This window comes from Thermobia domestica, chromosome 6 (genome assembly GCF_964235325.1).
Source record: "Thermobia domestica chromosome 6, izTheDome1.hap1.1, whole genome shotgun sequence".
Taxonomy (NCBI): domain Eukaryota; kingdom Metazoa; phylum Arthropoda; class Insecta; order Zygentoma; family Lepismatidae; genus Thermobia; species Thermobia domestica.
In genome coordinates this window covers 245,003,634-245,147,812 of record NC_137459.1, presented here as the reverse complement: position 1 = coordinate 245,147,812, position 144,179 = coordinate 245,003,634, and the positions used below count along the sequence as shown (strand labels likewise).

General features: G+C 35.2%; 1 protein-coding gene and 1 long non-coding RNA gene across 2 annotated transcripts; one reads left to right on the top strand and one right to left on the bottom strand.

Moving 5' to 3' along the window:
* Positions 1-4,666: 4,666 nt before the first annotated feature.
* LOC145688455 (uncharacterized) lies at positions 4,667-27,281 on the bottom strand. The gene is made up of 3 exons (XR_014131911.1): positions 26,640-27,281; positions 9,638-10,129; positions 4,667-6,041 (listed from the first exon to the last, which is right to left on the bottom strand). It is a non-coding gene; the product is annotated as an uncharacterized LOC145688455 (long non-coding RNA).
* Positions 27,282-46,295: 19,014 nt separating this feature from the next.
* Positions 46,296-127,420, top strand: lbk (leucine-rich repeats and immunoglobulin-like domains protein lambik). The gene is made up of 15 exons (XM_081762709.1): positions 46,296-46,730; positions 71,502-71,573; positions 72,271-72,342; positions 76,656-76,727; positions 80,183-80,320; positions 84,497-84,640; positions 86,235-86,378; positions 89,620-89,763; positions 93,541-93,684; positions 96,445-96,833; positions 98,141-98,455; positions 101,459-101,740; positions 106,327-106,602; positions 115,365-115,760; positions 118,218-127,420. The coding sequence occupies exons 1-15, from the start codon at positions 46,525-46,527 to the stop codon at positions 118,865-118,867; spliced, it is 3,444 nt and encodes a 1,147-aa protein (XP_081618835.1). The 5' UTR covers positions 46,296-46,524; the 3' UTR covers positions 118,868-127,420.
* Positions 127,421-144,179: the final 16,759 nt, after the last annotated feature.

The window sequence follows — 144,179 nt, the reverse complement described above, 5'->3', positions numbered from 1 at the left end:
AAGAAAGAAGTAGGATTGAAGCCCATTTTATACAGTGTATAGCTGAGCGTCAGAGGGAGGTATAACCCCTTTAACACTCCCCTTGGATCCTCGCCTGTATATCATATCCAGTGGCGTATTTAGGGGGGTGGCTTCTGGGCTTAAGCCCCCCCCCCGAAATCTTACTTAGTATAGTAAAGTAAATGAAATATCTTGCAGAATTTTCACATTTCCAGGCAAAGCCCCCCCGAAAGTTAGCAAAGCCCCTCCCGAAACAAAATCGTAAATAATACGCCACTGATCATATCTAATATAAGTAAAAGAAAAATTTTGTTTGTCTGTGTGTCTGCGTGGCTGTCTTTCTGATTGCCTGTGTGCGGCCTGGGGACCAGACGAGGGTCCAAGAGTTACGAACTTTGGGTGACAAGTATCATGTCCCTGGCCTCAGACCAAGAAGAAGCGTTTTTTATTTTTTAATTTTGAATCAGGAGGGGCGTTTACCGGGACATGTAAAAGTAGTAGAAAATGACCGATATTAGTGTCGAATACATAGTTTTCGCAGTCGCTGAGATCAACGATGATACTTCCATTAGCGATGACTTTCAAAGTCAGCTACCAGTGCATGCGGGCCGTGGTTCACTTGCGGGGGAGGGGAGTACCGAGACGTAAAAATAATACAAAATGACCGATATTAGTGTCAAATAGTTTTCGCGTTTTCTGAGATCAATGGTGAAACTCCGATCGCCTTAACCTCCAAATTTACCCCATTCAGCTGCGGGCCGGAGTTCACAGGAGGGATACCGAGACATGTAAAAGTAATCCAAAATGGCCGATATTAGTGTCAAATGTATAGTTTTTGCGGTCGCTGAGATTAATGGTGTCACTTCCATTAGCGATGACTTTCAAATTCAGCTACCAGTGCATGCGGGCCGGGGTTCACCTGCTGGGGAGGGGGAACCGAGACATGTAAAACTAATACAAAATGATCGATATTAGTGTCAAATACAGAGTTTTTGCGGTTACTGAGATAGTGATACTCCCACAGGCCTTGACTTCCAAATACTGGTCCCATGCGAAAAACGGGTATTTCATCTAGTTATATATAATAGTCATATATATTAAAAATGCTGAATTTTTTTAACATGCTGTGTGAAATATGGAAGGGGAAATTCTTCTAGATACTCTGCAATACCACTAGATAAACAAGCAATGTTGCCAACGCAACATAAAGTTGTAATTTCTCAAATTGCTCTACGTTTGATATTACATATTTCTGTTCAGTTAATTTTGTTTAGTGTGTGGGTTTTCTCGGGGTTCTCCCGTTTCCTCCCACTTTCTTCATTCCACCATTTCATTCATCTCTCATCATCACAGTCTCCTTTAGCCTAACCGCATAACCGTGGTACGTAAAATTCAAAAATTTCATTTTATTTTTTAATTGAGTTTAACGCCTCTTTCAGCAGCGAGGTTATATGAGATTGAACCTACTGATTAACGTAGAATCTAAACCACATGAGCTCCCGCCGGGAATCTAACCCGGGTCTCTCACGCCATAGGCTAACTGCTTAGCCACGAAAGAGCTCTACATATTTCTAATTTAGATATTAAATTAAACCACAAAAGCGCATATATTATTCAGTGTAACAAAGGACAAGACATATCACTAACATCAACATTTTGGAGATCTCTAATAACTCAAATGGCAGGAACATTATAACATTAGTGTTCAGTAGTTTTAATTACAACAAGTCGCAGTTACATTATTTTAAGCAGTGTTGCGAACTTAAATAAATTGCTAAATATTATTATATGGCAAATATAGTGCAAATAACGTAGCTAAAGTGCAAAATATTTTAAAACTACTCGTAATTTGTTTTATGGTGCAAGAATGTTTTCAAAACACGATGTTTTTTATAGTCTTTGGGCTACTTATAATGTTAATGTCAAAGTTTTCGTTCCAGCAATACATGTAAAAGCAAATTGTAACTGAAATTAAACGTAACTGACAACTTTTCAGTAGCACTAGTTGTTCTCCATAAGCCTTAGGCCTGGTATATTTTTTTTTTTAGATTAAAACACTGCTTTATTAAAATTTTAATTACACCCTAACTGCATTTCATTTGTTATAGTTTGACCACCGACCACCTCAAACTCGATCCATACCATATAGCTATATGCAATTATTCAAAGACTTACAGTTAGTAATACACATTGTGTTGATTTTTGGTTTGGTTTGGTTTAGTTCAACGTCTCACGATTATGCTAGGGCGGCTAAAGGAGACGTGGAGTTACTGATCATAGTGGAATCCGAAAAAGTTCGGTCGTTGAACATTACTGCCACCGGGAATCGAACTCGGGACCATGCGAACCAAAATCAAGCGTACTAGCCATTACAGCAAATGGGGGTTCTTACATTGTGTTGATTTAAATAATTGGGCCAGTGTTGCCTGATCCGAAAGTAGAGTGTCTGTGCTCCAAAAGTAGAGGATTTGAACTATTTGTAGCCCAAATATATAGAAATGAATTATTTGACAACTAATGACTGGTACTAATGAAATAATGTTTAAAATAGACCGGAAAATGTGATGGACATATTGCAAGACAAAATTATGATCGATAGACGAAAACAATTTTAGATTGGATACCACGTGACAAAAACGGCTTAGGAAATGGCCGCATACAAGAAATTGTGACAAAATCAGGAACCACTGGGGAGTAACCTGGAAAAGAATTACTCAAGATAGATAGTTGTAGAAAAAACTTGGGAAGACTTCATCCAACAGTGGATTGATAATGCTTGATTATGATGATGGTGATGATTTTATATCGAGACCTCAGAGGTAAACTAAACCAAGTCATAATTTCGTAATTTTACAGGAGAAGAGAAAAACCGGTTCCTTAACTAAGATCTATAATACTGTTTTTCAAACTATACTAAGTAGTTACAAAGTAGTAAGATGGCTTTAGACTTACATTATTACACCACTAGAAAGAACATAGTCTATTAAAAAAAAGTATTCTAACTCAATTTGACCAAAAAGTGACTTAACATAGTCTACCACTAATGTTCAGATATATATATATATATATATATATATATATATATATATATATATATATATATATATATATACTGTATAAATTTACTAGGTAAGGTAGGGTAAAATTGGATCCAAAATTAAACGAAAGTCATACAGGAAAAAATACTCTCTCTCTCTCTCTCTCTCTCTCTCTCTCTCTCTCACGCACACACACACACACACACACACACATATATATATATATATATATATATATATATATATATATATATATATATATATATATATATATTTGACACTTCATGTTGCTGCAAAACTACGAAAATGAATACAAAAGAAAACTAGAAAGTTAAGAATCACTTGTTTTAGCGAGAGAGAGAAAATAGATACAGCTAGCTCGAATTACCTATATACTTATATAATATGTATGTGCATGTTTCGCAAGTAATTTTCAAATAATATAAAATTTCAACGTAATGAACGCACGATTGGTTTTCTCGAATAAAGATCACATGCACCGCTAAGAGCTCAGGAATAAGCTTAATCTATGTTACGGCAGTGGATGTATGCGTTTGTAATGCATTACAACTTTAGGAACTTGTATAAGAAACAGAATGTACTTAAATTTAAACGCGAACTATGCGAAACATCTAACATTGAATCTAACTTGTTTCGTGATGCAACCCGAGGCCACACATAGCAAAGATGAGTGCCGTAGCTCCCACCACAAAGTTAAGGAATTTCGTGTTATAAGGTGTCAATTAAACACGTAGATGTGAAACGGTAATAAAGCATTTGATAAATTTTAAACAAAATATATTGTAGTAATAATTTACCCTATTTGTTCAGATAATAAACGTTATATTATGTTTTTAAAATGACTGTCAAAACAGAATGTATTGGATAATAAATGAGAAATTGTAAAATTTCAATTTCGGTACGATTAAATACATTCATGCTGCTATGTGTTGCGTTATCTGTTAGAATGTATTGAACAATTCTTATTCTAAGGAAGGAAATATAGTACTGAAGTTAATTTAATAGAGTTTAATTGTATAGGCAGTACTGAGGCCATATGAGAAAGTCTTTTGCTGAAAGTGAAATATGGGTTACTATTAGAATTTTATCCCAGATATGATATACCCACTGATGATTGAAACTGGAACACACGCATGCATCAGCGCTAGCAAATTAGCTCTGAAGAAGTACACCATACTATAATCCTAAGTCAAGAATAAGGCAAGAAATAAGAAGCAGAAACGACAGACTTTACAATAATAATACTTTTTAGAATTTTAATTTCACCTATTTATTTCGAGACTTTCGAGACGAGACCGAGACGAGACCGAGATTTGGCCCTCGAGACCGAGACCGAGATCGAGACAAGCATTTGTTGACCGAGACGAGACCGAGACGGCGATTTTTGACTCGAGACGAGACCGAGACAGCTATTTTTAAACCGAGACGAGACCGAGACTGTTCAAAGTCTCGTCTCGTCTCGTCTCGATACCATCCCTAGTCTCTATTCATATTTACTTTATTTATGAAATAGAATAAATGGTATGAAGTAGGTATTAATATATCGTAATTGTTTGACAATTTTCATTTTATTTTTAACCCAATTACTTTTGTTTACAGAACGAAAACTAGTTTATATTTTACACACGTATTTTGATTTGCTGTTACAATCTTTACATTTTAATCTTTAGTTGTAACTTGCACAATAAAATGTACTTGTCAATTTTCATGGAATTTTATTTTTGTTTGCACTGAGGAAAACATTGCATGTTTTACACCTGCTTTTTTATCTGCTGTTACAGCCACTTCGCCTGCATCTTTTGTTAGAGCTTGCCATTTCAATATATTTACCAAATGCATACCACGCTTTCTCTGGTCTCTGTTTGGTAGTGTTTCAGCTTTCTTTCGCTTTGAAGGAGGTGGAGTTCCGACTTCTTCCTCATCCTCTGTAACTGATGCGTCTGGTCGTTTCTGCTTATGTAATAATAGACTTTCAACAACACTTAATCTGAAGTCCATAAGCTTAAGAATGCTCTTCTTGTCAAATCCTAATTCGCTGATGTCCCGTCTGTATTCAAACCAGGAATTCACCAAGATCAAGTCCAAAAAGTGAAAGATGATTCTTACTGTCCATTTTTTGTTCTATACAACATTGCGTACAACGAAATCATTCTATCATTCTAATCTACAATGCCCATGTAAGTGTTACATTGGTGCACTCAATTAGGATGGTCAATTTCTATGTAGTCTTCTTCCTTCCGAGAATAACGCTTACATCTTCCCATAGCCTGAATTCCGCTGTTCGAACCTGCCATTAATACATTTTTGTTGTCATACCATTTCACAACACACATTTTCTTCACTTCTCACACTTTGGTTGGAACTGCCACAGCCCTTTTTCATTAAATCACGGTCAGAAATCAGCTTTACACTATTAGGCAACCTAGATTTCATAATTGTACCAGTTGCTACAAATCCCTTACGTTTCAGTTCGTCAAACAGTGGAATTGAGGTTAAATATCGATCAAAGTACAATTTGTGTCCGGGGTCTAGAACATTGGTCAATTTCATCACAACACCACCCCCTATCCCCATTGTTGATGCTGTATTGTCCACAGGTAAACAGTTTTTGCCCTGGTACACATCAAAATTGTGTATAATCCCATCTCCTCCTGCTAGGACGAAGTTTTTCAGTCTAGTAGGTTGGGGCTTCCCAGCAACACGCTGTTTCAACCCACAGCGACCAGTTAATGGTATCATTTGTTCGTAAATGCAGAGGTCTTCCTTCCGCGGAATCTTTACACAGGCTTGTCATACCTGTTCTAAGAGGGGGGGGGGGCACTTTCCACAATCTGTCACCTTCCTTACCTGCATCTGATATGTCCATGTCATTGACAACTTTCAACCGAGATCGTATTGTTGCAAAATATCGGTCCCTGGTCATATGTTTCGAAATCAATGGAATCGCAAGACCCTTCTGCCAGTACAACATGAGATGGGAAACTGAAAACCAAAAAGAAAAATATATTAGCAACACAATTGATACCACACTTGCAGAAAAATGAAAAATAAATTGACGAAACACCTGCAGATGACATGTGAGAATTAATAGAAAGTTTGAGGAACTTCGAATCTAAATAAATGACAAATGTATGATTTACGTCTAAAAATAGAAACTGCAAGTGCATCTATTATCAATCAAGGAAATTAAATAAGCTCTAACATCACAAATATATCGTAATTGAACATGTGAACGGGAACAAACTAGTGATAAACAATAAAGAAGGTGTTTTATTGTAATTCTCATTTTAAGGAACAATAGATAAAAACCTCTTCCAGACTTCTAAAGCATGGTAAGTGAAGGACATCCTAACTGAAAACAGTAGAAATTGTACACGAGAGAAATTGGAAGGTGTCTCTTTAAATGAAAGAACATAAAATAACCGTAACTTTTAAAAAATATGTTGCGAAGAGAAAACAAAAACTGGTTTGGGAAAAAGATTTCATAGCTATAGTGTTCAGGCCAGAGTTGGCGTGGGTCAATGAAAACTTGACCCACGACCCACTGACCCATAACCCACCATGACCCACTCTGACCCACGACCCACCACCCACCGTGACCCACTCTGACCCACCACCCACGGTGACCCACTCTGACCCACCACCCACCATGAACCACTCTCATCCACTTTGACCTACTCTGACTCACCAAAATCCATCGTCATCAACTCTGAACACGATCCACGGCCTCTTCTAAACTGAATAAAGACTTTATACTTGTAATAAAACAAGACTGTGAAATTGTCACTAATTGGAGTTTGAATTTCTAGTCAATCGCTCAAACACCACTCTGTTACAATAACAGTGGATCTGACCTAAGGTATGAAATGGTAAAGTGTTTATCAGTGAGGAAATTGAAACAGTTCCAGGTGGGGGAAATGAGTGTGTGCCTAAAATATACTTGTACTAAGGGAGTATTCTTTCAAGTGTTAATTTCTGAACGCATTCCACAAAAAACTTCTATTCGCAGGAAAATACCCCTGTACAATATGGAAAAGGTTATGGTTTTTCAGTTCACAGTATTTTCCTCACAAAAGACTTGAAAAATCAGTTGTTCATACGGTATAAAGGTGCTCGGTTACCCTCTGTGAGAGCATCTCCATAAAGTATGCTCATAATTGTAATTTGTGTAATCACTAAAACACCATGTTAAATTTAAGTTACAAATATGCATAATTGCAATTATTATGAATATTTATTCAAAGTAGTTTACCTAAAGCAAAGTAGAGACTTACTAAAAATTAGGTATAAAGTTGAAAGCCATTAGTAATACAAGTATACATTTTCCATAACTCGTAATTTTCCACCTTAAAACAAATCTGAAATCGCGTTTATTTCCTGTTGGTAACTTTTTCGTGATAAATCATCCGCAGCAGAATGATGTCCATCCTTCAGCCAAGAAATAACTAGCTCGTCTACTTTGAGCTTGTCTAGCGGTAGGCCATTAACATTGATGAGCAGCAAGCTAGACAATGTTTGAGTACTTAGTCTATTTCTAATATTAGTCATCTGTAAATTCATAAGGGGAAATCCCCGTTCGCACTCTGTCGTGGATATTGATAACATTTCTACCCGATTTCTGCAACTTCTCATCGACAATGTACTTGTTAGACTTAAGTCTGATAACGATTTTTCTTGGTTAGGTTTGAAATACTCAGCAAGAAGTATAATCTCTCTATCACCATACAACATCTTTTCCATATCGGCCACGTCAGTTGGTAATGTCGACCCATGTAGAACAGAAACTTCATCTACCACGCCTTTGATAGGGAATCTTGTGAATAAATTATCAATTAAAGCCTGATAAACTGATGATTTCTTATTTGTTTATAAATTTAACTTTTGTAATTACACATGAAGGTTTGATACCATTACCAAGTTCCCTCCCCCGTCTAGAAAGCGAAAGGGAACGAGGTTCCTGGAAAGTGTTCAGAGTTGAGTGATAATTTCCCTCCTTCTTCAACTTCAATTACCACACTGCTGTTTGCCATGTGCCAAATTACGATGAATTTCAATTAAATTATCATAGTATAATTATTTCCTTGTTGAATTATCAATACTTTACAGTGGGAAAAAAAAGATGAAATTTCAAAGTTCCAAATCAAAGTAAGTAGACCAACGTAAAGGGAGAAAAAGTGTAAAATTTTCCATACAATTATGCGTACAATCCGAACTTCAAATTTCCGTGTAATTAAGCTTACAGTACAAATTTTATGCCTATTTTTCTCACAACTTTATGGATTGATTGCCCTGTGCTGTAAGCGCTCCAAATAATAAACATAAGCTTGAGCAATTATTACAGCAGAAAACAATGGATATATGAAGCCAAGCACTGTATTTTTTGTTTCTAATTTTTTTCTTAAATAACATCGATCGTTTTCGATCATTTTTACAAACCAACTCACTACCAACTCACTCCATATATAGAAAGTCCCCCCCCCCCACATAAAGGAGAATTTTAAAAAATGCTAGGACACACACTGTTTATTTTCAATAAAGAGCTAATACACTGAATTTCATCTCCGTAAGTTTAACGGCTTGCGAGATACTCATTTTTTTTCCTCGCAAAAGTTGGGTTCCTCACTACTTCCTTAGGATATATGCATTATAATAAAAGCAATATAGCATCCCAATTTGGATTAAGGCCTAACTATATACCAAAAATAATTTCATTTGACTTTGCAATTTGACCGTGATGATCAGGCGCACACAGTTACATTCAGTTTTTTAATATAATAATTTATATATTACAGTGATTCAAAAATTTATTTTTTCCAGTAGTTAGCTCCTCTAAAAACTCACAGGCTTCGAAAGCCAAGTAGTAGTGTAAGTCCTATTGCTATTATTACAATTAAAAATATCAATATCCAAAAGTGCCTGAAGTTCTTTTTTCACTTGGTTAGATATACTCACCTCAGGTAAGTAGACAGAAACAAATGGAAAAGAAAGGGAAATGAAGGTCTTGAAAGAAAAACGGAGACAAATTTATCAGTCTTCAGAAGATATTGTCTACAATACAGTGAGCAGAGAGGGTCGGTAGATCATACTGAGTCGGTGGGTCGCATTGGGTCACGGTGGGTAGTGGGTCGCAGTGGGTCATGGTGGGTGGTCAGTCACAGTGGGTCATGGTGGGTGGTGGGTCACAGCGGGTCATGGTGGGTGGTGGTCACAGTGGGTCACATGCTGTTGACCCACGACCCACTGACCCACCAAGAAAACTTGACCCACTTGACCCACTGACCCACTCCATCTCTGGTTCAGGCATCGCCGGCTACGCTAAAAAGACAATAAAACCACAACATCCTCTAGAAAACTGTTTTGGGAGGAGCCCCTCTTCATTAAAAAATGCCCGGAAGTTTGGTAAAAAAAAAAAAAAAAAAAAAAAACTTGAAATTTATACGCATGGAAATTACTAGCTTTTACATCGCTTTCCTTAAATAAAATGAGGACTGTTTGGAGAATCTTTAATCCGAAAGCCATTCCGTTGTAAATGCGCCACTGAATACAATTATTATTAAGAGAAACTTAACTTTACTCACCTTCAAAGTTCCAGTGATGATTGAAATTCCAACAAACTTCCGAATTTCGTCTGTTGTGGTTCCCAGAGATTTTTCTGTTTCTTGAACGTGTCTGCGATTCGTTTGTAAGGACATTTCTTCAAAAAAACCATCATCCAAATATTGATTAAAATATTGCTTAGGATTCCATGTTGATCATTCAGGATCTGTGACTAATGTTTGAGGAGCTGCGAGAACTGATGGGGAGAAGTCAACTTCTCGTTTCCATTGTACGTGACACGTCAAAGAAACTTTCTTTGAAAAAATATTAGTAGGATATTGGGAAACGACTCGCTGTCAGAATCACTTAAATCGGATTTACTTATTTTTTCGGGAGTCCACAGTTCTTCATCGCCACTATAAACATCAATGTCTCATCTAAACATTCAAATATTTCATCGTTGGTAAAGATCTTTCTTCATCTGCGAGCAGGTCGAACAATTATTGGGGATGGAGTTGATGGGCGACCGTCTCCTGAAAGTAAATTTAAAAACGTGGCTAAACAAAAAATCTTATGCATGAAGAAAGAAATTTGAACAACTAGGATACAGTATACAAATAAATACTTTTGGAAAAAATATTTTTAATCGAAAGTAGCCTAAAAAATACGTCGCAAACTTTACAACAATAGAAGAACAATGCCGTAGTAATGCAACTAGTGCCACATGAGTTGCAATACGTATTTTATCAACTAAGACCCGCTGGTCGATAAATCGACCTCCCATTTTAAAGGTTAACATCTCCTTTACTAATTATCCGGATAGTTTGAAAGTGGTATATATTTTGATTTTGGATATATATATTCTTAATTAATAGAAACATATTTTCCCTAGCTTACAATATACATATGTTATTGTAAAATGTTTTTACAAAAATGTGACTTATGGGGCGTTTACACTTAGTCGATTTGCGTTCGATTCAGTTGAATTGACGTCACTTTCAACTTAATCGACCGTGTAAACGGGAATTCAACTTAATCGCTTGTTGATCGAAAGCGACTAATCGACTGGCAACTGAATTAAAAGACGTTCTATTTTCTGTGGTTGAAATAATTGAACATATCCATCGATCTGATTCGGCCTAGTTGCTTCGATTTAGTGGCAAATGCAGCGAGTCGATTTAGTCGTGCGACTAAATCGATTTAGTCGTGCGACTAAATCGACCAAGTGTAAACGCCCCATTACCTGCAACACCTGACCTTCCCGCTATTCTACAAAGCAGAAAAAACAAATGAAGATCAAAGTGCAAAACCTGGGCTGCACAGCAAAGCCACATTCATGTAAATGTCAAAAACGGCCACTCGTGTCGCTATGATTAAGGTTGGTGTAAAGGGACAAGTTTTGTCAATAGATGTCACTACGGTCTTCGTATCTCTCTCGTGTATTTTTTACCTTACACGAACATTTACAATTTCTCTTCCAAATTTCAACCTAGAGACTTCAAATTTTTAGAGGAGAAAGTTCATAACCTATCGGAGGCAACAATCCGTGCCGATTTTTTATTTATCATTTTTTTCTTTATTTATCATTTTTTTCTTTATTTATCATTTTTTTCGTTGGTCTTCCTAATGGTCGTTTTCCGGCTGGTCTTCCAGTTAAGATTTTGAAAGCTTTCCTACTTTCTTCCATCCTGGCTACATGACCTGCCCACATGCCTCCTAGACTTGATGACCCTAACAATGTTGGGTAAACCGTATAAATTATGTAGTTTCTCGTTATAAAGTTTCCGCCATTTCCCACTCGCGTTTCTTTTGGGTCCGAATATTCGTCTCAGAATCTTGTTCTCAAATAATTTCAGTCTATGTTCTTCCTTCCGAGTAAGCGACCATGTTTCACAACCATATAGAAAAACAGACATAATTATCGTTTTATATATTTTAAGCTTCAAATTCCTCTACAGACTTCGCGGCCACAAGAGATTTTGAACTAAATAATAAAAAGAATTCCCTGCTTTTAGTTGACATTTAATTTCTTCGTGAATATGATTTTCGTCTGTTAATATTGATCCTAAATATTTGAAAGTATCCACTTTATCAAAAGTATTATTGGATATTTTAACGCATCCATAATTTGCCGTATTACGATCCCGACGAACTTCCACGTATTTAGTTTTCTCTGCATTTACTTCTAAACCCATGTCCCTGCAAGCATTTAATAAGACCTCTGCATTTCTTTCTATTGTTCTCCTATCATCTCCTATCAAATTTACATCATCAGCATATGCCATAATCTGGTGAATTCCATTCAACTCTAGGCACTGGTTGCTATCTTTGATTTTCCTTATAGCGTATTCCAGAACGAAGTTAAATAATAATGGCGACAACGCATCTCCTTGTTTCAGGCCATTTTCGACGTGAAAGCTCGTGGACAAAAATTTTCCTACCCGGACTTTACTTTGGGATTCATTTTAACATATCTTAATTAATCTAATTAGCTTTCTCGGTATTCCAAGTTCTGTAAGAACGTTGTATAATGTTTCTCTCCTAACCGAGTCATACGCCTTTCTAAAATCAATAAATAGTTGATGTACCGGGGTATTGTATTCCCACTTCTTTTCGAGAGTTTGGCGAATGGTAAATATCTGGTCGACAGTTGACCGATTTCTTCTAAATCCGCACTGATAATCTTTAATAATTTCATCTGCGTATGGGGCATTGGCGGATTAAACGAAACGTCTTACGGCTCTTTATTGTAGAGTGGGATATGTTCCCCGAAATCTCCCCCCAAAAAAGAAAGGTAAAACGGATTCAGGAAAAGAGGGTGAAAGATATAATTGCTACGGAATTTTCACCACAATGCCCCCTCCCCGAAAAGATATTCTGTCTACAGGCCTGGTCGTGGCTATGCTTTACTAAATATTTTGCTAGAAAAAAATATCAGGTTAAACATATTTTAGAACGCTCATAATGTTTCTGTATTTTAGTAAAATGAATTAAACAAATGGACAAAATAACTTACAAGTTACAACGCAAAACACACTTTTCGGCGAATACCACACAAAGCGTAATTGTCGAAATAATATCATCGCGATCTACGACAATGTCCCTATGACAGAAGTGCTAGTCCATTCATCCGCTTTTCGCCAGAACGAGATCGCAACCACGTATTCAGTCGGTGCAGTGTGGATTAAGATCGTTCTGCACTGGCCACGCTCGAATGCAGGGTTACAAATTTAGTTGATGTTGAGTTAACCGTCCTTTTCAGCAGCGAGGCTATATGAGAGCTACTGATTAACGTGGAATCCGTACCACAGGGTTACAAGTATGCGCAGCAGTTTTCGAATAGTCACGTGAAGATCTTCGTCGCTGGTGGTTAAGGCCTCCAACGCAGTCCGTGATAGAGTTCCACCTTTTTCTTTAGTTCTCTTCCATTTAGAAGCGTGTCGTTACGTTTGGCCTAATCCTCGTTTCGCCTAACCAATTATATGACACTTTTATAACAGATAAATGATAAGATTTGTGTCCGCCATTTTAGGCGAAAAAAGGATCCTCGTTTGGCCTAATCCTCGTTACGCCTAAAATGGCGGACAATAAGAAAAAATCGTGGAAATTCAATTAGAGGGAAATTATGTAAGAGAAAATTCCCTAGTATATAAAGAATTAAGAAATGCAAAATATATAGATTAATATTATATTAACTATTTTCGAGGAGTTAGAATTACCAAAACTCCTTTATGTATTTACTAGGACCATGGATATATACGAATATATATGAGTAGGTGAATAGCAAAACCCGTTAAATTCACATTTTAAAATTTGTGACAAATCGAGAAAAACTGTTTAAACACGTCATAATTGTAAAATAACATTAGAAACTAGAGAACATTAAAAATTTAAGAATAATGTGAGTGTTGGTCTGTCGAAAGCTGTATAATCACACTAGTCTGTGAATTGCGTTATTGAAGAAAATAGTTTGGATATAACAGGTTTTGCTTGTGTAAATGGAAATAACAGCTTTTGCATCTGGACGAGCGGCCATTTTTGTTAAGGCTCAAGATACAAAACCTATCAAAAAGAAAGGGAGTCAGAGTCAGAAATCAGTATTATGCCTACTAAAATATTGGGGGGGAGGATGTAGTATCAAGTATACTTTGCACAAGATTGGCACAAATGAATATGGATACATAAATGCTACATTAATTTTGTTCTAAATTGAAAACAAAGGATCCAAATGTGCAAAAAATTGAATTATGTAACCTCCTTTCCATCATCATCTACTAAATGGGAATCCATATTGTCGTCGTCCTCTGGTGCATCACTATTTTCTCGGTTTTCTATTCCTCAAAAACCTCTTTGTAAAACGTGAGCTTTGAGCTGCTTTCAATCGTCAAACCCTTCGTAACTACAAGCGGAGTTAATTATACCTATTTCTAAACTGAATTACTATATTTTGGAAGAGTTTGTAACCTTTTATCGACTAACATAAGGTGAATATTAATTTGCCAATTATCCCAATATATGAATTTCAAATATAGCAAAACAAAATGTGCAAATGTTGAGTTTGAGCAAAACAGTGGCAGAAAGAGAATCAGAAATGATAAGTAAGTGGCAAAATTTTTTAACATGTTGTACCGGAAGCATGTTATAATTTTGAATGATAATTGACACGAGACATTTTAAGAAAGAGGTTGTGCTGAAGCTGAAGAGACCGTTTAGAGAAGAACCTAATCCAATAATGTTCTGTTCAAAGTAAAGAGTAACCCTGAAACACAAAACAAACGACTTTTAACAATAGATAGTCCACTCACCTTGTCTTTTTGGCTACATTTCGTTTCCAGTTTTTCATGTGTCTTGTACGTTTTCTAGACAATTTTGGTGTTGTCTGATAACAAAATTATGATCATCGCTGCTTAGAGTATCGTTTTCTTTCGATTTTTCGTGCATTTGTCTAGTAATTATTAAAGAAAAGCAAATAAGCACAGAAAAGTTTCACGAACAGTTAGGTTAAGACGTATAGTGTCTCCATTTTCAGTCCAAGCTGCGCGGTGGCTCAATAGTAGAGCGTTCACCTCCGGTGCTTGGGGTCCCTGGTCCGATCCCAGTTCGCACCATGTGGACTTTGTGGTGGACAAACACCGTGCTCGTGGGTTTCCCGGGGTTCTCCCGTTTTCTCCCACTTTCTTCATTCCACCATTTCATTCATTTCTCATCATTACCGTCTCCTTTAGCCTAACCGGCATAACCGTGGGACGTAAAACTAAAGATTTCATTTTTTTCAATTTTCAGTCCAAAAATTAAAAAAAATAACGAAAGCACGCACTTCAAATTCTGCCAAATAAAATTTCGAATGATTTACGAAGAGTTGCAATAAATATTCAGATACAGTACGAAACCTCAAATTGTTTGAAATATGGAATTAACCGGGTTTGATTCTGCTTTTCTCATTAGGTTATTTGCAGGTTTTGGATTTAACAGTTTATGAAACTGAATATGGAAGAGGGATTTAACTGGTTTTGCATCTGTATTTCTCAGTTCTTTATACAGTGGGGAATTTTTTTTTTCGAAAAATTTCCCTCCAGTTTTATCTCCACGATTATTTTATAGTCCATCATTTTAGGCAAAATGAGGATTAGGCCAAACGTGTATCCTTATTTCGCCTAAAATGGCGGACATATAGCTTATCTTTTATCTGTCATAAAAGTGTCAGATAATTGGTTAGGCGAAATGAGGATTAGGCCAAACGATGCGAGATCATAAGTGCAGATTGCAAATTCAGAACTAAAGAGGGAAAACAGCATTTTTTTCTTGAGTTCCGATAGTTTTGTAAAATCTTTCTGCTAGAACGCGGAAGTTGTTGCTCAGAGTTTAGTCAGTTGCGCGTGTTGGCAATAGAATATTGAGTCCGTATACATTTAAAACTTCCTGCGCAAGACGAGTTTTGAGGTCTTTTACAACCGACTCCATCAACGGAATGTAGACAGTTCTTTAGTAGTAAATGTCGTGTCATCTGCCCTGAAGTTCGTACGATGTGTTGTCTTTGGGTGAGATGAGGAGTTTGAATCTGCACGTCAACACTGGCAACCATTCTGGATGTTGCTTTGAAAGTTGCCTTGAATTCTTTGCTGTTTGAACGCTTCTTGTTTAATGCTGCGATAGTGTCCTGAATGGCATCTGACGCTGCGCTCATGTCTAAATCAGTCTTCTGCAAAAGGCGATTGAGGGGAGGGTTATCGTGAGACACCCTGAAGACACGTAATAGTTACGATAAACTCGATGTCGTGCATGGCAGAAGAAAGTGCCCATACTTTGGCTGCTGTATCTAACTCGGATCATTTGGAACACATTGTAGAACCTCACTTTTTATTGAAATTTCACGTGAAATTCTAACACCGCGTCGTTCCGTTCAACCCATCTCGTTTCACACAATGTCTCCAACTGGTCACTAACCATAAGCTTAAGGACAGTATTACGTTTTGACGATGCGGTGAAAAATGCAATGATCTTTTTCGTTGTTCCCAGACAGTTCCTCATGCACTGTACTGACGACGACCTGGAGATGGACAAGTTGAGGCTGTGACTGCAATATGAACAGTGCAGCGCGTTTGAAACCTCCTTCTGGATCTCCTGCACTGCCCGGCTACTTTGAGAGGTCGTGACGGCGCAACCATCTGTACCAATACCAACGCAGTTTTTCGGATCGAGTGAGAAGTCTCGTAGCAAAGATAGAACAATTTCTCCAATTTTCCCCCCAGTCAGTGAGAGTTCGGGAGGTTCTGCGTCTTCGGATTCCGAGCTCGAACCAATGACCTCACCTTTCAGGTCTGCTGATCGAGGATCAATGAAACCAAAGCAGTCTTCTCTAATTTCACCCATGTGTTCGTACCTTAGAATCAAAGACAGCTGAGATGTGTGCGAAACGACCGTAGTCTCATCAAACATAATAGAATAAAACTGATCCTCTCGCACTCGATTGACAATTTTACAGACGTGATTTCTCATCCACAACCCTCAATGATGGCAAAAATGGTCTTTTTCGATGCTTTCTTCCAGTGATTCTTTAAGAGATCGTCACTACAAGCCATTCTAAATCTGAGCAATTCTCGAAAATTGCCTTCGTTGAACTTAGTTTCTGCACTGTCACCATCTGAGGTCCAATTATCCGCACACGCACTCCCTGTGCAAGGGCACCGATCATGGGGGGCCGGGCCCCCCAAATCTCATGTGGGCCTCCCTATTGTATTTATGAATATACAATATTTGACATAATTTGAATGCAATTTGTCTTAAAATCCTCATATATATATATATATATATATATATATATATATATATATATATATATATATATATATATATATATATATATACATTCTGCATCTGAATGGCCCCCGAATTTACGGAGAAATCGGCACCCTTGTCCGTGTGGCCTTGAAAAGCAATGCCTTGTCTTCCAAGGAATATCACATTTCCCAACATTAATTTCAGTTTGTCGCGATTTTGGATGACTTGTCTTCTTGAGTTGATTTGATTCTCGACTGATTTCACTGATTCCCAGTAGTTTTTCAGAAACGCTTTTCCGACCTCAAGAGCGTTAATGTGATATTGTGCCTTGTTGTGAGTTTCTAAAATACCGTAGAAAGTAGCGAATTTATTCAAAGTTTTAATCTCAAGAGTTTGGAGAGGCACGTTTCTTCGATAGCCCAACCCCCCAAAACCCGTTGCAAAAAGTGAGCAATATTTACAAAAAAGATTCCTCTCCTTATGGGAAAGAACCAGCCATGGATAGTTTTTCAGATGTTCAAGTAACATCGTCCTTCTTCCTGAGATTTATCTGACATTATGACTCGAATTATCGTTATCGAATTAGCATAAACGCGGCATGCTAAACGGATACTATTTTAAAATAGAATTTAAAGAATTAACCCTCTTTTGAAATAATGCAAGAATGATCCCAAACTTTCGTTCGTGTGGCGGTAAGCTACGAGCGGCAGTGTGTGTAATTTTAATATTTTAAAGGGCTCTTGGGGGGGGGCGATTACCCCCCTCGCCCCCTCCTTTAATCCGCCCCTGGTATGGGGCCAATCTTGCAAATAGAATGTTTGAAAGGATTTTATACGACGTTGACAGAAGAGAAATGCCTCTACAATTATTACAGTCAGTTTTGTCGCCTTTCTTGTGAATTGAAACAATGATTGATTCTTTCCATTCTCGTGGCAATTCTTCCTTGTTCCAGATAGGGAGAATGAGTTTATGCATCTTGTTCCATAATTTTTTTCCTCCAGCTAAAATTAACTCAGCCGGAATTTCGTCTAAACCCGGAGATCTGTGTTTCTTTAATTTCTTTATATCAATTTCTACTTCTATTCGGCTAGGTTCTGGGATATATGGTTCTGCGGTGTGTATTTCTCTTTCTCCATGCACATTAGTTTTTGGCTGCGTGTTCAGCAAATCGGCAAAGAAATCTTTCCATCTTTTTAAGATGCTATTTTATCAGTGAGAACTGTTCCGTCAGATTTCTTTAATATATAGGCACGAGGTTGATAACCCTTCTTAAATTCGTTATCCCTTTATGTATGTCCCGAATATTTTTATTTTTACTATTATCCTCAAGTTCCTTAATTTTAGCTTTCAAGAAATCGCGTTTCATTGTTCTAAAAGATTTGGAAGTTTCCCGCCTGATGGCTACCTAATTCTGTGTAGTTATTTCATTCGGATTTTGTAGCAAACCTAGTTTTGCCTGTTTTCTCTTCTCCGCTAGTTCAATACATTCCTGGTCGAGCCATGGTTTGTTTCTACGTATTTCCGCGTGTCCTAATTTTTTTCTTTTGCTGAAATTTTAATGCTATCTCTAATTTCAATCCAAGTATCCTCAACAGTAGTGCACTCCGAATCTTCTAAAACCGAGAATCTATTCGAAACTTCAATCTTGTATTCCTCTCTTACCTGACTCTCATCTAATTTCTTTAAATTAAATCTCTCCGTTTTCGGACATTGCCTTTATTCAACGATAATCTATCTCTTATTATCGCTGCTACCAGGTAGTGATCAGTGTCACAATCAGCTCCCCTAAACAGCCGAACATCAATTATGCTAGATTGTCTTCTTCTGTCTACTAAAACGTGATCGATTTGATTACGTATTTTTCTGTCAGGTGAAGTCCAAGTATATTTATGAACGTCGTGATGTGCAAATTTTGTACTCTTCACGATACGGTTTTTGGATGTTGCGAAGTTCACGAGTCTAACACAGTTGTCATTACTTTCCTTATGTAGACTTTCGTTTCCTATAATCGGTTTGGAAATATCCTCTCGTCCTACCTTCGCATTGAAATCCCCTAATAGAATGTTCATATGATATCGCTGGAGTTGGTCAAATATCCGTTCCACTTCTTCGTAAAAACTGTCTTTTATATCGTGATCCTTATCTTCAGTTGGAGCATGTACATTTAAAACAATATCACACCATCTACCCTTAAGAGTGATAAAAGAAAGTCTATCATTAACAAATTCAACCCACTTAATTGCTGATATTATTCATTTGTGAACAAAAAAACTGTTCCTAATTTGTGATTTTTATTTCCTTCCCCGTAAAAGAACGTAAAATTTCCGGAATTCGCCGTCCCATTTTCTTCCCAGCTAACTTCTTGAACTCCTACTAGGTCCATCCTGTATTTCTCTAGTTCGTTCGTTACTAATTTTAACGCGCCTGCCCTACAAAGACTTCTAATATTCCATGTTCCAAAGATCATGACCATTTTCTTTTGCTGAGGTCGTGCCAAGTAATCAGTCCTGGTCCGAGGCTTCTGTGAATGTTTCTGAACAAGTGCATTTATTTTACACCATGAGATTGTTAGCCTCACCCAAACCCCCAAGCTGGAGGACCACTCCTTGTCGTCTGTCCGCGACTGCTTATTCAGTATATTCGCAGCTAACCTCTATATCTAGAGGCCTTCTCCTCGATCCAACCTGAGGACGCGCCATGCCGTGGTGACAGGAAGTCACAAACATAGTGACTTTCAATTTTATATATTAGACTAGCCTTTGGCTAGATGGGAGCTACGCTCCCAGACCCCCACATTTGCTCGGCCTACGACCTCACATCTCTTGTAAATCAGCGTTTACATCAGTAATGAATTTCGTGAAAACGCCCATTTAAGTGAGTGTAGGACAAAATCCAAGCGGACAAAATCCAAGAGGACAAAATCCAAGCGGACAAAATCCAAGAGGACAAAATCCAAGCTAAATTCTGGTAAGGCAGACAAAATCCAAGCGGATAAAATCCAAAGAGCAGTATCATGTGCGTAGCTGTTGTATGTGCCTGTGAACACCCTAATTAAATTGTATGTTTGTTTCTCTCTTCAATTGTAATTCATTCTAAAGTTTTATCTGTAATTCTTCAATTTATTGAAATAGTATTTCATTTACATTTAAAGAACAGAAAATCCAATAAAATATGTAAGATTGACACAGTAAGAGTGCAGATGAGCTTTAATTACTCATAAAATAGTCTGGTTACTGCTAGGACATGCCCAGGTGAATCCAATTTAGGGTGATCAGAAATATTTTGACTAAAAAGAGTATACTCACATAAATTAACCAGAAAATGAAAGCACTGGCTAATATCAGAGATAACAAATAACAGCAAAGCAGCCCAGTCTTAAAATGAGTACACTACTTACTTAATTCTATTATATTTATTGAGAATTAAAGTAAAAATAAAATTAAAAAGATATAATTTAGATATAAAAAATACTTCTCTACCCTCAAAGTATCTACTTCAATTACAATTGTCAAAATAACCAATAATATATACATTTTCATTTAGTTTGTCTAGACACATTTTCACATTTCGATTTTCTAGATAACACTTTTACATTATTTAATTCACACACGTTATTACATTATTAAAAATACACACTTCATATTTTATAATTATTTGTTTCGAAATATACATAAAACACTACCAACAAACAAATCAAGACTTCTGTATGCCACCTCATAAGAATTGAATTAAAATACTCCAATGATTGGTCTCACAATAATATGCTGAGGTCTTAAATGTATTATACTGTATATATATTCAGAAGAAAATACATACTTTTATAATGTATTTGTACACGCATAATATTTTTACACACTTTCATATGGATGGATAAGTAATTAAATCTCATCTGCACTCTTACTGTGACAATCTTACATGTTTTATTGGATTTTCAGTTCTTTAAAAGTAAATGAAATGTTATTTCAATAAATTGAAGAATTACAGATAAAACTTTAGAATGCATGACAATTGAAGAAAGAAACAAACATACAATTTAATTAGGGTGTTCACAGGCACATACCACAGCTGTGAACATGATACTGTTCCTTGGATTTTATCCGCTTGGATTTTGTCCGCCTTGTCAGAATTTAGCTTGGATTTTGTCCGCTTGGATTTTGTCCTCTTGGATTTTATCCGCTTGGATTTTGTCCGCGCCCCCATTTAAGTACCTTGGGAATTTCTTCATCCCCCTCTAGACCCCTTAAAAACTAAAAGTATTCGTTTTTGGCCATTTTCCGGTGGGTTAGTCCTGAAAGGCTACAATCATGCCAAATTTCATCATTCTCATCCTGCCGGAAGTACCTAAACATTTTGGGGTGTAGAAGATGTCCCATATAAATAACATCGAAAAGATTTTTCAGTTCTCCATAAAACCACTCCACACCTGGATTTTTTTGTTTTTGATGATTTACTTAGATAACGCTACCGAAAACGTAAAAAACATTCCGATTTTCAAGTTTTTATTCAATTCCAAGTACCTAAAAATATGAGATTATAGGTCCAAAAAAAGGTAAACTTAAATAACATGAGAAATGTCTTCATTCTCCTTTTAGAGTCCCTAAAAATTAAAATTATTCACTTTTGGAAAATTTCCTCTAGGTTAGTCTCAAAAAACTACAATCTTACTAAATTTAATCATTGTAGCCCTACAGGAAGTGCATAATAATTTGGGGGTGTAGAAGATATCCCATATAAATAACATGGAGAAGATTTTTCAATTGCCCATAAATCCACTCTAAAGTTGGGAATTTTTACTTTTAGTGAGATATGTAGTTAAAACTAGCAAAAACGTACAACCATACCGAATTTCAATTTTTTATTCCCATTCCAAGTACCTAAAAGATGAGATTATAGGTCTTAAGAAAGGCCCATTTAAATAACACAGGGAATTACTTTATCTCCCCCTTCAGACTCTCTCAAAATTAAAAGTATTCACTCTTAACAATTTTCCTGTTGGTTAGTCCCGGAAACCTACAATCATGTCAAATTTTAACTTTCCACATCAACCAGAATTATCCGTTTATTTTATGTCAGTTCATGTAGTTTTATATATAGACTAGCCTTTTGTAAGTTGGGGGCTCCACCCCCAGCCCCCGCGTTTACTTGGCCTACGGACTCGCGTATCGACAGTGAATCCCTTACGTATCAACAGTGAATTTCATGCGTTTGCTTTTCATATTTCCTGAATTTGCCCAGCTGGGGGCTTCACCACAAACCCTCGCCTTTGCTCGGCCTACACTGAGAAAAATCCATTATCCGGACAGCGGTATATTGTACAAATACAAGGATTCGTTATGCTTACTAAGGAAATCTGTACGGAGCGTACTTTATCCATATGCTACACAGGTACTGCCTTTTACCCGCTTAGATATTACATCATGTCGCTGCAGGATGTCTGACTTCTAACAATCTTCTGTATTTTACATACATATACGTATGTTAAATACTTCAGCTATATGTTATATACGTCCATCTGTGTGTGAGATCCAGGCCGCCTATAGACACCTCTTTCTTTCGCCATGGCTGACGTCATTGAACTACCGTCTTTTGCTTGCGAAACGAGGTTGTTTACAAACGGAAAAGAAGAGAGGAAGGAAAAAATGCTTGGGTAAGTACACTAGTTAACTATTACTTTAGTTAAATATTCCATTAATTATATATTCTTTTAGTGTAACTTGCTTTAATATAGTATTAAGTAAGTAATGTAGTTTATGAATACAATTCTTACTATTGTAAAACTCGTTAATGATTGAGGACAATGGAATGGGTGAATCTGAATTTTGAGAAATCTTTGAATATTAATGTTTTGAAACATTTTACATTTCAAGGTAGCAAAATGAATGTTATGTGTTTATTCATTCCGTTTTATATGTGACGATTTATTACTTGGTGCAGATTTACTACAGGGCTGCTTAACATAATTGCTAATAAACCGTTTTCAGCGCGAAAATTCCCTTGTGTAGTGAAGATTTAGGATTTAGATTTCTGGGCTTTCGGCATCAATGGCCTTGTTAGCCCGTCGCATATGAGGGATGACTTCCCTCGGTGATCACACTATCCGGGGAAAGGAAGGGAAGAATGGATTGGGGAAAAATGGGGCCGCGGTGGCTCAGTGGTAGAGCGTTCACCTCTGATGTTTGGGGTCCCGGGGTCGATCCCAGCTCCCGCCAAGTGAACTTTGTGGTGGACAAACACCGTGTGCGTGGGTTTTCTCGGGGTTCTCCCGTTTCCTCCCACTTTCTTCATTCCACCATTTCATACATTACTCATCATCACCGTCTCCTTTAGCCTAACCGGCATAAACGTGGGACGTAAAACTCAAAGGTTTCATTTTCATTTTTGGATTTGGGAAGGAAGATAACGGCCTGGGACCTATATGTTAGGTACCACTCCGGCATTTGCCTGCTGTGAATGAGGAAAAGCCAAGGAAACCTCATTCAGGATGGCTGGACTTAAAATCTTTTGATACTTTTTCGACCGAGTTCCCCCACCGGGATCGAACCCGGGACCGTTCGCACCGAAGGCGAGAGCGTTAGCAAATACGCTATGCGGGGCCACTAGTGTAGTTTAGAAAACTCATTTTTACTAGGATATTTGCAAGATTTTTTTTTCTTTTAGTTTAACGCCCCATGATTGTACATCAATGTAAGAGAGAAGGTGACGATGAGATACATGATAATGGTGGAATCAAGAAAATGTAAGGAAACTGGAAAGTCTTAAGAATAACCACACCTACAGTGTTCACCAAAAGCCTATTTGTCGGGAGCAGGAATCGAACCAGGGACCTACCACGTCAGAGGTAAGCGCTCTCAGAGCTTTCTTTTGTTTAAAGAACTTGTTTACAATGATATATATATATATATATTACGAAGATATTGACATATTTTACAGCCTTACTGAAATTTAAAAAAAAGTAGTCAGGGAGAGCTTACTTGTCAGGTTTTTATTTTTTAATTTAATTTGTTTTTATTTATTTATTTTTGCTTTGTTATGTTCCCTAGTTAATTAATGTTTGGGTTACTGAAAATTAAAACCTTTTTAGTATTATTGTTATGTCATCACTTTGGAACCAAAACGTTAGATTTTTTTCTTGTGTTTTCATATAGGAAGTTGGTGAGTTTGTGCCTTAGCACTGGTTTGGTTTCTAGAACGTAATTGAAGGTCATGTTGAGTTGAGTCTTGGTGAGTTTGAGTTCGTGAAGTGTCAGGCACTGCTTGTGCCCCTGTCTTCTGTTTGTGATGTTTCCTGGCTTTGGGCTGTGACGTATTTATGTTGAGGAGTACCAACGCAGGCCGCGTGATATACAGGTAGCTACAACACAACTTCAACAGTTACGAGTGCTAGGTCTTTGAATTTCAGCTTTCGTTACGGCGTGACTAATGCAGTATAGTGCTAGGTTGAAATTCTATGGGTGGTAAAAACGGTATGGTAAGAAATACAACGTAATTGTTATTAGTTTAATTAGTGTTTCTTCATAGTATTGTTTCACTATTTCTAGAAGGAATTAAGTATTAACGAAGTAATGAATAAGCAAAAGCACACATTGATTGACGTTTACTATTTCTCATACTCCATTGAGAATGTTTTGATCCTCAGTTGCGCAAACATCCAGTGTGCGTTTATTTTCTTTCTTTTTTGGGGGGTTTACACTGCCTCACAGATGAGCTCCCTCGTGGCTAAGTGGTTAGTGAACACTCCTTTGGCGTGGGACACCCGGGTTCGATTCCCGGCCGGGGGCCGCGGTGGCTCAGTGGTAAAGCGTTCACCTCTGGTGCTTGGGGTCCCGGATTCGATCCTAGCCCCGCCAAGTGAACCTTGTGGTGGACAAACACCGTGTGCGTGGGTTTTCTCGGGGTTCTCCCATTTCCTCCCACTTACTTCATTCCACCATTTAATTCATTGCTCATCATCAGCGTCTCCCTTAGCCTAACCGGCATAACTGTGGGACGTAAAACTCAAAGGTTTCATTTCATTTTTTCTTAATCTCTTGCACCGACCGACCGATCTCGATCAAATTTCCAACGTAGATGCGGTTCTGGCCTGGGAGTGTTTTTAGCTATTTACTTTGACAGTAGAACTTAGGGGAGGGGAAGGAGGGGGACAGAAAAAATAAATGACTTAATTTACTTTGAAGTGTAAAAGTGCGAGCGTTTTCTTCTCTCTCTCTCTCTCTCTCTCTCTCGCTCTGTCTCTCTCTCTCTCTCTTCACTTCTCCAGTCTCCTCTCACTTTTAGGGCCGCGGTGGCTCAGTGGTAGAGCGTTCACCTCTGGTTTTTGGGGTCACGGATTCGATCCTAGCCCCGCCAAGTGAACCTTGTGGTGGACAAACACCGTGTGCGTGGGTTTTCTCGGGGTTCTCCCATTTCCTCCCACTTACTTCATTCCACCATTTCATTCATTTCTCATAATCACCGTCTCCTTTAGCCTAACCGGCATAACCGTGGGACGTAAAACTCAAAGATTTCATTTCATTTTTTCCTCTCACTTTGATTTCATGATTTCGCACTCTGATGAAAAGTATTAAATACCGCCAGGAAAAGTACTACTATCCATTTCATAAAGATAGGCCCCTGACTTCGCGGTGCTGCCGTGACGTCCAGCCAAAACTTATATTTCATTGTCATACCTCGTTGGAATTGTTGGAATGTTGTCTTTTCAGTACTTAAGATATAAAAATTTTCTTTGTACTATGTAGTGAGAAAAAAATAAAAATTAATGAAAAAGTGCGTATTTTTTCGTACTTTTTTGGTAGATCAATGTTTATAGAGCTATATCTCAGAAAAGAGATCACGTGAAATAATTTCCTGTGTACAGTATGTAGATGCATCCATTAACTGTAAGATGTGAAAAGTTCAGTTTTCATCACTTGATATTTTTTGTGTAATTAAAACAAATGTACGACGCTCTGATCTCCTTTACCATGGTAGGTAGAGAAACGTACAAAACACTGTTCGAAAATTTGGAAGTCTAGTGTTCCAAATATTTGGAACTATAAACAAAAAAGGGTTTAGTTGGTAGAGTATTTATTTTTTAAAAAAAAATGTTTACTTGAACATATTCTCTGCGTTAAGCGGTGAGCCATGTTGCAACCCAATCTTTAAATTCCCCGCGCTTATATGAAGAAACAGCATACAGTAAATGGAAGTGTGGCAACGCTGTCGTGCACTGTTGTCGCGTTCAGGAAGCTTGTAGCGTGAAGCCTACTTCATACGAATGTAATAGGAAAAGTATTTATTATAACCTTTTACAACATCATAAAAATATTAATGCATGCACACTTATGTCCAAAATTATTGTCGCATGTCTATAAATATGTTATTGTAGGAATATAATTTGATAACGAATTCGCCTGGTATTTCTTATAATGTTAGTATGTGTATAATCGGCAAAGACATGTATGTGGCAAATTTCATGTCAAAAGAGCAGTAAATAAGAACAATAAAACGAAACTAAAATTTTCTTATCCATTTAGGAACATTTTGTTTTACTCATGCTAATTTTCGTATTCTTTTCCTATGAAATTTATTACAAATATACATTTCCCGACTCTACATATAGTATCAGTATTAAAAGTACCCTGCAAAATCATTATCAATTTATATTCTTACAAGAAGACAGTTATAGATATGCGACAATAATTTTGGACATGAGTGTACACATCTCAATGTAATCGAAATAAAACGTTGAAGAAACACATCCAAAAACTCATCTCTTAATCTACTTACTTCATTCACTTTCGTCATGGCTTTGTTGACTCATCGCTGCTCCTGCTATCTTCCCTAATATTTATAAACAATGGCTCCATTTCTACCTCAAGATTTATCAGCATACACACTCTACAGCTTACGAACATGTTAAAGGTTAAAAAGAAATGTTGGCAATCATGTGTTCACCCAAGTTCTGCGATCAATTCCCCTGCCGAATGTAACATAGAATGAGTCCTTTGTTTTCTTTCAACGAAAGTAAACAATGCAATGAGTAGGTGACGAGGGCTGTATTTGCGTCTAATCACGTCGCACTGATTAAATCTTAAACACTTCCCTTCGGTTCGTAGGCGTCAAAAACTTCCACACACACTCACATCATATGGGTTCATTGCAATGAAACGGACGAATGGGCATTTATATTTTTGTGAGTATATCTTGTGCTTTTTGATTGAAAAAAAAAATGGATATTCCTTCACGAGCGGCGATGTTACAAAAAGAAGAGGCAAAATGTTTAGCGATAATGAAATTGCAGAACTGATGAATGACTCCGACTCAGACGGTTATGAGTTAGTAATTAATAGTAAGGACATTGATTATTTTGTGCTCAGTGGCGTATCCGGGAGTGAACAAGATAGTAACTCTGTTTCAAGTAAACCTAAAGCTGTGCCGAAAAAAAAAAAAACGCGTCATTCCTATTCAAAGGCAGATTCTAATGTAGCTTGGAGCTCTTAGATCTGAAAACAGATTTTCTGTGAAGTGTAAACTCAATATTACATATCAACTAAGGTTGTATCATATAATAAACTTTGTGCATGTTCTTGTTTCTGTGCAAGTGTATTTTGTACTGCGTGCAATAAGTGAAAAACTGACAAAAAGCAACAAATTTTCGAGGACCATCACATGCAAATCCAAACAAGGTAAGAGTTTGCTTTTCTAATTTTGAACACTTGGTACATTTACTGTATATCCTGTTAATTTCTAAGAAATTGGTTTAAAATCTGTGGAGACATTACATTTTAAAAATATCTCTAAAAAGTGCCGGACAGTGTGCGTGACAAGTTTAAATACCCGTCCGGCTGAGAGTCTATACGCGCCAGGAAAATGTGGCAACGTAGCACTCCGTATAAACTGCGATAGCGAAGGGCGCAAAGCAGAAATAATCATAATGTCATATTTGTGATTGTTTATCTTTTAAAACAAGTCAAAACAGTTTGGTTGAAAAAGCTATTTTAAGATCTTTCTAAAAGTTTTTTCAGATTGTTAATACACCGCAGCAATTCAGAGATAATGATGTCTCACTTTTTACTGAATAACAAGAAAATTACTACGTGTTGAGTAATGAAATTTTCAGAACTTACAGGTAATAGATGCACCTACATATCGTGCACAGGAAATTATTTCATGTTATCTCATTTCGGAGATATAGTCCTATAAACATTGATTTACCCAAAAAGTACGAAAAAATACGCACTTTTTCATTAATTTCTATTTTTTTCTCACTACACAGTACAAAGAAAATTTGTATGTCTTAAGTATTGAAAAGACAACATTCCAACAATTCCAACGAGGTACGACAATGCAGTATAAGTTTTGACTGGACGTCACGGCAGCACCGCGAAGTCAGGGGCCTATCTTTATGAAATGGATAGTAATATATAACCTCTCTTTTAGGCGCCCCTCCAACCACGCGCCCGGGACACGTGCTTTGCTTGCTCGCCCATAGCTGCGGCTCTGTGAGCTACATAAGTAACATACAATGCTTACGTAATACTTTGGGTCATAAGTACTATTAACAGTGGTGCCCACCCCCCCTCATGTCCATGACGCACCCCCCCTCAATTGTCTATCCGTAGGTGTTCTTTCATGAAAAAAAATCTTTTCGATTAATTTTTACATCCCCTCAAAGATATTTATATAGATTTTTAACCCCCCCCAAATATTTCAATGACGCACTTTGCGTCATAGCCCCCCCTTGTGGGCACCCCTGCTATTAAGAAAGGAAGAATTGCATTTTTTTAACTTTGGGAAAGGAGCTACTATGGGATTAAAGATAAGGTAGGAAAGGCAACACATTCCAGTCTGTGCTTTCACCCAGCAGACATATTGTTTGGAACCAAAAAAATGTGACTTTTGGAATCTTGTACTTAGGTTCACAGCGGAAGCGACGAAATAACTTGAATCATCCATTGTAGCTCTCCCCGCAGCCAGTTTCTAAAATGTTGGCAATAAGTTTGCGAAACGAGAGGTGACGACTCCAATTTTGGGTGAAAAGTCGCTATAAGAAATAATCGAGAAATTCATTGTCTATAAGCATTGTAAAAGTTGTAGATGTAAACTAAACAATATGTTCTACTCACTGGCGCAAATCCCGGGGGGGATGACGGATACATGTCCCCTCCAATCTTGGAACTGAGGGGGACTTCTCCCAAATAATCCGATTTGAAATGTGTTTTTTGGGAGAAATTTGATGATTTTTGTCCGATTGCTACAAAGGAACGTGAGATGTCCCCCAGAATAAGCCTCAAATCTGCAGCCTCCTAACGCTAAAGACAACTCTGATCTTCCACAACATTGTTTTTCAACTTCATAAGTATTTTGGACATCGCCAAAAAAAGTATGGTAACGGTCTTACCCCCCCCCCCCCCCAATGTTGAAGACAGATTTGCGCCGCTGGTTCTATTCACATCTTTGTAAACAGGGCGCAACCAATCCTTTAATTCAGGGATCATTTCAGGTTGTTTCGGGTACTTTTGTTCATGTTGTGGTCAAAATAGTTCCGAAATAATTAACACTACAGTACTTACGTTAAGCAATTTTTTGTAAAAGAAAAAGTGCAGAATAATTAAAAGACCCCAGAGAACAAATATAACAAACACCTTCTTCGCCTTTTTTCACGCATCTATAGCTAATCTTGTTGCTATCGGTAATGATGTATTACGTGTGTCTCTCAACGGAAACTCTGCGAACTAAAGGACATCAAGTTTGTAGTTATTCTTCGTTAGAGGGCAAGGGTAACATAACAATGCAGGATTGTGGAGTAGTGAGTACGCTGTATTTCCAAACTCTTCATCACTTGCGCTGATTAAAACAAACAAACAGAAAAAAATAACGTAAAAACTTTTTTGAACTAATAATGCTTCTCTACAGATGAACATTTTGTTTGCAGCAAAAAGTCGCTAAATGTGTAAGTAGGTAAATCGTCATTTAAAAATCACCCAAAAAAGTCTCCAATCGGATTTTTTTTTGTCGTTATCGTAGGGCGACCATACGTCCCGTTTTGACCGGGACAGTCCCGTTTTAGGGGCGTGTCGCGGCCGTCCCGTCAGTAGATGGAAAAAAGTAGTATTCGTCCCGTTTTATGTAAATGAAAGAAGTAAATAACAAACCCAGTACCTTTACTCCTTTTAAAAGTATTAATAATAACAAAGCGGCAAAAATTGAACTGAAAATCCCTATATTAAACATACTCTATAGTTCGCAGTACTGCTCGAAAGGCAGCAGAGGTTTTAGCAGTTGGTTGTGTGTTAAACAAACTTCAACGTGTCTTTCCTTTTTCATAAGTACCCGCTCTGTAACGAAGAGAGAGAGGGGGAACTCTGATATCAAGGCACTGATAAGAACAAAGGTAGATCTAAAAGTCTAGTGTTGCAAGAACCTGTCCCGTTTTTAACTGAAAATTTTATGGTCACCCTACGCTATCGTTGAGGTCGAATTCCCCTTATTTAGCGACTTTACCCAAAATTGGCAACATTGACCCCCACCGAACAACACCCCGTCATCTTGAGCCTAGCCAGCATAATAGTGGGACGTAAAACTTAAAGATTTCATTTCGAACAACACTCCCAGAAACCTACTGTTATACTATTCTCAAACCACCCTTTCGTACAGTTCTCCCTATTCGAAAAAAAAAAAATTGTAAATAGCAGTGTTCATACATAAATATGGAACTCAATTTCCCTGAATTTTGCAGGTTTTCCAGGTATTAATTTTGCAATTTCCAGGTCTAGTGGAAGAAACTAATAGTACGAGAACACATAAATTTTAAGAATACTATATTTATATATTTGAGAATGGCCACCCTTCTCCCCAATGAACGATTGCAATTAAATATTGAGTCACAAGAAAATAAATAATTAAAATAAATAAAATTTAAGTTGAAAAATATTAAGTTGAGAAGCCTACTAAGGAAATTATATAATACTTTTGTTCCATACTTGAATACATTCAAAACATACAAAAAAATATTGGCTTGGGGAAGAAAAAAGGGCCCGCGAGATTTTAACTGATTCTTGTAGTACTCGACGACAGAAATAGATTACTGAAAGAATTTTCAAAATCGGCACAGGTAAACATGAAGAAAATCGCATTTTCAGGTACCGGTTCAAAATGAGAAGAAAAAAGGACCGCGAGATTTTAACTGATTCTTGTAGTACTCGACGAGAGAAATCGATTAGTGAAGGAATGTTCAAAATCGGCACAGGCAAGCATGAAAAAAAATCCCACTTTCATGTACCGGTTCAAAATGGGGAAGAAAAAAGGGCCCGCGAGATTTTAACTGATTCTTGTAGTACTCGACGACAGAAATAGATTACTGAAAGAATTTTCAAAATCGGCACAGGCAAACATGAAGAAAATCGCATTTTCAGGTACCGGTTCAAAATGGGAAGAAAAAAGGGCCCGCGAGATTTTAACTGATTCTTGTAGTACTCGTCGAGAGAAATCGACTAGTGAAGGAATTTTCAAAATCGGCGCAGGCAAGCATGAAGAAAATTGCACTTTCATGTACCGGTTCAAAATGGGAAGAAAAAAGGACCGCGAGATTTTAACTGATTCTTGTAGTACTCGACGAGAGAAATCGATTAGTGAAGGAATGTTCAAAATCGGCGCAGGCAAGCATGAAGAAAATCGCATTTTCATGTACCGGTTCAAAATGGGGAAGAAAAAAGGGCCCGCGAGATTTTAACTGATTCTTGTAGTACTCGACGACAGAAATAGATTACTGAAAGAATTTTCAAAATCGGCACAGGCAAACATGAAGAAAATCGCATTTTCGGTACCGGTTCAAAATGGGAAGAAAAAAGGACCGCGAGATTTTAACTGATTCTTGTAGTACTCGTCGAGAGAAATCGACTAGTGAAGGAATTTTCAAAATCGGCGCAGGCAAGCATGAAAAAAAATCGCACTTTCATGTACCGGTTCAAAATGGGGAAGAATGAAGGGCCCGCGAGATTTTAACTGGTTCTTGTAGTACTCAACGGGAGAAATCGATTAGTGAAGGAATTTTCAAAATCGGCGCAGGCAAACATGGAGTAAATGGCATTTTCATGTACCGGTTCAAAATGGGGAAGGAACAAGGTCCCGCGAGTTTGAACCGCTACGATGTATGTTCACGAATGTGCCCGTCTTCTCAAATTTAGTTAATTACTGTGACACTGAAACATGTGACACAGAGTCACATTGTGGATGACTCTGCAATCGGCAACCACTGCACATATACTCCTCCCGCCCCACAGTTTGATTATTTCGATCCATTCCTCACGTGCTAACGGCATGGTTCAACATCTGCAAGAAAGAGGTAAATGTAACGTTCAATTGGCAATAGCTTTCCACCAAATTAAGCTGCATGAAATCTGATTGCATATTTGACATACTGAGAAAATTCTAGCCCGTGGCCATATGTATCACATATCCCACCAGTTCATAAAAATTTTGAACACAAAATTACGGTCGTCCGTGTGACGTACTCCCAAAAGGCCTAATGTGTATCACCCACCTCACATTCAATTTAACCACATCTGTGTAGAATTTATAAAGGAACTTCTTATGATGTATACAGGATGTCTCAAAAGTTCCCTAACATAGGGTAACTCTGTTATCAGAGTTACAACAAAATGTAAGAGGAAAAAAAATCTCGAAATATGACGTTTTCAATCTAAAGTGAACACTTTAAAAAAATCGGACGAGATGTTTGTGCTGTATACTCTTTATGCACCCAATTTTAAATGAAAATGCAACGTTGCCATTTACCTGAACCCACAACATAAGTGAATGAAGTTACTGTTTGAAACGGAGGCTGGCCATCAACATGTTAGCGTAAAAGACAGTAACTTCACTCACTTATGTTGTGGGTCCAGGTAAATGGCAACGTTGCATTTTCATTTCACATTGGGCGCATAAAGAGTGTACAGCGCAAACGGGTCATCCGATTTTAAAAATTCCTTCACTTTAGATTGGACACATCATATTTGGAGATGCTTTCCCCTCCGACATTTTGTTATAACTCGGATAATAACAGAGTTACCCTATGTCAGGGGACTTTTGAGACACCCTGTATATCTTATTTAATATATGTTTGATGTCACTATATCTGTAGTATAATTTAGTTTGTTTAAATTTACAATTTAATAAGTAGATTCGGATTTACATGCGTAGGATTTTGTATGCATCTAACTAATGAATTCTTTTATATTCATACTTAACTTAGTGACTTGGCTTTGGACTGCAACTGATTATTGTAACCCATTATTGCTTGAGAAGAAACAAGATATCCGAATCTTCATTTGGAGAAATCAAAGGTCTATTGGAAAGCTGGGAATTACAACCATTAATTTCTACATTTCAAGGTGCGTAAATTATATATTCTGTGTTTACTATTACTATTATTGGGTTTAGAATCAATCAAGCATTTCATGATATTTTAGAGGGATCAAGATGGGTGCCGGATAGATAAGTATTTGAGCGTCAGGCTCTTATTTCTTTTCAATTTAATATTTAATCAATGATTATTTTTCTCCCTCATTATTCCACCAAATCGTATTCCAAGATCATAAATTTTCATTACTCATTTGTGACCGTCAGCCTACATAACATATTCGTAGGACGTAAAACAAAGATTTCGTTATTATTGTTTCTATCTCTTTTCTCCATAGCTGTGAAAAATAATGCCTTCAACATCATAAATTTGTATGCCACTTGCCTGCTTTCGCCTTCAGTCGTCTTACTCTTCGGACATCACGAAGCAAAGCAGGTACTTTGCAGTTTTCATAGTTTTGAAAGGATGTGACATAACATAATGATGTTGGTGTTGCGATGTTCAGTACCGTAGATAATTAAACAATGCTAGTAAACAAATCGAGTAGCAATTGTAACTTTTTAGCTTACATGCCTTTCAGACCGGCCATTTTATTTTTTTTTACAACATATTGTTATTTCTACTCTCTATGAAATATATTCTGAGGTTGTGTTTTGGGGGACGTGGTAGCTCAGTTGTGGAGCGTTCACCTCTCCTGCGTGAAGTTCCTGGATCGATCCCAGCACGTGCTAAATGGGCTTTGTGTTGGAGAAACACTGTGTGTGATTTTTCTCGGGGTTTTCCCGTTTTCTCACACATTTTCATTCTACTATTCCATTCATTCTCATCATCATCGTCTCCTTGAGCATATCCGGCATAATCGTGGAACGTAAAACTCAAAAATTTCATTTCATTTCATTTCATATAAACTTTGTTGCAAAGTAACCTGATAGCTGAAGATACTTTGCAACACATACAAAAAAGTATTTTCAGCATACGAACATAATGTTTCTGTGCAGTGTTTTCTCTCTTCTATTGATACATTTCACTTCCTACACAAAACTGCATGCAGTCTACAAATATTGAGGTTGGACTTACGGTACCGGTGTCAGTACTTAGTACGAATTATTGATATTTGTAAAGAAAATTATGTATTTTCTGGTACCGTCATAGGAACCACGTTCTGATAGTTTAGTATGTCCCACAAAAATGGCAACTCAAGAACAGCAAAAATCTTCGAGATCTGATTTACCTTGGTTGCTCTTTATATCCAAGAATATCATCCCAACCGTAATCAGTGGAAGATTTACGGGATTTGAGGCTTTCAGGCTGAAGCTCACCCAAATTACAGGATTTCTTTTTTACAAAATTCTGATGTTAGTCATTCCTATGCGTCTACGCTTCAAGCCCTTCAAAAAGTCTAGTCGTTTCTAAATAAAGGAAGTCTTTCTGTGTGAAGTCACTCTCAAACTATTTTTCTGAATCCGCCGCTTTTCGTAATTTATTTTCCAACAAGAAATCCATCCCGACATTTACCTGAATAGGAAATTTTCCTAAAGTTAGATGGCAGGAGGTACCCGTAGTAATAATTTCCTATCTGAGGGGTTACGTTTGATCGGTGCAAAGTAGCCCCGATTAGAGGCTGAAACAACCTTCTCCCAGTTTTATTTTTCTATGACTTTAAAACGTTTCACACTTCAATTTCAACTATTGTCTCAAAGTCCCATTATACACAGAGTATTCTACGAAACTGACTTGACTTTGACGAACATTCTTGTAGGTGATATCTTTCAAATTTTGTCAGCCTTTACAGTGACTGCTTTCCATACCTCTACAACAACAAACCCTTCAGGTAATTAGAACTGATGTTAACCGCCAACCAAATAGTCAATGTTCTATCTTACGGTGACAGTTGAAACTTTCTCTTTACAGTCCATCATTTTACCGACAGAGGACTGTGAAACTTTTGCCGTATTTTGTGCAAAGTTAATCCTGAAGTGCAAAATAATCCCGTCTTATGGTACTTACAGAATATTAGTCAGTAATTTTCACATTAATTTTAAAGGTGACAACAGTTGGAGCCTAGGGCTGTGTGATATTTAAATCGAACGGTTGATATTTTCAAATATCAAAACATCGATATCGAAATGTTTGATCGATATATCCATATTCTTTTCTCTCTTTCGTATTTCTATATTTTCGATTTTTGATATTGTTTATATTTCGATATTGCTGTATTTTTCAATATTTCGAACAAGTTTCGATAGTTTGTCGATATCGATTATCTATATTTAAATTCGGATATCGCAAAGCCCTATCGAACCCTTCGGAAATGAAGTTTTTGGCTATGGACCTGATTAGGGATGCACACGAGACAAGACGAGACATAATTTTTGTTACGAAATTCGAGACGAGACAGAGCTCTTCCAATAGAAACGGATCCAGTTTTCGAGACGATACATAACTTTCGCGGCACCTTTTCGAGAGGAGACAATCTCAAATCTTTTCTCTTGCGCATCCCTAGACTTGATCACGAGTTCTCAAAAAAAAAAAAAAAAAAATTGTTAATGAGAAATAACATCTAAATACAATATCGGTAGCTAAAACATTTTTGTTTTCATTCTTCAGTAATGCATTGTTATTAATCTCAGTATTTTATAGTGTATTCTTAAGCTTAAGGTGATGTATAATTAAATTTTGAATTCAGTTAACTTATTTTGTTTCTTAGATTGTTTTCAAAATGTATGTACAAACGTTTATTTTCATTTTTGAGTGTTTAAAGTGACGTATAGTTATTAAACATAGTATTTAATATTGTACTCTTAACGTGAAAGTGATATACAGTTAACTTTAGAATTCAGTTAACATTTTTCTTTCTGAAATTGCTTTAAAAAGTATGTAAAAACGTTTTTTTTCTTTTCTTTCTTGAGTGCTAAAAGTGATGCAAAGTTATTAAGCTTACTACTTTATATTGTATTCTTAACCCTAAATTGATACACAGTGCGTTTTTGAATAAATTATGTCAAGTTATTTGAGTGACGAACACTGATAGAAAATCCTGACTATTACTGGAACATTTTGATTTTAAGGTGAGGACTACTGGTGCAAGGATTTTAAAATATTGTTTTTCCTTCTACTCCTTTTTGAATTCTGACTACATGGTCATTATAGGAAGGATCAGTGAGTCTTTCCAACTACGGTATAGCTCCGACAGATTCACAATGCTCAGAGAAAAGACAAAATAGTATGTTTTCAACCTTAAAGTGAGAACCACTGGCGTTTTTACCCTGCTATGCAAAAGTAAGTGAGTACTCCAATGGGGTTCCAATGCGGTCCCTAATTTCTGCATTTTAGATATATGGAAATACATGTCTCTAAAATGTAAAGAACTGATTTTTTTTTAACTGAAAACTGCAATTCGGTAAGCCTTATGGATACCGAGATATGGGAAAATAAAGAGAGATACTATAGGTATGTGGGTCTTGCATACTTGACGCTACAATTCGGAAAATGAATTAAAATATGACTAACGGCCATCAAGATGATGTCAAATAAAGGGGGACCAACACAGTTAAGGGGTTTTCGTGTTAGATTTCGCTAAAATTTCCGAAATCGTTCATGGACAGTTAATAAACACCAGTAGCAATTTCATCTTAAAGTAATTAGATATATTCATGGGGTGTTAGAACATCATGGAGTCTACCAATATTAAATTTTAAAAACTTTTGAAAATATAATGTGACATTTGTAAACAGTATTTGAAATATGTGTTTACCCAAAACTTCCAGCTAGTACATCTAACATCTGGAGAAACACTGTGAAATAAAAGTGTATGAGATCTTGAAATTTCGGAAACAATTATTGGTCGCAACAAAATTAAATAAGATGGTACTTCTATGGGTTAAATGAGTACCTCAGTACAATTTCGATCGAAAGATTAGTTCAGTCCTAGGTTTTCTTCAGGCAATTCCAATGGTTCATCGAGCTGTACAAAAGAATGAAAATTCGCTGTCAATATCTAAGATAGTAACCAAGATAAAAGGAATTATATATTTTATGGCGTAAAAATAGAGATCTTTATATATTTGTACTTTTGGGTCTTTCCTATAAGAAAAAAAATCAGAAAACTACTGTATATACCTTAATAGACAATTCAATGGGCGGGGACACAGTAGTTTAGTGGTAGGGTGTTTAACTAATCTTTTTTTTGCAGAAACTATTGGAGTATTCACTTAACCCGTAGAGATACGATCATACTTAACTCCCTATTTAATTTTAAATTAAATAAAAGGAAATATTTCAGTGTAGCGACCCACGATTATGCATTTCAGTCTCAGGGAGATTTTGATTAAAGCAAGTGAATGTCGTTGGCAGAATTGATGGAATGCAAAGGTGGGAGGAAAGAGAGAACCCCGAGAAAACCCACGAATACGATGTCCACTACAAACTGACTTGGCCGCGGATAGAACCAAGAACCCAATACACCAGAGGTAAGCACTCTACCACTAAGCCACTGTGCCCCCGCCAATTTAATTGTCTATTAAGGTATATACGGTTGTTTTCTAAAATTTCTTCTTCTTACAGCAAAGACTCAAATGTACAAATCCATGTGGGTCTCTATTTTTACGACGTCATAAAATACACAATTCCTTATATCTCGTTTGCTATATTAGATATTGACAAAAAATGTTCACTTTATTTCAGAGCCCGATGAACGCTTGGAATTGTCCAAAGAAAATTTAGAGCTGAATTAATCTTTCGATCGAAATTGTACTGACGAGTCTGCGGTACTCACTTAACCCATAGACGTACCATCTTATTTAACTTTTGTTAGGATCAATAATTGTTTTCTGAAATTTCAAGATCTAATACGCTTTTATTGTATGGTGCCTCTCTAGCTGCTAGATGTACTAGCTGGAAGTTTTAGGTAAATATATATTTCTAATACTCTTTATAAATGTCAAAATATATTTTCCAAAGCTTTTAAAATGTAATCTTGGTAGATCCCATGATGTTCTTAAACTCCATGGAAATACCTAATTACTTTAAGATGAAATTGCTACTGATGCTTATTAACTTTCCATGGCCGGTTTCGGAAATTTTACCACCTAACACGAAAACCCCATAACTGTATGGATCCTCCCTTTATTTGACAATATCTTGATAGTCCTATTTTAATTAATTTTCTAAATTGTACTGTCTAATATGCAAGCTCCACGTACCTATGGTGTCACTTTTTATTTCATCATATTTCGGTAACTGTTAGGCGTACCGACTTGCGGTTTCGGTAAACACACACCTCTAAGGTTCTTTAAAACGTTATTAAAACATATTTTAGAATGTTTAGAAATGAGAGTTCTGCGAATATTATGGTACCCGAATACCCCCATCAGGGCGTGTGTGTAGTGTATTTAATTGAAACTACTTTTGAGGTGGTTGTAAGCTCTCGTAATTACGTTTCCGAAACTGCCCATCTAGTACGCAAACCCCACATTTCTATGGTGTCGTTCTTTATTTTCCCATATCTCGATATCCATAAGGCTTACCGAGTTGAGGTTTTCGGTAAACAGATATCAGTTCCTTACATTTTAGAGACATACATTTCCATATATCTAAAAAATACAGACATTAGGTACCCCATGGTACCCCGAACACCATTGGGGTACCCACTTACTTTTGAATGGTAATACATTTTGAGTTGTTGTTCAGCATCAATAAACACCTCATATTTTTTCTACGTGCAACCCAAAAGTCCATACCTGACCGAACAGATTTTTTCCATTTAATCTCAAAAAGGTTAAGATATTTTGTATTGTTAAGTACAACCAAATTAAACACACTGAATATAACATTTTAAATATTTTCTGATTTTTGTTGCAGGTATTTCGTGCTTCAAACCAGGATTCTGCTTGAAAGACAGTCAAAAGAAGCAGTGTAGGTTGTGGCTAAAAGTACGTCCTTTCTGAAGACAGACCCAGTTGTACTTACATTATTTTGTACGAATATATAACCCTAATAAAGATACTGTACCACAAATTATTTCTTTCTTCCATAAATTATAATAAAATATTATCTCTGTTTAAAGAAAATGATTGTTAATGTTAAGTCATTTTAATTCTTTTTCTCTGTAATAAGAACATTATCCCTCGCAATATTTTTTATCTTTGTGCTATTGCGATTGGATGAAGTAAAATTCTATACGAAGCACTATTATTTCAGACATGCATTAATAACTAATGTATTGTTCTGTATGTAAGACAATGTGTATACTGAACATGTCTAGCGAAGGTGTTGTTTTAATACAGAATCTATAACTCAGCTTTTCAGTAGTCAACTTTATTGGGAATCCGAAGAAAGAAGTTTTTTTTAAAAAAAAGTTGGACTTGTGTGTGTTCGTGTTGTGTGTGTGTTCGAATTCTGGACTAATCCAAATTATCCAGAGAAATCATTATATATTTCTTTGTTGCTATTTCAGATGTATCCTTTATCCAAGTCGTATGAAACGGAGACTTCATACATCGCTATACTTTCTATGAACTATGTTCCGTATTTACTTAATCACTTTGTAACTTTCTCTAGTGTTGACAAGACCGCAGGTGTCAATCGAATAGTTTAGTGTTTCACTCATGTCACCTTGTGACTAAGGTACGTCCTGTCGGTATATATATGGTACTGGGTTCAATTAGCGATAAAATACATTTTTAGCGTTAAACAAATACAAAAATCTACACGAAATGAGATACCGTGATCTCTGACTTACGGATAACACCAAGCAACTAATGGTACTGAGTGTGATTGAGTTTACTAATTACTATTTGGCTAAAATCAGTGTTCCTTTATCTATAGTTCTTTTCGTGCTTTGAATTGCAAAGTTTGAAATAACCGTTTTAAATTGTGTATATATATCTTCCGAGTAATTCTGAGAATCATTGCTCTTTCTTTAAGCAATGTATGAGACTGTTAAATTGCTCGTTGCTTAAAATGTTGCACTAAGAAGGATGCATCCAGGAAAGTCCAAATTTGCAGAACGTCTATAGCAGGGAAGAATAAATATGTTTAGTCGATGGCTGCACAACGCCTCCGCTGTCACCACGTTGTCACACAGCGAATACAGCGAACGTTTAAGAGTATTCTGCACTTACTATTAGGTATCGGCCTGGGAACTTTGGCGCATCTACCCAGTCTCCTTCTTGGTGTTGCATTTTTAATAGCGAGTACTGAGTAGGAATCATCTTGTAAGCGAATACGTTTTCGGCTGACACTACACTTTTAATTATTGCGACATTAAAAAAAAAAAAAAAAAAAAAAAAGACATAACTTACCTGTTAATTAAAATGTACAGAGAAGTTATTTCTGGAAAATTCTATTCAGGCCTCTTGTGGTAACAACTGCACTTTAGAAGAAGATACTATTAAGGAAAGAAATGAAGTAAACTAATCTTTATATCGTACAAGCAATGGATGATAACAGCTTAATAAATGATTGTACGTAAATCTTGTTTGAGTTTGAATATAGGATTGTATAAGGCTGTGCATTTTGCATTATTATTGATGTGCTGCAACTAACTAACTGCAAACCATATGATAAATTCTTACAGTAATATTGATTTACTCTGTATGGAAACGAAAATAGTTTAATATATGGTTAACCTCCTTTGTGCCCATAATTTTAAAATTAACGCTTGTGTCACTTTTCAACACTTGGCTTTGCAGTAGCTTTCCAACGAATTAGCAGGAAGCCCAAACTTATAGGACACCCTGCAGGTAAATACATTTCTTTGGACAGTTTCACTGCTCCAAACTAAGATTTGAAAAGTGTAGTATTGTTAATTTTATTATTATTGGCACAAAGGAGATCAACCATATTTTAAGCTATTTTTGTTTTCATACAGAGTAAAACAATATTTGACAACATTACAGTAAGAATGTATCATGCACTTTGCAGTATGTTGCAGCACTTTAATAATGGTGCACTATACGTACACTCTAGATCCTGCATATGTCCGATCCATACATTACAAGAAGGCAATACGTATTCGATACAGGTAAAATCTGTATATTTCATATGGACAACCTATTAGCTATATACATCCGATCTATACATTACATATGGCCAACCTGTACGCGACATACGTATAATCTATATGCTGCATGCAGACAGTCTGTAAGCTACATATATGCACTCTGTATGGTGCATACGAATATTCTGTATGCTGTATCTGGACAAGCTGTGTGCGACATAAGGAAAATCTGTATAATACATACGTACAATACGTATACTGTATCTAGTCGTACGTATGGGGCACAAGTACAATATAGATGCTGTCTCGGGGTTGAACGCAAGAAACATACGTACAGAACGTATATTGCATACTTCTTGAAATCATGCTCCGTCCTGATAGTCAGTGTATGTCGTCATTATTAACCCACATGCTACATACGACCCTGACGTCACAAAGCTAGATATCACCTCCGTATATACTTGTTACTGCAGATGACGTCACACGAATGACGTCATTGCACTTATGCAGACAGTACGTATAATACATACTTTTTCAGCTATACGTTTGCTGCAGGATGTTATATACGGTTGTACGTTAAGTCCAGAAACTACAGGAATTACGAATGTAACCTACGTTTTTAAGTATGCCACCTACAATTTTTTTTCTCAGTGTACGGCCTCGCACCTCTTAAACCCTCAAATCTACCGAATTTCAAGTTTCTTTTCGTATTTCAACTACCTAAAAGATAGGATTTTGTATACCAAGAAAACGCCTATTAAAATAGCATGGGGATTTCTTCATTCCCCTTTAGAATCCTTAAAAATTAAGAATGTTCACTTTTGGCAATTTTCCTGTAGGTTAGTCCCGGAAGGCCATAACCATGCGAAATTTCATCATTTTAATCCTGCCGGAAGAGCCTAAACATTTTGGGGTGTAGAAGACGTCCCATATAAATGGCATAAGAAAGATTTTTCAGTTTCTCATGAAACCACTCTAAACTGGAAAATTTTTATTTTTACTGGGTTACTTAAGTAACGCTAACAAAAACTAACAAGAATACTGAATTTCAAGTTTTTATTTTAATTTCAAATACCTAAAGCCTAAGATTAAAGGTCCTAAAAAGACCAATTTAATTAACATTGGGAAATTCTTTAAAAATTAAAAATATTTACTTTTGGCAATTTTCCTGTGGGTTACTTCCGGAAAGCTACAATCATGTCAAATTTCAACTTTCCATGTCAACCGGAAGTACCCCTTTAATTTATGTCAGTTCATGTAGTTTTATATATAGTTAGGATTTTTCAGTTCCGGATGAAACCACTCTAAAGTTAGAAATTTTTATTTTTAGTGATTTACTTAGGTAACAATAACGAAAACGTACAAGTATTTCAAATTTTAAGTTTTTATTCCAGTTCCAAGTGCCTAAAACATTAGATTATAGATAAAAAAGTCAATTTAAATAACATGGGGAATTTCTTCATTCCCCTTTTAGACCCCCTAAATTAAAAATATTCACTTTTGGCAAATTTCCTGTGGGTTAATCCCGGAAGGCTACAATCATACCAAATTTCATCGTTCTAATCCTGCCGAAGGTGCCTAAACATTTTGGGTTGTATAAGATGTCCTATGTAAAGAACATGGGAAAGATTTTTCAGTTCCCCATAAAACCATTCTACAGATGGCCATTTTTATTTTTGGTGATTTACTTAGGTAATTCTAACAAAAACATACAATCATACCAAATTTCAAGTTTTTATCCCAATTCCAAGTACCTAAAATATGAGATTATAAGTAAAAAAAAAAAAAACATTTAAATAACACGGGAAATTTTTTCATCGTTTCTTTAGACCTCCTAAAAATTTAAAATATTCACTTTTGGCAATTTTCCTATGGGTTAGTCAGGGCCGGCCTTAGGTGGTGAGGGTCCCGATTGGAAACATTTTGCGAGGCTCCAGGTTTACAACTAACTTTCACCAAGGTCTGTAGAACCAATATATATATGCAGGGTGTTAATGAACTATACTGACAAACTTTAAGAAGTAATTCCTATAAAATAAATAAGAGAAAATAAGAGAAAAAGTTCATATGGATCTATGGCGAAAAGTGCATAGTTTCAGAGCTAGGACTGTCCAAAATCATAAAAAGGCCAAATTTCAAGAGACTGTCGACGGTGGTCCTTATCAGCTTAAAGGAAGTCACACATACACAATCCAAAAGCACATATTTCACTAATGTTCAATGAGTGTACAGATTATTCCTTGCAGGGTGAAATTTCCGGACATACCATCAACCGAATTTTGAGATATGCTCTGACTTTATGATTGGTCCAAAGTAGGCAAACGATAAGCTTTGATAGCAGTGAACATGGAATCCTTCGGAACGATGCCGGAAGTATTAAGGATCGTCAGCAGCACGGTCCCTCGTACTCGAGAAAACGCATGATGCGATGTTTTCTTTTACGTGAAGAAAACGTGAAATATACTTGACGAAATACATATCATCACACGTTATTCTGAACACAAAGAAACATGAAGCTGCCGGTTTCTAACACTTCTGCCTTCCCTCCAAAGCATTGGATGCCCATTGTTGTCAAGGTTTACCTCCTTCCTACTCTGGATCCTTCTTGAAATCAAGGTATATCTGAAAACTCTATTGAAAATATATCTGAAAATTACACCTTGTAGGGAACACCCTCTACGCCTATTGACAATTGATAAAATATGCACTTTTGGATTGTATATGCGTGGCTCCCTTTACGCTGATAAGAAGCACCATCCACAGTGGACAGCCCTAGTTCTGAAACTATGCACTTTTTGCCATAGGCCCATATGAACTTTTTTCTCTTATTTTGATGTGAGGAGTTACCTCATACAGTTTGTCGGTATAGTTCGTTAACGCCCTGTATATTGCCCGCTCTCCCTGCTGGTCTGGTGGTAAAACTCATTTCCCTTTATAACGTTTATAAATCTGCAAAATATTCTGGTGTAAACGCTCTGTTCATTGCTTATAGCAACTAATTTTTCAGAGTAATAACTCAAATGGACATACAGACAGTGAATGAAATTTAAAATACGTATTTCACCCTTTTGCCCCGCAATTTTTCAAGAAGGTTCTGTACCAGTATTTCATAGTTTTATTCTCTTACAAGTAAACATGTCAATGTCGAAATCAAGTTTATTGACCAAACTTGGCATAAAAGTGTGGAATATCAAGAAACGAGCGTAAGGAAAATTTAAACCATTTCCGTCCATAAGGACGGCCACAGTGACCAAAAACCTGATTGACCAGAATAAGCCATAACAATGTGTTTCAAGTTTGTTAATTTCAATCTACTTGTAAAACGGGTAAAGGGATGAAAAACAAAAATACATTAACTGATACCGGCAGGAAGTAGACATATGCTTACCATGGCCGCCATCTTGAAATCGGCCATCTTGTATCTCGCTCGACTTTTTTTTAATAGGAAGGAGGTGATGAATGATCAAATTGGGCTAGAATTTTCCGGGAAATACAATGGTGAAGTCTATGTTTTCATAAGTTTATATTTGTAAAACATAATGTGGAGTTTGGCTACGGACATATAATTTGAAGTACTCACCAACTACCTCGATAAAAATTGTTGCGGAAGTACCGCAGGATTCTGAAACACAGTAGTTCTTAAGTGAAATCTTGACCCGACTGCGATAGTTCTCATAGCTTTGGAGCTATGGATATTTAAAGTTCAATTTTTCATTATTTCGGCTGCCTATAACTCCGAAAGGAAGCATTTGTGCACCTAAGTTGGTCTATACTTTTTGTCTTATCTTGGTATCAGATATCACCTCCCAAACGTTGTCGGTGTTGTTTTGAAACACCCTGTATATTACATTTTTCTGTACTATATACAGTACCACCCTCTATAACATATTAACTTCACACAGTGAATATCCTGGATTGAAATCGAATTGGATACCCTTTGGATCAAATGTAAACGCTGTACAGAGGTGCATCTACATAGGGGGTCTACTAGCCCCGGACCCAGTCCAATCCTAGTAACTCGACAAGCATTTGTACAGTTTCTTAATAAAACTATACTTGCTTTAGCAGAACCGCATAAATGATTGGTGTAGCATAAAGATTTGATCTTATGTTACAATTGTATATCTGAATTCCTTTTCTTATATTTTTTTTTCAATATTTTTTCTTATGGAAATGCAGGTGGAAATACTTCAAAATTATTGTTTCCTCGGGTGTAAAATAATATCAATTCAGTACTACATAGAGCTCCTCAACAAAACATTCTGGATGTGCGCCTGAAGCTTTACCACTACGCTACCGAGTCCTGAGAAACATTTTGCGCTCGTCTTTATATGCGTGTTCCTGGGTTCATTTCCAATGCCATAAGTGGCATAAGCGTGAAACATATACCTAACGCACGTAAATAAATAGGGAATATTTCTATTTTCCAGTTCTTTTAATCTCTGCTTTGTTTCTTCATATTGTGTATTTTTATTAATATTTTTGTTATTGTCTAAATATTGGCAAAAGAAACATTTTTTAAAATTTTCAAATTGATAAATAAATATGCTTATCCTGCTCGAATGGTAGCGTGGCTGTGCCCTTGTATAAGTTCAATACGTTCTGCCTAGTATATATATACAGTCTATGTGTGAAACCTTAAAATAAGTGTATTAAGTTGTGTGAATCCATTCTCAATTACTCTTAAGTTCTTTCTTATATATATTATCGTTGTAAATGAGTGTCAACTTTAACTTTTTTTTTTTTTTGGCTAACCCTTACATAAGCAGGAAATTAAAGCGTACAAGTTTCATTCATTGTTCCGGGCAGAAGCAGTTTAAAATTTAAAAAAAGAAAATTGATATACAATTAAATATACGCTACAATCCGTTTATTTTGGCTTGATCCTTGGACATCAATTACCAACAATTTTCCATTAACGAATATACAGTTCTCGTTAACGCTTGTGATTTATACAATATCTGTTAATAAACTAGATTATGACTTTCCGTACGTTCGCACCTTCCAGCGAGCCAAGCCAGATGCAGGGATACCACAGGCTACAAAATCATCAGTTAAAAGATTCGATCACGTGGTCTCGACCGACCTATGGGAGGTTGTTTTTAGAGCACGGAGGAATGTAGGCAGAACGCGACATGGAGGACGAGGGATAAAGCATTAATGATATAATATGATAAAAGATATAGTAGACATGTTTTGGTTTGCTTTTTATGGCCTATGGCCTCATGAGATGAAGACGACATACACGACTATAATATTGTGTGGATAACTGTATATTATGTCAAGTGTGAAGTGAAAACCAGGTGCGACTGATGCATTTGTGTTCTAAGATGGCGAATTCCATTTCTTTATGGCTATGGACTGCAGTGACTACATGGATGATATTGGTATTGACAGTTGTTTCAACAGAAAATAATCATTGTCCCGTATCTTGCTCCTGTCTTGGGGCATTTGTGTATTGCAGCAAACAGGGATTAGTGGATATCCCGAAAGATCTTCCAGATTGGGTGGAAAATTTGTAAGTAAATTAGCATAACAGTGTTACCTTCATTAACGTAAACAGATTGTTTACAAACTCTTATATCTCATTTATAAATCTTTTCCCCGACCTATAACTTCCAAAATTATATTCTTTGCTACAACAATATTAGTGTTATTATAAGCGAAGAACGCGGAAAATTAATTATATGTCACTGAAGTGTTAAAATACGAACAGACGTACAGATCACAGTTTGGTGCGAGACCTTGCTCGTGATCGACGGCGGGTGTCGAGAAACTTGCACAAAGTAAATAAGGTCTGTAAGGTTGCAGGGGACGTTTAATTTGGGTGAAAAAAAAATTGAAAATGATAATACTAGAATTTGCCAAAATTTACAACTTCGAAAGATAAAGAGTAGCAAATTTATGCGATTTGTAGATGTCATCTGTTCCTACATTCTATGAATGTGAACAAGTTCTGGAATATTTTGCCATGCAGTAACATTTACACGTACATACATGTGAAAATGTGATGAGATAATCAAGATAATATGCTCTAAAAGCATTTTATTTGGTTTCTTTAAAAATACTAAAACTTAAAGCATGGAAATATTTTAAAGTAAAATGCTCTTGTTTTAGCCAAATAAAATTCAGCACAGATTGACCTTATACACAGCACTCAGTAAAATATATAAAATAATTATTAAATGTAGTTGTATAAAAGTGAAAACAGAGTTTTACACCAACCCTTGCCAATAAGAGTTAAAAATAATAATACAAAATTAAAAACACGTACATACATGTGAAAATGTGATGAGATAATTAAGATAATATGCTCTAAAAGCATTTTATTTGGTTTCTTTAAAAATACTAAAACTTAAAGCATGGAAATATTTTAAAGTAAAATGCTCTTGTTTTAGCCAAATAAAATTCAGCACAGATTGACCTTATACACAGCACTCAGTAAAATATATAAAATAATTATTAAATGCAGTTGTATAAAAGTAAAAACAGAGTTTTACACCAACCCTTGCCAATAAGAGTTAAAAATAATAATACAAAATTAAAAACACGTACATACATGTGAAAATGTGATGAGATAATTAAGATAATATGCTCTAAAAGCATTTTATTTGGTTTCTTTAAAAATACTAAAACTTAAAGCATGGAAATATTTTAAAGTAAAATGCTCGTTTTAGCCAAATAAAATTCAGCACAGATTGACCTTATATACAGCACTCAGTAAAATATATAAAATAATTATTAAATGCAGTTGTATAAAAGTAAAAACAGAGTCTTACACCGACCCTTGTCAATAAGAGTTAAAAATAATAATACAAAATTAAAAACATTAATTTCACTAAATATAAAACACTAATATAGAACATGAATGACAACTATTTAATCAAAACATCGTTAAATATGGTGACAAAACTATCATATCGTTCTTTTGATAAGAATGAAGAAAAATTGGATGAAATATTTTTATTAAAAAGAAACATTCTATGGTCCCTAAAACATAAACGTATTCAAAACATTGAGTCTTTACAATTGTCTATTCCAGCTAAGAAGATAAAAGGATTTTGGTGTAAGATTATAAAAGTTAAAAAGAAAAAAGTTTGTGTAGGCATTGACAGACGATTTCTCATCAACCAAATGTTAGAAGCTTAGACAACGAATATTTTTCACATGTACCGGTACTACAGTTTTTATACTGTGAAAAGTGCTTTGTTTCAGAATTATATTACTGCACTACCAAATCCACGTAAAAAAATCTATTTATGTAAGAGTATTTATTCTGTATTACACATTCACTTTCGTTCACAAAATAAATTGTACTTCACAACTTTAAAAGCACAGCTAAAGCCAATTGAGAAAAATGTTTCGGCATCCATTTTCCGGTAAAAATTCGAAAACAGCGGACTCCGAAACTTCAGATAGTACTGTAATTCCCGTTATTTCTAAAAGGTTGATTTTTATTTTAAAAATCAAAATTAATCGAAGTGCTGGTCTTCTACCACTGTGACATTCTCTACTCTGATAGACAAGAGTTGAAAATAAGAATTTGCGAAACAACCTATTGCTCCAAATAGCAGATGAACAAAATGAATTGCTCGCTTCATGAAAAACTACTGACAAAAAATTGAGCTGATTTTTTTAAAAAAAATCATGGTAGTAGTACTGGTTTTGCTAGAAGACGTTTTACCGATGATACAGCATCACCGATATAAACAAAAGAAAATTACGTCTTGTGTAACGGTACAAGTGACAAACAATAATCAGATTCCATTTTTTAAATGAGATGTTGATTATTTTATAAATTGCAATTTATCTGGCTGATTGTTATAGTTGAAATTCTATATTACGGTATTTTATTTCCTCGAGATGATGAACGTTATAAACTAATTCCAAGGCACTAATTAATGAAATCTGAAAGAACTATATATGGTATATATATCCTATTCTAACTATATATAAAACTACATGAACTAACATAAAAGGGTACTTCCGGTTGACATGGAAAGTTGAAATTTGGCATGATTGTAGCTTTCCGGGACTAACCGACAGGAAAATTGTCAAGAGTGAATATTTTTAATTTTTAGGGGGTCTAAAGGAGGGATAAAGAATTTCCCCACGTCATTTAAATGGGTCTTTTTTTGGACCTATAATCTCATGTTTTAGGTATTTGGAATTAGAATAAAAACTTAAAATTTAGTATGCTTGTACGTTTTCGTTAGTATTACTTAGGTAAATCACCAATAATAAAAATTTTCAGATTTAGAGTGGTTTTATGGGGAACTGAAAAAAATCTTACCCATGTTGCTTATATGGGACGTCTTCTACACCCCAAAGTGTTTAGGCACTTCCCGCAGGATTAGAATGACGAAATTTTGTATGATTGTAGCCTTCCGGGACTAACCTACAGGAAAATTGGCAAAAGTGATTATTTTTGATTTTTAAGTGCTCTAAAGAGGGATGAAGAGATCCCCATGTTATTTAAATAGGCGTTTTGCTGATATACAAAATCTTATCTTTTAGGTAGTTGAAATAGGAAAAGAAACTTGAAATTCGGTAGAATTCTGGGTTTAAGAGGTGCGAGGCAATACGCGGAGCAAAGGCGGGTTGGGGGCAAAGCCCCCAGCTGGGCAAGATCAGGAAATGTGAAGAGCAATTGCACGAAATTCAATGTTGATGCAAAGGCTGATACGTAGGAGATGCGAGGTCGTAGGTCGCTCAGACGCGGGGGTCTGGGGCGGAACCCCCAGCAAACCAATGGCAAGTATATATATATACAGGTGAAATCCGCTTAGTCATAAAAAATCGTCCTTCATTCGATTTATTTTTTTTTCTATCGAAGACAGATCTTTAATTGCTATTTAAACGGTACTTATTATTTTTTTTTTTATGTCCAATGATTAAGAAATTCCGTTAAAATATTAAATAATACTTTTGATAAAGTGGATAGTTTCAAATATATAGGATCAATATTAACAGAGGAAAATCATATTCACGAAGAAATTAAATGTCGACTAAAAGCAGGAAATTCGTGTTACTATTCGGTTCAAAATCTCTTGTCGTTGCGAATTCTGTCGAGGAATTTGAAGCTTAAAATATACAAAACGGTAATCATGCCTGTTGTTTTGTATGGCTGCGAAACATGGTCACTTACTCTGAGGGAAGAACATAGACTGAAAGTATTTGAGAACAAGATCCTGAGAAGAATATTCGGACCCAAGAGGAACGGGAATGGGGAATGGCGGAAACTTCATAACGAGGAACTACATAATTTATATGGTTTACCCAACATTGTTAGGGTCGTCAAGTCTAGGAGGCTTAGGTGGGAGGTCATGTAGCTAGAATGGAAGAAAGTAGAAACGCTTTTTAAGTCTTGACTGGAAGACCAATCGGAAAACGACCATTAGGAAGACCTAGGCGCAGATGGGAGGACAATATTAAGATGGATCTCGCAGAGATAGGAATACAAAGTAGAAACTGGATGCAGTTAGCTAAGGATAGAAGTCAGTGGAGAGCTTTTGTGAACGCGGCATTGAACCTCCGGGTTCCATAGGCCATAGAGTTAGTTAGTTAGTTATATTTAGAAATTCAGTTGTGTTTAACTGGAAACTTAAACCTTGCACATCGTAATATTCCAGACGGTAGTAAACAGGTCAAGACCTAACACAACAACACATTTGATCCCGATTGGATTTGTTCGGTGTATGGGCTTTTCTTTCGCAATACATGACGTAAAGTTTGATTTCGATTGAATGAAGTTGGTGTATGGGTTTTTGCTTTCGAAAGTATGAATCAAATCGACCACCTTTAACTCGGGAATCATAATCCTGCTTATCATAATATTTCATTCGCGTATATAGCTGATCAAGGTCTTACCATCATGACATGTTTGATCTCAATTTCATAATTTACATATGTATATGAATTTTTTATTTTGAAAATATGACACAGAATTTGACCGCCCATAGTTTGAGTACCATATATTTGCACAACACAATATTTCACACGCTTTTATAGTAAATGAATTTCTAGTACTATTTCAAATTTGATTCCAGTCGGATCTATTTTTGCTTTCGAAAATGTAACGCAAAATTCGACCGCCCATGAATCGGGAGCCGTAGAGAAGCCTCCACTCCGTAATAGTTGATACGCTTATATAGCTGACCAGGGTATACCACCGTGGCAAATTTCATCCCGATCGTATCATTTACGTATATATGAGATTTTGTTTTTAAAGGTATGACACAAAATTTGACCGCCAATAGCTCGGGAACCGTAAACATACACAGCATAATATTTCAGACCCATTTATAGTAGGCGAAATTCTTTAGCCATGCCAAGTCTGTTTCCGATCAGAGGAGTTTGTAACATGAGTGTTCGCTTTCGGAAATATGATGTGAAATCCTGTCGCTCAACTCGGGAACCATAAGCCTCCACAACATTATATAGCTAGTCAAAATCTACCATAATGGCAAATTTGCTCCCGATCGAATTATTTACATTTCTATAGGTTTTTGTTTTTGAAGATATAACGCAAAATTTAACCGTCCAAGACTCGAAAACCATAAGCCTGCACTACGTAATATGTCACACACTTTTACAATTGGTTAACTTTTACTATATCAAGTACCGATGCGAAGAGTTTGGTGTGTAGGTTTTTGCTTTCGAAAATCTGACGCAAAATTTGACCACCCATAACTCAAGAACTGTAAGCTTGCACAACATAATACTGTATTTCATATGTTTATATAGGTAGTAGATCAAGGCCTACTGCCACAACTTTGATCCAGATAGCCGTGTGCGTGTTTTTCTTCGAGGTTCTTCCGTTTCCTCCCACTTTCTTCATGCCACAGTTTTTCAACAGTATTCAAACTAATATATGTAGTTGTTCGTTCATACGAAACTATCTCGAGCTCTCCTCGCTGGTCTAGTAAGTAGTACACCGCACCTTTGGTGCATCTGGTTTCGGATTCGATTTCCGATGGGAGAGCATTGAGCGCACTAGTGTTTCAAGTTTCACCTTAAAGTGCAAGTACACATCTCGTGTAGTCTCAGTGCTGGGAAGGAATGCTAAAAATATCAAGGAACAAATAGAACGACCTCTGCTTTCTTACAGATCCACGTGGTTTTATAACGATGATTTGAAGCCACAGAAAAATAAATTATTTGTCTTTTACGACTCGTCATGTTTACTAATGAAGTTCTGGGGTTACCAAGGTCTTGCTTATAATCAGGAAAATACGTATAATAAAACCACAATGTTTTGGAATAATAATTTGTGCAGGTAGGGTATCCCTTATTCGAAATTCCAAAACCAGAATTTTTTTTCGTATTTTGGATTATCTAAATACATGAATACAAAACCTGAAAGGAATTTTATCGCAAAACTAAAATTGAGTAAATTATAACGCAGTATACGTTTGGACCTTTGTGGCTAAATGGTCTTGCGTTTCCTGTGGAACACGGACAGACTTTCCAGTCTAATATGGTTGAACTGAATGCTGCTCATTTTAGCCAAGGAAATTCACATAACTTAAACATAACATTTGATCAAAGCAAACACTTATTATTATTAATCTGTTGTACAGTTTTGGCAATATACTCATTTCCTTCTTCAGATAATTCGCTGGATGGAGCCACTGATCTATTACCGAAACTTGAACGCAGATTAGTGATAATGAGTGTTTACTTTGGTCAGATTATATTTTCATTTCAGTCATGTTGATCCATGAATTTACGCCTCTTGCAGCTTCGATATTGACAAGGAACGTTAAACTAAAGGAAGAACAGATAACAATAACAAAAATAACGGTAGAACTGCACTTAAAATGGTATCATTTGCGCCCAGGGCAAACGGGTGAAATTTTCCAATTGTGGCCTCGGCTCTTAAAATGATCTTTAAAGCATTTTGGGCTTTCGGATAAGGGATACTCTGTGTACTTGGATTGATGGAAAACATTGCTCATATAAATTATATTCTTAAGCTTTTGATGTAGGAATTATTAGGTTACCATTTTATTAGATGGATAAAATGAATTGTGTTAGTATATAACGAAAAGTATTTGACAGTTCTCTTCTATTGGTGACATACCGTCGCTTATTTGAAGAGGTGACATATTTGTCTCTTGACCTTTTTGTGGAGTAATGGTTGCCATCAGTGAAAAATATTGGTTCACATGAATCTCTATTCAGAAGAAAGAAAGAAAAATTAATTTTATTTCACTCCATTATATAAGTTATGATATAGATATGGAAGTTGATAGCTCGCTGATGTTACTTGTTAAGCTTATCAGTGTTGTAACAGCCTTTCAATTGTAAATTCCAATAAGTATTTTTTCTGGTTGTGTTTTCCGTTACGTGGTATGAAAATGTGTTCTACAGTATTTTGTGTCTGTACCAAATCTGAAGCTGTCTGGTCTTCCTAAGTTTTTTTTTTCTTTCTTTTATTTATCAGTAGATTTAGTGGCACCATGGTTTATAAAGTTTAGCCCATGTGCCACATTCCTAGCATTAAATATTGCCTTTGGAATAAATGTTTTTTGGTATGACGAAGGCTTTCCCTGTACAATGTGAATGAAGGTATAAAATCTTCGAAGTTTTTGGAAATGTATTTGGAATTACTAAAGGTTTATACAATATTCATTAAGTTTTGTTGTCATAAATATTTGCGCATAAATACTTATGTTCTTGTGATTAAGCGAATAAGTGCAACAGGACCCTCTTCTCCTGTCTAGTATCCCACGTGCGCCTTTGGTGCACGTCGTCCCGGGTTCAACTCCACGGGTAGGAGAGCACTAAAAAAAATCAAACGTATTACATTTGTTTACATTCCACCTTGGACTGAAGGTCCACGTCTCATATATCTGAAAAGGAACGCAAAATTTCAACATATAACCGCGAGAGGAAGAAAATAAAATACTTCGAAAGTAATTACTAGAGCTCGGATTTGTATAAGCACAATTAAACAATAAAACAACCATGCAAATGTGCACGATAAATTGAAAAAAAAAAACACGAAAATAAAATATTTGTTTTTATTTAATCCTACCTTATTCGAGGGTGCTACAGTGTATAAGGAAGGTCATTCTAAGACTTTTCTTGTGCAAAGTTACTGTATCTGTCACTGAAAAATGATTTGTACAGTGAATTTTTTTTTCCCACTTTGCATGACATCACAGGGACATGTGAAAAGCAACACAGTTTTTCTTCGGTGATTTCCTCTGTAATATCTTGTTTCTTCACAAGAAAGCTTTCTAGAAATTTTACACACTGTTTTGTAACCGGGACTTTTTAGTAATACCTGACTAAGCTTGTCGAATGTAATTTTAGCAACACCATGAGTCTCTGAAGATAATGTTACTGAAATTTCTTCTATTAGAGAAAGTGAATTAAAAGAAATCATTTCGAGACTCCAACTTTTATAAAATCAGGTAGTTTTGAGAAGTAGTTATGATTGTACTGCGGAAAATATGGGATCAGTAATAATTACAGCAGTGCATAGCAGTGCACTATGCACTTTTAATGTGATATTTTAAGTAATATATATAAGCAGAGTAAGCATTTTAAATACTATCAACCATTATTAAAATTGCTTGTCAGGTTCTATATAACGAAGTACAACATCATTTCTGCATACGTTTCATAGTGTGGAAAGAAGCATTTTGCTTAGAAATCCAGGCTCGAGTAGGTACCCAACGCAGTGATTCACCACGTCACTGAGGTTGCGAATTATGACGTACCGGTAGTAGGCAGTTTGCCTTAGTAATTGAGTCTTGTTTAATTTCAAACACTTTTTTTTCAATGTATGTAAAATTAGATTATTAGATGTATGTTTATACCATGCTAAGCATAACTACATTTCAGACATAACATCGTAATTAAAAGTATGAATACTTGAATAGAAGGTGAAATTGTATTCAACAAAATTTCGACCTGAAAGGAACAATCACAAACAGCTGTCGTTAAAATAAATGTCAGGTTACAGCGACTATAGTTCTTAGGTTTAGTACAAAATCAGTGTTCGGTACCTCATAAATGATAATCTAACTAGAGATTGTTAAAGAGGCTGTGGTGGCTCAGTGGTAGAGCGTTCACCTCTGGTGCGCAGGGTCCGTGGTTCGATCCCACTTCGTTCCAAGTGAACTTCGTGGTGGGCAAATACAGTGTGCGTAGGTTTCCTTGGGGTTCTCCCGTTTTCTCCTACTTTCTTCATTCTACCATTTCATTCATTTCTTATCTCCACCGTCTCCTTTAGCCTAGCCGACATAATCGTGGGACGTAAAACTTAAAGATTTCATTTTTTCGAGATTGTTAAATATTTTACTGTAATATACAGAAACCACAACGAGACTGTTGCCCCAGAACCGCGTCTCATTGGATTCTTTCACAGGAACCAGGGTGACAAAACTTTTTTTTTTTTTGATACAACCAAAAAACTCTTTTTTTTTTTTTTTTTTGTTTGTTTTGTTTAAATAATTTGCTCTATGTATTTATATTACATATGGACAGAATCAGATTTGTTTCGCCTTGATGTTATTGTGCAACGGCAGGGTTACATTGGAAGGGGTCACATAAGCTTAAACCGGAATCCAAACTGCTTCTCGGATTACATCCAAGAGAAATTGTCCTCCATTTGGACTCGAAACCTTGACTAATTGGCCACAAATGCGATGAGCCTGCCGACTCACTCACGAAGGACTCCTGATAAAAATACGTTGTACTGATCTTTACATACTTTTTAATGTAATTGTCAAGAGTCATTTCTGAAGGACAAAAAGATACAGAGTTCGCAAGTGAAACCATTATACAGAATTATATATAAATCGGGAACTTCCCGCCTTAGCCATTGGGGAAGTCCTTTTATTACTTTAAATGCATTTATTGCTTCGCATGTAAAATTTTAAGGTCGACGTATCGTGGTCAGTACGCTAAAACTGAGGTATTAAATTACAAATTTAGTACATAGATATCAATCAATAACATTAAAACTGAAAGTCCAATCCAAGCTAATGTCGGAAGCTACGTAGACAGTCGATAAATTTTGCCAATTTCTGTCAATATATTTGAGTAACCTTGGCTTCTTTATAAAACAACAGGCCTTCAGGCAAGCAGAAATATACAATTTCGTGTAGTTTCGTGTGTTTAGGCTTAACATCCTTATGTAATACCTAGGTTATCAAGGAGAAGACTTTCGCTTAAAGAGACATTCGAACCGCTACTTGGTTTAGACTTGAAAGAAGAGTTGTGGTTCGACCGAAAATTGAACATGGGACGCCTTGGTTAAAAGGTGAAATGGAGATAAAACTAATGTAGATGGTTTGATATGTGAAAACGTAACCATGAAGTTCACACAATTTAAAGCATTTTTCGTTTTTTTTTTTTTAACCATTAAAAAAACAACAAGTTTAAATCAGCCAACCTTGACAGGAACCAAAACGATTTGATTTCATTACAGTTTTCCATGAAGTATGAGACGCAAGTAATACTAAATTCTTCTTTTACATGATCAGAATATTCACGGACACATATACACACACACACACTGAACTCTGTGTAATGACATTTTCTTAGAGATTGCAGCGAATCTGTTGACACTTCACACATTTAATTGTGTCAAGACGTTTATGTTTACGGTGCCTTCCATCTCAATTCAGGCAGAGCGTGTACCATCACCATCTCAGATATTGTTGAAACTTTTTTTATAGCAAATAGACATGTTTTTAAGAGACCCATATTTTTTTTGTTTTATCGAAAAAAATTTTCCCGTCAAGTAATGGGCCATCAAGGACGGGGAGTACAATTTATGAATTGTAGAAGACATGGAAAATAGTCAACTTCGGAGCCCCACCATTCAGGAGACAGGAGACAGGAGACAGGTAGAGTTATAATTCTTGTTGTGGTATATACATAGGAATATATTTATAAATAAACTATATTTTATTATAGTTTGGTTTGCGCGTGCGTATATTTTTGTACATAAATTAACAAATGAATGTCAGTTTATCTGAAAAGTCGAAGTGCGAATTTTTTTTCGAATTTTAAAATTCTGTTTTCACGGTTGGTAACATCTAGTTACCCCCTTTCCGAAAATATATATATATATATATATATATATATATATATATATATATATATATATATATATATATATATATATATATCGCTTCTGTGTGCAACCGTTTTGTCGCAAAAAAAAAAAAAATCGAGAAAATGTAAAATTTTCAAAAATCGCCATTTCTGGGCGCCATTTTCTCGAAAACACCATCTTTTAAAATTCTGAAATTTTGTCAGATGGTTCAACTTTATATTAATAATAAACACACCAAATACCATTCTCGACCAATGCTTCATGAATTAACTGCAGCCTTTGAAAGTTAGCAAAGTTTCGTTAACTTTGATGTCACAGTTAGGAACACTGGAAACAATAAAAGTGCAATGATTTGATGATGTTTGTGATTCACATTAATTAAATGAAGAATAAAAGGTTTCCCTGACTGTTCTTTTATTATTTTGATCAAAAAAGCTCTCTAGAATAGTAAAATGAGCCCCCCCTACTCCTCCGTTTTCTTAAACCTGAGATGTAAATTACGATTACGAAACACACAAATTTTAAGTTTACTTAAAATGGCCATCCAATAAATTCTAATGATCTATAAAAAGCCTGAACTATTACCTCAGTGATGATTTGGAATGCTCCAGGCAAAGTCTCAATTAAGTGCGATATCATTAGTGATTGAAAAAGGACAAAAAGTTAAAAAAAAAAAAAAAAAAAAATCGAAACATTTTCTTACGCGTTCCATCAAAGAAATTTACGGAGTTTTTAAACAGAACAATCCCAGCATAAGAATGGGCAAGGGCACCGATTCTTGGGGGTCGAGGGGACCGGGACCCCAAAGCTCGTTTAGGCTTCCGTATATTTTTATGAATATATATTTTTTATTGTTATATTTTTTTATGAATGTCCCCCCCCCAAAAAAAATTACAGAGAAATCGATGCCCTTGAGAATGGGTCACTCTTAATTTTATAGTATTCGACTAAAGTGGGTCAGTCCGCAACCTGCGAGGGAAGTGTGTGTGTGTATTGTGCAAATTTTAAGTTAGCTGCTACTGCGTTGCAACAAATCAAAGGTGCAACCTGTATTGAAGCTGTCATGAGTGACCTATGTATTTTCTTTAGTAGTATGATCGCTAGAAAATGACAGCTGTCTTCTTCAAGAATGTGGTGAATGTTCTGGAATGGAAGGAATATGTGTGGAGTCTTTAATTATTGATCCTGTTGAAAATGAAAGTGTTACATACTCCATAAAATAAAACAAAGATTTTGTTTAAAAAAAAAAAAAAAAAAAAAAGTGCCACTTTCTGTTTTCGTATCGTACATTGCTGGTTTAACTGTAAGAATTGTAATCCATGGTTACATCAAGAAAATCCAAAGAGAATTAATTGCTACCGTAAAGCATCGTATAAAATTTCAAGATACAAATTCTATTTTACTTCATGTGGACTTCGTTGAAAACTGGACTGTTATTCTGCAAAGTGAAATTTAGAGTTATCACCGGATTATGGAACAACTGACAGTTCTGTTGTAATAAGCGACGACAACACGATTCGACTCATGTTCTCATAGCCATAGACAAGATTCTAAAAATACTCGACGAAAATAAAAAATATAAGTTACAGAAAAAGATTCGAATACGTGAAAATAAGTGTCTACAATTTCCCAAATCGTGTCAGTGATTTCTGATGGTGCTGCATCCCACTTTAAAAATCGCTTTCAGATGTTCGAGATGCAGACAGGTCCGATAAAGTAGTGGTTTTGCAGTGAAACCGGCCATGCTAGGGTCTATGCGACGGTATTGAGGGAGGGGGGAGGTGTAAAGAATGTGGCAACGCGGTATAACATTAGCCAAAGCAGATACACAGTATTAAAACCGCAGAAGAATTCATGAGTATAGTGCAAGTACAAACTCCGGGTATTACTCTCGTTTGTTGCCTGGAACTGAATTCGACAACTTCCGGAAGAAAGGAAAAAAAAAAGCAAGAATGGGAAACTATACGACCGGTGGTAACTGGTATTCAACGAAGTCACCTTTGGCTTTCGGAAAATGGCGAGTTTTTATGGCAGTAACGGGTCACCATAAACTAACTTCATGCTTTCCCCAAAATCGAGCTTCTGCAATTCAAAGTGTAGATTTAAGAAGTCTGCAAGAAGGAACGTTTGTTACATACATATGCACAAAGGCGCCGATTTCTCTGTAAATTTGGAAGGGGGGGGGGCATTCAGATGCAGAAGGTGTATATATATCAGGATTTTAAGACAAATTGCATTCAAATTATGCCAAATATTGTATATTCATAAATACAATAAAGGGCCCACATCGGCTTTGTGGGGCCCGGTCCCCCCTTACCCCCAGGATCGACGCCCTTGCATATACGTATGATAACCAGTGGTGCCTAGCAGAATTATGAATAAATTATGAATTACGTAAAGTTGAAGAGCTGTTTATGCTTCCACATGAACCTTCAGCAGGGTACAGGTTTCCAGAAGAGCATAGGAGAAGTGAAAATAAGTGTTTTGTGATTATCGACAATGTGCTACGCAGGGGCGGATCCAGGACGGACTTCTCGGGGAAGAAGGTGTAATACTGCTACTTAAGGCTATTTTTAAGAGCTCCAAACTCTGAGATGGGTTTTAATTATATATAAAATAATAAAGTTTCTTCTTCTGGGAGGGCGATCGTCTCCCTGGATCCACCTCTGGACGAGTTGTGAGTGTACCAACACCTATTGGAGCATCTGCACGGTTATACGCTATTAGCAAAGAAGACACCAAGTAAGCAAATGATTGGTCCATGTGAAACAAAAATCAGTGAAATTTTGTTTCCGAAGACCATTTTAAGTAAGTGAACTTAAAATTTGTGTGTTTCGTAATCGTAATTTCCATCTCAGATTACTTCGTTTTTAAAGAAACGGAGAAGGGGGAGGCTCATTTTACTATTTCAGAGACCTTTTTGATCAAAATAATAAAAAACCAGTCAGGAAAACCTTTTATTCTTCATTTAATTAATGTGAACCACAAACATCATCAAATCATTGCACTTTTATTGTTTCCAGTGTTGCTAACTGTGACATCAAAGTTAACGAAACTTCGCTAACTTCAAAAGGCTGTAGTTAATTCATGAAGCATTGGTCGAGAATGGTATTTGGTGTGTTTATTATTCATATAAAGTTGAACCATCTCTCAAAATTTCAGAATTTCAAAAGATGGTGTTTTCGAGAAAATGGCGCCCAAAAATGGCGATTTTTGAAAATTTTTACAATTTCTCGAATTTTTTGCGACAAAACGGTTGCACACAGAAGCGATACATTGTTTTCGGAAAGCGGGTAACTATTGTTACCAACCGTGAAAACAGAATTTTAAAATTCGAATCGGAAGTATCCGAAAAAAATTCGCAAAATTCGACTTTTCAAGTAAACTGACATTCATTTGTTATGTGCAAAAAGATACGCATGCGCAAACCAAACTAGTTTATTTATATCCCTATGTACATACCACAACAAGAATTATAACTCTACCTGTCTCCATAGCCGAATGGTGAGGCTCCGAAGTTGACCATTTTCCATGTCTTCTACAATTCATAAATTGTACTCCCCGTTTTTGATGGCCCATTACTTGGCGGGAAAATTTTTTTCGACAAAACAAAAAAATATGGGTCTTAAAAACATGTCTAGTTGCTATAAAAAAAAGTTTCAACAATATCTGAGATGGTGATGGTACTTTTTTTTTTTTTGCCTGAGTTGAAATGGAAGGCACGTTACGTAAGAATTTGCATTTTAAAGTTTGGGCGTCCGCCATGTTGAATTTTTCATAATGCCATATATTTATTGCCATTCTTGAGCTGATGATTAAGTCTATCGACACCATATTAGTAAAATTTTATGAAGCGGTTTAAGTCTATATGAGACGTTACATTTTTAATATTATAGCATGTAGCGTCCACAATATTGAATATTACGTGACATCATATGCTCAATACTATTCCTGAGATTAGTCATATTTATTGACACCTTCTCCATGAAATCTATTTAATTGTTTAGATTCCATGTATTTAAAGAAGGTTACATCCACTCCCACGTGTATAAGTAGAAAATATTATCTTACATTTAACTTCACTGCAGTTGGGTAGATAAAATTATATAGCTTTGCTCATTCATAATGAGAAAGACAATAGAGGGTAGCAAATGGCAATTTTCCCCATATTATTCTAATATCACCATAACTCCAGTGACTTCTATTGTTGTTCAGGAGGAAGGAGAAGAAGTGTGGGAATTGCATTGAACTTGTGATTTTGGTACTGACATACGATACGAAGTGTTAATTTTAACGTAGGTCTTCAAATTTAGGGATCGAAACGTAGATAGTTCTAACCCTCCGCTTTTGCAAATCCAAATTCGGAAGCAGATTTTGTTATATTTTCGCCTCATTTGAATGATTTCTGAATGGCTCAATTAATCCTTTGAAGTACGTAAGCATTTGTGCAACAAAAGCTTAAAAACCATATTAAGTGACCCAGTGAGGTTGCTTGACCATTTTATAATCAAATTATGTTCTTGTGAATATCTACATAATTAATAGAGTCTAAAAATATTAATTTTAACTTGCTTTCTTTTTACATTTCCGATGACGGCCATTTTTGTTTTACAACATGCGGTTAAGATTTAATAGAGACTTACAACTGCTTCCCTTTACAGATATGAATAGCGTAACATATAGTTCCTATCTAATGCAGTAATATTAATTTTCGAATAAATAAAATTTCAGTAACTTCCTGCTTGATAGTTTCGATTGTGATTCTAAGTTTTGTGGTTTAATTCATGTCAGGTGAAACTTTTCGTTAAGATTTGGGTCATTTCCTAGTCGTAAATTTGTGAAGATGTATCTTTTCTAAGAATTCAACCTCGGTGTTAATTACATTAGTAGTGATTGACAACAGTGTCTTCTTTCCATACATTGTTTCATGCAGTTTCTCCTTTCTTGCTACTTTTCTATCAAGAACTAACTTATATCAAGACCAAACTCATTCTAATAGTACTTCAAATCTATTAAATACAAGCCGAGTTGAACCGAATTCAGAAACTCTCGGTGTACAAAGCTGGTGGAGCACAGCCTCTGTTATCGAGCCCAGCCCAGCCACTAAATATAACTAACTTTGTTTCTTGTCTACTTGCTCATCAAATTTTGTTCAGATATGGCCATTAGCTACCGAGAAATAAAGAACCACGTGAAAGGCAAAGCGAGTCTCCAAATATAGCAATGTATATTCCGTAGACCATGACCCGCTAAATTTGGTTTAGATCCGGCCAGTAGTTACTGAGAAATAAAGTACCACACACACACACATAGGGGCTGTGGTGGCTCAGTGGTAGAGCGTTCACCTCTGGTGCTTGGGGTCCCGTGTACGATCCCAGCCTCCGCCAAGTGAACTTTGTGGTGGACAAACATCGTGTTCGTGGGTTTCCTCGGGGTTCTCCCGTTTCCTCCCACTTTCTTCATTTCACCATTTCATTCATTACTCATCATCGCCGTCTCCTTTAGCTTACCCGGCATACCTGTAGGACGTAAAACTCAAAGATTTCATTTACACACACACACACACACACACACACATATATATATATATATATATATATATATATATATATATATATATATATATATAATACCTGGAGTGAAACTGTAAGATCCCAAAGAATGCCGTTCGTAACTTGTATCATGCGAAAACCACTAAAAGCTGGGATGCTTATAGGTGCTATTAGTTTTCGTCTACGGCAGGTTCTTACATGTATCATAACTAGTCTTCAAAAATTCATCCCCAAAAGTGGTGACAGATTCCATCGTTATCGCATTTCCTTTAAACTTTTGGTTTAATAGCATAAATTTGGCATGTAAGAATCTGGATGAGGCTCTAGCTTTTGCCTGTTAGGTAAAGAGGGATTATTTCACATTAATCTGGCTTTAGAACTTCACTAAGCCCACTACTAATTGCGAAACAAAGCTACGACTCCATCACCACTATAGATCTTGGCAGGTGGAAGTTTTGATTATGTACGATATTTTAATGCTTTACAAAAACATCATTCCAGTGAAAATTTTGTTAAATTTTGTGAAGATACAACATGATATGGGGCAAGATTTTCCTGCGAAACCACATATTCAAAACAAAAATAGATCTGTCCTGTAATTATATTGAACCTAATTTATAGAAGTTCATTAGACGTTACCGCGTAACTTCATATTTTCATTTATTATTGTTATTGGATTGGAATTTAGCGTCCCGCTCAGCAAAGAGGCTATATAAAACGTGAATCTACAGCTTAACGCAGGATCTGAACCATATGAGCTCCCTCCTGGAATCGAACCCGGGTATCTAATACTTTATATTTTTAATTTCTAACCTGTATTTTTCGTTTGTTCATCATTTCAATATAGAGAAATCAGGGTTGGCTGGTTTAAACCAAGGTGGTTTAAACCAACTATTTTTTTAGAAGAAAAAAACTGATTTCAACCAAAAAAAAGAATGAAAAATACTTTAAAGCGTGTGAAATTCATGGTGTCGTTTTCACATATCAAACCATCTGCATTAGTTACCTCCTTTTCACCGTTTAATCAAGGCGTCCCATGTTCAATTCTTTGGTCGAACCACAACCCTTCTTTCAAGTGTAAACCAAATAGTGATTCAGGTGTCACTTTAAGCAAAGGTCTTCTCCTTAATAACCTAGGTATTGCATAAGGATGTTAAGCGATAATCATGCGAAACGAAACCAAATTGTATATGTCTGCTTGCTTGAATGCTTGTTGTTTTATAAAGAAACCAAGGTTGCTTAAATATATTGATAGAAATTGGCAAAATTTATCGACTGCCTACAACATTAGCTTGGATTGAACTTTCGTTTTTAATTTTATTGAATGATATCTACATTCTAAATTTGTAATTTAATACTTCAGTTTTGGCGTACTAATTATGATACGTTGACAATAAAATTTTACATGGCAAGGAATAACAGGATTTTTCCGTTATTTCTTGCATTTAAAGTAATAACAGGATTTTTTCATTGGCTAAGGCGGGAATTTCCTGATTTATATATAATTTTGTATAATGGTTTAATTTGTGCAACTGTTTATCTTTGTGTCCTTCTGAAATTACTCTTGACAATTACATTAAAAAGTATGTAAAGATCAGTACAACGTATTTTTATCAGGAGTCCTTAGATGAATGAGTCGGCAGAATCAACGCATTTGTGGCCAACTAGTCCCGGTTTCGAGTCCAAATGGAGAACAGTTTCTCTCGGATGTGAGCCGAGAAGCGTCTGGATTCCGCTTTAAATTTATGTGATCCCTTCCTGCATAATCCTATTGTTGCATAATAACATCAAGGCAAAACAAATCTGTTTCTGTCTATGTGTAATATAAATACATAGAGCAAATTATTTAAACCAAAAACCGCAAATTATTTACATTCTTCATGACCTTCACTTACTGCAAAGGCTATTTCCGAATGTCATTTGTGTCCGTTTGGACAAAGCCCATACCGTTCAACGAATCAGAGCTTCATTTTAAACTTCAGCTTTTCAGGGAATTTCTCAAGAGAAGAGTTGCTTTTCCTTTACTCCCTCAGAAAGTGTAGTTTACTGATAAATTAGTTTGACAGCTGTAATTTTATGTGAAGTGTAATTGTATGTAAAAAGGCCCTAACGATTTCTTTTTTCAAAATTTCACAGATTAATTGGTCGTTATCGAGTACACAGTGACATTTTGCACTTTCAGAATAAGATAATTTTCGAGGGTGGTTTCTATTCGCACGATTTGCTCTTAGTTTCAACGAAATGTTCGTCTTTCAAAATTGAATGTCTTGTTAACAGCCCTAAACTAAAGCAAGTCTATTTTACCAGGATAATATAGAAGTGATAGTTTACTATTGGGAGCGAGGTTTTCTTTCTTGATTATTTTGACAGCAGCTCTTTAACATTTTTCCTCGTTTCTCTCAAGAGCACTTTATTTATGGGGATGAATTTTATTCTTACAAATTTATTAAGAATTTGAATTTGTCCCTAATGCTACGAATCTGTATGTTATTTATAATCGTAGTATGTGGCATTATTCAACTTTCTTTGAAAATCTACAAAGGATAGTTTTAATGAAAGTCTTAATTGACTGAGGTCGGTGTGGGGGATACCTTGAATTGAATAAGCATTCGCAGTTGAGTGAGAAAGTGAATGTGTGGTATACCAATATTTAAGTTGAAGGAGATATCCATTTATTCTCGCGATAGCACCAAAAAATGCTATCCATTGGTAATCGAAACCAGGAAATGACCATAAGTGGCGTCAAAATTTATACTGTTAAATAACGTTACATTATCAAATACTTAAAGTAAACAGACTTTTACTGTAAAATTATCATAGAAGCGGACATGACAGTTTTCATAAAATAGCGTTAATTTACTATTTTTGGGTGCGATGAAGCGATTTAGTAAGGTCTTGACTTTAGGAAAACTCATTTAGGGAGGAAAGCTAGACATTTTCTCAAAGTAGGTAAATCTATCGTTCTCAAGTTGTAGAAAGTGATTGACATATCACAGCATATTAAATAAAATCCTATACACACAATAAGTTTCTCATTCATCCCACCCCCTCACCACTGAGGAGATAGTGTTTTGGTTATTTATACTGAAGAGTGATATTCATTTGCAGTTACCAAATTCTTTCTTTTGTACAAATTACAGAGCGTTGAGTGTGGCTGCATAACACCTAGTTAAATTGACATACAGTTGTTACAACATGAAATTGAAGAAAAATATCGCTTCTGGAAAAAATATCAAAGGAATAAGATTATTTTTACATATTACTAGAAACATTTCCACTGAAACTCAATTATACTTAAAACATTCCTAAGATGCCCTTACTTCCTTTGTGATATTTATAGTCGCTAATAAAAGTGCATAATTTCCCTTACACGATTATTTACGGCCTCCCAGATACAAAGTCAGTTTATACTAGAATCATAAACAACAATTGGAAATTGGAAAAGCAAGTAACTTAGGGTCTTATTTAAAAGTATTTGACAGGTAGAAATGAGGGAAAATCCTGGAGAAACCTATGACAAAATCCGGCCGCCGAGTTTGAACCCGTTATCTTCTGGTTACTAGTCTACCAACTAGCGTACCAATTTGAATACACTTGTCCGTGCTCTAGACAGAGTGTAACCTTTCGAGACTTACAGAAAACTATGCGTACAGTAGGTTATTCAGAAACTATTGATCAAGGAACATATATTTTTACATTGTGTACATACTAGCCCGTCATCGTATGGTCATGGTACATGCTAGAAGTTTGAAACATTCTCGTGAATTGTCAAATAAGCTTAAATTGTCAATAAGGAAACCTTTTTAAGTCAGACGACACTTCCAGAGCATTTCCTTCATGTCTTTTCTACTGTAGTTAAAAGTTGTTTCTTTATTATTTTCATATCACATAAATTAAGAGCACTTACTGATGACCACGTAAGAATGACCAGCACACTTTACACCGGAACAAGGGAACTCTTACACTCGAACAGATTTATCTCAGATGCTTCTAACAGTTCTTTTATTATTATTATTATTATTATTATTATTATTATTATTATTATTATTATTATTATAACTAATTAAACAAAATACATTAAAGAGGAAGTAAAAATGTAGGTTCATACCGACAACATGCTACTCTGTGAAGTATATCTGCCACTATTACTGAATAAATTGAGAATTCATAAGGGATAATTTTACATGAATATGAAAATTGCGCAGACCAAGAGAAAAGCAGAGGGATAGGAATTTCTAGCAAAATATTTAATTAAAAAGGTGAATAGAGAGAAGCAACGTGACGTGGAACTTCAGAATAATAAGTCACTGAATATCATAAGAAAAAGAAACCATCCTATCTTAGATAGATGGGGCACTTGGATGGAAAATACCGCGGGGTATATAGAGTTCTATTGAGCTGGGAAGATTGGGAAATCTTGCAGTCGACTAAGATGAAAGAGAGAGAATAATAATGAAAATGTGTCTTATACATGTGAGATACAATGGTGGTTGGATTTACTTGACACGATAGAATCCAATGGTGAGCTTTGTTTTTGCGGCAAGGATCTTTAGGTTTTTTGAATCGTGTAATGAAATCACAATGATTTTCTGTCGATTTTTTACTTATGAGACAACAAATAAGTCAACTTGTTGTTTTCACTTTGAGAACTTTTTTGTAATGATAAGAAAAGTACAATAATTCTGAACTTTTCTCATGTCCAAAAATTAAAAGTTCCAACCCTGTTGCCTATGGGGGATATTAAAAATTATTGTTTCTATCTCAGTGGGTAGAAATTGCAGAAAGAATACAATAACGTAATTCACATACATGCGTACATACAATACACATAATATTAAATGATTGCGGTTATATTTTAAACCAATTATGTTTATATTTTAAGTGAGTTAAATAAAACTGTCAGCATTAGTTAACGTGCATTTCGTTTACTTGATCGTTTTATCTACGACACTTTCTTTTAAAATGAGTGAATATACTAACTTCTCCAGTGTCTGCACTATGTAAGCAGTAGATACAATAAATTAAAAAGAAAAAGGGTGATAAAAGTAAGTGCTGAAATGATAAATTGTGTCGGAAGAAGGGGTTAGATTGTGGTTCAGGGCATCGCCGGCTACGATCTCTTAGCGCCTTTCCAAATAGCTCAGAGAAGCGAACAGGACCTAGTTCCTTTAGGAGCCTCTGTGGCACTAGTTACGTGCACCAATATTTTCTCTGTGTAGCAGGGAAATGAAATAGCTAGCTATAACAGGAAAAGTCCCCCCCCCCCACATAGTATCACAAAAACTAAACTGTTTTTAAAATTGAATACAATTAGTATCGATTAATTAAGAATAAAAGATAATACAAACACACCGGGAAGAAATCCTTTACAAATTACAAACGAAATACTTCCCCAGATAATGGCTTGGCATTTAGAAATTTTGCATGTTCAAAACATCCTGTTTCAACATCTGCTATGTTCTTCAGCAACACTGGAACTATTACATCGCAAATTTTTACACTTAATTTGAATGAATGATTGTATGAAAAGAGGCACTGCAAATACTAAACGTGTTGCAGAAAGGAAACAATATAGGCGGAAAGAGTTTCCGAAATTCGGATGTTCACAAACCGATTGGCCTTTTCAACAACGTGAATCACCCATACTAGTTCTTTTGTAGAATAGCGCATTACGTTTCTACTGTCTTGTTTATATATCAAGTTCATAAGCGTGGAATTGCATTTGTCCTGACTGATAAGTTTGTGACATGAGGCACAATCTATACTTTGAATAATTTTCCGATCTACAAAACTTCCTAAGAAAGAAGTAGAAGCTAATTTCACTGTTCCTAATAAAATGTCTGAAAAGAAAACCATAAATGGGAACATTAAAGTACTATACGAATTGTGACAATAGTAGTGAACAATAGGCTAAAATGTTATGAATTGACTAATTTCTTAAAAATGTTATGAGTTGACTTATTTCTTATTGTGCATATAGTGTGTACAGACTGAATTGTTAAGGATTGGCTTTCGTTTGCGTTATGATTTAACTGAATTTCACTTTTAGTTTACACTTTAATGAATGTGTCTATTTTTCTCCTAGTGCAAAATAGTTATATTTTTTTCCTGGCATTATCATATTAGTAGGTTTTATATGGTAGATTGTCAGAAATACATAAATATCTTTCTAAAACATGGGATCTTTGTATATTATTATTATCTGTTTTAGCAAGATGTAAATAGGACTCTACTAATATATTACTACGACATTTCACAAAATAAATAAAATCATTTTATCTATTGTAGATAAATATTAGGGAAATTTGGGGTTACCATTGGCACACCAAATACTGGGATAGTATCTGGAATATAGGCTCTGGGTTCTTCTTCTATCCCATTAGCAAGGGCATCAATTTTGAGAAGCTTTGTAGGCCGGGCCCTCCGAAGTTGAAATTGGCTCCCCTAATGGGGGGGGGGGGACAAAATGCTAAGTTGAAGTAGGTTCTCCAATTTCTACAGTACATGGTAATTCCTTTTCCTGTTCTACTAAAGCGTATCTGCCATAGGGCTCCCCCAAAGTTACACAGAAATCGGCACTCTTGCACATAAGTTAAAGGTTTTACGTCTTTTTTTTTTTTTTTTTAGAAAAGTACTAACCTACGCATAGATCCCATTACTAATCAGAAACATAAATAAATAAAATTAAGTACAGAAGCAAAAAACAACAGTTACTAGGATCAGTATGAAGACCAGTTAACAATTATGTAACTGTATCTGGTATGGGGATATATGCTTCAGAATCAGGAAAGTGATCGGGAATATTTTCCTTTGAAATAGTAGTAGAATTTGCAGTGAAAGGCAGCGATTGTAATCCAGTTTTCAAAATTCGATTTATTGTATATACAATGGCTCTGCTAACCAACATCATATTGCTCCCAGACAAAATGATACACAACAATATACCATAATTAAAACAATAAAAGAACATTTTTGTGTTGTTAATTTTACCACATAAAGGTACTGCAAGTATTATGCAACTATAGTGCCTACACACCCCACGTGACTTTTTTTTAGCAAGGAGAAAAATCACGTAAAACACCACACTCAGGGTTCCCAAATGACCCAGATTTTAATGATTTTGTCTCGCGTCCCGGGGAGCTTCGATACGGGGCAGCAAAAGTCCCATATTTTGCCCAAATGACAAATTTACCTTAGACAACGACTTTAAAGCCCGCAATTTTTAATGAGTCGTCATGAGTGCGGCCAGTAAATGGCAAATGCTATTTCAGAAAAGCTCCGAGTTGCCAAATTTATTTAAAGTTGTCTCCTTTTGCCTAAGGATCCCACCGTCAAATTCATTTGTGAAAAGTTTTCTCACATATGAATTTGAAATGGGCTGACACAAAAATATGTGTTTCTGTCCAGTTGATGACAGCTGAGTTTTTCGACAGCCTAAAGAAAAATCCAAACTTGAAAAAGATTATAAGTACAGTTAAGTCAAGCGTGAAGTAGGATTTTTGAAATAGTTTAGATTACGTAAATCCAATGTTTTAAAAGTAAGATTTACCTATTTTTTCTTAGACCTATATTAACTCTTTGTATTAGTTTATACTTTTATATTTAGGGGGCGCGGTGGCTCAGTGGTAGAGCGTTCACCTCCGGTGCTTGGGGTCCCTGGTTCGATCCCAGCTCGCGCCGTGTGGACTTTGTGGTGGACAAACACCGTGCTCGTGGGTTTTCTCGGGATCTCCCTTTTCCTCCCACTTTCTTCATTCCACCGTTTCACTCATTTCTCATTATCACCGTCTCCTTTAGCCTAACCGGCATAACGGTGGGACGTTAAACTTAAAGATTTCATTTACTTTTGTATTTCTTTCAGTCTAAAATGATTACTTTTTTAATGTGATGCATGGTTCATTTTCTACCACTAGATCATGTTTATTAAAACCTTCCCGTTAATACTCATTGAAACTCGTCAACCCATCCCTTATTTAGACTATTTTTATTTGGCAATCCTGACCACACTACACTTGTCTAAATCCACTCAGACTTACGTGACAGACAACCTGTCCTTCTGTTTAGTGCACGTTAGTAGCGCCACAACGGCCGAAAGTTCAACTATGCCCTGTACGCTAAATCTCATGTTACGAGAGGGATATGGTAAGGCGCTAAGAGATCGTAGCCGGCGATGTTCAGGGAAACCGTAAGCAGAAATTAGTTGCTAAACTCCTGGGATAGAATTCGTTACCTTACCCTTTTGAGATTTAGCGATCTGATATTCTCACTATCACACTAAAGATTTTTATTTTTATATTTTGTATGGTACCTTTCTCAGAGTACTTTATACTGTACACAAAATAAGAGAATTGAGTGGAGGGATAGATTTAAAAGTATGATTAAAACCCATAATAAAAAGAAGAGACAAAAGTTATTTTTGATGATGCTGATTAGGTACTATTTTTATTTTGAAAAGGGAAGGTGCTACCGGTGCTATTGACAGTAGAAATGGAAATATGAATGTTTTGTTTACTGCCTTGTACCTTATGTTCGATGCATTATTTAATTTTTAGTAAAGGTAGATCAGTGTGTTGAGTAGTACTTATATTGAATTTCAGTGAATATTTATATAGATGAGAATTCCACGAAACTAAAAATATATCTTTGTTTATTACAGAGAAATACGAGATAATGCAATTGCAAATATCGCTGAAGGATCATTCAGAGGCTTGGACAAGTTACAACAGCTGTAAGAAGTTTTCTTTCTTGGCTACTTTTATTGTTATTTATATATATATATATGATGACCATGATTAACTTCTAACTTTCAAGTATTGATTCCAAAAGACATAAAGAAATCTTAGTCAAAGGTTAAGCACACAGTATTATTATTATTATTATTATTATTATTAAATTTAATTTGAAAAGTCTTTTTTCAAAGCAGGAACACCTGTTTTTAATATTACATATCTCCAAGTGAACCGTTTAATAGTTTTTGTTTCATTGAATACATATTGAGAATGTACTATTTTGTTTCTTTACATCAAGGTGTGTACTAGTATTATTTACACATTTCTGGAACTTGCTGGGTACATTTGTTTGAATATTGCAGTATATTTTGTATTACTTTGCATATCTGGACGGTGTTATGCATCAATTGACCAAGCGCCAAAACATGTTTCTGAGATATTGAAGGAAACACAAACATATTACCGTTACAATCCAGTTCTTGACGCTTGGTCGAATAGCTTTACCAAAACGTTTAAGCAAATAGTAGGGTTTGAAACATTTTATATTGTCTCCTACACACTCATGTAAAAATCTCGAAAATCGAAAAATGGCGCTTGGTCAATTGAAGCACAACACCGTCCATTTGTAAAGTCAGTCAGTAAGAGAACGTCCAATTTGCGTGTGCTATTCATACTTTATTTTATTTTCGTTTTCAGGGATTTGGGTTCTAATCAATTGAGGGACAATACAACCAGTGAACTAAGAAAGCTTTCGTCTCTGTGCGAACTGTAAGTTGCAAATTTGTCAGCATTTAAATAATCTCGGTAGCCATCGAACTACTGCAATATTATTTTCTATTATATGATACATAAATATTATACAGGGTTTTTGGAAAGAGCAAGAAGAAACTTGATAAAATTAATCCTCACACAAAAGCATTAACAAAAAAAAAAAAAAAAAAAAAAAGTACAGCTGCGTCATTTCGGAGCTTTAGCCCAGCAAAAATTGGTCGGAATGATAACATGGAGGGTCGTAACTCGAGAACAAAATGTTGGATGAAGGTCAGGTAAAGCAACGTAGTGCTTATTTCGATACCAGATATCACTAATGTATCTGTGGATGTCGAGCAGGATCGGAGCAGGACGTTTGGGCACAAAGCCGTATATCTGAATAGATTAATCTACGTAAATGGTTTATAATGTATTTCATAACTGGAACCCGGATGTCTACGCACTAAAATCCTTGAAAATAGACACTAATATCACAAAAACTGTAATGAAAAATAACTGCATAACTTGCAATTAGAAAAATCAGAATGGTGAAATTTGACCCTAATTTTCGTAAAACGCTATCTTCAAAAGCCTCTAAATTTTCTTTCTTTATAGTGTGTCCTGTGGTAAACAGTCACTGAAAGTCTCATGTCAGTTGCATTAAGTGATTGGTTTAGTTTTAATAGATTTTTGTATAGTGCAGAAAGAAAAAGACACGGGTCTAATTATTTTGTTTCTGCAGTGTATATCCTGATTTCAGGGAAATTGGAGACCATGACGTGCATTTTTTTTTTTTAATATAATAGCACGAATCTGTATTTGGCTAAAATAAAATTTACTGTAGGCATCCTATGACACCCCAAAATAAACTTCTGTGAAGTTACCTTTATACCATCTCTACCATCAAGGAATAGGCATTTTGGATATTCATAACTTCATAGTTGTTCATAACTTTGTATTACTGCTTATTACTATGTACTTGCAACAGAGATAATTGGAAAGGAAGGAACAGTGAAATCTAATATAGATATTGGTAATTTATTTTTGTCTTATGTTACATTTATCGTAACATTATCATTCCATGACGGAATTATGGGTCAAACCCCGCAAATATTCCGGTGTCAACAGTTTCAAAATTCTGTACAATACGGCGAACTCTTTCATCTGTCTAAATACATTTTCTTCTTTTCTTGGACAGCTCTTCTCTTCGATGCATTGCCTCATACCCTAAGTCTCGCTTTTGTTTGTGTGTGTCATCCGAAGTGCATTGACAAAGCGCCAAGTCGACGCATGGTCCATTTGATGCTCCGATTGTAGTCCACGATGAGCTCCTTCGGCGTGATTGTTCGTTCTTGACTATGGTCATTGAGAACTGTGTCATATGGATTCCAAATCCTTATTGGAAATAATGCTGTTCCAATAATTTCTTGTACCACGCGCTTTAATAATTTATTATAGAAAAAGAAAGTGCAAATATGAATATATATATATATATATATATATATATAATATAGTATTGTACACATTTTAAGATAAATTTTATAATATCTGACTCAAAAAATCAAATACACAGTGCAGTATGAATATATAGTCACATCATCAAAATAACTAAATATTTAACGAAAAACATGCCTTTTTTAAATACACAAATTACATTTCTTTATTACATATGTCTTATTTTACTAAAAAGAAATATTCTTTTGAAACTAAACCGTATAGTACGAAGACCGGATACTCGCGACCCGGATAGTGGAGAGTCTGCTACAGTTCCTTCCCATTTATTTTCAATTGGTAGAGACAAGTTGTGCATGATGTGCAGAAGCTTTGCTGTGATCAAGATTTTAGTTTTTGCAAAATTTTTTTGTGAAAGGTTTTCAAAATTGTCAGTGCCTATTTCCTTAGTGCCTAAATATCCGGGCTCTTGTTATGAAATATATCATATGTAGGTAAGTAAACCTATTTGAATAAAAGGTTTTGCGCCCACACGTCGCGCGCCTAAATGTCATGGACCCAACAGGATGGCGACAGAGCAAGCATCGAATCATAGAACCAGCTTTATGAGGTCTTCTAGAAACCAAAAATGATCAGATCAGGAACTGAAAACTGACACTCATTCACTCACTGATACATTAATGGAATCTATGCACAAAATAACAACTATGTTCTTTGACCCCATATTCATCCGACATCTTTTTCTCGAGTTATGACCCGTTTTAAAAAGTCATCGCTACAAATAGTTTTCTGCCTAATAGCAGGTTTATACATGCAGCCTCAGTTTTGTTTGTCTTCAGCTTTTCTCTATGTTCTCCAGCAGCTCCTATCAAATTCCACATCCTCCAGGAATTGATACCGCTTACTCGCCAGAACCTTTCCTTTCAGCGCTTCAGGTATTACACATTTTCCTCGCAAATATAATTTTTGGCAGGTCATAACTCCGAGATGACACATTTGTACACTTATATTACTCTCTCTCTCTCTCTCTCTCTCTGGGGGCCGCGGTGGCTCAGTGGCAGAGCGTTCACCTCTGGTGCTAGGGGTCTCGGGTTCAAACCCTGCTCCCGCCAAGTGAACTTTGTGGTGGACACTGTGTGCGTGGGTTTTCTCGGGGTTCTCCCGTTTCCTCCCACTTTCTTCATTCCACCATTTCATTCATCTCTCATCTTCACCGTCTCCTTTAGCCTAACCGGCATAACCGTGGGACGTAAAACTCAAAAATTTCTTTTCTCTCTCTCTCTCTCTCTCTCTCTCTCTATATATATATATATATATATATATATATATATATATATATATATATATATATATATATATAATGAAACCTCTACTAACGGACACCTCTATAAAGCGGACACCTCCCATAACGGACATATTTTGTAATCCCCAAACACCGTAATAGGAAAAAACATATTGGCAAACCTCTCTAAAGCTGACATTCTCTAGTACGGACACTTTCTCTAAAAACAAGTTGAAAAATAGAGTATTCATACACTTTTAGTAATTCATACTATGTCACCAAGGAAGAACATGAAGGTGTGACAACATTTTGCCTCCTCAACTGACTGTTCAGCAACCCTTAGGAAGGGTCTCTGTTTCACAACACCCTTGTATCCTTTACTTGCATTCCACTCCCACCTAACCTGCTTCAGAAACAAAAGTGATTGACAGTTGCCCACTGTTTGGGATGACACATCATTCTACTGTCCCGCTGTGTGGAATCTCTAACCAAGCTGAAGAGAAGTTTGGTATTTTTGACCACGGGTACGAATATTGTCTTTTAAAAAAAAGTCATTACTGGACTGCAATTAACTCACGAATTAAAGCAACACACCGAAAACGTAGTAAGTAGCGATAACTGTAAAGTGCAGAGAACTATAACATCTTATTCCCATGTTGTCTCGAACACAGGGAATTGGATGACGAAAGATAATGCAGGTCCAGTAACATTTTGGAAATATTCATAAATACGTGATCCATGCAAAAATATTTTTTTCTAATTGCATATTACCTTGTTTATTAATTTACGTAAGAAAATATTGAAACCTCTCTGAGGCGGACACATCTCTATAGCGGACAATTTTTGATTCCCCATGGCTGTCCGTTTAGAGAGGTTTCACTGTATATATATATATACACTTGTATATAATATATCGTGCTTTCGTGTGAGGATTCATTTTCATTTTTTTTTTCCCTAATACCCTCTATGTATCAAAATACTTTAGTTTTAAGATTGTCCAGAGTTATTTTGAAAGATGATTTTAGAACTTGAGTTATGGATCAAAGTGACATATATACACACACAGTGGCGGCTCTTGAAGGAAGCGAAATCGATAAAAATCAAGCGTATAATTTCAAACTAAGGAAATGGAGCTAAACTTAATTCTTTTATACGAAATTTAGAACATTCGGTACCTTTTTTACCTTAGCTTGAAGCGATAAAAGTTCAATTTTTATTGGTGTGAGTGACTTCCTTCAAGAGCTACCACTGCAAATACATCAAAATTTATTTATTTATTTATTACAATTACATTAGTAGATACTGTGTAAAAAATATAAATACGCGATGTGTAGAAATAATACGGATTGAGTGAAAATCTTCGGCATATGCAAGAGGATAAAAGAAATAGCCTGCATGCATTTTACTATTTTTGTGATGGAAGCACGTTTAGCGTTTTATGTAAGTCATTAAGCGTATTGATGCATTCACAATCATAGTGAATAAGAGAGAAAGAGGAAGTTAACTCGGTGAGCTTAACTTGATATACTGTATATTTGGTAAGTTTATATGTGATTTTATTTCTTTGTTTATTTATTTATTTATTTATTTATTTCAGAAAACTAAATCATAACTATATGACGGAATTGCCATTTCTAGGAGACCTGAACAACTTGACATACCTAAGCTTGTAAGTATGAAGCTTTTATTTTCTTCTTAACTAAGGCCTGTCCCAGAGATAGAGAGGGGGAGAGAAACTAACAGATCGGTTTGAAACATGACAAATGTAAGAGGGAGTTGTAGAGTATCCGCAAGAGTTGCTAGTAAAGTAGTGATGGTCTAGTAGCATTGTTGATTATGTGTCTGTGCTTGCAGGTAAAATTGCATCACGAAAAGCAGAAAGGCCAGAATTAATTATTTCCAAGTACACGGAAAATTCGGGCATATTGCAGAGAAAGTTACCGCAAGTGCAGAAGATTTCACAAAGTGCGATATAAAACGTGCTCAGTGCATTTAAACAGTCGTCTACTGTGAATCGAAGATGTAGATCAGGAAGAAAACGGGGATCGTATGTGTAACGGTTGCTACAACGAAATCCAAACCTCTCGATAAGGGATGTGGCCGAGAAAGCGAATATTTCGAAATGTAGTGTGCAAAGATTTTTTTATTTCTATCTTTTTTTTAGAAATGCAATTAAACAGTTATAAAGTTCAACATGTGCCGTATCGCTCCCAAGAAAAAGAGGTTATTTGCAAGTCGCGCACATTTATAAGCAGTATCTGACGAAATATCCGTGTTTGTATCATGGATGATAAAATCATATTTAAAGGTGATTTCAAACAACTACTTTTGTCAAGAATATTGTGTTGCAAAGCACCAAAGGCACGTGCCTTCATAATTTGAGACTCGCTGTGTGACCAAATTTCCAACTAAATACTTAATATGGCAGGCTATTTGTACCTGTGGACTCTAACCGGACTGTTTTGTGACAATTGGGAGTATCAGTAGTAACATTTATGTTGAGGAATGTTTACGGAAACGGTGACTGCTCCCGCCCCCTTGCCCCCCCCGCTTCCCCCCGTTTCTATCGAAAAATATACGTGTGCTGTTTTGGTCTCATTTGGGTAGTTGCCACTATAGCAGAGCGGCGTTACTATTCTATGAGATGAAGGGCATCACCGTTGTACTCCAGAATGCGAATCTACCAAAGTGCCCTAAGTTACGGCCAATGGAACACTTTTGGGTTGAAGTAAAGTGCATGTTGAAGCAAACGAAGAAACAATCTAGCAGTGTGTCTGATTTTTGTAACCAATATAAAGCAATCGCAAAAACGTTCAACCGCAGCAGTGTAAAACTTTTCATGGCACTTTCTAATCAAAAGTTTTGGATTTTTATCGCAGGCATACTGTCTCCATGTATTGCGTTCTTACCGTTTTCTGGCAAATTTGCAGTAGTCTTTTTTGGACAGACCTTACATCCTTGTTAGAATACTTAGGTAAGAGAAAACAGACACAAATGTGTTGAACTGTAATAATTTGGTCTTGAATCCAAGATACATTTCTATATTTTGGTATAGTCAGTTCTCTGTTTTGAAAATAATCTTGACATTTTCTTCAATCTTTTTCTTAATGGCACCCGCCTAAATATATTAGGTACGTGACTTTGGAAACTAACATGAAAGAATAAATACGGACACAGATTTCGAAAACAAAAGTTTGCCTTTGTTTAGTTACTTCCGTAAAAACTGTACTGTACTGCAATGAACAATATTTGAAAGTTACTTTTATAATTGGAAATCTTCAGCTTCAAACCTGGTGCCTTTCGTTTTTATAGGCTTTTATTCTCTTTCATTATTAACCATAGATGGTTATATCGCTAACATTAAATAAGCAGATACTTAACAACTTACAAAGAGTGAAAAAGTGGCTTGACTGGACCAGGGCTCCAACTCGGGATCTCCGGCATACCGTGCCGATGCGTCAAGCACTACGCCACCCAGTTCGCTTCCCAGAACAGCCAAACACTTCCCCACTCCTGCAGTCGGTACTCTCTACTCAGATCACATGGCTTGTACCACAGCCTAAGCTGCTGTGCTTGAACAATCCAGTGTCCATATATTGAGAACACCTTTAATGGTTGTGATCTGAATAGAGAGCACCGACTGCAGGAGTGAGAGAGTGTTTGGCTGTTCTGGGAAGCAGACTGGGTGGCGTAATGGTTGACGCATCGGCACGGTATGCCGGAGATCCCGGGTTGGAGCCCTGGTCCAGTCAAGCTACTTTTTCACTCTTTGTAAGTTAATTCGCACTTACAGAGGATTGTGGTGTGTAAAATTAATCCGTTGTTTCCTCCTTTCATTAATATATAAGCAGATACTTACTTTAGTCCTTCATTGTTCAATTCCGTTGCAGGGCTCATAGCGAGTCACTTCTTTTTTTCTTTTTTTTAACTAAAAGTTACTTTTTTTTTAAGTTAGTCACAAAAAGTTACTTTTTTGGGAGATAAAGAGACTTTTTCGTGTGATTTATGTTTTACATTTGCAGTTTTGTAAGAAAAATATTATAGAAATAAATGGAAAAAGGCAGAAACTTGTTACACATTACTCTTTTGAAAGCTTCAGTACTTGCTGAGCGTACGCCTTTAGCGTGGGAGACCTGGGTTCGATTCCCGTTGGGAGCTCATGTGGTTCATTAAGGCATAGCGAGTAATGGTTTTCTGACATGGATTCAGCGCCAGATAAACGGATTCTATTTCAACCGGTAGTTACAAATTTTCTACTTCAAGTTTGAGTATTGAATTCTCATAGTGTGGAACAAGTCTACAGTAGTTTCACACTGTGAAAGGAAACCCACTTGTTTTATTTAAAAGCGACTGTTGTAATCTCTGCCTTCTTTAACATACAGAGCATATTCATGAATTATTAAACTGAAGACTTTATAACAATACTTCTAAAAATCATTTATCTGTAATCTATTACTTGTAAACTTGTTTTGTTTGATAAAAGTTATCTCAGCTAATCTCTGTTTCTGATAACGCTTTTGAAGAGAAGTGTCACATTATCGTGTTGCTCTTTAATGTAAACTAAGAAACTCCCTTTTCTATAACACGCGTTGAGCTATGCCTTACTAGGTAGTTCACGTTTAACTAAGTGATGCGTAGTCATGTGTTGGCAGCCCATGCCATTATTTCTACCCTTCTAGAATGAAGCTAGCTACTTTTGAACTCAAGTCAATACCCAGTTGTACCAATTATTGCCAGATGCTTTAAATCCTATTATATTTTTTTTTCTTTGTTTTTATTGCCTTGTACCTTAATCTATTTTAAACAAAAATGTATGGATATTCAACATCATATTCTTCTATTGCTAAACTCCCTATCTACTTTTTTTTTTTTTTTTTTTTTACTTATTTACCTAATTTACTTTTGGGTTTATTTGTGTATTTACTGTTTACTTTTTAGTTAACAGTTGTTATTGTAGTATTAAGAGGAATCCTTTTTCTTTTGTGTAGAATGATTTTTTTTTTAGTTTTATAGTTACAAAGAACTTGAGGTGTAGAGATTTTCTTCACCATCTATATACTGACAGTCTACATTATTTTAGTTCTATGAATGTAGTTGTAGCAAGTGTGACTTTTGTCTTTACAGGGCACACAATGAAATACATACAATAAACATAACTGTTCTGGAACATCTACGTAACTTGAAGACACTGGATTTAAGTCACAACAGACTCATTGATATTCCCGTTGGAGTATTTCCTGCTGGAATACCTATTCAAAATCTGTGAGTTTTTTCTTATTCTTATGTGTTTTATCCGTATCATTTAATCGTGTAAAAATAGTAGTTGACCTGAGAGGACAGAACCCATTAAGAGAGGTTTGTTACCGTACAAACAATACCAGATTGAAATGATCGTTTTTACTTACACAGCTTAGTCATGTGGGTATTACAGGGTATGTGCTAGAGTCCTGCTGCTGACAGCATGACTTTCAAAATATCAAACACAAAAAATAATTTCAAGAATAAAGAGCATAACAAGTTTGACATTGAATCTTTAGCAAAACCTAAAATTAAAGTGGCTTAATCCCAAAAGAGGTATGCATGTTATAATGGAGATTTATCACATCGATTTTTTTTCTTTTCAGTTTGAATTAAACAACAGGTCACAATTCCTTTTAATCGTTATAAAAGATAAACATGGTAGTGCGTCATGGTAATTCCTAATAGTTAATAGCCACGGTAATATTTGTCGCTAGCTTCACGGTCTGCTGCCAATATATATTATTAACTTGTTTTAAAACTATTGTGACGATTTAATTGGAACTCATGCTGTATAATTTTAATTTAATTATTTCAAAATGGAGAGTGATCATTAGTGCTATTCACATTTCAGGTCATTTTCGGTTATTTTAAAGATCGAATATCTGAAAATCGATTTTCAGTTTTGGTTTTGAAAACAAACAAATATTCTGTTTTTGAAATAAAATATCTGTTATAAAAATTGAAATTGAATTTCGGTTTAGAAATAATCACTATTGATCTCAGTGGTAGAACGTTCACCTCTGATGCATGGAGTCCATGTTTTGATCCCAGCTTGCGCCAAGTGAACTTTGTAGTGGACAAACACCGTGTGCGTGGGTTTTCTCGAGATTTTTCCGTTTCCTCCCACTTTCCTCATTCCACCATTTCCATTTATTTCTCATCATCACCGTCTCCTTTAGACTAGCCGGCATAACAGTAGGACGTAAAACTTAAAGATTTCATTTTATTTTTTAATTACTGGGGATTTTGATCGTCTCTCCATTACAAAAGTATTTCACGCAAATAAGGGTGCTGGAATTAGGAGAAACGATATTCCCTTTCTTTCTATTTCTTTAAGATTACCACTCCCTTGTTTTCGAAACATTCCATATAACCAGTACTCAAAACACTAAACGTCAAACGTTAGTGCCGGTAGCCTATATATACATATTGCATATCAATTGTCAATCGTACCGTCCAATTAAAAACTTTACATGTACAATGTTACTATGAGAGATGCCGATATGAAAATTAAATGAAAAGAAGTGAATTCGGAGAATGCCATAACGGAGTATATGGCTCATTTTGAGCAGTGCGTAACATACTCAGCGCTGTAGTAAATATCTTCGGGGCTCCGGCACAGGAGGGTATTTTTGGGTTCCACAAACAATGAATTAGCTACAGTGCAGAAGGGTATTTGTAGCCCCCTCGATATTATAGTTATTTTGAAGAATAACAGTTGAAATTTGATCTCGTCGTTAAAAGGCGTAACAACGGATCCACTTGAATTGATTTATATACTTATGTGGTTCCTCAATTGCTTCTGCGAGGCCTTCTTTCCCCGAGGAACCAGGCTCAATCCTCAGAGCCATGAATGAGTAACGCCATTAAAACAAAACAAATCAGCCTACTAGATCTTTCGATTTCAACAAAGACGTATTATACATAAAGTGTATAATACATCTACTTATAATTTATGATATATTGATGATCAGGTTCGCCGTCCATTCAGTCATTCCTTTGCTGTTCTGCATTTAAGGGCCTCGCCTAATCTAGCTAACTGCAAGATATTGTGCATTGTACAATGTGAACTGTGGTAGTTGTTTTGATATGTAAATGACTTCTACCTTTTAAACATTACTTGCATGTTAATAATTGGGGAGGAGATGAAATCAAGTTTGCTACTAATATGAAACTTTAAAATCTACCTATCTCGCACAAAATGAATAACCGAGTAATTTAGATATTCACTAATAACATCACTTGTGCCGACGATTGTTATAACATTGAATATATTTCTGGTTAATACTTCTGAATTACTGGTTAATACTAACTTACGGATATTCAGAATGATTGATAGAAAGAACGAAAGGGAATACAAAGTGGGTAAATTTCTTCTTGCAGCACGCTATCGCCATCGGTAATCGAACGCATGACCGCGTACACCAAAGGCGCACACGCTAGCCAATAGACTGGTGGGAGTGCGATTTTGGTGCATCTTTTAGATAATGCAAATGCGTTTATGCATAACATATGCAAAACTCATTCAACTCTGGGAAAACCGAATCTATGGAACTGTAATTTTGTACCAGTGTAGAATAACTACGTAAATATTTTCTAGAACCATCTTTCTAATTTATTCCTTCTATATTCGTGTAAGCTGGTTCATGTGAAGAAAGGAACAATTGAATCGTTAAATTAACAGCTGACATTTTCTTTTAAAAAATAATTTTGCCGTATTTTACGTATAGAACAAAACAATCTTACAAACAGTAGGGTAGCTAGAATTCCTTCTAGGGGACATTAAGGGGTCATTAAAATTTTGAAGGGTTATTCGTATTTAACGCGGTTTGCTAAGTGAAAAATAACTCAGACACTAATTTTGTATTGAGCGACTGTAGTTCAGTTGTGATGGAGTACTATTATGTACCTAGGTTGATCTGCATCGGGTGTTCTAAAATTCGTGCGCTTGCTCAAACAGAGTGATGCTAGAGATAAAAGAGGGACGAAAGTATCATATGACATTTAACCTCCGCGGCCTCGTTTTGGCGGTATAACAGTAAAATTATGACGATATTATAACGTTGCGCGGCAGATGGCAAAACAAGTGTCTATCTGCAAGGAATTTCTATTTCTCGTTGCGAAGTAGGAATAAGTATGTGATTATCAACCAAGCGATCCGTGTTCAAACAGATTTCTGGTCTTTTTTGAGGGGTGACGTATTCTGAAAGTGTCTTTACTTAAGCAAGTACAATCTGATGTGTGGTGTAGATTCATTTGGCATCCGTAGTCATTATGTTCTAATATACCGACCTCGGAATGCAAACCAGGGCTCACACGCGCTGGAGGTGAGCACCGTTCCGCCTTTCGTACAAGGAACGCGCCACAAATTAAACTCGTTCAGACACGAGAGTGCACTATTTCTGTGTGTTTCTACTCACATTTATCTTGTTAACGTTTGCGCAGTGAAAATAGAAAATCAAATATCAAATTTTGAATTTAAAACTGAAACCGTAAATCGATTTTCCGATAATCGATTTGTACAGCACTAGTAATGATATTGAATATGAACATGCTTTGTTGTTTATTATTAGTACAAGGGCCATAATCATGTTTTGATTTGAACATTAATATTTGTGTGTTTCTACAGTAATATGTTGTATCGACTTGGTAAATCAATGTCAGGTAAATCAATCAGTGTCAAGCTATGTTTGCTCGACAGTTTGTATTTTTTGTGCAGCTACCTTACTATGTTATTAGTTCAAAAACAATCATTAGTTTAATTCGAGTGGCAGCCATATTTGTTTTCGAAGATGCGCCATTTTGTGGTGTCGGAAGGAGTTGCCGAACCTGAAGTTTCTCAGGCCCTTATTACGATCGATGTGAAATAAAGACCAAAATGCTAAAAAAAAAAAAAAAAAAAAAAAAAAGCTACAAGGCCGTGTGTTAGCCGTTGTTATGAAAAGAATATGAAAAGGTGAAATTGAAATTTGAAAAAGTTCGTCATTGACGAAGGGAAATGATCAGAAAGCCGGACTTATCTGCAAAAACTTAAAAAAAAAAAAGAAAAAAAAATCAGAAACTGTGGAAGGAATAATAAAAGTATTCCTAATAGTATGGAGTTTTCGTGGCCTAAATGGTACTATATGGAAAGTTAGAGCATAGTGTTAGCTGAACTTAAGAACGGTAGCGCCAGGAAAAAGAAAAGAAAAATTGAAACCTGTGGCCTGTGCTTCGTGTCGCACTTGCGATCCAGTTTCTAATTTACTTACGAAATACCATTTGAGAAACGTGGCAGATAAGTTGTTTATGCGCTACGAAAATATCAAATGGCAGGTGTATTTGGCATCATGAAAAGTTCAATTTAAGAAACGTTCTCGAGTGCTTGGCACATACCAGTATCGCGATAATCTACATGATATTTACTTTCATTTTCAGGAATTTGATAAGCAATCGTATCATTAACATCGAGAAGGGAAGTTTGGATAATTTGACATCACTAATAGAGTTGAAGCTCAATAGAAACCAGCTTTCCAACTTTCCAAAGGATGTATTTAGACATTTGAAGGAGTTGAGAGCACTGTAAGTACTACATATATTTGTACTTTTTGTTTAATGTTACATCTAATGATATAGGTAAATATTTCCAAAGTTATTTAATTATAATTGTCTTGTTTGCCAAAGACTAACTGCCTGAATAAACATGATTACAAAAGCTTGATATATATACCGGGTGTATCAAAAGTCCGGGACTATAGACAAACTCCGTTATGTGTAAAGATACGAAAAAACAAAATGCAAAGAAATAAAGTTGAAAATATGTCGTTTTCAATCGAAATATCAGAATTCCTCCAAATGCACTAGACGATTGGGCCCCATATTGGTAAGGTGCTCTATGTCAAATGAGAATGTAATATCAGTTAAACAGGCAGTTTCTTTGGGATCTCACCCTAACAACAAGACAGCATTGTTGAGTAAAGGGATTTGAGGTATTTTAAGTTCCCTCAGATAACACGGTGAAGTCCCCGTGTCATTTTTGCGTACTCTTGCGTTGCTTTCGAACAGTGCTCAACTGGAAACGTTGCTTTCTCATTTAACATATATCAGTTTACCAGTGTGGAGACCAGACGGTTGATGCGATTAAAAATCCACCATTTTAGATTGAAAACCATCTTTTTTTGTCAAGTCTTAACGTAGTTGGTCTATGGCAATGGACTTTGATACTTTCGGTATATGTGCTAAGTTGTGTATCTGAAATCATTGATGATTTTACCGTTAAATGTCTGTTTAAGGACTTTGCAGAGGATCTGCAATAATCTCAAGTTCATTTATTCGAAATTCCTTATCACTTGAAGAATAGTCAACCAACATAGTTATTGTTTTACGTAGGCAACCGCCAGAAAAAGTGCGTGTCCACATGTACAACTTATTTTGTCAATTACTTTAAAGAATATGTGCTATTATAATTTAAAGAGTACATAATTTTCTTCAGTTTACAGTAAATTGTACTTAAGTTGATTCTCACACACTGAAGTTCGTGGGAAAAGAAATCCTATTGGCGGACACGTAACTTTGCTGGCGGCTGTACAGTCAATAGTAAAACTATTGCTTCAGTGTCTTTAATGGCCATAGTGCCTTAGACGTATGGCACGCACCTTTGGTGTCAGCAGTACATGTTTCGATTTCAGTCTATGTGAGATTATAGTAGACAACATTGTGTTCGTGGGCGCACGCACTAGCAAGGAGGTCTTGAAAGAGGGAAATCTTCCTCTTTCAATATTCGCTCCCCATTATTTGTATAACTTCCTTGTGGATATACTGCTATACGCGCCTTTGATACGGTAAACCCGGATTCTGTACCCGGTGGGACCTCGTGTAGTTTGGGTTTTTGGGTTACACCTTAAGCTGTAGGCCCGGCCCACGTCTCATATAGCCTCGCTGCTAAATGGACGCGAAACTCCAAATCAACCTATCAACCCATATGAAGCCATATCAACGTCTATCGTAGTTTCACGATATGAAACAAGTTTCACTTGTTTATATACTGGAGAGTTATTGCTGTTTTTGCATTTGTTTATGTAACTATGATCAGTATGCAATGCTTATAATTTAAAAACATTTTTGTAAGATGTCCAATTTCGCATTGCTTTTAAATGTGTATAACTTGATATTACAGGGAATTAAACAGGAACCAGTTTACGGAGATTGAAGGATTAACTTTTAATGGCCTAGATGGACTTAATGTTTTAAAACTAAGAAGAAATGGCATAGAAGCGTTACGAGATGGTGCTTTTTGGGGACTAAAAAATATGACCATTTTGTAAGTATAAATGAGTGACTTTCGTGAAAAATTATTAATATATACAGAGTGGACCATTTATCTTGATACGCCGTTGTAACTTGTAAAATGATATACAAAAAACGCTGAAATATTGAACCATGCAAATCAGTGGGAGATATTGTTCAATATATTCTGTGACACCACCAGGATAACAGTGTTGTCAACTCAACATAAATTTATATTTTTTCAAATGTCATTACGTCAGTTCATGACACGTTTTAAATCCTCATGTTAACGAAAACATACAATAGCACATTTGTTATTTAGTGTTAGAAACTAAGGACGGTACAACACTACAAACATCCAAATTTTAGTGGCTTCTACAGCAGTAATAATGCAAGTGAGTCAGGAGCAATGCACGTGCAAAGTATTTTAATGTGTAATGCTATGATCATAATATGGGGGATTTCGAGTAAACAGGAACCAAGATACAAAGTATTGGAAATTTGACGTTTTCCAAAAGGCTTTGTTTCGAAAAACTGCTTGGATGAATACTTCATCCAATTTCATAGATCCTTTACAATAATGTGAAGTTTATAATGCCATTTTCAACAATTTCATATTAAACATTGGTAAAGTTTGCAACACAACTTCAATGATTTAATTTCGAGAACTTGTAATTACACCTACCAAAAGATGTTTTTATAATGTTATAGAACCAAAGTAAATCAAAAATTGTTTCAAAAAGTATTCACAAGTACGCAGTTTTAAGCAATATATATAATTTAACTTTTTTTCATATCTCCGGAATGGCTTGAAATATCAAGTTGCTGTAAACAGATTATGATATTTATGTCTACTGAAAATCATTTACGGTATTGGACACGATACTTATCAACACTTTTTCGAAATAAAGTACTTTGAAAAAAGTCAAATGTTCAATTCCTTTTAACTTTGTTTGTACATGTACTTGTTCAAAATACTTCATATGGTGACGGTACTTTTGACATTCGACATTAAGGTACTTTGGATGTGCATTAACCCATCCGTTTACTTGTGTTATTTCTGTTGTAGTATCCTCTAAAATTAGACTTTTTTTTCTATGCTTGTACTGTAGCATCCTTAGTTTGCAACACTCGATAATAAGTGCGGTAATGTAAGTTTTCGTTTTACATGTAGTTTTGAAATATATAATAAACTGGTGTAGTGCTATTTGAAAAATAATAAACGTTAAATTGGTATCACTGTTAATCTGGTTGTATTGCAGAGTATACCAAACCATGTCCTGTGGTACGAAATTACAGAGTTTTGTATATACTAGTTTAAGTTACAAGGACGTATAAAGATAAATGGTCCACCCTACACATATATATATATATATATATATATATATATATATAAATAAAGAGTGTTCATGAACTATACCGACAAACTGTAAGAGGCGATTCCTTACATCAGAATAAGAGAAATAGTTCATATGGACTTCTAGGGAGCTAGGGCTGTCCAAAATCGTGGAAGAAACTAAATTTCAGCACGCGCTATTTTGAATTCAAGAAACCATGCATTGCGGGCCATATCAGCGTAAAGAAAGTCAGACATACTCAATCCAAAAATTCATGTTCCGTCAACGTACAATGGGTGTGCAGCAGATTCCCTACAAGGTATAATTTCCACATATGTTGTGATTTCTAGGTGGGTCCAAAGTAGGCAGAAGGTAAGCCTTGACAACGTTGAAGAACACGGAATGCTGCGATGGAAAGACGGAAGTGTTAAGGAACCTCCAGCACCATGGTTTCTTGTGTTCTGAATAATGCATGCTTCGATATATTTTGTCATGTTATATTTCATGTTGTTTTCACTTATAACCGTGAAACAAAACATCATAGCACGCGTTATTATTCCGAACACGAGAGATTGATACTGCCGAAGCCGCTTCCCACCGAAATATTCCGTGTTAACTGTTGTCAAGGCTTATCTTTTTGCATACTTTGGACCCACCTTGAAATCAGAGCTATACCTTTCAGAGAATCCGCTGCACACCCATTGCATATTGATGAAATGTGAATTTTTGGATTGCGTATGTGTGACTTCTTTAACGGTAATATGGACCGCAATGCACGGTTTTTCGAATTCGAAATAGCACGTGTTGAAATTTAGCTTTCCCACGATTTTGGACAGACATAGCTCTCAAACTATGCACTTTTCTCTTATTTTGATGTGAGGAATCACCTCTTACAGTTTGTCGGTATGGTTCATTTGAAGTCTGTTGCTGTACATTCAAATAAAAAAAGAAAGATATTTAGCATCGATATTGAGTAATATCGTTACAAAAATACAAAAATCATATAGAAGAACAGTAATTTCAATGAAATATCTTTTTTCTACACACATACGTAAATCGGGGAAGGGATAGGCGTACCCTCAGTTTTAGTTCTTTTAATTACGTTTTTATTCTCAATTTGCAGTATTTAAGCTAAACTTGAAATCAGTTCTGTTAGAAATAAATATAACTCGATCCATGTTTAATGCAATAAACACATATGCCGATATTTTGAGTGTCAAGGTATTTGTCAATGGTGTCGGACAACTTCTGTTGAGATCCTACATCGATTTTTATTATTTTGAAGATGTAGATCAAGAAAATTTTCTGATACCTTTTATTGTTACCTCAACGATGAGTTACAGCACCGCACTCAAGATGTCGGTGTGAAAATCAAGTCTTCAATTACCAAACACTTTTTACTGTATATCATGTTTATCGATCTGGGGTACATATTTAATGCAAAGAAAAAACTCACCTTGCAACCGATGCTATTGCACTTCATTTAAGAAACTACACCTTTAATATTTCAGCCCATGTTGGGGCTTTGGTCACGTCACTCCGTCCGTGAACCAGAAGACGCTTATTAAACATTTTGTTGTTGTTGTTTTTTGTCCTCTAACAAAAGAAGAAACCCAAGTACAGTATTCTGAAAAGCGACTTGAAAAAGTAGTTTTAGTACTTGAAAGCTGGAATTATGTCCATTCACTCTTAAGAAATTGAGATAATATCAACAAATCGTTCTACTGATATCAGTTTGTCATCGGCAATTTTACCTTTGTTGAAAGAGAATATCTTTGACACTTGAAATTTATACTTTAGTTAACGTTAAATTCGCAAGTGTTTGGTGAGTGTTACGTTGCTAAGATAATATCTTAGAGTACGAATTTATATTTTCTATTGTTTAGTCTAGTTATTATTTTCGTCTGATATATTTTCTTACTCTCCTACTTTGAACAGGCAATTGGATCATAACAATATAACAGCAGTGACAAAAGGCTGGCTGTATGGTTTGAATTCTTTGCAACATTTGTCCCTAAGCCACAACCGTATTTATACAATTGAACAAGATGGATGGGAGTTTTGTCAGCAGTTAGTCGAACTGTAAGTAATAAAACGTAGTTGCAATAATTGAGAGAATTGTGTTTTAAGAAAGCATTACTGCAAAGAAGAAAGCAGGGTGGAAAAAAATCATGATTTTTTTTTTTTTAAATATTTTTGTTTCTTTTTTTTATTTAAATCAAATCTTTTTCCTCGTATAATACAAGTTGCAAACTGCAGAAAAAGCATTAGGAATTAGTATTAAATGCTAATTATGCCATTTAAGTGAAAGTATTGGGGTTGAATTTTGAATTATCCCCAATTGTTAACCTATATCAATCCCAAGTAATGTTTCTTAATCCTTTTAAATTATGGCTCTTTCTAAAGGTAAATTATAGACTTTCAGTCAAGCAGCTACAGCACCATCCCTATTTATTCTAGGATCATGGTACATACACCACTCTCTTTAGAATAGAACAGCTTTTAAATCGGTAACATTCACATTTCCCTATCATGTCCCTGAAGCGGGAAATTTTGAGAGTAATCGGCATTTTTTTAAACTTTTTTTTTAATTTTGATCCCCTCTGGATTCTCTTGTGTTAACGCACGGATCTCAAAATCAACTGGGAAATATTAAGGGGTGTACTAAATGTGTACAAAATTTCAAGCTTCTATCTTGAGTAGTAAGGGTGAGGAAACTATTTAACAATGAGCTAAGAACATTCCCACAATGCCCCAGATGACCCGGATGTAATATAAAAATTTCCTCAGACACCCCTATTTATCCTAGGATCATGATTTGTACATTATTTTCTTCAGAATAAAACAAATTTTCAAACGGTACCCTTCAAATGTCTCCATCATGTATTTGGGGCGGGTAAATCACGAAAAAAGGAATATTCTGTTAAAAATATCTTTTTTTAAAAATTTTTACATATGGACCCCTCCACCTGTTTTAAGGCAGAGATCTGAAACAAATCTGAAAAATACTGAGGGGTGTACTGAGTAAATGTGCAAAATTTCAATCTTGTAGGTGCAAGAGTAAGTCCGCGAAAAATAATATTCCCCAAATACCCCAGATTCCCGTATAAAACAGGATCTCAGGTAACAGTTTCCTGAGAAATCCTATTTATCCTAGGAGCATAGTACGTACATAATTTTCTTCAGAATAGAACAGCCTTTCAAACGGTATCATTCATATGTCTCCATCTGAGACGGGAAAATCACGAAAAAAGCTTATTTTTTGTTAAAAATATCCTTTTATTTTAAAAATTTGGCTCCTCTGAGCCCCGCTGTTTCCATGCAGAGATCTGAAAACATTGAAAATTATTAAGGGTTGCACTGAACGAATGTGCAAAATTTCAGTCTTCTGAATGCAAACTGTAACCCGCCAAATAATAATAATAATACGCATAACAAAAATATCTTTTTAAATTTATGACGTCATCACATACTATGTCTCAACGCAGAAAGGCGTGAAAGCATTTGTAACATGTTCTAAAATGCCTCCAGTCTTGAAGAAAACGAAGTAAAAAGCCTTATTGGTACTTTTTTAGTCGAATAATGAAGATTCTAAACTATCACATAAAAATAGGTGATATAATTTAAAAGGTTAAGCATTAACGAAAAATTACAGCAACGTTTATCAAAATGACACTTTTTTCACAAAAGTTACTGATATTTGGCAGGGGCTTATTTTTAAAAACTCAGAACTAGCTTGCGGCATGAAATACATAAATTTCGCCGAAAGTTATAAAATTAAAAAAAAAAAAAAAAAAAAAAAATGGAGAGAATCCCCCTAAATACGCCCTATTATCTGGGAACAAACAGACACGCACAAAAAAGAATTTTCATCTTAAATGTCGATGGTGATTTCCCCGTTGGAATAGTTAACGATTTTAAAACACAAACAAAATGCTACGAAAAGAAGAAAGCAGGATTGCTCCGTTATCTCTTCAAAACGGGATTTTCCTTAATCGTCCTCTGCATGACACGTTTTCATACTATACTGTACATTTGAGTCTCATTGTATGCCACAACTTCACGCATTACGTCTTCGAATGATGATGAAATGTAGACTCTAAATTTTTAATGTTCAGGATATCGCTTTTCCAGATTCCCTTAATGTGGTTTCCTGAATGATAACGGTAATCACTGGCTTCATACTTTTCTTTCCTTCTTTTGATACTTTATATATATATATATAAACAACCGATTGTGACTGACGTAATTTCAAACTTCAAGGAACAAATAATCTTACCTTAAACTGAGGACGACAACTATACAGACAATGGAGACTAGAGCGTATGAGAAATACCATACATCATTAAAGCATCTAGGATTTCACATTAGCAACACAGGTTACATTTATCACTGGCGCCACAAGCGTGATTATTCATGAAGGATTCAACGCACTTATAATTACATATAAGAGGGTTCGGCATTTACTTCGCTCGAACTACCCATTCACAAGGCGGTTTCCCTCCATAGTATCACCATGACTATATTAACTATCCATTTACCTAGTTATGTACAGATGCGAATTTATCAGGCACATTTACTCATACTTTGTCAATAAACAGATTATAGTAGAATAACTATCAAACATATCGTCATCATCAGTAATTTTCAGGCGGATTAAATATAATTGGCTCAATAAATTACTCGGTACCGAACATTAAAATGATAAAAGAAGGATTATAGCATATTGTAAGGTGAGATCGAATCATTTGAGTTGACCCTGAACTTGTTTCAGTTGTACATATTTTCTATAGTACACATTACAAAATTATACTTTAAATTTTTCGCAACAACTTCAAAATTGTTATAGAAAGACTCTTAATGAACTTGAATTAGCTTTTACAACACATCTATATCTCCTATAATATTACCAAATCACTGGAAACAGTAATACTTAATTTGTAACTATGTATATATAACATATTCGACGACAATCTATCTTGTTCTACTTTTTTCTCCTCCTTAACGTAAGATTTCCGATTTACATTCTATCGAAATCAATACATATTAAACATATTGTGTATTTGTTATCATTCTAATTAACGATATAAATTTTATAAGACTATTTTGTAAACATTCAGCGTATTACATACGTTCAATTATAATAATTAATAAATTGTATAGATACAATATAGTATGGTATGAATATTTAAAATTTTACATTAAACAAAAAGTCATCTTATGATATTTCTTAGCATAAATAATCTCTGACATAATATATTAAATTGAACATTTTTCTTATTTCTCCAGGACGGAGCTACTTAAAGTGATGTCAGAGTTTATTTTTCTGTAACGGAACAAATCTAAAATTTGGTTCGTTACATGTATTATGATTATTAACTTCCATAATCGAAATAACAGAACAGAAACTAGATTTTACTTATTTTCACTTTAAATTAATTTATTTCGGAATTCGATTTAAATCAACGATTTTTATTTAAAAAATCAAGTGATTTAAATCAGACTGATTTAAATCAATCCACCCTGGAAGAAAGTAAAATCGTTCAAGTAAGATTACTAAGATTTTACGCAATTCATTTGCTTCTGGATCAGTTTGCTGTATGGCATTAAATTCCCAGATAGCAATTAGTTTTTTTTTTTTTTTTTAAATATAAATCTCAGTTGTAATTCACTTGTAATTCAAACAAGTGGGTGGTTCAGGTAATTGATTCACTTGCAAATTACTTCAGTTTGATATTATGTTAAGGGTGCATGGAAAGTCTTTTAATGTATCACTGACAGTGTAACCTACTGCTCGTATCGATCCCACATATAAAAAATTGCTTGAACATACAACAACGCGATTTATTTTATCCACAGGGATCTTTCAAATAATCAGCTCCAATCCATTGAGGAAGGTACTTTCAGCTGTCTTTCAAAACTGCAGAAACTGTTTCTGGATAGCAATAAAATTTCATACATCGTGGAAGGTGCTTTCAGTGGTACACCCTCATTGGATGTGTTGTAAGTAAAATGTTTATTAATCAGAACTCCAGTTACATGTTCTTAGTTTATATCTCAGACGTCTAGTTCAAAAACCGGTTTCTTGCAGACAGTGACTTTTTATGAAGAGCAAAAGAAAGAAAAAAAAAATCCTCTGGCTTTGAATTTCAGCTCGAGAATGGAAAGAAAGCTTTTCTGGTTATAAAACTTCTACACATTGTAGAACTAACAATTTCGAGGAATTTTCACCCATTTTTTAATTAACCGGTTTTGGAACTAGACGACTTAAATGTTTCTCAATTTTCTAGATTACAGCTTTCACTTTACAACTAACTAGCAAAACATTTCGTTTTCGAACTGTGGTTTGTGATTTCAAAACAAAACTGTGCATTAGATGGAACGATACAAAACTGGTTATATGCATATGAACAAATATTTAAATCCTAAAATTTTGTACTTAGCACCATCTCAGAATGTTAATATTGTAATTTGTTCTGTTTTTATTGTTCTTGTATATTGAGACATTGCAATTATTTATTTATTTATTTTGTGAGGAACATCAACGCGTATATCGTTAGCATCCTAGTAGCAACTCAGTGTCCTTACGCGCTTGCATGAGATATAAATCAGGTCCATATATAGTAATAATCGTGGTTTGGCTGCTGGCATCTCGTATCCACTTTGTTTGCGTCTTGAAAGGAATATACTCGTATATCAACTTCTTGTGCTTGGTAAAATAAAAGGACCAAACGAGAATATCCTGACAGTCACTACAGTTAACAAGAAAACTGATGATTTATAGACTGGTGTTTTTCCGTATTAGTACAGTGCACTTTAATAGACTTACAAATACGTAAAACCAAAACATAAACCCTTACTTGCGCTAAAAATATCTTCTCTTCCGTAACAGAAAAATATAGATCAAGATTGTATATTATTTTATAGGTTGTTACATGGGTAACAGTTGTTGGACAACGGGCAGCTGTTGAATCCAAATTTCCCTGATGAAATTGTACTTTAATTTCGGGATTTGAAAATGGGAAATTGAAAGTGTTCCTTTTAACAGTATATTTCCATAGTAGGGGAACATATGTTTACATTAATTCATCCATAAATGTGCAAATGAATTTTGTGACTTATAGCCTGAACATAATGTTGAAAACAAGGTAGTATTTGGTATGTGCTTAATTTTGAAGAAACAAGGAGCGCATTACATCAAAGTTGGAAGGTAATCTAGTTTAAACACTGAATATTTTAGTACTTGCAACGTAAGTATTCTTAATTTGCACAGAAATCTCGTTATCGCTCGTCCACTGGAAATGAGACATGGACGTACGCAATACATGACTTCTTACATAAAATGCAGTATACACTTTACTGTATTGTCTTACTAAAAACACGGGACATATTTGTTAGAAACGGTTTAATATCGTTGATTATTGTTATTATTATTTGTTCCGGTCGAATATTTACTGTGGGTATATTTGAAAGAAAGGGTCTACAATAATCCTAATGACTAGTGGGTTCTTGAAAGAAATATAACACAAATTTGCTAAGAATTATCACCACATGATCAAGACAGTAGTCCGTAGCTTGAGAAAAAGATTGAATATGTGAATGAGGTACTAGGAGTAGGATATATCCATCACTTCCTGTAAAAGCTTTTTCTTCTTCTTTCTTTGTTTTTAGATTACCTGTTTTCTTTTTAAATGTGTTTCAGTTTATATTCTGACTAGTTTTTAGGTTCACATTATTAAAAATGATGCTTCTTTCTTTTAGTTGCGCATATAGTATTTCTTCATAGGCATTTTTTTTTTTTTTTTTTTTTTTGTTAATCTAAAAGTTACTGTCAACAGATACAGTACAGTAACATTTACTGCATTATTAAACATCGGTAGGAAGGAGGAAATGAAAAAGAGTAAATGAACAAGATTAAATTAAGTGGTGTAGTGTTAGTTTGTCTACTACATCCAATTTTGTCAGTGAATATGGTTTCATAAAAACTCCACGCGTAAAGGAGCAAGAAAATATTTACAAAGTTTCTTGGCTTACATTGATTCAAAGCTTACTTTAATCGGGGATGCAAATCACAATGTAAGCCCGTCTGTGTTGTAGAAGAGAAATGTTGTAGTTGCATGACAATCACAGAAATGATTGAAAATAGTATCCGATAAAAAGAAAATTTCTTAATAGATTGAGATCTGTTGAAATAATAAAATGCGTAGTTTTATGTAAAAGAAAATAAATGAAATCGTTGAATCTAACGTCTCACAGTTACGCCCATTAGGCTAAGGCAAGTGGACGGTGATGGAAGAATTGGTGGAATGAGAATGCGAGAGGAAACTGAAGTACCCCGAGAAAACCCACGGACAGATTTTGTCCACCACAAACTTAGTTGGCAGGGGATCGAACTAGGGACCCACGCACTAGAAGTAAGTGTTCTACCACTGAGATACCATGCGCCCAGTTTTGTATAAAAGACCAATGGTGCTTATACCTTCTTGTTCATTTAAACAATCCTCCTCACCACCATAATAAGTTCAGTGTTTTCTAAAGAAGGGTAAATATTCCATTATTTTAGTTGAATAGTTATGTTCATAATCTTGGGTGCTAAGAAGGCTATTTTCAACGTAAAATGAAAGCTTATAAGAGTGATTTTACAACAAACAATAATTGACAACTTTGTTCTATTTTTAATAGTCCTTATTATTTTATTTCAACCCATTATTCCAATTACAGTTGCCTTTTTGTTTAAAGTAACAAAAATTTCTTTCTCTTCAGAGAAATGAATGACAATGAGATTTCTTGGACCATAGAAGATGTAAATGGTGCTTTCATTGGTTTAAATCGCTTGACGAAATTTGGATTAGCCTCCAATTTAATTAAATCCATTAACGAAAGAGCTTTCGTTGGACTAAAGAAACTGAAGCGATTAAATTTAAGCAATAATAGCATTTCTTCGGCCCAGGAAAATGCTTTCACCGCAATGACTGAGCTTGTTGAACTACACATTAATACATCGAGTTTACTGTGTGATTGTAATTTGAAGTGGTTTCCTGAATGGCTGAAGACGTCTGGATTTACAGAAACTGTAATTGCTAAATGTGCCCATCCTGAGTGGTTGAAAGGTAGAGCGGTAACAGAAGTACCATTAGTGAATTTTACTTGTGGTAAGTAGTAGCACTTTGGTGAATTTTTTATAAGTGTTGGTGATACAAAATAAACGTAATAGAAAATTGATTGACTGATTTTAATAAGTTTTTTCGATTGACGACTTTAACTTCTTACTACAAAGAGTAAAGAACATTTTCAAATGTGGTATGCGTGATTAAGAGAAAGACTATTAGTATTACGTGTGAAACAGTTGGGTATTAATTGATAATTAGTAGGTTTGTCTTTCCCAGTAATGTTACTGTTGATTGTGTAGTGGGTATGAAAAGCTGAAAATATATTTTGAAAACATTGTCAGAATTCAGTATTCAATATAAACTATTCTTTGTCTAAAAGGAAAGTAGTAAGAATATTGGGCAAATAAATAAATTAACAGTTCTTGTATTAGAATAAGTTCCTGTGTCGATTCTACCATTCGTTAATAGATGTAAATATAGCAGGGACATTACGAACGTCCGTATCCAGAAATGCACGTAGCTACAACGAAAGAAAGTAAAAGTGGAAGCAGATTTAATATGTTTTAGCTGCAAATTATAGACTCTTTTTGTATGTATTCGCCAGTACCATTGAAGAACATTTATAACGTGAGACAGATTTTATGTACTAGGCCATGAAATCGCACACTACTTTCATCTTAACATCATTTCAAGCACGTGCGAATCATGCATTGCTTGATTTTTAGGTGAAAATTGAAAATCACTGACGGTTATTTCGTTATATCCCCTTGCTTGCGTTCTTGCAGCACCAGAAATGTGAGGTACTGCCTTAAGTTGAAAAATAATGTATAATGATATTTGGTTATTTTTATAGATATTAGTGTAATAAAGAAAATTTTTATACTTACTATAAATTAGTTAAATTGTGTACAATAAATATCAGAAATATCAATAATAAATTACAGCGAATAAAAATTGTGAGTATTCTATTATTACACGTATGATTCACTAATAAGTGCAGACATGTTGGTACGTCTGTTATTTGGCCAGTGTGTTCAAGATATTCGGCTCAAAGGAAACATTTGCTGTGTTCAATATAAAGTATGAGATTGCTCCTGAATTCATTTAAAGAATAATCTTGTTTTAGGTGACAGATGTTTTCCTTATATTACAATGGTCTGAAAAATAAAAATCAGTAATGTTGATTAATTGTTATATTAGTAATCTTTTCCCTGCTTTCCATTGTATAAGTGTAAAGGATTGCCGTTGTGTCAGGTTTCAGAGAGTATCGTAAAATTACGTTAATAGTGTTAGTTTGTATATTTTAATGTATTCAATTTTGTATCCTAAGCACGATATGTACTTTATAGATGATTTTCCGAAACCCCACATAACGGAAGAACCGAAGACACAAATAGTCTTAAAAGGCGACAATGTAACGCTTATGTGTAAGGCAGCGTCGACTTCGCAAGTTCGAATGATTTTTATGTGGAAGAAGGACAATATTAATTTAAAAGCTCCTAGTATTAGATACTCTCAAGTTAGCCCAGATGGAAAAGGAATAGAGGAAGCATCTGAGCTTCAGCTTTTCAACATTTCCTACAATGATGCTGGAAAATACCAGTGTGTTGTATCAAATAACTTTGGAACGACGTACTCCCGAAAAGCCAACATTACAGTACATAGTAAGTATGTGATTATTTTCTTTGTTAGAAATAAATGTACCTAGAAAGTATTATTTTAATTATTTAATAACTTTCTCTCTGTTGGTTTCTTGTGTTTGAGTTCCGGACTGTACAGTACTAAACAAAAATGATGCTCATTTTAAACGATTCGTTCTATTTTTGTTGCTGTTAATAATCTTACATTCAGTTGTATCCACTACCTTACAGTCGCGTTCACAAATGTATTTTCTTTAATAAAATTTCTTTCATACAGTTTTTTCTATATGAAATTAAGTATTACACATTCCAACATCGGAATTACATATAACAAATAAAAATCAGGTCTAACCAAAGCAACTAATAGATAATAATCTGTAACACAGTTTCGTTACTGTATAATTACCTTTATTAGATACACTGTCTGATAGTGTGTCAGATGACGATAGTGATATATTGCTGAAACTGGAGATTACTAATAGCAAGTGTTTGCTTTGGCCAGAGTTTATTTTTATTTAAGAAATTAAGTAACAATGAAATGCAGATAACTACTTTCAAACCCGACCATCCATTCAAAACTTAAACTTCGAAACATGAACATATAATTGTTGCCATTATTAAGGTCAGGGATGGAAAATCGTGTACGTTGAAATCATGCTTCATTAGCACAGCGTTCTCAGTATGGGCAGCATCAAAAGGCCGATAGGCAGATGACACTTAATGTCACTATGAATCTCATGACAAAGCTAGAAGTGTGAGAGGCTAATGTTACTATTATAGTGGCAACAAATTAACTAAATTCAAAAAGCATAGGGGAAATAGAATAAACTATCTACGTAATTGTAAACTGCACAATTTGCTGTCGCCGAGTTTCAGAAATAAAAATTATTTTACTTATTTATGATACTTTTTCAGTTACTGTTCGTGTAGTCTTTATGCCATCTTTGCGTCCACTTGCACCCATTGCCGTTGCGCCATAAGTGGCTTAGAGTATCACCAAACTTTTCGTGTGAATTATTTATGATGGGTCGCAGGGCAGTCGGTGAAGCTAACAGTTTCCTGTGTTAATATGTGTGTTCGACATTTCTGGTGCTTATGTGTGTAGGTTGTGGACTTCCATACCGTCATTTTTCTTTTCTCTGAAAATTAAACAACAGGTCTAACACACACACACACACACACAGAGAGAGAGAGAGAGAGAGAGAGAGAAAAGAAGAAAAAAGATATTCTTAACTGTACAACCTTGAAAATTTAACGAGAAAACAGAGAACCACGTTCGCGCCCATGTTGGATGGAAAGAGCTTTGAATGTTCTATGGCTTTTTAAGGAGTTTCAGTTGCTTCGGAAAATTTCGGATGTAAAGCAATATTGAAGGGCTCATTAACGGATAGGTTGCGCCGGCGAAAAGATTAGTTGTTGCTATGATTTGTTTGTTATTTTGTGGTTATGAGGGAAGGGGATTAAGGTTTTGAGCTTCTGAAACTGTACATGAGGGAAACGTCTCTAATATGTGTTGATTAAATGAAGTTCAAAACCAAAGATATCTCATTTAACATAGATGAATGTCATTGGCTTAAAAACTATTCTGCTGCATCTAATGAAACCTTCAACACTCTTATTGAAACCTCAGCTCGCTCAGTGCTAGAGCACTTACCTCTGGTGCGTGGGATCCCTGGTTCGAGCCCGACCAAGTAAGTTGTTGTGGGTAACATCGTGTCCGTGGGTTTTCTCAGGGTACTCCCGTTTTCTCCCACTTTCTCATTCCATCAGTTTTCCATTATCATTCACTTGCCTTAATCATCGTCTCCCTTAGCCTAAAGTTCATAATCATGGGACATTAAACTGAAATATTTCATTTCATTTTCATTTTGTTATAGGCTACTTTTGACTCAGTGAAACTAATCAGCTTCAGGTTTTCGTTCCACTGTAATAAAACGTTGAACAATTGTACAAATAACTTATTACATAGACATGTATCTTAAATACAAAGGTACGAAATGAGACATAAAGGATTAGCTTTATGTGCGGCATACAAGCATCTTATTCACTTACACTAATTTTACCGTTTTTCGCACCGACAAAGAACATCATTTCTGCTAGTATACTTCAGTAATTTCAGAACTACTGGCCGGAGTATATTATTATTGTACGTTACTGGCCGGAGTACGTTAAGCCAAGAATAGCTCAAAAACAACCGAGCAGATTTCAATCAAACCTCTACTAATGTCACTATTGGAATTTCAGAGTGACCATTGTTCATCTGTCCTTACATTTTTGCTCCATGGAACTGATCAATAGTGTAAAACAGGGAACAAAGCATACGAAAGTCATTGCATATATAGTTTTTCTATTACTGTGTATTTATTTCAGTTTAACGTCCCTCGATTGTGCCCCAGTGCTATGGGAGAAGGAAGATAGTGATGATAATGAACTAAATGGTGGAAGGAAACGGAGAACCCCGAAAAACTCATGTACACGTTGTTTGTCCAACACAAAGCCCACTTGGCGCGAACTGGGATTGAACTAGGGACTTTACTCACCAGAAATGAGCGCTCTACCACTGAGCCACTATCACTCCTTTACTACTATTAATACACATATTTTGAACCGGTAGACAAAAAGGCACGACATTTTGGACTTGTAGGTTTAAAAGTAATACTTGCACTAAATCAATATGCTGTATATAGATGAAAATAATAATAATAATAATAATAATAATAATAATAATAATAATAATAATAATATAATAATAATAATATTATTATTATTATTATTATTATTATTATTATTATTATTATTATTATTATTATTATTATTATTATTATTATTATTTTCTGTATTTACAGTCACGAAACTTGATACTTTGGGACTTCTTTCTCTTTGTGTTATTTAGATGAATGAGAGCTGAAGGTCTTGTGTGCAAGTTTAAGCTCACAGATTTAACAGTCATTTTGTTATAATATTTGTTATGTATTATAGTTTAATTTGATCTCACAATTTCTTTCTTTTTTTTTTTTTTTTTTTTAGCTTATCCGACATTTACGAAAACTCCTGAAAATATAACGGTAAAAGCTGGACAGCCTGCTCGACTTGAATGTGCCGCCAGTGGTCATCCTCATCCGGAGATTGCGTGGCAGAAAGATGGAGGCAGTGACTTCCCAGCAGCCAAGGAGAGACGTATGCATGTAATGCCAACAGATGATGTCTTCTTTATTGTGAAGGTGAAAGCTGTAGATATGGGTATTTACAGTTGCACGGCTTCAAATGCAGCAGGTGTTGTTGTCACAAATGCATCTTTGACTGTCCTTGGTATGTATTTCATCAAATATTAGTAATACAACTAGTAGGTTGCTAATAATTTGATGCATTGTTTAAGAAATAGTATGTCTTCAAAACATATGAGTGTCTTCACAAATAATGAGAAGTTAATTTGATTTGTTACGGCTGTAGAAATGCCTAGCATACAGAAAATCGCTCATGTATCTTGTAGTGACACAGCATCCACCCTACCCTACAATGTAGAGGCCGACGTTTGATTTCCCTCCAAACTAGGAATTCTTTATCTATTTTCCTGAAGCGTAATTTAACTCATTGAAGGCTGTAGGTGGGTTTATATGTTTTTATCTGCTAGAACAACACATATTGGAATCCTGGACTTTTTTTCAACTCATTAGATGAAGACCTGTGACATTATGGATATGTAAATATTGAATTGAGTTCCGCTCTTTTTCAAATAAATTGAAACCAAATAACCTATCACATACCAGCCTTAATGCAAGTTTCAAGAAGTGAACGATTTATTCTGTATTCTTGATAAATGGGTAGATTAACGATGCGAACAATAAAATGGGCTCCAAACAAAACTAACATTGTACAAAAAATAAACATTAAATTAAATTTAGGAAAAAAACATAACTGCAAGTCATATATTTTCTCGGGATCAGTAAACTTGATTTCTTATTTGAAGATACAACAAAAGAAATGACAAGTTGATCAGGTATTGGTTCGTATTTTTATATATCGTTTTAATCTTATAACTGTAAACATACACGAGCGTTGTGTTTAAAATACTCATTGTTGCCATGAGAGAAAATTCTTCCTGTTGAAAATATTTGAGTTACGAGATTTCTTGTTCAAAAGAGATGATGGATATATGTGAGTGGCTCATGCATAAGATATGAGCTGTCAAGTACAATCATATTCAGAAAAATCTGCCAATCCAGTTTCTTTTGAGTTTCATCTTTCTCATAATACTTCCATCCTTACGTAGGATTATCCAGTCACAACCAGAAGTTTTTTTTTGGGGGGGGAGGATTTTCACATTTAATTTCCATATACTGTAATCTCATTTTTTCATTCATTCTATAGTTGTACTGGGTGTGTCATATAAAAAACGGAGCTCCATCGTGACTAAGCGGTTAGTGTACGCGCCTTTGGCGTGGGAGGCCCGGGTTTGATTCCCGGCGGGAGCTCGTGTGGTTCGGATTCCATGTTTATCAGTAGGTCCACACCTCATACAGCCTCGCTGCTGAACGGGACGTTAAACTCAAAATCAAATCAACTCATACAAAAAACGGAACGAATCGTAGATAAAAAAGGTGCTTGTTACATATGGGATGAAATCGCGATGATATGTTTACTGTGCTGTCAGCGCTGTTGTGACGTGCACTAGGAAGGTTTCCGTAATTTTATGTTAATTATGCTTGTAATTATACGTTAGAACTTGCCGTTTAATGGAAAATGATACAGTTTTCACTTGAACGAATCGATCTCCCGGAATTTTATGTAGGACGTGCTCCCCTAAGAAGGGTAAAGAACGTTGCTGCAAAATATCTGGATTTCAAAAAGGCCTCCGTAACCAAAACAATCAATATACATATAGGAAATAGAGGGTAACAGCTTTTGTTGTGATTAAGAGAAGAAATTATCTTCCGAAAGTGAAGACTGCGGTGGTGCTCGACAAAATTCGCAGTGACATAACCGAAAGCTCTAGAAACTTGGTATGGTGATTATCTCAGCAAGTTAGTATATTCCACTCATCATGGCATCGAGTGTTAGAAAAGCTTCATTTTGGAGTATATCGGTGACCGTAGATCATGAATTAAAAGGACATGGCAAAGCTAAATGAGTTTCTTATTGTAGTTGGCCCTTGTCTGAGATCATTATTGATTATTTGAATCCCATTCTCTTTTTCCTGAAAGACGAAGCGTTGTTTCATCTTATCAGGTTATGTTTACTCTAAGAACTTTAAAATCTTTTCGAGAATGCTATCATATTGTATATAAATAACCTCTTTACCCGAAAAAGATAGCCATTTGGTGTTTTGTGTCATGAATGTGCATTTTTTGTTCTTCATTTTTCACTGAGTTGATTATGAGTACCGCAAGATATCAGGAGATACTTGAGTTGTTACGTGCATAGTTAACTGGAAATAAAAAGCAGTATGACATATTTAACAAGATGATTCGACCGGACACATAACCACCTTAAGAATGGCAGGTTTCAGCGTTTCCAAGAACAGGCTTGTTGCAAAGGCCTATGACCTGTTCAATCACCGGACTTACCATGCTGCGATTTTTATTTATGGAAAGCTTTGATCAACTCAAAGCGAACATTATAAATGCGAAGCAAAATACCTCTTCTCAAGAATTAGCACATGGTACTGATAATATGATCACACAAGCACAGTGATCTTTGGATATAAGTAGAGGGCACTGTCAGCACAATTTAGTATATGTTACACTGGGTTCGGTTTCGTTACGTCCTTTGCATCCTCTCAATGTATTTGTCGTCCAGTACAGGCGTACCGGTTTTATATGGGACACCCAGTACTGTAGAAAGACTGCTTCCCCTTTTTATTTAAACTGTAACCGAGCATTACGGTTTCGAAAGCGAGATGAAAACTGTTTTTACTTTCAAGTAACTATAAGGATAAACAGGACCTCAGCTTTATTTACTAATGTAGTGCATCGGGGAACATTTTAAAATTTGTTATGTTTACTTACATCACTGCATATATAGTGCGTTGACATATGTAAAGAAAAGAAAAAAAGGACAACGCTGCTGATGTGTACCAGTGCACAGAAGGAACCATTTCTGATGCTGAAATTAAAACTTGCTGGGCGCACGCAAAACTTCAACCCTACGTGATACAGTATCCATTAATGATTAATGACATCATGTGACAGATGGTAGCATTCGTCATATAGTACCTTAAGTAAGTCTCGTCTGTTAGCCATTTGTGGATTTCTAGGTGGGATGCCAAACATTTTGTTTAGAAATTGTCTCCCGGTTTTTAAACATCATTTTGCCTCTTCCTACGGGTGGTCAGCGTTATTCTATGATACGGTGCTCCATTATGCATGAATTGTGTGTTGCCCCGCAGTGGTTGGCTTATTTCAAAAAATCCATCATCCAATACCTCGATGTAATTCCCAACTTTGATGTGCTCCTCGCGAAAAACGTGGTTACTACGATTATCTTCCCAAATTGCACCCGACACTATTACGCCGTAAGATAATATTACTATCAATTGTGTTCCATCGATCGCTTCCACCTTATAATCGACTGTTGTCCGAAAGTAGGCAAAATCAACTTTCATCAGAAAGTACAACATTGTTCCAAATATATTGTGGTTTGTTGCACATAGCGTCGGCTCAGTTATATGTTATTTGTAATTTTGTATGTACTTATTTCTGGCAATGTCGATATACACCCGCACTATGCAAATACTGCAGAAGGGTCCGTGCTGCTCTGTCAATTTCGGTTCCAATGCAGATTCGGGTTGCTGTGTCCTTTCACTCCAGAGAAAGGCACATTTCAGGCGTAGCATTTGTTCCAGTCGACCTAATCTTGGTCTACACATGTCTTTTTGTCTAGTTTTGAACTGCAGTATAATCATATTAAAAATTACTAACAAACATAGTGCGCTCACTTTTGCTACAGTTTCGATGCCCAATTGTGACCTCGAGGGAATTCCATACTCTTGTGACAGCCACGCCCACTCTACATGCTACTTGTACTGCATGCTCACAGTACCACCTACGTCATATTTACTGGCCGTTCACATTCGTTCGATGTTTCCTTGAAACCGTGTTTTTCTGTGGGTGTCTATTTACTTGTCAGAATAGTATAGAATTGAAAGTGTCGAATGTTTCGACACACTCCTGTATCTTGATCAGTCATTTGTAAGAATGAGGAGGGAGCAAATTTGTTCAGGAGGACTTAGAAAAAACTGGGAAACTCTCGTTCTTAACTTGTGTGTACAGCTGATTAAGAAATGAGTCTGTTGAACACTGATTTGAACTCTGCCTGCAGAGAGGTATATAATACAGATAATATTTTCGTATTACATGTATCAATTGCTAATGATTCTTGCATTAAAGTATTATTTTTTGTGTAAAAAAAAAAAAAACCAACAAAGGCTAGTTGACTAATGTTGGCGAGTTTTGTGGGAACATTTTTTTTTTCGAAAATATCTTTAATGATTTTACTGGTATTTTGCAAATCAGTGTTACTAATGACCTTTCCATGTGGTATTTATCTTATATCCCATTTACTTTGGAAAAATGCGAAAAAGAATGACTTATTGAAGGGGGTTAAGATTTCTTTGCACGATATTTTGGATATGGCGTTAGTAATGTTCATATCTAATTCCTTTAAATCAATTATGATTAATGACCAACTGTATATCGTCATTTATTTATTGTGACAATGTTTTCCTTTATTCTTTTAAATAAAAAATCGGGGCATTTAACTTAGGGGATGCTTCAAGTCAGGTGTCATTTGAGCGAAGCTGTATCCATAATTCTTATGTGTCTAATCATAATTTTTATTATTGATAATCATCTTTCTTTCCATTTTGAGTGACTAGCATGTCCTTTTTGTTTCTGTAGAAACACCATCGTTTGAGAAACCAATGGAAAGCAAAGAAACTATAGCAGGAGAGAATGTAGTATTGGAGTGTAAAGCCGCAGGTTCACCAACACCGAAGCTTACATGGAGTAAGGATGGTGTAGCTGTCGTGACAACGGAGAGACACCAATTCGCACGCAATAACGAACTGTTGATTATAATGCATACCATGTTAGCGGATACTGGCACTTACGAATGTGAACTGTCAAATCCGTTAGGAACGGAAAGAGGATACGCAAAATTAACCGTTATTCCAGGTAAGTTAATTTCTTTATTTGTTGGTTTTAAGCGTATGTTCTCAGCAGCGAGGGTATTCGAGACATTGACTTGCCGTTTAAGGTAGAATCCGAACTCCGTAATGCATTCAGCGCCCCGTAATGTGTCCACTTTCTATAATGTTCTTCCGTGATTTTACACATACGTAACATTTTCAGGTAAGTATCGGTGTTACGAAAGAGAATTTTAACGTGAATGAGTAGTTTGAAGTAGGATTCTAACATGAAGGGTTGATTTGGACATGCTTATATTCGCTACTGTAACTTCTCTTTTTATTTTTCTTATGCACGTAACGCTTGGTTCGATTCCCGATGGGAGAGCACAAAAATTGAATTCCACAATCATTTCATTCATCATTCTTCTCCTTTAGCCTAAAGGACACACCGTACGACCTTAAACTAAGAAAAAAATCAGTTTTTGTTCTTTTCATTCTTCTTTTTTATGTAGATCGAAATTAAAAATTGGAATGTGTACATCAGACAGACAAGTTGGACAAATAGAATGTTACTTCATATATCTGCATCATAGCACACTATCTGTAAGACATAAGATGAGAAGTAAAAGTAAATAAATAGAAAACAAGTCAAGTCTACAATCTGGCACATGAGCTATTACTCACACTAAGCCTTGTTTTCACAAAAAAATATACATTATTTTAACATGACTCAAGATTACGTTGCTGCTTAGTTAATTTTACTAAAGCTGAGCTGTTATAATAATTATTAAGCGGAGCTCCATTTTCCAAGAAAAATAAAACACATTCCTAACGTTTTACTTTTAGCCTCCTTCACAGATCTGGTCGAAATTTTGCATGACGGTTAGAATCATTCGTAGAAGACTTCGATAATGAAATGAAATCGCATGGCTCATAGCGAGTCACTTTTTTAACTAAAAGTTACTTTTTTTCAAGTTGGTCACTAAAAGTTACTTTTTTTTTTTCCAAATTTGTCACTAAAAGTTACCTTTTTGGGAAGTAAAGTGACTTTTTCGTGTGATTTATGTTTTGCATTGGCAGTTTTCTAAGAAAAATATTATAAAAATAAATGGGAAAAGGCAGAAACTTCTCATTACTCTTCTGAAAGCTTCAGTACTTGCTGCCACATGTGAAACAGTCAGCTTTATTCTCACTTCACCTTTTATTCTTTCTAAAGCACAGTAGATGGTTGGTGGATGCTTAAGATCTCAAGGTGGAGTTGAAAACCCTTCTTGTGTAGGCCTATTCTCTCTTTTATCATAGAAGTCTTTTAGTTTTCTCTCGTAATAGTTAACGCTCCGCTTAATGTTGTGTGTGTGTGTTTGTGTTGTTCATCATGTTCGTCTTGTGTTATGCTTCTTGTATGTTCTTCTTAAGAGTAGGTGATGAATTTGAATATTTCATTGCTTTGAGAACTCTCAATGCTAAGGTAAATATAATGTCTGGGGTGAAGAAATTCGGAAATAGGCCAGAACTGGTTCCACTTACTCAGAAGCTTCTTACATCTGCTAAGTCTGCTTACCGTAACTACAAAGCATACTTAAAAAACCTATGAATGGAGGAAGCTCAAAAAGAAAAAAAGTAAAAAAGGAAAGAAGAAACAAAACAACAAACGAAGAGAGAGGTGATGGAGAAATTGACAAAGGAAAAAAGAGGGGCATGATGAGATTTTGGTCACTTTTTCGTGTGCTTTTGGTCACTTTTCAACTATTTACAAGAGACCAGACCACTATGAGCCCTGAAATCGGCTGAACTGCAGAGGAATAATAACCGAAAAATTACTTATCCCATAAAAGTTAATGAAATGAAGCGATGCCTCAACATATGCAAAGGTGCTTTTGTCAGTGAAAGGGCATGAACAGGAGAGAGCGATAGAGAATAGACAGGGGAGTAGCACAGTATTACGACGCTGAAAGCGCTCGGAGCGGGCACTATCTGTAGTTAACTGTCATTTAAAATATTTTGGAGGAATATGTATGTGGTGTTCGAGTACGCATAATTAGGCACAGTACCTCCCTTTCGTTGGATTACATACCATAAAATTTACATTACCGGCATTGTTCTTTTCCGAAAAGTGCATTTCGATTTTCCTCTTCTTAACGTTCGATGGATCTCAGAATCATTTTTATCTTAAAATGATCAGTTAACATTACCCTTTCCTATATGAAAACAAAATTGAATTCATTAGTATAATATCGCTAACGTAAACATCGGATTTAGCAAGTAAGTCATGATACTGAAACCCTTTGATCGCTTGAATGAAGAGTGTCTTTTGAATCAATTTCCGTTCTAATATGACAGGGAGTGTGGGTAGTATAGGAGTCCCCTTGCTTACAAATATAGAACTTTCCGATGATTTTTTTTTTTTTAATCAATGGGATATTTACCTCTTGAATTAGCCCAGATTGCCGAAGCCAAACTACTGCTGCAGTGCCAGTGTTTGCTACAATAGTGGTGTTATGTAGAGAGCTACTGGAACAGTCACATATGCCATATCAACGGTTTTATGCTGTTGCGATAAAATATGCAAGACGAAGTACAAACGTGAATGCTGTACGTGAATGAAACGTGAATGAATCTACCTGAATCGATAAAAATAATCCATGCGAAAGTGTACAATATCAGTTTAATGTGTTACATATAAAGGTTTAAAACAACTTTGTTTTCTTCCTTTTTTGGTAGTTGTACTGTGTTGCCTATGAAGTGATAAGCCAGATTCGCCCCGCGAGTATGTTTCATCCGATCAGGAAAAATGTATGAGTTGTTACGTAAAAAGAAACAGATAGGGGTAGCTAGGCTTATAGTATACTAATTCCAGACTGAAAGTATAGGAATACCGATGCCCATTCTGCAAGGTAAGGTCGTTGGTAGTGGGCCGATTTTCAGAAAAATATATATTCATATTTCATAAGAGTTACTTTGAAATGCTCATTGCTTAAGCTTTAATAGGCTTAGATACATGAAGCAAGAAGCAGGATACGCAGAATAGAACAAAGATTTAAAAAATGTTTGACTTACGCACATTGAACAAACTGCGCCTCAGATGGAACAAAGAAAATAAAAAGTAGCCCCCAAGTATGGTTCATATTAGGATCACGTTAGCGGGTCTTATAATATTGTAACGTCCGTTTCTCGACGGAACCTTTGAACGAAACGAAGTTTTGAATTCGGTTTCTTGCAATAGATAGCTAGCGATTATCTCACTCGTTCGTGAATGGAGTCAATCCGTCAACAATTTCCATATCGCAGTTGTTCATAAATGTACGTTCCGCGTGATTCTGTTTACTCTCGTCGGCAGAGTTTATTTCGTCATAACCCGCAGTGATGAAGAATTGCAGGCACAGCTTATAGTACAGAGTGGCCCAAAAGTAAGTATACAGTCCCGTACTGATCGGTCATGACATTTTATATCATTTACTTATTGTTATCCATATAGGTACTGACTTAGTTTCTTCCTTATCTATTTTTAATTTATTTTCACTTATATCTTAAGCTCGGAACAAACCAAAGCAAATAAATTAATTATCTTAATAAATTAAAATGTCATACTTTATCGATGCCGGCCTGTATACATACTTTTGGGCCATTCCATGTATGAATGGAAAAAAGCTCTCAACCGCTACTACGAATAATTAGAAACTGACTTTTCCAATCTATGAAGAGTTTGGACCAGTTAGATGGATTACGTTCAACTTGATGATTTCTGATCAACACATGAATTTGCAACACCATAAGTTGTGGGCTTTTATATACAGGGTGTAAAGAAGGGTTGTTTACAACGCTTGGGAGGTGATTCTACAGATGAAAACAAGTAAAAATGTCTATGTAACACAATGTCCATCTCTGGCGCGGGAGACCCGGGTTCGATTCCTGGCCGGAGCTTATGTGGTTCGGATTCCATGTTAAACAGTAGGTCCACGTCTCATATAGCCTCGCTGCTGAACGGGACGTTAAACTCAACTCAACTCAACAACAATGTCCATCTCGACCTCCTAACCGAGTTACGGACGTCCAAAAGGGTGGGAAAATGAACTTTGAAGGCTAATTCTGGCAAAATGACAAGAGATAGAAGGGCGGTGTTAGGCGGCCCACACAGACACTCAACATGGACTATCCGAAGATATTAAGATTAGATGTGTACAAGGCGAGCGCAAGGGATTCCCCAAAGGATGCGAAGCATGCCGCGGACGTTATGAGGGCAAAGTGAGGTGAGAGGATGTATGTCCCTTGCGCTCGCCTTGTACACATGTAATCTTAGTACCTTTGGATAGCCCATGTTGAGAGTCTGTGTGGGCCGCCTAACACCGCCCTTCTATCTCTTGTCTTTTTGCCAGAATTAGCCTTCAAAGTTCATTTTCCCACCCTTTTGGACGTCCGTAACTCGGTTAGGAGGCCGAGATGGACATTGTGTTACATAGACATTTTTACTTGTTTTCATTTGTAGTATCACCTCCCAAGCGTTGTAAACAACCTTTCTTTACACCCTGTATATATATATGTATCAGTCTTGTATTATGTTGCTTCACTGTTTTGGCTCAGCATTGAAATGTCAACGGTGTCAGCGGGAGTTGAAGGAAAGCACGCTTACCCTGTTAACAGTCATCTTTAATAAAAGGATGCACCCGCTGGACCGACAACGTAGCATTTACTTTATCCCGACTTGCTGTCGTGATGAGCTGCAAGGTACACCTATATACTTATTGCATAATTCATTGGGCAAAAATTAAATTTGTCACGTTTAAGGAAAAAGTTGAATCACTTTACTTTCTTCTTTTATAGTTTCAGTTCTTATTAATATAATAATGTTACATAGGGTTGGCAAAAACCATGTTTTTTATTGAAAAAACCAAAAAAACCGGTTTTCTTGGTTTAAACTTTTTTTTTTGTTTAAACAAGTGTGTTTGTTTTGTTTTTTGTTTGTTTGTTTGTTTAAATAATTTGCTCTATATATGTATATCACATGTGGACAGAAATAAGTTGGTTTCACTTTGGCGTTATTATGCAACAACCGGGTTATGCTGGAAGAGATCACATAAGCTTAAAGCGGAGTCCAAACCGTTCCTCGACTTACATCCGAAACAAATTGTCCTTCATTTGAATTCGAAACCGGGACTAATTGGCCACAAATGCGATACATCTGCCGACTCACTCACGAAGGACTCCTGATACGTTGTACTGATGTTTACATACTTTTAATATAATTGTCTAATTGTCAAGAATCATTTGAGAAGGACAGAAAGATAAACAGTTGCACAAGTGAAACCATTATACAGAATTACATATGGACAATTTCAAAATACTGCAGAGTACAGAAGAACTAAATAAGCTAGTTTACTACGACTTTTATTAGTCCAAGTTAAAGAAATTCAACGACTTAATTTGCATATCAGTAAGAAAAATGAATAAAGATACGAATTATTTGAGTCCAGTTTGGCTCTGACCCATTTATACATAAATAGATACCAAAGATACTTCTGATTTCAGTAAATGCCTCTCGTAAGGTTTGTATGACCCCCCCCCCCTAAAAAGTACGGTATTTCGATGTATTTTATCAATAGTAAACATTATTAAAACGATACAATATTCAGAATTTTTCTTTGATTGCAATTGCATAACAGTAATAACGAACTACTAAAAAATCACAAACGAAACATTCATAAACTTACATATATATATAAAAGTTGCTTTTGTAGTATAATATCTCTGAGTAATGAATGGGAAATTTAGGTCTGAATATAATACGAATAATATGCAGGAGTGACACCCGATAACCCACAAATGTGTGTTCATCAAGATTTTACGAACACTTGCAGTTTTATGATCATTTTTCGTTTTTAGGTTTAAACCAGCCAACCCTGATGTTACATGTGTCTTACTGTTTTGTAAGAAAATCGAATTGGATTCAACCTGGGGTCAAAATACTTCGTGCTTTACTACGCAATCACTGCTTATTCACACAAGGAAACTACACTCAAATGAGCTCGTATTTTTATAATACATTTAGCTTTTCTAGTTGCAGTGCGTCGTCTAGATCCTCTAAAGAAGGATTTTTCAGTTTATGTCCATATATATATATATATATATATATATATATATATATATATATGAAATTTTGATTACAGAAGCCAATATATGTTTCGCTGTTACTACAAATCTGGAAATCAGAGAAATAGTGGAAAAGTCAGAGAAAACGAAATGATGTGAAGAAGTCAGGAAATCAGTAATTAAACTGGAAATCAAGCAAATTTAATGATATTTGCTTAGGAAATGGATTTTTTTTCTTATTGAGATAAGCCGAAAATTTAAATGCGGGAGACCAGTGAAGCAAACTGAGAGCAAAACACGCTTCCAGTGTGCCGTAGCAAACATACACTGTTGTTGGCATTTTCGGTACCGAACTTTCAATATATTATATCATGAAACTATGGTGGTAACTTTTTTGTAACATGTATGTAGTTTCTTAGTGACAAAGCCTGATAGCATCCCAGCACAGGAATCTTAAAAGGATGTTAATCTCTTCCCGGAGTCTTGTTTTTAACACGCAGTGCTAAAAATACTTGAAAAGTCTCCTAAAATAATACTCGTATGCTATGTCGTGCTTTGATCCCGAAATTATCTTACATATACCTGAAATTGTCAAGATGAGGATGATAAATGCTTGGAAATACTCCATCGGTTCTTTCGTCTCGATTATGTCAAAGAAGAACTAGTTAACAAAGAATATAAATATTTTTGCCAACAGTCTAAAAGTGTGTTGACGTCTTATTTCGATCCAGATAAAAGAAAGAAAGAAAAAACAATCTTAAGGAGCCTTACAGATCCGTTATAGATGGAAAAAAGTGAATTCAAACACTTATGGTGTGTTCTGAAAATGATATTGGAAATGCAAGTGTAGAGTCTGTTTTATCTATTAACAAAAGTTTATTGGTAGAAATCTTGTAAGAAACTTTCTCAGTAACCCAACGACAACTGGTAGCTTATTTGGCATACATAGGCGGAATAAGAAGTCGCAGTACTTCAATCCAGACCTCATAGCTTCTGTAAAAAATGCGAGAATAAGATATTATTGGGCTCTAGAAAAAAAAGAAAAAAAAAACAAAGAAAGAAAAGAAAGAGAAAATGAAAGTTCTCAGGAAGTACTTGCGCTATTAGGAAAATAATTGCGCTAAAAGAACTAGTAAAAAGGGAGATGAACTTCAAAAGAAACAAAAATTGGAATCAGAAACCATTGAAAGTGAGATGAAAAATCTGAAGTGATCAATCTAAGTCACTGTGTTGTAATATCGTTTAATGCTTCCTGTACATTTTAATGTTTTGTACGATATATATATATATTAAACAAATGTGTAAGAAAATTATTAGTGTAACAGTTTTAAAACAATAAGTAGATAAACATAGTTATTGCTGGTAGTACATTTCATGTAATGATACTTAGCTATTGCCGTATGTAATACTATTTATCTTTATTTTTTTCATATTTTATACAATATAAGTTTTCTACATTTAACATAAATTTTATACAGTTGAAAATGAAAATGGAGGCTAAGGAATTGGTATGGGCAGCTCTAACGTCCCCTCCCCTAAATCTTTATTCTCAAACCTTTATAAATATGATGCTTGCATATGCAAAAGTAAAACATTCGTTCAATATCCTATTTTTATGAAATTTGAGGGAAAATTGATTCAAATATCTCATTAAAGAAATTAGTGGTGTTTTTCTTTTTAGATTTTAAGGAGCCTGTCTTATTTTCTTTGAAATTGGTTGAACCAATATCTTGGAACGTTTCTAAAAATAGTAATATTACATGTCGTTGGGGAAGAAGGGTGGCCAATTTCTGAAAAAGAAATTTTTAAGTATTCTATTAATGTATATTAATTTAAATATGTCCTATAAAATTTATTCAATAGCTCAAATAGCAATTCTTTAGTTAGTTTACATATTTGCTTATCCAAATATTATTAATCAAGCCTTTGTTTAGTTCTCACACGCGTTCTTCATTAGTAAATCTTTATCATATTTAATGCCACCAGTCAGGGAAAATTTTTGGCCTGGCACCTAAAAATCATCACAAAGATTATTTTGTAGAAACTCTGATATTTGGTAGACGATATAGACACAAGAAATGCAATACTTGGGTTCAGTTCTAGTCCCTTGATTCAAATTCTCTTACTGGAAGTTAATGACGATTTTTCAGTTTCTTTGCCTCCTGTAGCTACAGAAGTCCCTCGAAAGTATGGTTGTCAGGATACTCAGTCGAGCTTAAGTTTGTTTTCTGCATATGTTTTTATTATTCTGTAAACTTTTAGAAACGTTTCCATACATGCAATATTGCTATTGTGTAAATGTAATAACTGAAAAGGAAAAACCATAAATCACCGTATGTGCAAAATAGTTTGCTCACAGGTGTACACTCATACAGAATCGACAGACACAAACGCGTATGCTTGTGATTCTAATGGTAGAAACTCGCTTCAATTAAAGTAGAAAATTTACTGACAATTTCTTGCTTCTCTTTACTCTCAGTTAGCTCCTTTAAATCATTCCAGTCTTTTTATTTTACCAATATTAATTTTTGTTTCTTTCTGTTCATGTGCTATATTATTTTCCTTTTGATTCTTTTATAGTTAGTGTTTTTATAGAATCAATAGGGACTAGTGAGGAATAACTTTTGTAGATAAATATGCTACTTCTGAAAGGCATAGTACTGAAAATTTTCAAAATGTAAAACATATATTTTAATATATATATATTCTTTATTTATTTTCTAGCATCCAATTCAGTACAAAATGATGATTCTATCACTGGAATTATTGTTATAACGGTTGTTTGCTGTGCTGTTGGAACATCAGTAGTGTGGGTAGTGATTATTTATCAAACACGCAAGAGGACGGCCGATGCATCTGATTTCTCGGCGGCAAACAGTAGTGAAAGTACCACGGGACCTTCAGCAACTGTTCCTCCGTATCCAAATACAGTGACAATGCTTCCTACTGAAGGAGAGTATAACGGCTCTGCACCACAACTATATCTTGATACAAACTCAGAACATTCTAGTGGAAAAGATAGTGGTGTTGGGGACTCAGCAAAGCGTAGTAGTGATGACCTTCTGCCTGGAGAAGCTCTCGATGTCCAGCAGTGTCTGGTGTTAGGAGACGCCATTACAGGTATGAGTTTTATGTCCTAAAATTTTATTAATTTAATAATTATCATATACATAAAAGAATAGAGGTGACTCACTTATTAACCCCCAGGCCATACTACTATAGGTAGGAACGTGAAATTTGGACAGAAAACTCATTTTGTCACGAAAGCAAGGGATAAGAAAAGGCTTTTTAAAATATGTATAAGGGGTTGTAGTAAAGGAGAGCTTTTTTCTCTCTTTCTTCAAGAATAAAGTATCTGACCATCCTTGAAGTTGAAGCTCGGCATATAAACTTCTAATGGCTTTCAACGTTTGTAAAAAATCCACACGTACAGGAGAAAAAAGGTGAATTTCTGGAATATTGAAATTTTCAACTTTTTATTCAGTACATGCCGGACGTAAAGATTCTCTCATGTTGGAGGAGTAAAGTTCTGTATTTAAACTCTTAACTAAAATTAAGAGAATACGTGTCTTAGTATTTTCGAAAACTTCACTCTTAAGGTGGGAAGAGTATAATATTGAAATTTTCAATTATGTATTGAGAAAATGCCCAATGTATGGATTCGCTTAAGTTGGAGATGTGAAATTGGGTAATGTAACTCGTAAGAAATATTTTTTTTAGTTTTTTTTTTTTCCAAAATTTTGCACCTAAAGTAGGAAAAAGGGACTATTTCTGGAATATATAAATTTCCGGTACTTCATTCAGAAAATGCCCAATGTCAGAATTCGAAAAGGTAGAGGTGAAATTCGGTATATTAACTCTTAGCAAATATGCATGTCAGCGTTTTCGAAAATTCCACTCAGAAGATGAGCAATTTCTACTATATTCAAATTTCCGGTTCTACTTTCATTAAGCTTTAATCCTTCTCTGCGAAAAACGGACATTTCCACTAGCAATAATATATATATATATATATATATATATATATATAAATAAAAGTCAATTGTATCAAATATATAGTATTATGTCGAAAACAAAAGTGAACGCCCACTTTTCTTTCAGAAGCTTTCTACTCACTATTAGGTAAGATTGTAGCCAACAAAGGCATATATTGCTTTGTCGTTTGAGGCCTTTTGGAAGTCTAGGTATCAATCAATACAACCTATGAGTGCGAAAAGGAAATTGAAGGTAGAAACAAGTTGTTATTTGTGAATATTAGATATCTTTGTATAGAGCTGGTGGGATGCCTGTATACAAATTGTGTCGAATTTTGTCTCCCCAAGTACTCTATATGCAAAACAAATGTTTTCATAGTGTTATACGATTAATAATAAGGTTTTGGCTTTTTTTTTTTATCTATCTATCTATCTTTGCAACATATCAGTCATATTTCGAATTTGGAAAACTTCGTAAACTTCAATAACCGCATTCATTTATTTTAAGTTATATTAAAATTATTCACAGAGATGCTTAGAAATAACTAATTTTTACCTCTTAGCAGGTGCATAGGCTTTAGCCCACTTTGTTTCTAATTTTCAAGTTTCTTGTAATTCAAACTCCAGTATATCGAGTTGTCCCTTCTAAATTGAAATTCTAATTTGATCGGCGGTTGAATTTTCGTTAGCAAGTTATAGCATAATAAATTAAAACAGTTTGTTTCTAGTGTTATTTTATTTTTGTACAAACCCCTTTGGCAATGTAATACATAGCGTATGTTCACAAGCCTTGCGGAATGTGTATAAAGTGTTCTCTAAAATCACCATATCTGAAATGTTTTATTTGTATATCTTTTGTTTTTCTTACTTGCTTAAACCAACCGAATCTCTTAATACTTCGTTAATTTCTATTTGGTCCTTTTCTCTCTTTTTTTATTTTTTGAAATCCTTGGAGAACATTTATTTCCTAATGTAAATAATTATATGCATTTCGTCAATATCTTGGAACAAAGTACCTATCAAGAGTTTGAGGATAAACATCAAACAGGATGAAGCATAGGGTATATGATAGAATATGACTTTCGCTTTAGAAATTTAGCATCCCTCCTTAGCACCGAGGATATTTCAAACATGAACGTACAGTTTCATGTGGAATCCTAATCACCATGCTTTCAAATTTCGGTGTTCTCTCACTGGGAGTCGAACCCCCGGGACCTTGTGTCCTAGTTTCATGATTGATTCTGACATAAGTTTTGTGGTGGTTTGTCTTGGGTATTTCTCCATCATTTCCACCCATCTCATCTCGCCGATTGGTTATTTCATTATTTACTTGTACTTATCATTTTTTTTTTAATGGAAGTTTTAGCTTGTTAAATGAGATATTTTATTTCAAGATACAACATAGCTAACAAAATATTAGCTTTTAATAATACATACTATTAGTAATCGATCTAACCGCTGTATATGTAACGCCATTATATAAACGGCGAAATATTTTCAATAAGACGTGTATTCTGTTTGCTTTACGCTTGTATAGATTTGTTTATTTTTATCGTAAAATTTACTATTATGCTGAGATTTGAATTTTTGTTTTTTTCTGCAGGTGGAAGTATCCAAAGTATAAATATATCAAATCACGAAGTGCAAAATGGTATTCCATGTGCACATTCGTGTTCGACAGAGAACGCAGATGCTTCCATAGTACATTCTGGATATGTAAACAATGGAACATCACCAGTGTTGCATACATTCCACCCCCAGCCAACTAATCATGAGCGGTGTAAAAAACCTGTTATGTTGGAAGTCTATGCCACGCATCTACACAACAGTCCCATTATTACATGTGTGGCACCTCCATACAATGACCATTCCCAGCTTACTGCCAGTGATGTTACTCGGTGGTCTCAACCATTACCAAGCTCCTCATCCAGTCACCCGGAAACGCGGCCGTATCATACACTTCCTAGATTTATTTCGCAACATAATTGTAGGCAAGATTCTTCGTCAGGAATTCATAATGGAGGCAAAAGTCACCAAAGGCTAAAGCAAAATCCAAGTGTGTATAAAGTTAAACCCAGTAGAGATGTAATTGGTACAGAAGTTAGTGATGGTTCTAGTCATTTCCAGGAGAGTGAAGAAGTGAGGGGCTTAGTGAGCACTGAACATTTTGAAGAAGACAGGCCAGAGATTATTGACGAATTAACTCCCTGCATTCCACAGACAACGCAGTGTGTTATTAACAAAGCGCAATGACTAAACAGTGACAGGGACATCGAAATGAAATGTTTGTGGCCTGTTCAAGTGTGATAAGAAAAATGTAACTGAAAAGCTGTTCCGATGATGGAATTGTTGCTGTTGATTAGCTTATGCGATAATCATATTTGTTTACAAAGTGAAGCAGATATGTGTGCTTCTGAGATTTATAACAATGCATTTTTGTATAATGCCAATACTATGTATTAGTTCTCGAGAGTTGTTTTAAACTCTTTATCTTTTTAAAAAAATTATGTATTTGTAACTTTTTTTGTACAGTGAAAAATGTCTTTTTAATTGTCTGAATACTTTCATATTTTGAAAGCTATTCAGAAATTGTATGGTTCCTGACAACATCGAGTTGTAAAATAATCCTTAGTTATTGGAAACGTTACATATATACATCATATGTACCTTCATATATGTGTTAAGTAACGGCTGTCCGCGTTGTATACATATAGTGTGTGTATGTATTTGTACATAAAGTGATTGTCATATCACTGTATATTGTTTTTAGTGCCAGATACAAGTAGGTGTATACTGATCCTTCTCAAGAGTTACATGTTGGCAATTTCTTGTAGAAATTAAACCCACTCACCCAGTAACAGAATTATTGTGATATATGTTAACGATTCTTTGCCGCATGACTATATGTACACAGTCAGATTTCCAAACATGTAACGCTAGCAAAATTATCTTCAAATTAAGAATTGTAAACAAACGGAGTATTTATTTTCTTATTATTTTTCAGACGAAGATCGTTGTATAAATTGCTGTGCGTTTCTCTCTCGTTTTTTCTGTTGCATTCTTATGGGGGTAAAGAACAGGATTAGAAGATACACACAATATATGACAAGAGCGTACATTCAAAGATATGCTAGTACTCCAGTGTAGTGAAAATTTTAAAAAAAAGAAAAAAAAGGTATATAATATTGTCATCGTACCAGTGAACGTAAACGCAGTAACTTTTGTGTTTTCTTATGTATTTAAAGTAGACTCCTTGAATAATAAATCACTAATTAAATGTCAGGTGAAAGTTGAAATACTGAAAACGCACATATTACCAGTTTCCTTTAGTAAATTTGGTCTGAAGGTTAGTTCATGAATGCTTGTTTTCGGGTTATTAATTGAGTTGCTACTAGTTCGTTCCAGTACATCAGACAGATCAAACACCATAACGTACTTTCACCCTTTCAACATAGTGCAGAATGTACTAAATACATATGTTTGTATATGTGGTGTGTATATATGTGTATATATGTGTGTGTGCGTGCGTGAGTGTATGTACGAAATTCTGTGACTCAAAATTTGCCATTATTATTCTTGTTGTCGAGTGATACTGTACGTTTTCAAGTCAGTTGCTTAAACGTGTTCGACTTAGGCGACGTACTTTTCAGTAATGAGCAAATTTTGAAAAACATTACTATTCAAGTACTGGAAGTTGTAAAATTGTAAATTATTATTTTATTTTTGCAATATTTTATAACATATAAAATACAGTGTTGAATTAGGAATAACTTAAAACGAAGCTAGTAATTTGAATGAGAAGTAATAATGTTTTTATTTCAAAATTATTAGTTCTGATTGATGATGGCTTTTTATCTCAAGTCAATTTAAGAAGAAAATTCAACACATTTTCCTTCTGATTTAAGATTGCAACCAACTGAGCCGAAGTGCTATTAATTTTTGTCCTTTAGTTTGTTAACTCATCGGATCGTAACCAAATTTGAGACATAAGTAGACTTATCCCCTTGTTAGAGATATGAAAAAGTATATTTCGTAGTATTTTGTTCCAAAGTTATGATGGTCCAAATTTGGGTTTTGGACGTGAAGAAGAAACAATCCCGATTTCCACGGAACTACTACTAATTTATCCAAATCATGAATAGGTTATCAGATATTCTAAAATTTTTGTTTCGAATTTGACTTTAAATGAACTAGCGCGAGTGGAGCTAAACTCCTAAGAGTTTCGAATTTTACATCAAAGCAAATTCGTTTCGAAGTTCTTCGTGTCCTTAAGTAACTAACTTTTTTTATGTAAGTCTAAGCTTAATTTTGATTAACTTACTATAAAATGTATTGAGGGACGACTTTTGCGGTGAATATCTTATTTTAGATGAGTATCTTAAGTTCTTTGGTTACGCTCTTCCTTTTGAAAGGGACTGCCAAAATTTACCCAAATTAGGTAGCATACAAAGAGTGCATTTTAGACATTTCTCAGAATAGCAATATTATTATTATAGATCGCCGCCGTAGGATTATAGATTCCTTAACTTAAACACATATATATCTTCAATCTTCCGTACTCTTCCATAAGATGAGTGATCCAAATGGTGTATATATATATATATCTTGACATAATTTCATCAATATTGGGTTGATATTAATATTAGCACCTAATCTTGCTTAAATAGACAAATTATTTATTGAGTAATTACATTTTATAAGTAAACTTTAATGTGCAGTTCGATCATTTTTCACTTCATAAGTGAAGAAAGGTAATACAACTCAAATTAAATTAATATCAAAAAAATCGAATGAAAAAAAAAAAAACGTTCTTCTGGTTGAAATTTATTGTTTCGTTGCATCTGATTTCATTGAGAGTAAGCACACAAATTCGCAAAATTAATATAATCTTTGCATTAAAACCTCATACAAGAATACGTAATAGGTACAATATAATTGCCTTAGAGTTATAAATTTCAGACTTCTCTTATTTAAACACTTCGGCATTTCTAATACTGAATATTGATCTTTTCCGATGAAGAAGCTCATGTTTGCACATTCGTCTGCGTGGGAAAACTAGTGTACGGTGTTACTGTTTGTCTGGTTAATTCCCTTTCTATATTTTCACTGTCCATGCAAAATGAAGATATTATTCGGTTTTTGGTGAAAAGACGCTCTTTAGATCGTGGATCAACATTGCGTAAATGTTCTTAGTCAGCAGAGTATATCAAAGAATATAAATTCTTCCGAAAATAAATGTTGTAACTTCCAGCTTATTTTCACAAATTGAAAGATTCAAAGTGAAATCTGATACTTCAATTTGATTCGTGATTATCAGTGTTTAGAAATGTGACTTCTCATGTTTTGCGTGGGAAGGAGTGACAATGTTTGTAAAGGGAGAAAATATATATAATTTTAATATATGTTTAGAAAACTGAGAATTTGCGTTCTATCGTAAAATGTGCCTTTACTTACTTTACTCTTGTTTGTGCAAAAGTAAAATAACCTATCGTGCACTCACGCGCTTTTATATAGATTCTTACCAAAATGACGTAAAAAAACTTTGTATGTTTGGGTATTTTATTTATATATATAAATGCGCTAGTAGAAATCTCTCTCTCTCCTCCCCAAAGAAAAAAAAAAAACTAATCTTCCTGGTAAACTTTCTGCCGTCTTTAGGTTGAATAGTAATTATTTGTGTATGTTTTAAACTTCTGATGCTAAATTAAGCTACAAACCATGAGTCTCTGCTAAAAAAGAACCATTGAATTATATATATACCTATAAGAGTAGAAAAAGCAACATCAGGTGTAACCACAATCCAAAATTGATACTTAAAATACATGTTCTTCTAATTATGTATAATTCTCTCTCTCTCTCCGAATTTTTGTGCCCAAGGAATCTTTTGGACTTTCGGTTTTTCACCATGTGAATACAAAAGGAGTTATTATCATATGCCATCATGTAACTTTTATGGAGTTCTCGATTTATCTAGAACACGACTGCGTTTTCTGTATAAAATAAATTGACTGTGCATGCTGTATATAAGCCTTCGTGAAACTTTTCTTGCAGTGCTTGTCTGTGAAAAACTAAAAGGAGTCTAATGTTTGTAATAGTGTAACGTCAAATTGCTTTAGTATGTAAGTGTCAAATTGGCGGAAAAAGATATATATATATATATTGGAAATCCTGTCAAGTAATTGGACTTCATTTGAATTGTCTGGTTAATGGAAAAATAAATTAGGTAACAGTCTTCTGGTGTTCCATATACAAGTTCGAGAGAATTTACAATTCTTGTAACTATCCAACTCATTGTAATAGGGAAGATTTCAACCTGATACACCTAACGTGCAAACAAACCAAGACAATGCTCAGTCCAGATGCGGCTTTTCTAGCTGCTCAGGACTTCCAAAAGAATATTCTTATATACATACAGTAAAGACTGCATTTACAAGTGACAAAAGTTGTAACCTTACATGTCAATTTAATGTTTCACAAATCCATATATATAAAGTATTTAGTGATTACTTGGACAATGCAGTTATTTGTATTATTCACTTAATGTCAATGGTAAAAGAAAATTACAAACTGACATTGTGGTAGAAATTATAAGATTTTAAGACGTCTGTCTTAATGTAATTTTAAGCAGATTTGCAACGTGTTTGTATTACTGCGTTGTTAGTGTAGTTTTTCTTTTAAATATTGCCTGCTAAATTCCTGTCATGCTAGATTTGCCTTCGGAATAAATCCATGTTGCATAAATCGCGTGTTTTTTTACACATATTCGTATTACATTATTCACGTGTTTACATAAAAGTAATGTGTTGCAAATATAAATACTGGGTATAGTTATACGTATTGAATATGCACCAAATACTTAGAAAAAATAGAAAACAGAAGTTGATGATGTGAAATAGTTGTCAACGTGAGCTGAAGTTGTTCAATAGTTAACAGTGTACATTGTTAAGTAGTACAAATAAAGTTAGTTCATTAATGATGTATTTGTAGGTCTTGTGTCATATATAATTGTTTTAGTTTGATTCTAATGAACGGTATTCTTTACTGCTGAAGAACAATTATATTTATCTGCTATATCTGAAATGTAAAATTGAAACCACTTAAATTATTTTTTTCCTTTCCTTTTCTTTTCTTTTTTTTTCTTTTTTAAATTAGCGGTAAACCCTGTATTTAGTTGGTTTCCTATGTTGAATTAACTGTTTTCCCTGTTTATGGACACTGTCACCAGATGAACACAGCACGCACTTCATGCTGAAGAGCTAGTAGCCAGCACTAGTCGCTACATTTCATAAATAAATATAGAGCTGTGAACATAAATACGGTATGATCAGTAGTTTTTAGGTGTTTCTACTTGATGCCTTTAAACATTATATAGCTTATGTGCGATATATTGTACAGAAATTCATAGTCTTGTAAACTACCTGGCATATACTAACCTAGAATGACAGAATTCAGATTATTGGTGTTAGAAAACAGAGTACAGTATTATGAAGATGTGTATTGCTAGTAGGTTTCCTTGTTTTCGTTTCTCGTAGCTCACTAAACGTTTTAATAAAAGAAAATGTATGATTGAAAATTATTTGCTGTGTAGTGCCTTCTCATATCGTACGAGAGTAAAATAATTCAAGTAGTCAGCATTGAGAAGAGAACTTCAAAATGGTTGAAAATGGTCGAGCAATTTGATTTGTTTTTGTTTGTGTTTTATCATATTGCTTTTTGTGACACGTTTTTCATAAGAGCGTCTGGTCATGTGGTGTTACATATAAAAAATTTACAATTAAAGCAACATCTTAAATAAAAAAAGTATTGTATGCATTTACTTCGTCGTAATAATAATTTGGATTTTAGTCAAACTAAACAGTCTTCCATGGAAGTTGATTTAATTTATCCGTGTTGCAAACTAGTATGGATTACACGTAAAATCTCCGTTATAATTCATGTAATAATGCATCCAAATACAAGAATATACAGTACTTTTTCAGGTTATTTTCGTGCCTCCGTTGGTATTTACATACTATGTAGATATTTTGTTGGGGATTTGTTCATTAACGGTGAATGTAGCCTTCATATAGTAATACATTTTTTTTTCAAAAAAAAAAAAAAAAAAGTAAAAATCAATGTAACAACATGATGAATGGTAAGGCAAATATGTGAACTTAAACAAACAGGGTATATTATACAACTGTAGTTACCAAATGATGTTTACATGTTCATCAGTTCTCGTGACAGAATTGCCTTCACTAATTTTCAAAAATTAATTATAGAGAGGCTACTGAAGGAAGTAAGAGTGTACTTCAATACTATTTGTTGTCTTCCAACAGTCTGAGTCCGTTAATATTATTATTTCTCGAAAGCAGTGATGCAAAACATAAATTCTTGAATAAAAATTTAATAGACTAACCGTGCAATATTACTTTTTTTTCTTTCTTTACATTGCTGCACTTCTACAGCGAAGTGATATCGTGATATTAGTGCATGAGAAAATTAACTTATGCAAGTGTTGTGTAGGTGGTCATAATAGTATTGTTAAGTTCGTACCTAAAATAATACTACTCAAGGTCAGAAAGTGTCTAGATCGTTCTTTACAATTTTTGAGTTCATATTAAATAGTTGTCTGTCACATGTTTCTTTAGAAATATCTACGAATAGAACGAACTCTTCTGAAGTAATAATTTTATTGATGTGACAACAAAAATATCCGATTACGTATGGAAACTTAGAACCCAGCATTTAAACTGATAGAACTCAATATGTATTCCTATGCGTAACTTTTTAAATAAATAACCTAGTCATTTTACTAAGAGAACTTAATACTCATGCGTGGAAACTTCATCGCAAGAGAGAATCGTTGGCCATGTGTCTTCTTTAAATGCCTTTTATCTTATGCATATGTTATGAAATTTTATTTCGTAAATTATTGAGTAGGCGTAACACACAATACTTTTTTTCCGCTGTTTATATTAGAGAAAAAACTGAAATCGTATGCTCATGTTCAGTACACCTAACATTTTGTGAGCTACTGCTATATCCATCATCTCTTTAAATCTGAAGAATATGGTCTTCCATTCTTAGTAGTGAAGTCTTCGCCTATCATCTTACATTTAACGCTAATACTTAATGTGCTGGATTAACATTCCTTAAAATCTTCTTTAGATATGATACTGCCTAGTATATGATTTGAAAAGGCACTGTTGTAAGATTTCTTTAGTCACATAAATTCGGTAAATATGGTTAATACAAATTGATCGGGTTTTCTTAGTAAACTAGTTTTCTTAATCCTATATACCTGTAGTCTAACAGAATACAGTATAGTTTTTTCCCCATTCTTTGGAAGAAGTGAATTGTACAAAAATTACTATGTGAATGAAAAGGTGGCGTGGAACTCTGTTTCAGGATTTATTTTGTTAATCTGTAATTAGAATTGTTGTGTCATTTTGCTTGTGAGTATAGATTTGAGAGGATTGTCTTGTTTCCAATCATTATGAAAAGATGAAAGCAGAAAAATGAATTCCTTGATGAAGTCATATTATCAGATAGTATGTGCCATTGTAAAAATATTTCATTGGTGATTTTATTTTATTTTTTTTTATTTTTTATTTTATTATTTTTTTGTTAGTTGGTACATAAAATAGTCAATTTGTCAATGTTCCACTTGCCTGACAAGGCATTGTTAATTTTGTTGGATTTACTTGTCATATGCATATTGTATTCAGGGATAAAAACAGTCCGGTCCTCGTTCGTTTAAAATTGTAAATAGTTTACGCAAATTTTTACAGACACTAAACAGACTGATGCAGTTCCAAATAATTTCGAATCTTGTGATTTTTGTGTACATGTTCTGTACGGTGCTGTTTACTTAATAATTCTTTTCTTTATATATATATAGTACGCGGGAAAGTTGCATATTTTATTTCGATCAGTCATCAGATGTGACTTGACATTGATTTCTGATTTCATTTACTGTTGCTGCAAGGTGCTGACGGAGATTTTTCTAGAGGAAATTTAAAAAAAGTGCAATTAATACTTGTACTGTAACATGTGAGACTTAACTGTGCTAATTGCTTGAAACTGGCCATTTTAAGTAAGTGCCATAGCAGCAAATATATATGTAGAAAAAATTTACTTGCGTGAGGCAGTCATTTCTTTTCAAGTGCCATTTTTATTGACTGATAAAATAGTGGAATGTACTAGTAACATGTGTCGAAATAAGATGTTATTCTAAAAGAAAGTAAATTTCTTTTCTGTTGAGAAACGGCGTAATGTATATACAGTGCGTGCTTCTTACGTTTTATGTGTGTATGTGTGTGAATGAATGCATATATGAAAGAATGAATGTTTATGTGATAAAACTGCTTTTCCTGTTGAACGACAAGCAGAGCTTTGTATAAATAATTCTAACTTTGGGGTCTAATGAGATCTAATTATGTGCGTGTGTGTGTGTGTGTGTGTGTACATGAGTATGTGTGATGTATGCGATGCATGTAAGAAATATTCTGTGCTCAAATGTCGGAATTAATAAATAATTTTGTTAGTCATGTGGAAAAGAGATTCTGTGTACTAGTTATCACTAATGAAAACACGATGTAATACCGTAACATCCTAGAACGTGATACTCTATAATTTTCATTACAGTTTTGATTGTTGAGAATTAAAATGTTTAAAGCATTATGTAATAGACAAGTACTGCTTAGTTCTGTATAATCTGTTACATGTGGGTGTGAAACTATTTCATTTACATTATGTAGGCTAAATGTTTCTTGATGTAATTGAATTGTCTTTGTTTTCTGCATTAAAAATCTTTAACATATACTCTAGGGTGTCTTTGTTAGTAATCAACAATGTGATGCACATTTTATGGACTTGGCTGAAATCTACGCCTTAATTTCAGCTAAGTAAATGATGTTAACAAGTTCCTATTTGACATCTCATGAGTTTGGTAGCAACTCTGAAATCTCTTCGAAAAAAATACGAAAGAAAGAAGGAAGGATGAAGAATACAGGAGCTTACAGCAAGATTGTCCGATACCATATTTTTATGATTTCGAGCAAGATGAGAAAAGCAGGTAACAGTGGAGATAACAAAGATAAAACTAAGCAATATGATAGCAGTCGTTGTTTGTATCACCTACGATCATTTTATTGTGTCTCCCTATTTCAATATTATTTTCAATATATATATATATATATATATATATATATATATATATATATATATATATATATATATATATATATATATATATATCGCTTTAACCCTGGATTACTGAACCGGTTACAAAACATTCGAAAATTTTACGATTCCAGTTCATTTCCTTTGGTATTAGGGTCTATATTATTATATTTTCTTTTATCTAAAAATGTGTTTGTTATAGAATTTTATAGATAACAATATTGTATATCTTGTGGAATACTTCACCTAAAAATGCGTATAACTTCTGAAGAGTATACCTAAATTACAAATATGACGTCATAAGGAAAAATGTACATATGCGAGCAAGTTGTTTTATTGATATTACGACTTCATAATTAAAAAGAATAAGAACAAAACAATTTAACAGTCAGAACATTGTGCATATAAATTTAAAACGAAGTTGTTAGATGGATCGCTGAAAAGTGTCATCCATCTGTTTCTGTTTTACTGCCGGAACCTTCTATTTCAAAATCTGGTCGGCATCCGTGTCGTCCATATCTTCTATATAATCTTCATCATTCCTTTTTTCAAATAATGTTTTATCATCATCAGAAGTTACATTATCCAACAATCGTCTTACTCGTTCATTTCCAAATTCTTTCTTTGTATTCCCCATATTTTCTCCAACAGAGGCAAGCAATAGTTAAAGTATGAAGAAACTATTATTTGCAATATAATCGTCTAAAGCCAATCTAAAATCGGTCACTGAGGTTACAGGTCATACCTGTTGAGAATGCTCCAAGAGCATCATCAGAACGAACTTAAAAGGAATGGAGAGATGGAGCGGGAAGGATAACAGTGATTGTTCCTACGTGTAAATCACCTTCTGTTTCTCGCAAAATATCATCTCTCTATGACTTATGCTTCCCGAGATATGGCTCCTCAAATCTCCCGAAATTCGAAATTTTTTGGCCAATATCTGGGGAATGGTGGCCAGTTGGTCAGTAGCAAGTTGATCAGTGGCCACCGGTTACTATTGGTACCAAAGTGTTCACCATCTTCGTAGGTGTTGATCAACACCAATATGATCTCTCCGTGACTTACAGTTCCCGAAATATGGTTCCTTAAATATCCCGAAATCGGAACTATACCACGGAAACGGTAAGCCATAGAGAGATGATATTGGTGTAAATCAATAGCTAAGAAGATGTTAAACATTTGGTACCGATATTAATTGATGGCCAACTGGCCAGTGGCCACTGGTAACTATTTGGTACCAAAATGTTCTCCTTTCTCTTAGGTATTGATCAACACCAATATGATTTCTCTATGACTTACGGTTCCCAAGGTATGGCTTCTTATATCTCTGGGAATTGGCCATTTTTGGCCAATATCTCGGGAACGGTGAGAGTGACGCAAAAATTTTAATCACTTTCTCACATAGTTTTTGATTCTCTATCGAATGCAGGGTTCAAAATTGAAAAAATCGCAAATAACACAGACATAGAGAATTCGGTAACGACAAGCAAAATAAACTTCTAAATAGTCGCTAAAGAAATAACGCAATTATAGAATCTTTGTAAAAATTACAAGTAGACATTCATATACACAAGTGTAACGCGAGCGACAGACAAGACTCTCAAACCAGAACTGGTCTCTACAGTAGAAGTTAGGAAGGTTCTGGAGAGAGGGGATCCTGCACGTGCACAGTTCTTGTAGATACGGTAATGTTGGTCGTGATGTTTCGTAAAATTTACGATGGATCCGTGATTATGTGTTCATATCGTCTATTAGAGGTTTGGTGATGATAAAGGATCAAAATGAAAAAGAGAATAGTGGAAATAATTATAAACTTAAAAACCATATTGACAGTTTAGGAATATTTCGTCTCTAAGTCAGTAATGGTGGAACTGATCTTTATGTTATAAATATGGTATAATCATGCTCTACATTAACATAAGTTCAAATTCAGTTATATCATATTATTACCTCACCGAATTAAGAGTACTTTTCAGTAGAAAATAAGGCAAAGTTTGAAAACTACGGTTCTTTGAGGAAAAGGAAGTTTTAACAAAATAGTTTCTATTAGCCACTCAGAATCGTCATTCACAGCGGGGGGAGGGGGATTCACGACCATTTGTTTCTTTTTTACATGCTTGTCTGTAACTCATTTCCCGACGTCATAGAATGATGAAATTCTGCACAGCGACGTAAATTGGGTGACAATACAACGCCCCATTGTTATTTTTATATATGTGTATATTATTTTATTGGATTATTAATAGAGCTAGGAATTTAAGGGGAATTTTTTTGGGAAAAAGTACAATTTCAAATGTAAATAATCATAACTAATTACATCGTATATAAGGACTCAAAACTTAACCCTTCGAGCACCAAGACTGGGTCAATTTGACCCAGATGATCTTTTATAAAGAAATGCTATAATTTCAAGGAACGGTAGTGGGCTAATATTTTAGGTGTTTCTCCATTAACAAACATTTTTACTTTTGGAAACCATTTCAGTAGAATTCATATATAGAGAGACGATTTTTTGGTGATACGCGAAAGCGCGAAATATGTCAGTTTTGTATGAAAATGTTGTGTACCTAAAATATATATTTTTTCACTATTTGTTAGGCCATATAACGCTCACGACTAAACGCGAAATTCTGTCGAATTAGCGAAATTTGCAACAAGTCTCGATATTTCACGAAATTTACGCCAAAATGACAGTTTTTCGACGCTTTTACGATTTATTCATTACTATTATTTGGCAATTACTAGCAATGTGATGAAAATTCCCATTTTTGAGAAGAAAGACCACCATGAATTTTTGAAATTTTACAGCACATGCAGTTACAAAATGAGCTCCAAACGGTATCTACTGGTGAATGGGTAATGTTGAAGTGTTGCAGGGCATGTTAGATGAGTACTCAGAAATCGCTGGAAAGTGTCTCCAACTAATGTACACTCATGTCCAAAATTATTGTCGCATGTCTATAAATATGTTGTACGAATATAATTTGATAACGAATTTGTCCGGTATTTCTTATAATGTTAGTATATGTATAATCGGCAAAAGCATGTTTGTGGCAAATTTCATGTCAAAAGAACAGTAAATAACATTAATAAAACGAAAATAAATCTTTCTTGTCCATTTAGCAACATTTTGTTTTACTTATTCTAATTTTTGTATTTATAATTCTTTTCCTATGAAATTTACCACAAATATACATTTCCCGATTATACACGTAGTAACAGTATTAAAAGTACCCTGCAAAATCATTATCAAATTATATTCTTACAAGAAGACAGTTATAGATATGCGACAATCATTTTGGACATGAGTGTGCATATCAGTTTCGAATGTTGATGTAGAGAGAGTTCTCTCTTACAATGGCACACCGGAAAAAGAACAAATTTATCATCAGAAAACACTTAAATAATGCTTACGTGCTATTTGCATAAGTAAACTGTGAACACTGAAGTTATTTTTTTCTATTACACCCCGGCTATTTGAAGCGATCGCAAAGCGTATTTATTGCTCATGCGTATGCTTGGAATACGCTGACCATGTATTTAAATCTGGGTGGCTAAACATAAACGCGAAAGCAATAAAATCGCTGAGAAGACGTCAGCTCGAGCGTATTTGGTGCGGGTCGGTACAATAGACCACCTGCTGTTTAAAATATTTCAAAAGGAAGGACAAAAAGGAAAGACGTGTTGCCAGGCAAGGGGATTGTAGCAAGAAACAGCTGCTTGGAAGACGCTTTGTGCAGAGATTGGAACTCTGGTATTATAAAGTATGTGTGTGTATAACAAAAGAAAATTCACAAAAATAGAAGGAAATTCCGAAAAATTAGCTAATCACAGAAAAATCTATGTAACACAATAGGGTGATTTCTCGTGATACACTTGATTGACAGTTAGTTGGTGCCATCGTAATCTATAAGCAAAATATTTGGCTTTGGGCAAAAGATGAAACAACGAAATAGCTTGAATTTGAGCCCCTATCTCCGAAGCTCGAACTCCACCCCCAAACAGATAACCACAAGTGTAATCACAAAGAGAAATTTTCAGATGTGTTTGAAAACGTGTCCTGTGTACATCTCCAATCATGGTTAGTGTGTTTAACACAGAGGCGTTTATAATCGAAATACAAAATAGGCCATGCCTATATGATTTAAGAGATCCGAACTACATGAATCGTGACTTAAAAATAAAAATGTGGAGAGAAGTGGCTGCGATATTTGTTCAAGACTAGGAGGGAATGGAACGGAATTCTCAGAATGAAGAAGGTAAGAATATTCTTACTTTATGGTTTCATTTAATAATGTTAAGTAGAACTACATCGAGCCAAATTGTATGTTCACTATGAATAATAATAATAATAATAAATACTTTGTTACAGTTGTGCCAACTTACAATATGCGTAATATATACCAAACCTTAAGGCGCAACAGCCCGAAAGGGCCAGGGCCGGCTATGCGGCATTTTATGGGGTGGATATGTTAGATGATGGAACAATTGCCCTTAGATGGTCTAAGCCATAGATGTGTGTACAAGAGAAAGGCGGAAAATGCCACCTCTAATAGTTTGGTACTTAGGTATATCGTAAATGTTTTAAACAGCAAAGACCATAATTTTAAATTGGGATTCAATACATCTTATTCTCTTTCCAGTGAAATGACCGAAAAACTACGTTGCCAAATTATTTCGAAACTTAGTTTTGTAAAACAAACACATAATGTTTCAGTTTCCAGACATTTCTTTCCATGCAGCTTAGAAATATTCCTGGGAAAGATATTTTATTTTATTTATTTATTTTAACTGCAACTGCTCGTGTTTTATCAACTTTGTTCTGAAACTGAAAATAAGGTGCTAAAATTGGTAGAGAGTAGGAATTTCAGAATTAGCCAAAATCATGAGAAGAAAAAAAAATTAAAAGATTAAACCAGAGAATTGGTTAAAAATATTATGATGTAAATTTTATACTTGGTGGCTTGGAATTTAGCGGTTCTTTCAGCACCGAAGCTATACAAGATGTGAATCTACAGTTTAAGGTGGAATCTAAACAACCTTTATGCGCTGAAACTTTTCAATGATCTCCCACAGGATTCGAATCCGGAACCCCATTCTCCAAAGGCACGTGCATAGCTAGTAAAGTATAAAGTAGTGTAAATGTTGGAATTTATTGATTGGTGTCTAATATTTGTTGTCGATACAGAGGATATCTTAAAAAAATCCTCTTGCTCCGTCTCTTTCGACTATATCAGCGAGGCTACATCAGACGTGAACTACAGCTCAACGTGAGACCCTAACCACATTACCTCCTGGCTAGAATCGAATTCAGGTCTACCACGCCAAAGACACGTACGCTTACCGCTTAGTCACGAAGGAGCTCCATATATTGATGGAAACGAAACCGAGACTAATACGATGTTTTTCGACTCGAGACGAGACCGAGAGTGTATTGAGTTTCATCTCGTCTCTATACCATTCCTAACATACATACACATCCTTTTTTTTATACAGATACACAGATTAATATGGATGTAGGAATAAATTGATAAAGCAACAATCTTAACACCAACTGAATTGTTTTCCAAGTTTGATTAAGATAAATTAAGCTGTTTTGGTAAGCTGTCTGTACTTAGTTTCCTCTGCGTCTTTTTTTCTTTACATAAGAATAAACTGCAGCTAACACCAATACTTCGATAATCTTCATATCTTCTCAAAAGAAACCAACTGAAGCAGTTCATTCTCATTCTACACTTCTGGCGCGGGAAATGAAAAGAAAAGACTTGGAAACCCTGACTGGCTCATAGTATGATTTACAACTCTGGTGAAACTAAAATTACCGTGTAGCCACCTAGGCCGCGTTCGCTGTGGGGGGTAACGCTTTCTCGACTAGCCTTGTACTTAATGTTATCTCTTTCTGTGTGTGTGTGGGGGGGGGTTAAATGATCCTTTTATTCAATGAGGACGCTTAGTGTTATATTTTAAAAAAACTCAAATACTGTTTAATATAGTCATGTATGAGCTCATGTCATGATGACTGATGAATTGAAACTAAGATGAAATAGAAAGTAACTAATTGTAATTGCCAGGGAAAATAGTGTTCTTACATTGAATGTTTATTCATCAATTTTATCCCGCTTTACACCAATTTTTATAACGAAATTACGAGTTTTTATTTACTACAAAATCGTGTGTGTATTCATATATGAAATAAACACAAAATACCCAAAAATATGGCAGAAAGTGTAGCTGGGTCAATTTGACCCAACCTTGGTACTCTGCGAAACGGCACAAAAATAACATATTATTATTATTATTATTATTATTATTATTATTATTATTATTATTATTATTATTATTATTATTTTGCTGATTGAAACAGTAATCTTTTCTTTTACCTGACCTGCAACAATCACTTCCTCGTTCTACCGAGTTTTGATTGGGGAGAAAGTAATAGAAAGTTTTATTTTAGATTTTAGCAAACTCTTTTTCCCCATCCTTTCCCCCCTCCACACTTACCGCGCTGTACATTCCTTTCTCAGCAATTGCGACATTGTTGTTGTTCAGTTCCCTACAATATCTGGCTTTAATTTTAGAAAGCCACGTGATTCTTCACCCCTCAAAATTGTGCAATCAGCCACAAGTTTGCATGCAAAGCACACTGCAACAGAAAACCGCTCTGCAAGGACTGTCAGGTGTAATAAAAATACCACGTGTGACAGGAATTACTCCTAACAAAGACAGCCTATTTCTATGTATAAATTTCTAATGTTAAAGAACTATAATTCAGATATTGTTTGAAAGTGTCACGAGCCGCCACTGACAGTGTATATACAGCGTAATGAACGATCAGGTACACTCATGTCCAAAATGATTGTCGCATATATATAACTGTCTTCTTGTAAGAATATAATTTGATAATGATTTTGCAAGATACTTTTCGTACTATGTGTATAATCGGGAAATGTATATTTGTGGTAAATTTCATAGAAAAAGAATTATACACCGTAAATACGAAAATTAGAATGAGTAAAACAAAATGTTGCTAAATGGACAAGAAAGTTATTTTCGTTTTATTGTTCTTATTCACTGCTCTTTTGACATGAAATTTGCCACTTACATGTCTGCCGATTATACACATACTAACATTATAAGAAATACCGGGTGAATTCGTTATCAAATTATATTCCTACAACAACATATTTATATAGACATGCGACAATAATTTTGGACATGAGTGTACATTGCCCTTTTTATTGTACGTTGGAAATTTCAACTCCCTGAATCAATCTTGATATATTTATAACAAAAAACACCCAGGTTTAGTACTTTACGTAACATTTTAGGCTTGGTACTCTAAGGGTTAATCATATATTAAAGTCTGCCCAAAACAAGTCCCATAACACATTGTTTTAAAGTCACAAACCCAGAAAACTGTTAAAACAGATAACTTTTGAGTGAAATTCACAAATCCGGTAAGTGGTCAAAACAGATTACATTTAACATTTTTTTTTCAGCAAGGGTACATCTCCGTTCAGTAAGTAAATATTTGTACATAGAAAAGCACTCAAGAATACCGATTGGTGATAACCATGATTGTCATGTTGATGTTGCCACCTTGCTTTACTTCCTCTTTAATAGGTTTTTCTTAATGGGACTGCACTGAAACGAAAGTAATGTAAAGCAGCACAGATTTTGGCGTCCCTTGTGTAATTATTACCAGTTGTTTCCCAAGCCTTCGGCTCGACTATTAAAAATATCTAAATATTTCTCCAAGGTGTTTATGCAACCTGCAACTCTCCATATTTTGCAGTGTGCATAATTGTTGGAATTCGTATGATGAATAGACGGAAATGTTTTGCATTATATATAGGATAATAATAATGTGCGGATTTTAAAAACTGCAAAATTGTGATAGCGTTAAGAAAATGTGTAACCAAAACACATTTAAAGGTGATTATTTAATGCTTTCTTTGCAAGACAAGCCATTTTGGACATTTTAGTAGAAACAATAGTTAAGGTTGCTCTATTTACTATATATCCTATTCCGTTGTACAGTCCGCAGCAAAAAAAAAAAAAAAAAAAAAACCTGCAACATGGGCATGTAAGTTTATTGTGAAACTACGCCTAACAGCGCAAGGAATCAACATAACGTCTAAGTAGCACGAATTACGTCAAGAGAAACCTCGGCGTCCTCCCCTGCACACTTATTTTGGAACAAAAGACCGTCGTTTCACAATAAATTTACATGCTCATGATGCAGTTTTTTTTTCTGCGGACTGTACAACCAAAAATGCTCTGGAGTTGGCGTGTACAATATAAAATGCACAAGATCTTCCTAAATTACGTTTCACATTGTGAAAATACAATTGATTTCAAGAACCGATTTAATGTGGAAATACAGAAAAATAAAATAAAATAAACGTACATTCCAGTATTCATGACATCAATTTGCGAGCTTTCACCACGGCTGGAATTCCTTCCATAGGTGAACCGTCAGGATGTTGTTGTTCCGATGGTAAACGACCCGACGCACAATGTGACATTTTGATGATCTAGGACAAAATCGATTTTTCCAAGTTATTAATATTCATATAACTGCTAGTTATTCCAATAATAGAATAAGCACATTTTATCAAAACAACTTGTTTCCAATTCTGTTATTTAATCTAGCCAATAGATAAGCACAAACTTGTCGGAACATCCCCAGACAACAAGCACGTGTACGACACATGTGTACTATCCATGCATATGCCGTACATGTGCATTTGTGTGGATGATGCACACATACATAACCTGTCTTAAGCCGTACATGGGAATTTGCGTGGTTGAAGCACACATACATAACACTTGTATGTGCACATGTGCATTTGCGTGGGTTATGCACACGTACATAACCCGTCATTAAGTTGTGCATGTGCACATGTGCATTTGCATGGATAAAGCACACGTATATAACCCGTGCCTAAGCCGTTATGTTCACGTTTGCATTTGCGTGGATGAAACACACGTATATAACGCGTGATGAAGTTGTGCATGTGCACATGTGCATTTGCGTGGATGAAGCACATTTAAATAAGCTACTGCAAATGTGTATGACACGTCCATAATACCGTGCAAGTGTATACTTTTACTTTCATATGGCTATAGTACTTTTAATTGAAAGATGTCGTTTTTCCTCCAGGCGGTGTTATAGAGACTTTTCGACGAATGACAATTGAGTGACTAAAAATTCCGTAACGTCCGCTGAGGTAGGATATAAGATCAACAGGTGGCAGCACTGTACTGATGTAACTACTGTCAGACAGTTCATAGCTTTACAAAATTATTTTCGTGACCGGTTAGAGCAGAACATGTTGCGTTATTTGTTACTTGGCAAACATGCCAAATATACTACCCAAAGCTTTATTCATTGCAAATAATAAACTCCAAAAGTAAAATTCTCACAGACAATTGTTAGTTACATCTGATATACTTGGAAGGTGATGTTTTTTGTGTGAGGGCGGTACCATTTGGACGGGAGCTAGTCTAGTCGACCGTGACTAGCAAAAAAAAAAAAAAAAAAAAAAAAAACTTTGGTGTTTTACATACTGCATGGTGTAATGCTTCTGCTTCTTATTACGAAAAGCTCTGCATACTGGAGAGACAGGTTATTAGTCTAGTTTATCGTCTTAAGCTACCATATCCCACATGGCTCACCCATGAACATATCTCCTTTCCGAAAATTACAGAACATCTTGCAGAACTCCGTATTAGATATATCAACTCTTGCATACACACAGGTTATCCGCTCTTTTTAGACATTATTCACTCCGATGCTCTCACCGACTCCACCTACCGGTACAGGTCCGGCTTTAGGTGGTGCGGGGCCCTAGGTTTACAACTAACTTGTACCAAGGACTGTAGAACCTCGTATATATGGCGCTCTTCCTGCTGGCCTAGTGGTTAGCGTGTGCACCTGTAGTGTACACTACAGTCTGAAGCCCGATTTCCGGTGGGAGAGCACACAAAATTTAATTTCATAATCACTCCCTTCCTTCAAAATTTAATTTATATTATTTCATTTCTGCTTTTTTTAAGTTATTTTTCCCTTACCCCCCGGAACTTACCACTCTCAATCCCCCCGATAGTTTAGGGTGTCTACAACTAACATACAAAGTTTCACAAAAATTGGTCGGTAAATAAAAAACTTTTGCCCATCGAGTTTCTGGGGTATTGTAAAAACTGGCTAACTTAACATCAAAAACAGGTTAATATAAGGGTAACAAAATGTTTCCGAGGTCGCCGCCAAGTAGTGCAATAGGTACACCAACTAGGGACCAATCACCTACAAACCCAGTAGTAAGTGTCCAGAAACCGGAAGAGAGCGAAGCCCGGAAAAGAGAAAGGGAAGATACCTCTCCACAGGACAAACCATCAAAAAGAACAACTGAAGGGGAAACTACGGAAATGGAAACTATAACACTATACGAGAAAGAAATGGTATTCCTAGAAGAACTACTAGATTGGAAAAAGATCGGTAGGAATAATCTTAACAAACTAAAAAAGAGAGTAGCGATTTGGGTTAAAGATAGGTCGGTACTAGAAGGTAAATTAGAACAACTAGAAAAAGAAAATGAAAGACTAAAGGCATCAAATCAAGATCTACTACAAGAAAAATTACAGCTGGAAAGGGAAAAAAGGTAATAAAGAAGAGGAATTGAGAATCATTGAAAAACAAAAACAAGACATAAATAGAATGGAACAAGAAATAAATCACCTTAAGGAAGAAAACAATGATATAAAACAGGCGAGAGACCATCAAATAAGACATATGGAGGAGGAAATAAGAAAGCTAGATGAAGACAAAAAAGAACTGAAACAAGAAGTACAAGAAAAAGCCAAAAAAATAAGGAAACTAGAAGACGAAATGAGACAACTCGAAAAGGTACAAAATAAAACAAAAGAAGAATTAATTGAAAATCCGGAAAAGCGGAAATAGCAAGAGAAAGTGACGGCCACCGTTTTAGAATGAAAATACAAGACCTACAACAGGAGCTGTTCCAACAAGATGCTATGATGAAGGATTACATAAATAAATTAGGGGAAAAATTGAAAAAATCACCGTTGAAAAAATGGAAACGGATGAAAAGCCGTCTTGGACAGAGGTAGTCAAAAGAATAAGGCCCACAGAGAGGGAACTAACAATCCAAGAAGTAACAGCCAAAACCAAACCAGCACTGATAATAAAACCAAACCAAGGAGAAACAACCAGACAGACAGCTGAGAGATTAGCAGGTACAATTGACCCACGAAAAGAAAAACTAAAGATTACAGGACTAAGGACAACCAGGGACAGAGTAGTAATAGAAACAGCAACAAAAGACGACATCAAAAAGATTATGGCTAAAGATGAAATTAAAAGAAACTTCCAATGCGAAGAAACCAAAAAACGAAATCCAATGATGATAATTTATTGTATACCTTCTGACTTAAAAGATGAGGAGCTTATACAAGCTCTTATTGAGCAAAATTTCGAGCAAGAAGACATGGAAGAGGCAAAAAAGATAAAAGCCAGGTTTAGAGCTGGCAAAAAACAACAAAAAAGATGCCATCTCGTCATAGAAGTAGAACCAAAAATAAGAAAAATCTTAGTAGAGAAAGAAAAAGTGTACATTGATTATGAAGCACATCGCATCAAAGACTTCCTGGTAGTACCACAATGCTTCATCTGCCAAAAATTCGGACATGTAACAAAGTATTGTGATAATAAAGATAAATCAAGATGTCGATACTGCGGCGATCTAAGACACAAAAGTGAAGAGTGTGATGAGAAGGGGAAAAAAATCTGCGTACCTTGCAAACTACGTCACAAAAATTGTGAGAACCCTCAGACCGAAGAATGTGTTTCCTACAAGGTAGCACGAGAGAGAATAATCTCAAAAATCAACTATGGAGAGTGAAAAAACTACAAACAAGGAAAAGAAAAAGACTCTAAGTAAAAGAAGAAGGGACAAATTAAGATTAGAACAATTTATTGAAAGAAAACACAAACAACAAATACTTAAATCCGATCAAGCGACGCAAACGGAAATTATAAATATAGAAATAGAGAAAAACATCAAAATAAACTCGATAACACAAACTGAAATGCACAGATTTATATACAGAGAAACAAGGAAAAATATAGAAGACTCCAAAATCCAAATTGAATCAAATAGGAGAAAAATTAATGATAGCATTACAAAAAAGGGTGAACTAGCAACACTGCTAGAAAACAGGAAAAAGAACAGTAAAAAGACTTTTAAAGAAGAAGATTATAAGTGCATGGAAGAGGTACCAAATATTTATACTTCCTTTGTACATGGAGAAGAAAAATATCTCTTCCCAGTACAAGAAGAAAGAAAGGAGCAAATACAAGAGAACACAATATCTAGTACAACGTGTGGAAGCGAAGACACTGTAGAAAAGCTAGAAGTCGAAAATAAAAGTAAAATGCAGGGAACAAATCAAGAGCTATGAAGAATTAAATCAGACATATAGACTAGCAAAACTAGAAGAGAAACAAATATTGGCTACAGCACTGAAGCAAATAGTAAGAGATTTGCATGTAAATGGTAGATCAATAACTTATCCAACTCTGGAAGAGACAGATAGAATTGAACTAAGAATCTATAATTTACCAGCAAATGGATTTGAACTTCTAGATCTGGTGGATCAAGTTTTTGAAAGACGAGGAATATACTGGTCCTTAGAAAATGTTTATAAACAACTAGTTAGAGCACACGGTAGAGTATATTATGATCCTACGAAATCAGGTGCGGATGCTTACGTTTTTACGAGATATGGATGAAAACTATCCAACATTAAAAATAATGCAAAATAACGCACAGGGAAGCAAGGTGGCAACAATGGAATTAAGGAGATTAGCGGAAATAAAAAGAATAGATATTGTGGCAATACAGGAGCCATATCTTCTAAATAGCAAATTAACAACCTTTCCTGTGGGAAGTAGGATCATCTATGGAGGAGAAGAGCCAAAAGCTGTGACTGTAATCATGAATAAGGAAATTGAAATACTGAAGCTAATTCAGTATGCAGATAATTGGATAACAACAGTGAAAATTAAATTGAAAAAAATTAAATTTTGGATAATTAATGCGTACTTTCAATACCGCCTACCAACTCAAGATTTTGTAAACAAAATACAGGACATAATAGGACAAAGAGGTAATAATAGTATTCTGCTGTTGGCAGACACAAATGCAAAGTCGACAATGTGGGGAGCACAAGAAAACGATGACAAGGGTGACTTAGTAGAAGATTTAATTATTCAAAATGGACTGCAAATCTTAAACGTGGGAAATAGACCAACCTTTATAGGAAACAGAGGAAAATCACACATAGATGTATCATGTGCAACCACTGAATTAGCAAACAGAGTAACAAATTGGCATCTGGGAGACAGTAACACGCTAAGTGATCACGAAATTATAACCATAGAGATTCAGGCAAACCAAACAACCAAAGTAGCAGAGACATATAATATAAAGAAAACAAACTGGAATAAGTTTAAAGATAATTTAAAGTTACCACAAATAGAAGAAGATAGTAATATTACACAAATAATACAGGAAATAGAGTTAGTAACCAAAGAAGCACTAAAAGATGCTACCCCGACAAATAAGGAAATTAAGAAATACGAAGACTTTTGGAACCCCAAACTCCAGAGGTTGAAACGAATAGCAACATCAGCAAGAAAAAGCTACCAATCAACACTTCATCCCATTCTGAAGGAAAGGAGATTGGAAAAATACAGAATTGCTAAAAGGGAATACAAAGAAGAACTATTAGAGGCAAAAAAAAAAAAAAAGCTGGGATTTATTCCTAAAAAAGAATATAGAAGTAGATCCATGGGGAACACCCTACAAACTAATTACACAAAAAGTCAACCCTCTAATATTGAGCACAGTTAAAAAACCTGATGGAATGCTAACTACGAACAGAGAGGAAACATTCACGGCATTAGCAAATAAGTTCTTCCCAAAGGATATAAAGGAGACAGATACGGAAAGTAACATCGAGTTAAGAAACAAAATGATGGAAAAAACCATTGATACTGTACCTGAAGAAGATCTGGTAACAAATGATGAAGATAAAAGATAATGAAGATAAAAGATAACATGGAAAAGATAATGAAGAAACTTAAAAACAAAAAAGCACCAGGAATAGATGGACTAAAGAATGAAATATGCAAAAAGGCAAAAGATATTTGGACACCATATCTAGCTAGACTATTTAACTGGTTACTTAAGAAGCAACTTTTCCCAGATTCCTGGAAAGTTTCAAAGTTAAGTATCCTATCTAAAGGACCAGAAAAGGACGCCTCAGAAGTTGGATCTGATAGACCCATTTGCTTGCTTAAAAACATTTCCAAACTTTTTGAAAGAATAATCCTAAACAGGTTACAAAAATGTAGAGACGTTAAGGATGATCAATTACAATATGGTTTTAGAACTGGAAAATCAACAGAAGACGCCATAAATAGATTAGTAGATAATATAAAGGAAAAAAAGGTACGAACGAAAATATGTCTTAGCACTCTTTATAGATATTGAAGGAGCTTTTGACAATCTTTGGTTTCCCTCTCTTCTAGAAAATATCAGAAAATTAAATTTGCTTAAATACATAATAAACTTAATAAGAAATTACTTATTAAACAGGAAAATCATAATACCGAACGAAGAAGGAGACATAGAAATTGAGACCGAGAAAGGTTGCCCACAAGGTTCTATCCTGGGACCAACTTTATGGGACATTGAGCTACAACCATGCTTGGAAGTATTAAACAAGATGCAGGAAGTGGACATAGTTGTTGCATTTGCCGACGAAATTGCAATAACAGCAAGTGGAAATAGCAGAAGAGAATTAGAAATTAAAACTGCAAAAATAATAGAACAATTAGACAAGTGGAGCAAAGATAGTAAACTAAAACTATCAACGAGCAAAACTAAATACCTAATTTTTGGAACAAAGTTACAACGAAACCCAATAATAAAGCTAAATAATATAAACATAAAAAGAGAACAAAAGATAAGATATCTGGGAATAATATTAGATGAAAAACTAAATTTTGATGCACATTTTAAATATATAACAACTATAGGGAACAGCATAGCAAATAAATTAATTACGATAGCTAGAAACAAATACAAACTACCACTGAAAATAATAAATTTGTACCAAGAAACCATTTTAGCAGCTGCAATAACATATGCACCAAGTGTTTGGATTGGGAGAACATTAGAAAATAAAACATATAAGAATAGATTAAATAGACTACAAAGAAACATACTCATAAGATTAAGTGGAGCTTTTTCATCAACATCACATAGCTCATTAAGTATAATATTAGGAGTAAAACCCATGAATATTGTAGCTCTGCAGAGGGCAGCGAACTATTGGTTAAGAAAAGGAAATCTAGACAAGATCAGGAATACATTTGATAAAGAACTAAATACCGAAAAAGAAATTGAAGATCATATGATAGCAATTTGGAATGAAGATTGGCAACGGTATGAAGGAGCTCACAGAGTACATCAGATATTTCCAAACATAAAAGATAGACTACAAATAAAACATTTAAATCCCACTTACGGAATAATTCATTTCCTAACAGGACATGGACCGTATGAAGATTACTTGTATAAAATAAAATCCAAACGAACACCAAGCTGTGAATGTGGAGAAATTGGCACACCAGAACACTACATTATGTGGTGCCCAACAATGGAAGATGACGTGATACTAAGAAGGGATATTCGAAACAAGACTTTACAAGAAATATTAACTAGTAAGGAAGATTGTGAGAAATTGAAAAAAATAACTAATGAATACTCAGATATAAGAAGAAATATGTACAGAAGAAATTTAAACAATGGAGAGAATTAAAGTGATGAATGAAAGAAAATGAACGAATGTGAGACTTGTTCCTGGACCGGAGAAAAGACTCCAGGAGAGGAAACACAGGAAATCCGTGTCTCCCACCGGGAACAAATTGAATGAATGGATGCACCTCCAGCCTAGGGACTGGAAGAGGAATTCCGGTGCAAGAGTGTGTGAAGAAGAGTGCGTGAAGTGGAGAGTGGTGGTGGGTTCACGGGAGGGAATAGGGTAATGGCAAGAAAGGACAAAATGGAAAACACCGCATTTACCGTTTCGGGCGCCAGGTGAAGTTGGTGAGGATAGCACTGGGATACAACGGACCGGGGTCCACACTAAGTGCTCCGAGTGGACCCCGGACCCAGTCTATAAGAACCAGCCAAGATACCAAGGAACGCAAAATGAGCGGTTAAAAGAAATAAATAAATAATGAATACAGTATTAGAGTTAAATGAAAAGATAAATTTTTAGTATGTGGAAGAGAGAAAGTAGACAA

Coding starts and splice junctions, on each gene's coding strand:
- lbk (XM_081762709.1), top strand. CDS start 46,525: ATGCATTTGTGTTCTAAGATGGCGAATTCCATTTCTTTATGGCTATGG. Junction 84,641..86,234: donor TTGAAGGAGTTGAGAGCACT/GTAAGTACTACA, acceptor TTGATATTACAG/GGAATTAAACAGGAACCAGT. Junction 89,764..93,540: donor TGTCAGCAGTTAGTCGAACT/GTAAGTAATAAA, acceptor TTTTATCCACAG/GGATCTTTCAAATAATCAGC.